This window comes from Syzygium oleosum, unplaced genomic scaffold (genome assembly GCF_021117445.2).
Source record: "Syzygium oleosum isolate NSW1041296 unplaced genomic scaffold, Sole_v2.1 Sole_v2.04, whole genome shotgun sequence".
NCBI classification, from domain to species: domain Eukaryota; kingdom Viridiplantae; phylum Streptophyta; class Magnoliopsida; order Myrtales; family Myrtaceae; genus Syzygium; species Syzygium oleosum.
In genome coordinates, this window is record NW_026607488.1 from 274812 (window position 1) to 396707 (window position 121896).

At 40.7% G+C, this 121896-nt stretch overlaps 10 protein-coding genes and 1 long non-coding RNA gene across 16 annotated transcripts in view; 6 read left to right on the forward strand and 5 right to left on the reverse strand.

Moving 5' to 3' along the window:
• LOC130137990 (mitogen-activated protein kinase kinase 6-like) overlaps nt 1-2746 on the reverse strand; it is a 4987-nt gene extending 2241 nt beyond the window's left edge. The window contains exons 1-3 of the mRNA XM_056310799.1: nt 2578-2746; nt 1927-2011; nt 991-1125 (exon numbers count right to left, since the gene is read on the reverse strand). Of these exons, the coding sequence (XP_056166774.1) occupies nt 991-1125; nt 1927-2011; nt 2578-2660 (303 nt within the window). The 5' untranslated portion in view covers nt 2661-2746. The remainder of the gene's footprint in view (nt 1-990; nt 1126-1926; nt 2012-2577) is intronic.
• A 2661-nt stretch (nt 2747-5407) lies between these two features.
• On the forward strand, nt 5408-8260 carry LOC130134591 (anaphase-promoting complex subunit 11-like). The gene is made up of 4 exons (XM_056310718.1): nt 5408-5435; nt 5636-5781; nt 6755-6914; nt 7696-8260. The coding sequence occupies exons 1-4, from the start codon at nt 5408-5410 to the stop codon at nt 7809-7811; spliced, it is 450 nt and encodes a 149-aa protein (XP_056166693.1). The 3' UTR covers nt 7812-8260.
• An 11139-nt stretch (nt 8261-19399) lies between these two features.
• Nucleotides 19400-20236, forward strand: LOC130137928 (uncharacterized). Its single transcript, XR_008816360.1, has 2 exons — nt 19400-19724; nt 19976-20236. It is a non-coding gene; the product is annotated as an uncharacterized LOC130137928 (long non-coding RNA).
• A 9281-nt stretch (nt 20237-29517) lies between these two features.
• LOC115684555 (glucan endo-1,3-beta-glucosidase 13-like) lies at nt 29518-33650 on the forward strand. 2 transcript variants are annotated; one of them, XM_056311041.1, is made up of 5 exons: nt 29518-29849; nt 31319-31452; nt 31531-32593; nt 32954-32984; nt 33082-33650. In XM_056311041.1, the coding sequence occupies exons 1-5, from the start codon at nt 29795-29797 to the stop codon at nt 33221-33223; spliced, it is 1425 nt and encodes a 474-aa protein (XP_056167016.1). In that variant the 5' UTR covers nt 29518-29794; the 3' UTR covers nt 33224-33650. The 2 variants fall into 2 exon arrangements, with proteins under 2 accessions (XP_056167016.1, XP_030465189.1); XM_030609329.2 differs by having other exon boundaries at nt 29523-29849; nt 31319-32593.
• A 661-nt stretch (nt 33651-34311) lies between these two features.
• On the reverse strand, nt 34312-36219 carry LOC115684559 (profilin-2). Its single transcript, XM_030609333.2, has 3 exons — nt 35808-36219; nt 35186-35323; nt 34312-34696 (listed from the first exon to the last, which is right to left on the reverse strand). The coding sequence occupies exons 1-3, from the start codon at nt 35934-35936 to the stop codon at nt 34562-34564; spliced, it is 402 nt and encodes a 133-aa protein (XP_030465193.1). The 5' UTR covers nt 35937-36219; the 3' UTR covers nt 34312-34561.
• Nucleotides 36220-45516: 9297 nt separating this feature from the next.
• LOC130138095 (uncharacterized) lies at nt 45517-48827 on the forward strand. Its single transcript, XM_056311097.1, has 2 exons — nt 45517-46379; nt 47803-48827. Exons 1-2 carry the CDS (start codon nt 45769-45771, stop codon nt 48440-48442), a joined length of 1251 nt encoding a protein of 416 aa, XP_056167072.1. The 5' UTR covers nt 45517-45768; the 3' UTR covers nt 48443-48827.
• Nucleotides 48828-62332: 13505 nt separating this feature from the next.
• On the reverse strand, nt 62333-64193 carry LOC130137851 (leucine-rich repeat extensin-like protein 6). Its single transcript, XM_056310330.1, has one exon. It carries the CDS (start codon nt 63947-63949, stop codon nt 62573-62575), a length of 1377 nt encoding a protein of 458 aa, XP_056166305.1. The 5' UTR covers nt 63950-64193; the 3' UTR covers nt 62333-62572.
• Nucleotides 64194-82157: 17964 nt separating this feature from the next.
• Nucleotides 82158-85656, forward strand: LOC115684518 (phosphatidylglycerophosphate phosphatase PTPMT2-like). Of its 4 annotated transcripts, none has more exons than XM_056311093.1 (7): nt 82158-82238; nt 82366-82923; nt 83498-83620; nt 83878-83971; nt 84099-84181; nt 84304-84393; nt 85056-85656. In XM_056311093.1, the coding sequence occupies exons 2-7, from the start codon at nt 82726-82728 to the stop codon at nt 85326-85328; spliced, it is 861 nt and encodes a 286-aa protein (XP_056167068.1). In that variant the 5' UTR covers nt 82158-82238; nt 82366-82725; the 3' UTR covers nt 85329-85656. The 4 variants fall into 4 exon arrangements, with proteins under 4 accessions (XP_056167068.1, XP_030465125.1, XP_056167069.1 ...); XM_030609265.2 differs by having other exon boundaries at nt 82177-82262; XM_056311094.1 differs by having other exon boundaries at nt 82184-82201.
• Nucleotides 85657-89980: 4324 nt separating this feature from the next.
• On the reverse strand, nt 89981-98577 carry LOC115684583 (mitochondrial-processing peptidase subunit alpha-like). Of its 2 annotated transcripts, none has more exons than XM_056310921.1 (13): nt 98415-98577; nt 96799-97041; nt 96383-96679; nt 96110-96277; nt 95814-95981; nt 95634-95714; nt 95390-95456; nt 94878-94975; nt 91707-91779; nt 91552-91622; nt 91373-91422; nt 90391-90498; nt 89981-90298 (listed from the first exon to the last, which is right to left on the reverse strand). In XM_056310921.1, exons 1-13 carry the CDS (start codon nt 98451-98453, stop codon nt 90214-90216), a joined length of 1548 nt encoding a protein of 515 aa, XP_056166896.1. In that variant the 5' UTR covers nt 98454-98577; the 3' UTR covers nt 89981-90213. The 2 variants fall into 2 exon arrangements, with proteins under 2 accessions (XP_056166896.1, XP_030465227.1); XM_030609367.2 differs by having other exon boundaries at nt 89981-90294; nt 90386-90498.
• Nucleotides 98578-99473: 896 nt separating this feature from the next.
• Nucleotides 99474-105361, forward strand: LOC115684584 (ATP-dependent 6-phosphofructokinase 7-like). Its single transcript, XM_056310848.1, has 13 exons — nt 99474-99829; nt 99994-100040; nt 100154-100193; nt 100555-100617; nt 100709-100846; nt 101786-101944; nt 102065-102118; nt 102312-102380; nt 102464-102593; nt 103015-103280; nt 104105-104153; nt 104238-104392; nt 104926-105361. Exons 1-13 carry the CDS (start codon nt 99611-99613, stop codon nt 105127-105129), a joined length of 1593 nt encoding a protein of 530 aa, XP_056166823.1. The 5' UTR covers nt 99474-99610; the 3' UTR covers nt 105130-105361.
• A 1209-nt stretch (nt 105362-106570) lies between these two features.
• Nucleotides 106571-121566, reverse strand: LOC130137944 (uncharacterized). Its single transcript, XM_056310630.1, has 22 exons — nt 120716-121566; nt 118965-119080; nt 118604-118812; nt 116907-117026; nt 115196-115324; nt 114985-115110; nt 114325-114380; nt 114146-114245; nt 113931-114048; nt 113556-113765; nt 113028-113358; nt 112016-112109; nt 110812-110920; nt 110426-110697; nt 110197-110324; nt 109780-110014; nt 109054-109242; nt 108671-108963; nt 108408-108591; nt 108054-108296; nt 107397-107488; nt 106571-107279 (listed from the first exon to the last, which is right to left on the reverse strand). The coding sequence occupies exons 1-22, from the start codon at nt 121549-121551 to the stop codon at nt 107132-107134; spliced, it is 4338 nt and encodes a 1445-aa protein (XP_056166605.1). The 5' UTR covers nt 121552-121566; the 3' UTR covers nt 106571-107131.
• Between the last annotated feature and the right edge of the window lie 330 nt (nt 121567-121896).

Sequence of the window (121896 nt, forward strand, 5' to 3'; positions counted from 1 at the left end):
ATTCTACTTCTACGAAGTAGCTGTCGATGAAAAATTGTCAGCAGAAATGCCATAGGTATATTCAGCATGAAAATCGACCCAACACAGTAACTTAGCAACATATTCTGTGATTTTGATTTGAAGAGAATAGACTAACATCTGAGCTCCATGTATACGGAGAGTTCATTCAGGAACGCCGCTGCTCTTCGAGCTTGTTGATAATAATCACTTTCTGTTTGAGAAACCAAACTTAATCTAACCATGAACAGTTTAACCTCTGAGGTTTTAGCGGTGCGTGACATAGTTGCGAGATCAATATACAAGCCATGAACCTCCTAGGTTTAAACATGAAGTGAACTAAATCAAAAGATCCTGTGAAGTCCTATGTTCCTTATTATAGACATGTATGTATCAAGCAAAATATATTGCAAAATAAGATATTTTGGGCGATAGAAGTTGTCTCGTTACCAGTGAGAATTGCCCTAATAACTCCAAATAGACAATATTGACATCTACTTTAAAAGCACTGCTATCAGATATTATTTCTAACAAAATTGTACCGGTAATAAATATAAAACAAGCACATACAAATAGCATGCAAATGCATTAGAAGATCATGATGCTAGACAGCAAACTTTATGCTTAAATCGTAGTAGAACTACTAAGTTTCGATTTAGATAATAGACTAATGATCAAGTTATTATTTCAGCAAGATACGATAAATCATGATTAATAGGAACATTGATTTGCATTAGATATACATTAATGCAAAATCGATAAATCTGCATACAATTCTGCATTTTTACAGATTTCTGTTCCTTTGAGAGATGGATGTCAAAAGGTGATAGATAGATTTTGATTGCTATGTTGCGTAAAACAGATAAAGGATGCTCCTATTAGTTGTTGACACTGGAATATATAGATAGACTGTAGACCAAATGCAACATAGAAAAATATTACATAGGAAAACCTGCTGAGCAATAGAGAAGCCTTTCATGTTATTATAATTACCTTAAGAGCAAATAGTTTTCCAACCCATTTATGGCGAACAAGTTGTACCACACCACCACTTCCCTTTCCTATGACTTTGATAGTCTCAAGGTCTTCCAATGAGAAGTCAAGATCAAGTTCCTTACCATTGGACGGCTGTCCATGTAAAAAACGAACAGATAATCTCATGAGCTCAAACCGGAACAAATTAAGAAAGAAGTGCTATGAAATCAAACACACAGTTGTCAACCATATTGACTGCCATTAGCAACAGCAATCAAAGGAAAAGAAAATGTGAAAATCAAATCCAACTTCATAGGAAGCTCAAGTGGACAAGGAACTGACTTTCTAACTTGCGAAGGTTCTAATAAAAAACGCGGATCATCAACAATTGGAGAATCTCACTTTAATACGTTTATGCTGATGTTTTCTACCAAGTTGACACCACTTAATAGAGCTCAAATGCTATATCTAAAAGTCAAGTAATCTGGAAAGTTACTAGATGCAGAGAACAGCGGTACAAAGGAAACTATAATTGGTGAAGTATGGAGAGAATAGGATAACAGTGGGAACAGGTAAGTCCGATGGTCAATGTAAGCGTCCTTGAATCAAGTCCTCGACATCATAGAATAAAAAATTCAGGCCAGCAAACCATTCATGGAGGAGTCACATGCTGCTTCTATTTTGATCTGGGCATTTAGGCCATCAATGACTTCTTTCCTGGGCACTTATCTAATTACTCTCCCATAGATCATAGATATCTTACAGTGTGGCACAAGTATTATGTGTAGCAGCAATTCACGACACATTTGAGCAGAACTAGACTACTACGCTGATTAGGTCAAATCGGCTTCCCCAAAAACCTTCACACAATCCGACCAAGTGACCAATACCCATCATTTGTACGAGGACAGAGATAACCACTCTTAAGGCAACGTGAACTTAAATCAGACTTACACAAGACTCCTTTTCTTCAGATTTGAGCCGCAAACCTTTAAGGTTTAATAGCAGATCACCATCATGGAACGTGCCACTCGCGGTCCTGCATTAAATTCGTGCCGTTTAGATTCGCCGCGAGTCGAACAAACTCAACAAGACTAGATCAGTTAGATACGAAGAAAACTCCAGCCTGCTAAGGTAACTGCGGATATGAAGTCGCACATCGACTAAGACAGCTCAAGCGGTCGAATCGCGATGCTGCCTCGATCTCAACTCAACACCAAATGAACAGCACCAAAGGCAACTTGCATTTCCACTAAACCAGGTACACGGCAATCGGAATTTCGATCCGCGTCTCATTTTCGCCTCCTATTTCTCCAGCCGCGCACGGCAAACTAATCTCAATCGGAAACCTCAAATCTCCGTCGTTCTTTCCCAGCCATCCCCTGCTTTAGCCGCCGTGAACCGAACGGCCGCCGGGGGGGGGGGGGGGGGGGGGAGAAACGGAAATCCGGGTCGGTTCCGAGGCAATCGGAGGCCGACGGAGCTCAAATCCGACGCCTAAAAAAGGAACGGACGGCTCGCGAGCCGAGCGGGCTGAAGGATCGCGCCGCCGCCGCCGCCGCCGCAAACGGCGGTTGGGAGCGTGTGGAGTGGTGGGGAGCTTACAAGAAGGAGGCGATCGGGGCGTCCTGAGCGGGGACGGCGAGCTGGAGGGGCTTCAGCGGCTTCGTGCTCCTCATCGTCTTCATGCTTTGCTAGGGTTCGCCAGAAGCTTCCCAATTTTGCTCGCGACGCTCTAGAGAGAGAGAGAGAGAGAGAGAGAGAGAGAGAGGGGGGAAGGACCCAAAATTTCAAACCGGAATGGCCGCGCGGAATATAATAATAAAGACGCGAGAAAATATTTTGTCTTGATTATTATTTTTTTAAAAAAACGAGAAATATCATTTATATTTGCTTTATTTTTTTTCATCTTTTCGGTGAAAATTATTTAAAGGATTTCAACTACGACTAGGCGCGAATGATAACCATTCTGTTTTTCCATTTTTTTTTATTTTTTTATTTCCGGAAACAGATTTGGAACAGAAATCCGCTTGGTATTTTTTTTATTTACGGGACAAATTTTGGGCCAGAAATAGATTTGGAACAGAAATGAGAAGTTAAAAATTTTATGTTTTTTTATTTGTGAAACAGAAATAAGAATAACAACTCTCTTTTGTTGCTCACCCTTGTCGCTCACCGCCACCCACTCGTTGCTAGCCGCCGATCGTCCGCTGCCACTCGCCACCACTTGCCAACTTATCGTCCGCCACCGCTCGCCGTCCGCCCACCGCCACCGCTCGCCGCTTGCCGTCCGGTGAGAATAGAAATTTTGTGTCATTATCAAACGGATTTTTATTCTGGGAATAAAAATTTTGTGTCATTATCAAATACTAGTTTTTGCTTAGAAACTCGTTCGTGAAAGAAAATTATATTTTTTAATTTCTAGACAGAAATAAGGCCGGGGAAGAGAAATATTGTCATTCGCACCCTAACTCACGTAGTTCGCCCTAGGTCGGGTAAAAAATAATCCGACCCAAATTGACTCATTTAACTCGTTTTAACTTATTTGCATGTAATACAAATTTAGTAAACCCTACTCATATCTAACCCATAACTGACCCTGACCCATATTGTAGGAAAATTCATACTCAAATCGAGGTGAGAGCAATGAGTGAGCGAGCGCGAGATCTAATGAAGGCAAGAGATAGTGAAGAAAGAGTCATAGAGATGGGATGAATCTAAGTAAATTATGGACCCATTTAACACGCGTACTATTTTGGGTTTTACCATTATAAATCCACTTACTATAACCTAGCTTACTAAATATGAGTTAATAAATAGATTTATGACCCATTTTAACAAGTCTACTACGACACAAGCTGAATCGATAATTCGTTGTTTGAACATTTTTCACGTCGTGTATAAATAAATTAGGTTTAATTCACATATATTGGCCAAGAAATATATTAGGTTTTATTATTTAAATAGACCATAATAAGGGAAAATCTGCTACTCTTTTATTTTTTATGCGCGTAATAGTTAAGAAATGAAATTTAACGTGTGGACACGATATATATTTAATTCTCCACACTATAATGTCTAAATCAAAACTCCCATATAGCCATTAAAAAGAATATATATATATATATAGATATATACGGGGCTCGATCAATAAATGATTTCTCGTAATTTTATTTTCACCACACTTAATTATTTTCTTCGAAAAAATCCGAGCAATATTTTAGGTTGCGGCGGAATCAATTAACCATTCTATTTCCACCCCTCCTTTTTGCTTCATCCACGCCCTTAGCACTTAAAATGACAGAACGACCCACGTGTGGGTCCCAGCGGACCCGCTTTTCTCCGTTTTCACGCTTTTTTGTTTTTTTGGCCCCGCGCAATCTCCGCCGCATCTCTCTCCTCCTTTTAGCCGCCGGTCCTCGAAGTGGTCGCGCTTTGCTTCGCCGCCCTCGCGATCTTCATCCCGCTTCCTCGGTATCGGCTTCTTCGGCAAGCACCAGAAGCGGCCGCCCCTTCCTTAGGGGCGATGGGGATGGTGACTTCGGCTTCCACTTCGACGACTTCCTCCGTCAATCAATCGGGGGGATAATAATCCGTCGGTGAAGAAATTGGCTTATGGCTTTTCCTTTCCTCTTTTGATGTTGCTCGAGGACCCACGTGTGGTGGGCTGTTTCGCCATTTTAAGTGTCAAGGGGGTGGATAAAGCAAAAGCGGGTGTGGAAATAGCGGTCTCCCTCTTCATTTTACTTTATTTTATTTTAACGTAAATATAAATAGCTTTTTTCACAAGTTCAAAGGTCTCTCTCTCTCTGCGCAACTCCAGTGCCTCCCTCCCTCCATAGCTCGGCCTCCTCGGAATCAAGTCGAAGGCTCCGACATCATCACGTCGCCGCGGGTAAGTTCTTGAATGGATGCACGGCTGTTCGTCCGCAGATGAATCTTCTCTTGTCGATCGGATCTCGCGTTTCCCTTTTGTCGCAAGATTACTGTCGATTCGAAGCTTCAGCGATTGGATTTCCTTCTCGCTTCTAGCTCCCTACAGTTTCAAATTCGACGCGTCAGTCGTGGTTTTGAGTGATTTGGGTTGTTCGCCGTACGCCCGCCCCTCGCACGCGAAACCCCAGAACGAGAGCGCAGCGCATTCTTACTGGGGTTCCGCTGATTGTACTCTTTTGGTATGGCAATGCTGTGTTGTTGAGTAGCAGTGTGGAGAGTTCATTCCCGCCGAATGGGATTTTCGTTCACGGGTTGTGCACAATGGGTCTGCTGGGAGTCGCGGGAGTGATTTGTAGGGAATGTGAATGCGACCGCGAAGTGATGAGGGCTTGACTTGAATAGAATGAAACTAACCTGCATGAGTGAGCCACAGAGAATGTTTACAACATTGTGAATCAACCGGTCCATCGTGACGTTGGCCGGTGGATTTCTTACGTAAATGGGGGATTTTCCTGAGGCAAAGTGGGGTTAAAAATAAACCACAAATCAAACTATCTTCCCTCACATGTTCTAGGAACCCAGTAAAGTATCCTTTGAGATAACCGATGTGAATTTTCATATCTTCGTCGTGCTACTATGTTTCGCGGATTTTGCATATCCTTATTACGTGTCGTGTACTGCACAAGTAAACATCATGGTCGTTTTTTGTTTTTTGTTGGTTTTGCAGAAAACGAGGATGAAAGTCAAGCTCTTGAGTATCCTTCGCACGATGCCTGGCTGCGCTTCTTGCTGTCCAATATATTCATAGACTGGCCAGTTAATTTGTTTGTTTTACATAATCAAATGAATAAACAGTCCAGTAATGAGAGCTATGTTAGCGTTTCTTTGTGCCGCCGGGCTGTCATTCCATTCTCTGTGCTGTCTGACCAAATTTTGATCTATATGTAGCTGTTTCCTGGATATTGTGTTTGTGCATTCTTTAAACCTTTTCTCATTCACTAATGGATCCTTCAACTATCGATTACTAATTCATCTTTCATTCTTTCCCTTTCAGTTGGCTAATGTCCATCATTCCTTTCAATATCTCCTTTTCCTTCTCCCATAAGTATCAGAATCAGTTGTTGTCATTTTCTTATCCGTGAAACACTAAACTTATATATGATCAGACATATGACTTAGATGAGAGATTTGACTTATAGTAGGTCCTATGCTCCTGATTTTCTCTCTACTACTACTTTGTTCTCCCGCTATTACCTGTTTGTTTTCTTTCTTGTTGCTTCTTTTGACGCCCATTTATTATTTGCTCTCATTCCTTCCATAAAAAAAGAAATTGCTGATATTCTTCATGTTATAATCCATTTCAAGGACAACATGAGGATTTGTAAAACATTTCTCTTTAATTTGCAGAAATTCACTACTCAAACATGCGCATGCACAATTCATGAGCATGTGTTGTGCAAACTCAAAGACACGCCTGCGCACGTGCTCGTGCACAAGAACAGACGCATGCACGTGTGCAGGCACACACATACATAGAGAATAGCCGGTACCAAAGGAGGCCTGAATTTTGGATATATCTGCTTGTAATTCCCACATAGAACTTGCCACAGTCAATGTTTTGATTCATTTTCACAGAAGTGTTTGGAGACTAACATCGCCTGTTTCCAAGCATCTGCTTCATTCTCCAGTTACAAATGTTCTTCTTTGTGGGACAGTTTTCCTTGACCTATTTTTTCCTGAATTCCTGCTGGTTTAATTGAACAGAGTAAGTACTCACTTTTAGCAGATAGCTGTATTAGGCATTTGTACATCTGTAATAAAAAGGGAAGGACTTGTTCATATGTAGGGGCTGCGGAACCCTAAATCTTCTGTTTATCTGAACCACAGATGGCATGCTGTCGCTTCATGGACTTGGGATGCCCAGGATGAAACGTGTGGAATTTGTAGGATGGCCTTTGATGGCTGTTGTCCCGACTGTAAACTCCCTGGGGATGATTGTCCACTGAGTAAGTTTCTACCTTTGCTCACTCTATTCTTAGTAAGGTATAATGTTGTAGCTGATATTGCCTATTGAATATAGATGGAGATGTCCTGTATTTCTCCTCTGAGATGTCTGCGTGTGAATCTGAAGTACCTCTACATAGTCAACAAGGCTTCAAGCTAGGCTAATTGCCCTGTGCTTTATAAGCAATTCAAGCAAATACTAAACAGTTGCTGTTTAACATAAAATAGTTGTTTCTCTTCAACATGTCCAGAAGATTAAAAATGAATTTGGGCCTCTAATTTCTCTTCTTCACTCAGAGAAGATCCCATGTACTTTGCCTTTTTTCTGGTTTTCGCTAGAAGAGGAGCAAGCTTGGATATAGCTTTTGTTTTGAAAATGCAATGCTGCATTTTTCTGAGGCCAAATCGTTCTTCATATTTGAAGTTCCAAGCTGAGCTTTTGTTTCATTCTTTTCTTTCAGCTAAGTAAGCTGAGCTTGGATATTCTAAGTTGAGCTTGTTGTAATTAGTTAACCCTTGAACAGGAACTGGATGTTCATAATGTTGAATAGCATGGCTTTGTTCTGAAACACGATGTTCTGTCATTTCCAGTCTATGTAATTGAACTCCCATATCTTGAACCTGTGTCATGAATGTTTTCATACCTCTAAAGATATGGTAACTTATTCTTTCTTCCCAATTTCCCCTTCCCTCCCCCTCCTTGAAGCCACAAATAATAAAGGAAAACAAAGATGCTTTCTAAGAACAGTTATATTGATTACATATTCTGTGATTGTTCTGCAGTATGGGGTGCATGCAATCATGCTTTCCATCTTCATTGCATCTTGAAGTGGGTGAACTCGCAGACTTCTCAAGCACACTGCCCCATGTGTCGGAGGGAATGGCAATTTAAAGAATGATGAGTCAAAACTCACAAATTCTCCCATCTTCATTGCATCTTGAAATGGGTGAACTCGCAGACTTCTCAAGCACATTGCCCCATGAGTTAGGAGGAATGGCAATTTAAAGGATTACAAGCCAAAGTGTATGATATCCTCCCAACTCGTCCTTCTTTGCGCTAGAGTGTTTTTTAATGCACCGACAGGTATATGCAATTGATTTGTGAGGAATGATGTCACTTTGGAGGAATGTTCTTATGAATGGCCAACATTAGTTGGTGTTTGGCCCTACCCACTATGTAATAGCCTTATTGTCACGCATGTCTGATTTATAAGTGGGGTAATGTAATCTTTACATATGCATGAATTCAAGGGATTATCATGATACACAGTAGTCCTTAAGTACTGTCTAAAGATTGCAAATTTGCATGTTATTTATGCCTTGCATTAAACTACAGCTGTTCTGGTAATCTGAGTTGTACTTTTCTACCGTCGCCTTTTGCTGTCAGCTCGTTTTGTGTCTTAGACCTTTTTTTTTTTTAAAGATGTCTCCTGACGTGCAATTTGCCGATCCCCGCGCTTTCTAACTATTGCACGGACATCTTGCTTGGGATCTTAAGTGTTCTCAAAACCGGGAAGGATGAGGTGGCTGGATTGGTTTTATTCAAAGCAGGCCTTGATGATACGCGGTTTTGATCACAGACCATTTGCTCAAAAATGGTTTAACGCATACATCGTCGTCTTCGATCGAAGACAATGCAAAGCGGGCCTTGCTGATGCACAGACAGTCTGTGCATCGTCCTCTTTGTCTATAAGCCTACAAAAGTACATCTATTGTGTAGTTGCTTTCGCCTGAGGGTCTAAACAGTTCGATAGACAACCAAATTTGGGTATCCGGGTATGTCTTGGTCGGTATCACGAATCACTTAAAGACCAGTTCAGTTTCTGTTTATTGTTATTGAAGCACAAGAGAAATCCTCCTTCTCCCACCTGTCATGCTTGAGACATGCCGAAGGGACTTTTATGTTGTTGGTCATCGGCACATTGTGAACGAGTAAAGTTGACGTCGGCTTCAAGTATTAAATAGTTGACAAACTTGGCTGTTTCGTGTGTCATCTTCACACGTCTCTGTCCGTTCTTCTGATCTGCAACCTAGTCTTCAACCGTTTCCTGAAATTGGGAAATGAATCTCAACGTGTAGGCAAGTGCAACCACCTCGATTTGAACAGAAACTAGTGGCTCTCTTTCCCCTGTCGGGGAAATAATGCTCGACGTGTACGCAACCACCTCAATTTGAGCATAGACTAACGGCTCTCTTTCCCCCCCTCGAGGCTTCATCCTTGGACTCTCTCTCTCTCTCTCTCTCTGTGGATATATTAGATGTTATTGTCAAAAGGAAAAATTCTACCTTTTATCACTGTACTTTCACGTTTTTTTTTCTAATCAAAGTTCCTTTATTTTTAGTTTCTCTATTCAAGTCGCTATATAATCAAGTCTCTGTTACACCAAATATATCAGCAGACCTAACCATCACGCTATGTTTTCCATCCGACAGGCATGTCGGCTAGATTTGGCCGGATTTCAATGTCCAAAAGTAGGGAATTCGTAAAAGTTAAAAGTAATTGATTAGACAAGTTAATAGTACAGGAACTTAATTAGAAAAGGTGTCAAAGAATAGCTAAGAGAAAGAAAGAAAGAACACGTTTAGGGCATTAGTTTATTTCATTTCTCACCTAATTTTTTCATCTCTCTTTCTCTCTTTCTCTCACACACCCACATTAAGCAATCGCCGGAGAACAGTTGCTCAATTCAAGAAGTGTTGTCGCCTACGTTCTTAGCGCCATCACTATCTGTCGTTGTCACTTGCCACTCCCCATGACCTAAACAAGATCTTTCTCTAGGAAAAATCCTTCGAGAAAAGCATTCTCGACCCGAAACACCGATTTCATCGAAGAAAAATCGTTCCTTCAAATTGGCTACCTTTTCAAACCAAAAGAGTAAACATTTGCTTAACCATTAAGCTCGAGATTTCAGCAGGGTTGGTCCATGGTGGGACTAGGGTTGGTAAGTTGAAGCCAAAAATGCCAATTATGCAGATGTCGATGGTTCAGTTTGTGCGTAGGTCCTACGCCAATGTTGGACCATAAACAACACGATACCATGACAAAAGTGCTTTTCCAAAGAAATCCTAGCATCTTCCTCTCTTGTTTTTACTATATGGCTAAGAAGAGCAAAGTACTCCCTCACCTTTAACTCTAGTTAGGGTTTAGAGCAAAACACATCATTTTGTACGAAGCTAGGAAAAGATAATTATAAAATAGAATCGAAATTAGTGTGGTTCGTTCCTATATTTCAATGGGGGTTGGCGATAGAGAACTAAGATGGGAATTCGAATGAAATTAGACTCAGTGTTGCGTACGTCCCTTACAAAAAGTAGGAAGATGGACATCAATAAGAGTGCAATTAGAAATGAAATTCCTATGCTTTCCGTTCTATCGTTTAATTTGTGGGGTGTTATAATTATGGTCGCGACGGTCTCGAATGAACTTTTTATTCAAATTTCGTTGCCTGAGATTCGAACCTAGGAGAAGATTATCATGTGTAATTTGGTCAAGTGAAATCGAAAAATAAGGAAAAGATGTCCTTCCTTCATTTTCAATGCTGACATCCGTGGCACGTGAATCACCAACTCCCGACGAAATGAATGAATGAATGAATATTGCGATTACCGCGAAAATGGTTTCATCTTTTTTTCGTGGCACCGATCGCAATTTTTACTTTTTTCATGATAGCACGAGGGCATTTTACTTATTATTCGAATAATTCCCGCATATGTATTTGGCTATTGACAATCTCGAATTTTTATAAAGGTATTGAAATTTTTGGATATTCTCAAAATTAAATTTTCCTGATTGAAAGTCGTTTATTTTAAAGCAAGGATGTTTAAGACCTCTCTAAAGCGGAAGCCTATTTCTCTTTCTCATCGCACTTTTCTTTTTAATTACATTTTTCGAAATTGGTTCCCAATCTCTAATTCCCGTTGTAACTGCCATTCAAACGCGGTGAACGTAAGCTTGCTTTTGCATAATTATCCGGTTATCTGAAAAGATGGAAAATGGAGATGAATTTAGGGTTCGTTTGTTTCAAGAAAAACTGATTTTCGGGAAATTGTTTTTCGACTTTTCAATATTTTGATGACGGAAAACAATAGATTCATGGAAATCGTTTTCCATGGACTGAAAATAACAAAACTTAAGATCAGGAAAAACAACTTTCCCTTTCGGTAAGAAGGAAATCATTTTTCCTAAATCACCAAACTAATTAAAACTAGTCATTTTCCCTGTTCTTTTATTATGAAAGTTTTCAATGAAACAAACGCACCATGACTCCATTTGTCTTGCAGAAAATGAATTATGCGAATTTTTTTTTTCCAAAAACTGATCGCTCGCATAACCCGATATAATCAGCCAATGAATAATATTTCTATTATCGGTAACAATTTATCCAAACGATTTCGTGAAAGCCGAAAATATTTTTCGTTTATTCATTTATGCAAGCCATACCACTCTCCAGATCATTTCATTTATGTCTTTGCAAAGATGACTAGTAATACTTTATTTTGGCCATCGGGATCTTTTTCAATTCTCGATTTTGATAAGAGTTGTTCTTTGGAGAGCATGGTACGACGAAAGTTGCGAGCTGTAATGTTCGAGCATATCCCACTATTTATGAGGAAATATCATTAAAAAAAATAATCCCAAGTGGGCTCGATGAACGAAATGGGATTAAAGCACAATACCAAAATCTGCCGACACTCGAGGGGGCCACGTCACGGCTTTTACAAAAGAAATGAATGCCACGATTCAAATCATCGGGCACATTGCAGACAACTAATGACGAAATACATATGAAAACGACGAAGAGAAAGGAGGACTTCCGACACGTTCGAAGATGATCGAATCGCACAGAAAATCAGCTGGCGGCTGCTGGATTAGAGGGCGCAATTAGCCACTCAAATCTCTGCACCTGTCAAAGAAGGAAAAAGGAAAAAGAAAAAAAAAACTCAGATTTTGTTTGGGAAAAAATGAAAATTTCATGAACTTTTATCCAATCATTATTGTTTTGTAGAGTGATAATCGTTTTTTCCTTCCTTTTTCTTTTTGTGAGATAAAGAGTAAATGGGGATGCTTCAATTATTTTTTGACTAATAACATTTTTTTAGCTATACATATAGTACACTAGAAATCCTAAAATTTGTTATAAAGTGCGATTGAGTTCTAAAACTTTTAAAAAGTACAATCAAATCATCAAACTTGTCACGAAAGTGCAATCGAATCCTATTCAAAAAATGTAATCAACAGAAAGACTTGATTGAGCCAATTTGACAAGTTTCAGGACTCAATTGCACTTTCGTGACAAGTTTTAAGACTTAATTGTATTTTTTGAAAGTTTTGGCACTTTTAATATACTTATCCCATATGTATCTATATGTATGTATGTATATACGTAAGGAGAGAGAGATTGCTTCGGATCTTGGTGATGGCATAGACGGCATAAATGATACCAGGAATCCAGCCATAGAGCGAGAGCACCAGACAGATCCAGAACTCCGCTTGCAAATATATATAATCAAACTCAAAACTCCCCGCAAAAAATAATTATTCTTCTTATTTCTCTCTTGGCCAATCCAAAAAATTATATTTTTTTCCTATTTTGCTTGATAACAAAAACGCCCAAAAGAAAAAGAGAAAATTGGAAAACTTTGCCTTCGACATGCACTCATGAAAAAAAAAATAAAACTTTCGCCTTACGTTAACTGACGAAAACCTACGTAAAACCGGAACTCTCTCAACTGCTTAATAAGATCAGAAGCGTGCATCATCACCTTGCAACCGTACTTGAGGAAGACGCCGAGAGGCGGCACGTTGATGGCGATGAGAATGTCGATGCAGTTCTTCATGCCCTCGTCCGCCATTTTCTGTTCCTTTTTCCTTCTGCTGTGTCTCTCTTTAACCAAGCGAAGAAGACCCGACTTGCTCTCTGCAGAAACCCCTTCTGAACGAGCTCGCGAATGGAGGTAGAAGAGATTGAAGGGGAACAGAATCGAGGGCCATACTTACAGGGGCTCGAGGTGCCACGCCGCGGCCTTGCTTGGGCTCTCTGCAGAAATCCTAGAAAAGCGTGTCTTTTGCTTGCCCAAGAATCGTATGCAGCTCAGGATCAAGAATAGGACGAAGATGTGCCAACAGTGAAAAGTATGTTCGGATAATGTTTTGGGGTTCGCGTTTGCATTAAAGGGCAGTGTTAGTCCCCATGATTTGTTCCTTTTTTCGGAGTTTGAGCCCCGCGAAGGAAACCTCGATCCAATTTTTCTTAATTGGAATGGCTTCTTAGTTTGAGTGGGTTTCTTAATTTGAGCAGTTTCTCAAAATGCATTTGTTATGGAGAAAATTTCGTGATGAAGAAAAATGTTTTTTGGGAAATTATTATCCAAAATATGTTTTCCATTTATCGGGATGGAGAATTCATTTTCGTAACTTTGGGTATGCATATTTTCTTTAACTGCAAATGATTTTCCGTTGATTGATTATTTTCAGCAAACCAAACGCATAAAAATCTAGAAAACTATTTCGCGGAATTTTTTTTCACTCAAACGAACACACCCTTAATTTGAGTGGATTACCTAGAAAAGGTTCATGATGGTAGCAATCAATTGCACGGCGTTCTCATGAATTGCATCTTGGAAAAATAGCAGGTGTTTTGAAACTAACGAATCTTGTCGTGAGATCTTGTGATTTTTTTTGCGAGACTTAAAGATTGTTTTGTGATGAGCGATAAATCCTGTGAGTTATTTTGAGTGGATTACCTACAAAGGATTCAAGATGGTAGCAATCAATTGCATGGCGTGCTAATGAATTACACCCTGGAGAAATCGCACGTGTTTTGAAACCAACAAATCTTGTCGTGAGATCTTGTGAATTTTTTTTGCGAGATTGAAAAATTGTTTTGTGATGAGCGCAAAATATTATGTGAATTATTTAATGTAATTAAAAAGTGGGAATTATTGAAAGTGTTTCACTAACTCGAACGTTGTTGTAATTTCTATGGAATCGGTTTATCTATAGTGGATCTTGTGCTACTCTCCTTGTGAAGTGAGTCACATCGATCGAATCATGCAAAATCCAGTATAAGGTTTATTTTCCCATTTTGTTTATTTTATTATCCAATCACTTTTTTTTACGGGAATGATGATGAAGAAGTTGCCAAGTGCATTTTTTAAATAACAAAATCCATACCGCCTTGAGCGGTTGTTTCGCCGAAATTGATCCCACGGTGAAATATCTTTCACTGAAATTCGTTTTTCGGTTTTCATTAGAAGAGACAGGTTCCTTGGTGATTCCGAACAAGAAATATCATAGGTAGACAAGGTAATCGATAACTTTACTTCGAATAGAACTACATGTACATAAACCTTGCCGGAATTTAATCAATGACAAAGCTTGAGAAATATAGCTATCTCAACAGAACCAAACGTATGCGAACTATGCTAGAATTTAATCAACAATAAAGCTTGAAAACGCAAAGATGCTGCACCGGAATTTAATTGATAACATAACACCTAGGATAAAAATATACGCCGAAATTTAATTAATGGCGCGGATCTAGAAACTACAGCTAAGAAACACACTAGAATTTAATCGACGATTCGAGTTTGAAAACTAAAAGTGTAGTATAGTAAAGTAAAGATAACTAAACAATAGTACATTTGTTTGTTTGTGCAAGGAGAAGGGGGGCTTTCCAATAGACGAATGATGGTATTTATAGTAAATGTGTCATAACCGCCTCTGTATAATTCTCCTACCATTGTAGTTATGTTCCCTTATCTCCGAAAACTTTGTGCTCATACTATCATGATGCCATGACCTCGTCTTCGAATGGTTATTCCTCTAAAATTGTGCATTAGTTGCTCCTTGACCTCCGTCATTTTATTCTCTTGCGACTTCAAGCCTGTAACTGCATATTGATGCCCTTTATGCATTAAACTCTCTCCTAATGCCTTAATCGATAATCAGAAGACCTTATTGATCGATACTTTTGTCAACTATCGTTAACCATCCGTCGTCGTATATCAACAACTGATTAGTAGTAACCATCAATGTGCACTAATATCGATAATAATCCTTTGGCTGTTCAACTGCTCTCGATCCTCAAGCTTTACCATGGCAGGTGGAAATTGGTCCTCCACGAACTCCAACACTCGATCTAGAGTGTACTTGAAACGTCTCAACAGTCTTCAATATTACGAACATAATGGTTGCTTGTCGTTGTTTTTTATGGACAATGACATCGACAAAGATCAAGTGATCCTTGGTCCTCATTTGAGGTCACTTCCTCCTCCGCTGGAGTTCATCGGAAGTTTTCCTCGTTATTATAAGGAGGTTTTCTCGATCAATCGTGACTTCATCTTGATGTAGCTAGCAAGGATCACCTAGAGGGGGGGTGAATAGGTGATCTTAAACAATTTTTGATAATTTATGCGGAAACAAAATAAATCACAGTAGAGTCTGAATTAAATTCAGATTCAAGACAGATTATAAAGACGGTGCTCTTGATGTGCAGAATGTAAAGTAAGAGATAATGGATAGAGAATCTGCACACAAGTTTATAGTGGTTCGGCTTATAGCAAGCCTACGTCCACTCTCCCACGCTTACAGCCTACCGGCTGGATTTCACTATGTAATCAAGAGGAATTACAATCTTCTGAGTGTCAACACTCTTGTGTGTGATAGGACTCTCTATCTCACACAATCACTCTTACAAAGTATCCCCCAAGATCTTAATGTTTTGCTCAGAATGACAAGAGAAATGATTGGAGTATGCTCAGACTTTGGACTTGTTGATTCTTGATTCTGTACTTCCTTCTGCTGCTCGTTGATCCTCTTAAATACTCCTCTACTAGCCGTTGGACAGCTTTCAGAGGATCATCTTCCAATCTTCACCTTGGACAGATTTGTATAATAAGGATTGAGTAGCCGTTGGATGATGTCCTGAATCCCGCCGATTCTCGGTCGCCCATACAATCGAATCTTGGTTTCCATAAATAGAGCTTTGTCCGTTGTAATGCATTATTGTCGTGATGTTTGATTGTCAATCACTTTGATTGAGATTGAGACAATCAGAACATTCTTTCTGTGAAATCCATGCCAGATCACTAGCTGTTGTGTCACGTTCCGATTTCTCGCGTCCGAAGAAATTCTCGTCCGCATCTCAAGAACTCTCTCGTCTCGCCTCCGAAGAATTTCTGCGTCTCGAATAATTTCTTCGTCTCGCATCTCGCATCCGAATAACTTCGCTTCGCATCCGCATCCGAATAACTTCGCGTCCGAATCTCGTAACCTAGATTATGTGGGTCTTCAAAAACATACTTGACGCTTTGTAAAGTCTCGAATAACTTCTTTTTTGAGCTTCCAGAATATACAGACCTGGAATAAAATTGTTCAGAATAAGTATCAGATTTACAATAACATAGAAGGTTTTGTCAACTTCAAAATCAATAGGAGTTTTCCTCAACACATCTGTGCTCATGCTTGGCCCACTCTTAGGTTCTATTCGTTTGGCGAAAAATATGACATTTCTGAAAAATATTTTCCGAGAAGTCATTTTCCTGGAAAATGACAATTTTCCGGTGTTCGGCCGAAATTTGAAAAAGTCTCGAAAAATATTTTCCTCTTTGCAATACTTTTAATATTTTTTTGAAATATTTTTATTTTTATTTTTTTTCTTTTTCCTTCTTCTTCTTCTCCAGCAAGTCGCTGGCCACGGCCGCGGCCGGCAACCGGCCACAGGCAAGCTCGAGCCTTGCCACAGGCCGAGCTCGCTTGAGGCCGATCGGGCGAGCTCGGGCCTCGCCAAATCCAGCGAGGCTCGACCTCGCCGGAATCTGGTGAGGCTCGAGCTCGCATGTGGCAGATCGCCGGTCGCCGCCATGGCCGGTGACCGGCCGGAGAAGAAATGGAAAAGAGAAAGAAGAAGAAAAAAGAAAAAAGAAAAAGATAAAAGATAATGAATGAAGCAAGAAGGTGGGGGAGAATGTTTTCCTCTTTTGAAAAGAGGAAGACATTTTCCTTACTTTTGTTCATGTTTTCACTCATTGAGAGGAAATGTTTTTCGCGTGTAGTTTATTTTCCACCCCCAAACACCAAAAAACTCGGAAAATATTTTCTTGGAAAACATTTTCCGCGAAACGAACGGAGCCTTATCTATCGATTCAATTCTTAGAACGATTCTTTCAGTGGTATTCAAGGATGTAGCTTGAGATGTGGTCCAAGCCAAAATTGCTTCAGCCTTGAAATTTTGCTGCATGTCTTTTAATCCTACCGAGTTTGGTGGAAGCAAAATAATGAACATTTTTATGTAATTCAAGGACTAAGTTGAACATGTACTAAAAGTTTAAGGATCATATCGAACAATTTAGAAGTTTAGGGATGACATTGCACATTAGGTTAAAGTTTATGGACTATATTGAACAAATTAAAAGTTGAGGAACGACATTACACATTGGGCCAAACTTCAGAGATTATTTGTATCATTTTTCCTATTTATCATGAAAATTTGTCCAAAATAAACACACCCTAAAATAGAATCGAAATTGGTGTGGTTTGTTCTCGTTTCTCAATGTGGGTTGATGATAGAGAAATAAGATGGGAATTCAAATAAAGTTAGGCTCGAGTGTCACATATGTCTCTAAAAAAGTGGGAAGACGAAAAGGAAGTGCAATTGGAAATAAAATTCCTATGCTTTCCATTCCATCCTTTAATTTGTCGGTTGTTGTAATTATGGTCGCGACGGTATCAAATGCACGTTTTTTTTTTTTTTCAAATTTCGTTGCCTAAGACTCAAACCTAGGAGAATATATCCTTTCATTTTCAATGCTAACATCAATGGCACGTGAATCAGCAAGTCCCAATGAAATGAATGAATGAATCATTGCAATTATCACGAAAATGATCTTGTCTTTTATATGACATTGACGTTGCTTTTTCGAGACAACACGAGGAAATTTTACTTTTTATTCGATTATGTATTTGGATATATTGAAATTTGGATTTGGATATTCACAAAATTAAATTAATCTTGGTTATGTTATGAAATGCCAATCTATTTTCCTGATTGAAAGTCGTACATTAAAGCAAGGAAATTGTGGAACCCTTTTAAGCGGGAGCCTAATTCTCCTTCTCATTGTCCTTTTCTTTTACATTTTTCGAAATTGGTTACGAAATCTCAAATTCCCCTTCTAACTGCCATTCAACACAAGAAACGTCAGCTTGCTTTTGCATAATTATCTAGTTATTTGAAAAGACAGGAGGTGGAGACGCATTTAGCTTCTCTTTGTTCCGCGAAAAAAAAAATTTAAAACTAATTTTCCGAAATATATCACCCAATTTGCCTCGTATAATTAGCTAATGAATAATGTTTTCATTATCGATAATATTTCGTGAACGGTTTCTCTTGCTCACCAACATTCGGGCGTACCCCAATTTTTTAATGAGGAAATCTCAAGTGGGTCGATTAAAGAAATGAATACAATTTTTGTTATCGACGATGACTTATGCCTACAATAATTTCGTAACCGAACGTTCGAGCATATCCTCAATGTTTTTATTAGGAAAAATCTCAAGTGGGGTCGATGAAAGAAATGATATTAAAGCATATCCGAAAAATCTGCCGACAATCTAAAGATCGCCACGTCGCTTTACAGAAGAAAATGAAATGAATACACGACAATACAAATCAACATCACGCTACGCACAACTAACGACGGAGACGAAAACGAAACGAAGAAGAGAAGGGGGACTTCCGACACGTTCGAAGCTGGTTGGAAATCCCACGATATCCGCGACCGTTGGATGGGAGGCGCGCACGCATTGGCCTCTCACCTATCGCCACCTGTCAAAAAAAATAAAAAATTCAGAAAAAAATACACACGGAAAAAAATCAGATTTTTTTTTAACGCCTAAATTCGCACGTATTACTGGACACGTGTCATTGCAGTGGCTTGGTTTCGAAAAGCACACACCGTCCATACACGTGCCCCGATCTAATGATACCTAATTTTAAAAAAAAAATAAAAGGGAAACACATAATTAGCGGAGTGCCCACCATGACTCATCACATAAGTTTATCCACCATTTTTTTTGGGTCTCGAAATTTTATCTTCTAATTATTATGTAAGTAATAATCCCTTTTTTTCTTTTTTTTTGTTTTCTTTTTGGAACTAATAATATTTTTCGTAATTATATAAATATAGAGAGAGAGAGAGAGAGAGAGAGAGAGAGAGAGAGAGAGAGAGAGCTTACTCAATCAAGTTTAGTTCTTGGTAATGGCATAGATGGCATAGATGATGCCAGGAATCCAGCCAAAGAGCGTGAGTAGCACACAGATCCAGAACTCCACCTGCATACACATACATTACATAGTCAAAATTCAGTATCAAAAACAAAACCCTCCCAATATAATTTATATATATTCAAAAAATCATAGTCCCCTTTTCCTTTCTTGCTTAAATATTAAGAAACCAGAAAAATAAATAAAAAATAAAAATTTTGCCTCCAAAAGGTAAAGCTTTCAACCCCCACATGAAACTGGCAAAAACCCTACCAGAAAACCAGAACTCTCAAATTCAAGGCAAATTATGTTTCTTTCCCTCTAAATTAAAAGCAAAGTAAAGAGAATGAAAATGGAAAAAGAGAGAGAGGGAGATGTGGAATATAAGATCAGAAGTGTGGATCATCACCTTGCGACCATACTTGAGGACAGAAAAATAAAAATAAAAAATTAACAATTTTGCCTCCAAAAAATAAAGCTTTCACCCTACATGAAACTGACAAAAACCCTACTAGAAAAACCAGAACTCTCAGCTTCAAGGCGAATTAAGTTTTTTCTCCCTCTCAATTAAAAGCAAAGTAAAGAGAATATAAATGGACAAAAAAGAGGAAAAAACAGAGGGAGATGTGGAACATAAGATCAGAAGTGTGGATCATCACCTTGCAACCATACTTGAGTACAGAAAAATAAAAATAAAAAAATAAAAAATTTTGCCTCCAATAAATGAAATTTTCGCCCTACATAAAACTGACAAAAACCCTACTATGAAAACCGGAACTCTCAACTTCAAGGCAAACCAGTTTCTTTCCCTCTGAATTAAAAGCAAAGTAAAGAGAACGGAAATGGGAAAAAAGAGAGAAGAGAAAGGGAGATGTGGAGCATAAGATCAGAAGTGGGGATCATCACCTTGCAGCCGAACTTGAGGAAGACACCCAGAGGAGGCAAGATGATGGCGAGGAGGATGTCTATGCAGTTCATCGTGCCCTCGTCCGCCATTTTCTGCTCTTCTTTCCTTCTGCAGAAACCCCTCTTGAACGAGCTTTGAAGAAGATGGGCTGGAAAACAGGGAGATCGAAAGGTAACAGAAGAGAGAGAGATTCAAGGGATATTTGCCGGTGAAAGTGAGCTTGAGATACGTGATCGAGGGTCGTTCTTATAGCCTATAGGGGGCCTCGGGCGCCACGTGGCGCGCATGCTGGGGCTTTGCTTCTTGGGCTTTGCTCCTTTTATTAATCTGTTCGTTAAATTATTCTTTCATATGGATGGATGAATTGGGCCCTTTTTTTTCTTTTCGAATGGTTCGAATTTCAAACTTTTCCTTTTGAATTTCAAACTTAGAAAAGCAGTTCTTTTTTTTTTTGGCTTGCCCAAGAATCATGTACAGCTCATGATCATTATTAATAGGATGAAGATGTGTTCATGGTGATCCCACAACCCCCATGTGCATGGTTGCCCCCTCCATTGGATTTAGGGTGTAATTGGACCACATCATCTGATTTCGTTTCGCATTCAAGATTTGCTGAGAAGTATGTTCAGGTGGTATTGAAAGGCAATGTTGATCCGACTGGGCTGTTCCATTCCGTCTTCTAGAGTTTGAGCCTGTGAAAGAAACCCAATTCATATGTTTCTTAATTTGAATGATTATTCGAGTAGATTTTCTTAGTTTGAGTGGTGACTTAACTTGAGTGGATTTCTTGAAAAGGGTTCCTAACGGTAACATTCAATTGCACAACGCGCTCGTGAATTCTATCCTAGAGAAATCGCAAGTGTTTTGAAACCAATGAATCTTGCATGAGATCTTGTGAGTTTCTTTGAGAGATTGAAAGGTAATTTTGTGAGAATTGTGAGCGCTAACCACTATGTGAGTTATTGAGTATAATTAAAAGTTGAGAAATAGAGAAAGTGTCTGACTAATCAAGTATGGTTGTAATTTCCATAGAATCGCTTTATTGCTCTCTTTGTGAAGTGAGTCGCATTGACCGAACCACTCAAAATCCAATATAAGGTTTATTTCCTCGTTTTGTTTATTTTATTATTTAGTCGCTTATTTTACCAAAGTGACGATGAAGAAGTTGTCAATTGAACGATAGAATCGTGACTGTCTTGAACCTATAGCATGGATGCCGATTCGGTCCTAAACTTTTCGATTTTTCCAACACGGTCCTAAACCTTCACGTGAAACTCCAAATAATCCTTCCGGACAATTGCCGCCGGAAATTGCTGACGTGGCATCCACTAATCGCCGGACATCCCGGAACAAGTGGCAAGAAAAACTACATTAGAATTCCACACAAATATTTAGTTATGTTGGCAAAATTATAAAGTTTTGAACTGAATTAATTAGTAATTTTCGTTTTTCTCTTCGCGTGCGCATTCATTATTATATTTTTCTTTATTATATACTTCGAATGAGCATGCCGATTACATACTAAACAATATATTTCCCGTTATTATCGAGATGATAATGGTAAATTTTTAAAAAAAATTGTTGTCATCTCCTCTCGAGCCTTGGGTAAATGTGGGGGCCCATGTTGGGAATTCCGCTGGGAGCTGCAAAAACCTTGGCCTCTTCATTTGTCAGTTCATCGTAATCTTTAGATCCTCCTCGCATCGTATGCGTCCGAATGTAACCTTTTTTTTTTTCCACAAAAAAAGAGAGAATCGACGTATAAACTACCAAAGAAAAGAAGCCGATTTGATGATGAGAATAGCATAATCCGCCAGCTACGTTGAAACTTCATAAAACGAGGGTTTTTGAAGTCTTGAGTAAGTCCAAGCATGATTAGTTTTTTTTTTGAAACAAGGGGTGGAATCATTGAAGGAATTATTGGATACTCCATGAGTGAGAATGTACTTCAATCGCTTGTGTGCGCATGTGAGGCGTGAATTATAAAAAAAAAAAAAAAGAGGAGCGTTCACATTCGAGACGTGCATGAACGTCGAAAGGAACGGTTGATGTACGCTCTGATCGGTTAATTTAATGTCCTCAATTTTCGAGTGAAATCGGACCGCTTTAGAGGAAATGAGATCTCTTTCGCCCTCTTATCTCCAATGTTCGCAAAATGAGGCATTTCGAATGTTCGACCCATGGTGTCGATGGAATATGACCGGCTGAAAATGCTGATATGGCATAAGGTCGCGTGTTATTGAGATCTTGAGTCGATCGTATATTCTCGACTTGATCGAATCTTGAAAATTCTCACAGAACACTGGTCGTGCAATGTCGACGACAGATTAGATGAAGCAAGATCTCCCCGCCCTCTTATCTTCAATGTTCCAAAAAACGAGGCCATTTCGAGTGTCCGACCCACGGTGCCAATAGAATACGATTGGGCTGAAAATGCCATGCGACATCGAGATTTCAACTTGATCGTATGTCCTCGACTTGATCAAATCTTGAAAAATTCTCACAGAGCACCGAGCTCATTTCATCCGCTTATCGGGTTTCAATCATTGTGGAACCGAACCCGTCCCAACTTCATCAACGACATGATTTTGTTCTCAAATAAATGCAGCTCAATCGAGTCACTCTGGGCTAAAATTCATTTAATTATTTATTTTTCGGTCAATCTAGGCTGAAATTAATTGACTTTTATCTAATTGTTTTTTTTTGGGTCGGAACTTTTATCTAATTTGCACGCAAGCCAACAAAAATTATCCAATTTCAATTTTAGTTTCTGTTAAAAAAAAACCAAATTATCCAGAAAAGCGAAGTCACGTGTACTTCGTGCTTGGTGCTTGGATAACGGCGGCCGCGGACGGCGACGATCTGGACGGTGCACGTGCACCGACGGCTCGAACGTGGAGGACGTGCTCCGGCACGTGACCGGACCGTCTTCTTCTATACGTTCTTCTCTTGTCGTTCCAAAAGGCACATAAATAAATAAATAAATAATTAATTAATTAAATTAAATATATTTATGGAAATTATTGTTTATAACCGGACAAGAAGGAAGTTGCCACCGGCCCGACCTCCCACGTTGTGCCAGATACGTCCTGTGGAATTTCCCTTTTTCTCGCCCTTTTTTTCCTTTTTTTTTTTAAAGTAAAGGGAAAGATGGGTGGCAGCATGGAAAAGGGTGATTAGATGGTTGTTTAACTTTAAGACACTGATTAATTTGCTTAATTAATTGCACCAAAAGTGTGTTGCAAGATCTTGGATTCGTGCATCTGGACAGCTCCACAACGCTGGCTTCTTGATTTTCGGGGTTTAGTTTATTAATTATATGGTGCGAGATACGATGGGATTACTATATCAATGTAACGACTTAGTGCCGAGGAAAATTATCTAAAAAGTCCTTAGCGTAGTGCACTTTTATCAATTCAGTCTTAAATATTTTCACGTTCTCGTCGAGATCGGCAACCAGCTAGAGGAAGAAGGAAAGAAAAAGAATAAGAATAAGAATAAGAATAAGAATAAAAAAATCAAAAAATATATATATTATGGTCCACGTCAGTGCCGGTCATGCTGCGTAGAACAGCCAACGGGCGGCGTCCATGTCAGCGATTTTCGGCTAAAATTGGCTAGATAGACTCAATTGACATAATTAAAAGGTTTATGACTGAATTGGCAAAAGTGCAATAAATTTAAGACTTTTTGGACAATTTTCCCCTCGATGTCTAATAAAGATGCACAAAAGATACTATTTCGTTTGGTCTTTTTGAGCTTTTGCAAAGCTAATTTGGAGATAATTGATTAGTTTTGGATTGTCAATGTTATTTGCTTAGGATGAGGTGGGGATGGAAAAGAGGCTGTTTCATCGCTGGAATTTCCGATTTTTTTGCAAAGCTAATTTGGAGCTAATCAATCAATTTTGGAAATGTGAAACTTATTTGATCAGGATGAGGTGGTGATGCAAAAGAGACCGTTTCATACTGGTCTTTTTCTAGCCTTGCCAAAGCTAATTTGGAGCTAATTAGTCAATTAAATTTAGAATGTCAACTTTTGTTTGTTTATGATAAGATGGTGATGCAAAAAGAGACTTTTCATTGTGGGTCTTTTTCCAGCTTTTCCATAGCTAATTTGGAGCTAATCAATCAATTAATTAGACCGTGATATGTCAATTTTATTTGTTTTAGGATGAGGTGGTGATGCAAAAGAGACTGTTTCACATGGGCCGTTTCGAGCTTTTGCAAGGCTAATTTGGAGCTAATTAAACCATTGATCAATCGCGGAATGTCGATTTTATTTGTTTAGGAGAAGATGTGGATGCAATTCGATCGGGAAAAGCAACGGAGTTAATATGGTGTAGGAAAAGCCCATTCACCTGGCTACCTGTTTTCAAAGTACAAGGGCGAAACCTATGGTCAACCTCGATTGTTTCAAAAGAAAAAGTTTTTCATTTCGATTTACATAAAAGTAGATGCGATCAATGGGCAGGTTTAGGCAAGTGAGATCATATGAAAGCCCGTTCGCAAGAATTCCTCTTATCAAAATACAACGGCGAAACCTATATTCGACCCTTTTATATCGTTTTACTTGTTTGGGATGAGGTGGGGATGCAATTTCTTTGGGAAAAAAACAATGGAGTTAAGATGATGTGGGAAAGCCCACTCACGAGAGAATACCTATTATCAAAATACGAGGGCGAAACCTATTTTTTCAGCCCTCTTTTTTTTTTTCGTAAAGAAATTTTTTCTTTTATGTCAATTTATATAGAGGTAGACGTGATTAATGGACGTGTTAGACAAGTGAAATTATAGCTCCGGTCGTCTAGCCCGGCCGAGTCGGGGCCTAGCTTCGAGTTTAATAGCCTTGGCCTAGTACAAATTTGAAGATTTGGTTTATAATTGTGTTGAGTTTTGATGGGTTTCAAACTTAGAGAATGTGTTGCATCCCCCCACCTCCAACTGCAATCTGATTTGCAGCTCGAAGTGCACCGAATGGGATCGGACACATTCATCGAGCGGACTGGGCTTGGGCAAGTCTTGAGTGAATCCCGGGCTTCATTTTGGGCCTTATCTGCATTCAATCTGTGCTATATGATGAACAGATGTCTGGACCCATATTGGCCCTTCACACATGCGGTCCGGGATCCTAAGTTTGGGTCGGGTCGGGTTGATCGACCCGAGTCGAGCCGACACCGTTCCTTACTCGAGCTCGAACTAGAACGAAGCTTGATCATCGAAGCCGTGCGCGATTTAGGTTGATCTTTACTGCTCGACTTGATCGGTTGGGATGGAGGACTTGATATGCTCGAGCGGCTCGACTCCGAACCGGAAAAAGTTTCGACTTGCCTTGTCATTTCTCTTAGTGTGCAAACTAGGAGTCACGCATGAGAGCATGAGCGGACACATTACCATCAATCTCAAGTCTATTGTACGGTTATCAATTTAATCCCGAACTTTTATGTCAAATTATGCGGTTCTTCCGGCTAATTTGCGCCTAAAAATGTTGAAGTGGTACGACAATCATCGTCAGCCATCCTACATGGTGCAATTAGGCATCTAACGAGGAAGAACTGCATTGAAGGTGGTTCTGCATACCATTTTGAATTCATTTTTCCTTTCCTTTCCTTTCTCTCCTCTTTTTTTTCCAAGCTATTGTTCATCTCCTTCCTTATCGCGGCTGCCGCTGCAAATTTTCCGGTCACTGCCACCGAAAACTCGTCACTGCCATCACCGACGACTCGACCGCTACCATCAAAATCAAACTCGGCCACCGCCATTGCGTTTCTTTATCTCTCTCTCTCTCTCTGCCCCTCTCACCGTGTGGCCGACCTCCATTAATGAAGCTCGCTTCCTGTGATTGAGGCGCCACACCTCACTTGAGGTTGCCTGCCTCACATATGCGGTCGATGGGCTTGGAGGTTCTAGCAGAGCCGGACTCGGTCTTCTCGATGGACCCTAACCATGTCTACCCCCCTCCACCACGTGCTTGCCGTCGAACCCCGGCTCGTCTTCTTCGTGCATATGAAGAACTGCCATCCGTTCGTACCCGGCACCGTGTGTTTCCTCGTGATGTTCTCATCCTTAAACTCGGACCTATGGATCGGCTCCCCGCCGTTCCCTTGCCAGCGGTGAAGTTGCTGCCTTGGCACATGATTTTCGGGATCATGCGGTGGAACATCGACCCCTTGAAATGGAGCGGCTTCCTGTTGCAGTCGACGCCCTTCTCACCGGTGTAGAGCGATAGGAAGTTCACCGCGGCGCACGGGGCAGTGTGAAGACTATAAGGAAAAAGATGAAAGTTGCGCAGAAAACGATAAAAGAGAAGAAAGGGATAAAAGAAAAATAAAATAAAAATTCAGAAAAATCTTAAAACGACGTCAATTCGTGATAATTCATCCACGTCAAATATCAATCGTGTCATGTGTCATGTAGAATGGTCGACGATGATTAGACCGCCACATCGGCATGCTTAGGTGTAATTGCTTAGAGAACCCACATTGGAAATTTACGGAAAAAGTTCAGGACTAAATCGGTTTTCGTATAATAAGTTTAGAGGTTTAATTTGGTATCTTTGTCCCGACCACTTCATATGCGGACAAAGATTTTCAAAACAACCGACGAGGCAATTGGATTATCTATCGATTCGAGACCAATCACGACCGTTGGAGATTGGTACTGTTTTTGCTTTTTGGAAAATGAAGATGGTACTTGAAGGGGCCTAACACATGAAAATTTCTTTATGAATAGTCTAATGCGTGTGGAGTGTTGAGGATGAGGTAAGGGAGGAATAAAGCGACAAAACAACGGACAAAGGTAAAAAGCATATCGGTTGTTGCCCTTTTGGACTGAAAGGTAAGTGCAGATGCAATGCAGCCCGTACTGACGCAAGAATGTATGGTGCGACCTCTCTATTATGTCGGTTTGATAAGTTTGAAAAAAATTTGAGATCTCGTGTTTTTGGGTCAACTTTTTCTTTTTGAGATTTGGCTCTCTTTCATTTTTCCCTCTAGACTCCTTATTAATTTTGTATATGAAATTAGTGCTTCTGTTTTTTCAATTATTTTATCCTATGATTGCTTCTTTATGCGGTTGATCGGGATATCCCATTTTGGGATTTTGATTTGCACGGAGTCAATTGTTCAACACGGGTTAGGATTAATTTCCAGATCCAATTCGACCAGACCCGTATGTTTGACTGGAGACACTGTTTCTCAAAGGGAAAACGACACAAATGGTTCCAGAACTCTAGTGCGATGTGTAATGTCGTCCCCGAATATTTAATTTATTCACTATGGTCCATAAACTGTACGTAGATGTTTGATGTTATCCTTTCGTTTGCTCAAGCGACAAATCAGACGTTTTTTTATGACATGGATCATTATACACCGGGATGGATTTCAAAAACAAAATCAGTTAACATGTTCATCTTTTTATCCATCTATGTTAAAAAAGGAAAAAAGAATTAGGACGTTAAGATGTCCATCGATATTTGATGACACGGATTATTTTATATATATATTGATTTGAGACAATATCTTACTTGAATAATCCACGCGTAAGTATTTGTTTTTGTTGTCCACCATTCAAGGTCAACAGGTTGAAAGCCGCATGGGCAGATTCCGTCAGATATTGAACATTTTCATACAATTTGAGAACTAAATTGGAACATATACTAATACTTTATGGATTATATTGAACAAGTTAAAAATTTAGAGATGACATTGCGCATTAAAGTCCTATTTGATAACCATCCTGTTTTTCTATTTTTCTGTTCTTTTATTCCCTAGAACGGAAAAATAACAGGAATCCGTTTAGTAATCTTAGTTGATAAGGGTCTGTTTGGTAACGTTTATGTTCCTGGGAACAATTTCTGTTCAGAAATAGTTTTTTCTAATTATGTTCCCGGAAACAGTTTCTGAGCTAAAAAACGCGTTTGGTAACTGCACAAAATTTTCATTTCCGGAATAGAAAAAGAACAGAAATGCATTCGGTACAACCTTAAAAATTTTTACTCTCAATTTTTTCATTTAATTATAAAATGTGAATAGAGACTCAACAATTTTTCATGTTTGGATAAAATCGGACTAGAAATAGAGTCATAATATATTATGATATAGAATTGGATGACCTTAATACAATCATAAAGAAAATTACTCCTTATAAACAAAGCAAATACCGGATGGTGGTTGAGGAAATTACAGTTTAGGGGTTTAGAGTTTTGGGATTTCGGGTTTGGAGTTTTGGGGTTTTAGGATTTGGGGTTTGGGGTTTATGGTTTTAGGATTTTTGTTTTAGGGTTTCGGGTTTAGTGTTTCGGGTTTTGAGTTTTGGGTTTAGGGTTTTAGGGATTCGGGTTTTGGGTTTTTGGGCATGGCTATAGGGTTTAGAGTTTAAGGGTTTAGTGTTTTGGGTTTAGGGTTTGGAGGTTTGGGGTTTAGGGTTTTGCAGTTTAAGGTTTTAGGGTTTGGGGTTTAATGTTTCAGGTTTTAGGTTTTAGGGTTTAGGTTTTGGGGTCTAGGGGTAGGGTTTTAAGGTTTTAGGTTTAGGGTTGAGGTATTGAGATTTAGGATTTAGGGTTTTAGGGTTCAGGGAATATATTTGGAACATAATCAAAAAGTAAAAAAAATCTATGTCTTTGCTCTCAGGAACAATTTTTGAAACAATGTCATTTTTTTTTCCTCCCTTCTTCTTTGTCCTCTAGTAGGATGTCGGGCCTTGGCGATGGTCGGCGAGGTCGACCTCTCCCAGCCGCCAGTGAAGCTTGCTTGAGGCCGGCCCTTGTCCTTGGCCGGTTGCCGCCCATCGCCAAGGCCTGGCAACCTGCTAGAGGAGAAAGAAGAATGGAGGAAAAAAAAATTCAAAAAAATCTCAGAAATTATTTTAAAAAATCAAAATAAATTTCAAGTGAAAAAAATTTATAGGGTCGTACCAAATCCTTTTTTGCTCTTTTTCTGATTTCGAGAATAGAAATTTTGTATAATTAATAAGCGTGTTCTTTTGCTAAAAAACGTGTTAAGAGCATAGAAATAAAAATTTATTTTTGAAAAGGAATTATTAAAAATGTTAATAAACGGATCCTAAACCTTAATACGAGGTTCCCATTTGCGCTAATTTTTTTCGTTTTTTTCAATTCCCAAATCCCACGCAACACGAGCGAGAAAGGACAGACATGCCACAAAGCCAGGGGGCGTACCCGAGGCGCACCCGATTCAAATCCAATTGAGAAAACCATCTGAAGTCCGGTCCCTCCTCTCTCAGCCTTCCCCGTACGTCCGGTCCCCCAATACACGCTCGCCACCGGTGTCTCCCTCCCCGTCTGCAAAACTCTCTGACACATCCGCATCCGCATCCGCATCCGCATATTTACAGAAACTACCACCACACCACGATCAGACGCGAGCAAGTGACCACAAGACTTACGCTACGCCGGGCTCACCACGCCCATCACCACGTCCATCATATCTCTTTGCTCAGTACAGTGTTTGAGTCAAGACCCTTGACCCCTTCTCGAGCTCTGCATCTTAAACAGCAAAAAGCTTTTGTTTTCCGCACAGAGAGAGAGAGAGAGAGAGAGAGAGACGCGGTTCTCAAGGAGGGGAACGTTGGAACGGCATTTAGCTGAAGTGGGTCTCTCGGGAATAAAGCGAAAGGCTTGTCCAGAATTCTCTCGGAGACGCAGAGAGGTAGAGAGAGAGAGAGAGAGAGAGAGAGAGAGAGAGAGGGAGCAAATGGGGAGAGGGTTCAGGCTCATCTTCGCCACTTCGCTGTTGCTCATGCTTCTGGGTTCGTCTCTCTTCTTGAATCTTGATTCCTTTTCTTCTTCCACCCTCAATCTTCAATGGGTTCGCTTTTTCTCGGCTGTCCTTGTGATTGATGCATGTACTGCTTGTAGTCTCTTCGCTTGCTTGTCTGCAGTGTTGATCTTTCGGTCTCCTGCCATTTCTAAACCATTTGAAAAGGCTTGAAAAAAGGAAGCGGGAGCCGCTACCATCTTGGACCTCATCTGGGTAGCTTTTAGCTTGTCTGCATTCAGCTCTTGAAGTCGCTCAAGTTTGCATTTTTTTTTTCCCTCGTCTTGATACATTTTGTGTTTGGGGACGTGCAATGCGTGCACTGTCTCTCTCACCATTCAAAATGATGGCTTGGTTTCGTCACACTTCATCGTGACGTGTGCTCTGGGACATTAACTTGATCTCTTCTCTTGCCCTCGATCACTTGCTCTAATCAGTGTTGACGCTATGCTCTGCATTCATGTTTATGGTAAGGAGGCAGACTCTCATTCTTGCGTACAGCTGGAAGTTCAATTATTAACTTAGCTGACCCACCTCATAGATTGCATAGAATCTCATGTGGACCAACCTACCTCCCTCTGAGAGAGAGAAAGGCGCAGGCTTATAGGCTAAGCGCATATCTTGACTGTGAAAGGCATGGGCAAATTTTGTGGAAGAAAGGGGAAAAAATTATTTAGTAGCATCTGCAGATTACTGGATCTTGTCTACTCATGTGCACACTGTGTTTTGGGAGAAACTAGGGATTTACAAACATGGAAGGCAGTGAGGAATACTTTTGGCAAGGCACTGATTGGTAATGTGATGGACAAAGTGGTCTAAATATTTGTCTGAACCGCCAACCCCTAGAATAAGAGCAATGCCAGGTATACTAGGACAAGAAAATTGGTATATTAAGTAAGTGACAGACTGGAAGTGGGCATTTGAAGGAGTTTATTATATTCAACAAGCACTAGTGATTTGCCTCATCATCTAGTATAACGATTTTTTTAAACCTATCTTTGTGTACCTAGCATTTCTCCAAAAACAAAGCCTCAAGCTTTTCTATTTGAGAGGGATGCTGAAATATGAGTCTTGCAGTATATAGTGTATGGAATGTTTTTCTGTAATAGAAGTGCCAAAGAGGGTGCAGAGAAAGTATTGTATTATACTTATCTCGCCACCCTCATGTTAGCTAATTGGTTGCCCCATTTATTTAAGCTAATGATTAGTCAGTAGCGGATTCTCTACTATGCATTAGATAGAGTTGAGTTGATTTCCATCGAAGTTCTTATGGTATAATGATTGGTCCAAGTAGATCAACCATTTCTCAAGTATACCCAAACATCATCTCCATACCTTGTCAAATTTATAGTGCTCGACACGTGTGACCATCACCAGATGTTTATAACACTTAATTCTCTTTTGGCCAATTCCCGACACTTCATTTGAGCGAGTAATTTGGGCCCTTTTTCCTCGTGGCAGACCTGTGCAGAGGAAGCACTATCGGAATTTGCTATGGTAGAAATGCGGATGACCTCCCGACACCCGACAAAGTGGCGCAATTGGTTCAGCTTCATAACATCAAGTACCTCAGGATTTACGACTCTAATATTCAGGTTCTCAAGGCCTTTGCAAACACAGGAGTTGAGCTCATCATTGGTATTCCAAACTTAGACCTATTGCCGTTCTCTCAGTTCCAATCAAATGCCGACACTTGGCTGAAGAACAGCATCCTCCCATATTATCCTGCCACGAAGATCACGTACATTACTGTCGGTGCGGAGGCAACAGAAACTTCCAGCAATGTCACTGCCCTTGTGGTACCGGCGATGCAATACATCTTTACAGCCTTGAGAAAAGTCGGTCTACACAAAAGAATCAAAGTCTCCACGACCCATTCCCTTGGAGTTCTATCGAGATCCTTTCCGCCCTCAGCAGGTGCTTTTAGTAGTAACTATGCATCTTTCTTGAAACCCCTTCTGATATTTCTTGCTGAGAATCAATCTCCTTTCATGATCGATATCTATCCGTACTATGCCTATCGAGATTCGCCAAACAATGTCTCTCTAGACTATGCCCTGTTCGAGTCGTCCTCGGAAGTGATTGATCCAAACACCGGGTTGCTCTATACTAACATGTTCGATGCCCAGGTTGACGCTCTTTACTTTGCCCTCATGGCTTTGAACTTCCGGACGATAAAAATCATGGTCACTGAAACAGGATGGCCATCTAAAGGTTCTGCTAAAGAAACTGCTGCAACTCCAGATAATGCTCAGACTTACAATACAAACTTGATCCGTCATGTGATTAATGACACGGGAACTCCTGCGAAGCCCGGTGAAGCGTTGGATGTGTATATCTTCTCGCTTTTCAATGAAAACAGGAAGCCTGGTTTGGAATCTGAGAGAAACTGGGGGCTATTTTATCCTGATGAGACAAGTGTGTACAATTTGGACTTCACTGGAAGAGGCTCCGTAAATGTGATAACCGGAGCTAATATTACCAGCTCTAACAGAACAACGTGGTGCATCGCTTCGTCTAATGCATCGGATATGGACTTGCAGAATGCCATAAACTGGGCCTGTGGACCAGGAAATGTGGACTGTTCTGCAATTCAACCCAGCCAACCGTGTTATGAGCCTGACACCTTGGTTTCTCATGCTTCTTTCGCCTTCAACAGTTACTACCAGCAAAATGGCGCTACAGATGTTGCTTGTAGCTTTGGAGGGGCAGGATTAAAAGTCGACAAGAACCCAAGTATATCTCTTCTTTGTCACCCGTTAAAGCATAATCTCTATTCCCACTTCTTTATGTTTCATCTATGCTGGAATTTAAGTGACCTCTTTGTAATTTGAGTTGGTCGAAGAGGCGTTGGTTCAGGGATAATAACACAAACGTTTAACGTAACAAGTTGTGGAACTTCCATGTTTCAAACTTGATTTAGGAGAAGTTATCATTTTTCCTCCTAACATGTATGTTAGTTTTCTCTGGATGATGATCATACCTGATTTAGGATGCTAGCGCAACTTAGCTTCTACTTTCAAATGTTTTCTCTTAATATCTAACTGAGTTTCGGGCAATGCTAATTGGAGCTTTTGGTTGTTTGTTGTGTATCAGGTTATGACAAGTGCATTTATGTGACTGCCGGGTAAATATCCATTTGCAATTTCAACTCCCTAACATTTTAAGCTTGATAATCCTTGCACTAATGCTTGATTTCCTTGTCCTTTGTAAACTCAATGCAGGAGCAACAAAACCGCTACAAGCAATGCTACGGCCATTTCTTCACATTCTTCCTCCCAGGCAGGTGAAGTCCATATCTCGGCATTAAGCCACACTATTATGACATTTTTCCTGTTATTTATTTTGATCATCGGCAACGTCTAAAGAATCATGGGGAACTCCTCAAAGAGGCTGTGACTAGAATGTGGAAGTCTTTCCACTTTATATGGATGTATCTGTGGGGGAAAAAGAATTACCATTTTTGTTCATCTGTCCAAATGACTCTGTTGAGTGCAATTTGGGCCCCTAGTTTTGCATTACCATGTCAATAGAGGAAATGCGTCTTCATGGAAAATTTATGTGTACAAATGGCCCAAGCTGGTTCTTCTTTGTAAGGATTTTGGTGGACCATCTAGTAGTCCTACGTAATTGTAAAAGTGAAAGGGGCTGCGGTAGCGAACTCATGCAAGTGATGCTAGTCGCAAAATGTGAAAACTCAAAAAGGTGTAAAGGATTTTGCCTATGTCTTGGATTTAACTGAAGCTAGTGGCAAAATGTGAAATCTCAAAAGGTTTGGAGGATTTTGTCTTTATGTCTTGGATTAACTGAGGTGGTCGATGTACTGTCTTATGTCGAGGCTCTCAAGAGGTAAACAGCAGTTTGTCGTTGGATCATTTTTGGTTATCGGATGATTTGTGTTCGGATAAGACCGTTCTACACACCCTGCCCCGGTTTGAAATTCTATGTTTTGCTGATTTCTTCGATCGTTAGCTGATCCAAACGTTGGTCTTCTTGAATGACTTGACTTAATGAAGCATCCCCAATGTGCTCTCAATGGGAAAAATGAAGTACATGATAATTAGGATATGATGAATTGAATAGCTGAAAAGGATGGCAGAATCATTATAGAAAACGAGAAAGGGCTGTAAGGACTTATACTTAAAATGGCACTGAGTTGCAGTGGGGAGGAAAATAATTTATGATTGACAATTATCAGGATGAAGCTCTTGCATCTGAATTCTGACGGGCTGATTGTTACTAGAGTAATTGATTTGAATTACATTTTGCTGAAAGTTTGTGCCGGCTTGTACAAAAGAATTCGAACGGTAGACAGAAATCGGAACGAACATGATCATGTTTTCATGTCTTTGCAATTGCTTCCGTTTGTTGGGAGTCTAGGACGAGAAGTTATTATGCATCAACATGTCAATGCATCAACATTGCTCTCATCGACAAACATGAATATCAAACGCAGTCAAAACTTGAAAATCTATTGCCAGCACCGTAAACCCCAAAGAGGAAAAGGTTGATACAATATATGAAGTGTCGTATGTGAAAATCAAGGGAAACAAGCCAAGAACACCCGGGGAACGAAATACCTTACGGCCACACGGTCATTTCGCGCAACTTGTTGATCCAGGATGCGCAAACTCAGATGCAGAAGATGAGCCAAAAAGCTAGACCGCGGACCGGGATACCGGATGGATGGAGTTGAGCAGAGGCCTACAGGCCCTGATCGATCAGGTAATCTCCGAGCCTCTCGACGATCATGTTGCACTGTCCTGGAGTCACAGGTTCCTCGTAGACCCCGAAAACTAGAGCTTGCCCGGTTTTCTTGATTGTAATGCCTCCAGATCCCTGTTGCATTAGAGCGCCCTTGAGTAACATAATAGATATGAGAAAGCCATTCCAACCCTTGGAAACAGCTAACAGGACTGGAAAAACATGGACCACCGTGAGAAGAAAATAAAAGGTCTGGGGTGTGCTGCAGGAACAAATTCACCCTTCTGATCCATATGAACAGCCCCACAGGACAGCTAGCCCAATAACGCAGTTTTGATATTCTTTATCCTTAACTTCACTAAACAACTGGAGGAAGGAATGGCCTCGTGAAGGCTTGACAGACACCTAAAGGAGGCTCGAGAAATCCTCTGGAGCACCCAAGAAAAAGCAGTGCAAGATCCTAGGAAGTCTTTGTCTTGACAAATGAAGGTTAAATCAACTGACCCATTTATTGATATTCAAATCCGAGCTCTCTCGATCAAGTTAGCCTTCTACAGTGTCACTCGCTCTTCGGAAAAGGGAAAAAGATCGAAGATGTGATACGATGAACAAATTTTACTTCACCTTCTTCCCGCGAATGACGACGCCGGGCTCCCCCTGAATAACCATGTACTTGGTGCCGCCAAGATGCAAACCTGTCGGGGCGAGATGACCCGGTTCCTCGAAATCTTTCAGAATGCCAGCAATCTCTGGAGCCTTGAACTGGAAGGGGAAACAAAATGCCAGAAATACTTAGAGCAGCTAAGAGAGACAGTTTAATTAAGTCAGAGCATGCCAAAAAATTCTATCTTTCTCATATTGCGTGATTCTACATCATCATTTCAAGCAATTAGCAGTTCACACGAGCTCCTCACGCTAGCTCTGCTGGAAAGCAAGGCAGCAATCTCATTTCGGTTTTTTCGTTATCAAAAAGTTGACGCAGACACAACATGTTCGTAACGTTTAGAACGAGTCGACGCAGATTGATCTGATCGCGGCCAATGCATATCGTTTATTCATCTGCACGAACGTCGATAGAGCGACCGGCTCGCGAGGTGATCAGATCAGTCCCCCGGGATGGAAGACAGGAGAAATTTCAAAAAAGCCACCGGAAAAAAGCTGCGAGAGATCCGATCCGATCCGATCGAAACGCTTCAGTTAAACACAAGCACACAAAAGCATGAGCCATGCATGCAGAGAGACAGACCTGGGGGAAAGTGGAGCTCTGAGCCCAGACGCTGCCGTCGAGGCCGACGATGGCGGCGGCGGAGAGGTGCTGGCCCTGGCCGTCGATGTCGCACATGAGGTGATCGTCGACGTAGGTTTGCCACGACATGGTGTGTGTGTACGTGCGTGCGCGCGCTCTCGCTCAAATCTCACTCTCTACAAGAATCAGGTCACGCTTCCACTTTCGTCTTTTGATACGGGAAGTGGGGGAAGAGCTTCGGGCTTTGAATTTGCAGAGCTAGAGCTAGAGATAGAGAGAGAGAGAAGCGGATGTGAGTGGCGTGGGATTGATGCTCTCTCCACCGCCCGTTGGGGCGGCGATTTCTCACGTCCGCCCTTGACGTTCGGAGCTTGGACGGAGGACCCTCCGTTTCTCTCTCTCTCTTTCCTCTTCAGATTGTCTTTAATTAGGTCATCACCTTTTTTTAGTTAGGCCTTTTTTTTACACTAGACTTGGATTAGTATTTTTTTCTTTTTTTACATATATTTCGCTTTTAACGGAACGAAAATTCCCTCTGAAATTATGATTTCCGGGTGAATAATAGATACTTAAAACGACGAGATCATTCGGGAATGCGCATTGAATGCCGAGATTGCGCGTTGAATTTCCGCCGGTTAAGTTTCGTATAGGCGACATTGGCAGTATGTCGTTTTGAAAATCGCCACGTGTCATTTTTTAATTATCCTCCTGGAAACTATTTTACAAAGAGTCTTAATAAGATCATCTCTTAGTAAATTATATACACTCCAATGCCACAAAATAAGATGAGAAATTAGAAGAAGGGTATTTTCATAAAATAAGATGACAAAAATTGACCAAGGAAAATGATCACTTATGCATCTAAATCAAAGTAGTTTTGATGGAGAACGGAGGTAAATACTAGTGTCTTCCCCATTGGCGAAAACGAGTCACATATGCCCATTTCTTAGGTTAAACTCCGTTTCTCCTCTAAACAATAGCAAATAGCTGGCCGGGCGAAAATTGGAGGTCATGCATTTGAATTTCACTAACTGCGTAAAAACTACTGGGATTAGGACCACGCGACAAGTCAAAGTTCAAGTTTAACTGGTTCGTAGGGCTTGCAGTGCATTTCCCGAGCTTCCAAGTAGTCAGGTCTCCACGTTCGTGCCCTTAGATTATAAAAAAAGAATCCACTCGTTTATCTTATTATTTTTTTTGAGCAATTAATTGAAAACTTTTTTATATGTTGAATTGCTCCTCTAAGCATTATAAGGAGAAGAATGGGCCTGTAATATAAACCCCCACCCACTAATCGGCCCAAAGACAAAAGCCGATTGATTAGAACTAGTGGGCATCTCGTTTTTTACCTCGAGGATCAAAAAGATGCTAACTTGTATGGATACATATAGGTCAAGAATGTCAACTTATATTTAAGGAGCACTTCTTATACATTTTTTGTAATTGTAGAAGACCAAGAGAAAACAAAACTCACTATGATACATAGACAATTTTTATGTCTATCCTTTCAAAATAAAATATAATAAAATATAAAATACTATAATAATCTAACATTTCTGTCAATTTTTTTTACTGACGCGAATGGTTAAGCGGGAAAACTTGTTTTACTAAAACCAGGTGCTACGACAACCTTTGCCAAGTCTAAATAATGTCGACCGCCAGATCCGCCTGTCTGCAATATCGACCCCTTACATTGCTAAATTCCTTCGCTATGAACTTATCTAGTCGATACTTATGCCGTTCCTTTTCTTGCTGTCTTCTCGGGGTACAAGATAGACCCTGCTTTCGCAACTTCAGCTGTAAGCGTACGCGGCGTTTTTAATGGAGGAGGGGGGGCCTTACTGTAGACAACGAATTGAAACCGCTAGAAACTAGTACATGATGCCATAATTTCACTATCCAAACACTACTATAGCTATGAAAGTACATATAATAAAACTTTAGAGTGAGGAGAAGTTCCTTCGAGGAGATTGTTCAACTGTCTATTCCGACAGAAAGAGAAAAGTGCCGTCCCTCATTTCATGGGAGAAGAGCGAGAACACCAAGCACGGTCTTCTAATTCTATCTGCCTAAATCATGTGAAAAAGCAAAAGAAATCTATTTGCCTAGGACCCCATTTGAAATGACCGATGTACGCAAAGTCTAACAACTCTGATGACCCCCAAAAGCTTCTTTAACATTGCCCCCAAAAAGAGAATAATTATATTGGTCATGTTAACGAGTATTTCCGAGATACTTATTAATCACACTAAATACATAATAATTCACTTTTCAAAGCACGATTATGCATGACCCAAAATAGTCTGTGTATTGAAAATTGAAAAGTTTCCTTATTTAGTTGCTTGGCAGATATTTCGAGAATTCTCGTTAACAAAAATCCCAATTATTCATTCGAGTGGACTGAGCCAAAAGCTTTTGCTCTAAAGAAAACATCCACATGGGGAGACAGTCAATGAGAACATCAATAATTCCTTTTACCTACATTATTATGATCACATTGACATGCTTTTGTGGAGGGTCCTTCTTCCCTAGTCCATTATTAATCGATCAGGTTTAACTACCATCAATTCTAGGGTTTCTTTATCCAGTTTCTTTAATCTGGTTTAGTACAAATTGGTTTTGCTAATTAGCATCATATCATAATTAAGGGAATTGTAGGGTCCACATTCATGAGGTTTGGGAGGCTTGTGAGCACCACAGTAGTTGATCCTAATCACGACAAAGTAGTGAAGTTGCCCCCACCATAAAAGCGATGCCTTTTATCAAACTTCATGGTCATGTCATGGTGGCGTTTGCTTGACTAAGCAGTCATTCTTGTCATCCAGGTCATTAGTAAAGGTGAGATTTAGAACAAAACTTGATTAAATTCTTTTTTGACCAATTTATAATTCTAGAAATCTCGTCATCATATCAAGAATACCTTTACACGGTCTGCCTTCTTGGATTATTGATAATCTCACGTAAGTCGAGGTGTCGTTCTGTACACGACACCGTGAGAGACAGTGCAAGCTGAGATGATATTTATGCTTGAGTTAGCGTTCGCGCATGCCCCTCCATTCATCTTTATAATCTGCGATAAGGTCCGGAACATATTAATATCCACACGTGAAATAGGTTATTTTGAGAGAGAGAAAGAGCTTCCTCTTTATATATTATCGACAATTTATATCGAAGAAAATTGAAATGGAGTGATAGGATTCAAACCCTTGACATGTGCTCCGATACGATATCAAATAAATCATTTACCTCAAAAACTTAAGCTATTAGGAATCGGCCTACCATTTATTCACAGCAATGATTTAAAGCAGGGAGAATCTTTATATCACGTATGGTTCATACAGTTACTGTCAAAACTGTTCAATGATACGTCAACTGTCACCTCTTCCTCTCATCATCTCCATGGAACACCCTCACGAGGGAAGGAAGAAAGATCACGTCACAACACATGTAGAACAGAAGAGAGAACAAGCATTAGCAGACATTTTCGCTTCACGTGAGAACTGAGAAAGATGTTCCCGATCGGGTCTTGAATTGGGTCCACATAGAGACAGGCAAATATCAAACGGATCTATATTTTTTTCGACTCACTTGCGGTCTCTTTGATTGACCTGACCTCCCTCTTGCCAACGTTATGGAGAAGACAGGAGAATATGTGATGTTATGTTGCTCACGACCCACCAAAGAACAGTGTCTCGTCGTCTTTGGATGGACCAATAATAAATGCGAGCGCCTACTATACATTCACACGACATTTGCGTCATTCAGTTCAACCTTAAAAGGAGATATGATTGGAGTGCCTGACTAGATTTATCGGATGGAAAAATTAAAAAAAGAAAAGCTTGAGCAAGAAATTTATCGGTCGATTCTTAACTAACCTTGATTGAGCTAAGGCGGGAGGTTTGTCGCCTCCCCCGTTTCTCCCTCCTCCTCTCCCGGCCGATAGTCACCGTTGCCAGCTAGTGATAAGGACAATGCTCACTTGTTGTTTCCAATGACTAGCGCTTTGTGTTATTCATTTCTTTCCGTGTTTATTCCGCGACGTTGTCGGTCTAACAGAATGTGCCGGCAGTAGGCTTATTGAAGCTAGATTTGGGGAAATTACCAAAAAAATCATAAACGTATTACAATTATACCAATTCAATCATAGACCTTTTTTTTTTGTCAATTCAGTCCTAAACCGTTTGTATTTATGCCAATTCAGTTCATTCGACCAATTTTGATCGGCCGGGGCTAACGTGGACTATTTTTAGTGTTATTTTTTTCGAATTTATTTATTTTTTTCCTTTTTTTCTTTCTCTTTTTTTTTCCCTTCTTCCTTCTTCCTCTAGCCGGGCGACAGACCTCGGCAATCGGCCAGAGGCAAGGGCTAGCAAGGTCGACCTTACTAGACATTGGCGAGGCTCGTCCCCGCTAGTGGCTCCCGCCAGCCACTGGCGAGGGCAAGCCTTGCCTGCCCTTGTCAAGGCTCGGTCTAGTCATGGTTGGGCAAGGCCGAGCTTGAGCCTTGTTGGCCCTCGCCTCTGGCTGGTCGCTGAGGTCCGGTGATTGGCTAGAGAAAGAAGGAAGAAAGAGAAAAAAAAAAGAGAGAAAAAAGGAAAAAGAAAAGAAAAGTATAGAAGAATCAAAAAAATAATTTGAAATAAATTAAAATTGTTCACGTTAGTGTTGGCTAGAAAGCCGGCTTTGGCTGGTGTCCACGTCAGCGCCGACCGGCCAAAATTGGCCGGATTGACTGAATTGGCACAAATACAAAATGTTTAGGACTCAATTGGCCAAAAAAAATAATTTAGGATTGAATTGGCACAATTGCAATATGTTTAGAACTTTGTTTTTGTAATTCTCCCATCTAGATTTTAAAAAATGACAATCTAAGTAGTACACATATATTTGATTTAGATAATAGGTAGAGACTTTCCTTCTCAATACACCCGTCACTTGAATAATTAGTGAAAGCTATAGATGCACAATGAGCATAGAGCCATCACCACGCGCATCTTTCCTCGGTGTATTTGCTGAAAATCCACTCATGTACATCCATGAAACTAGAAGCCGACAACATTAAATTCTCGTAATAGTTGGAAAAACCTTAGACAAGACGATATCGCCATTGGGGTGTCCAAGGGCCCAGGCAGAAAATTTTTCATTTTTTTGTTGCAATTAATGGTTGTATCCTCTCTAATATTCAAAAGGGTCTTCGTGTACTCTTTCATTAGATCCAAATTATAAAATCCATCCATCGAGATCTCTCGTAAATTTTCAAAAACCCTAATAAATTATCATTCCCACAGCTCATTTTCTCCCATCAAAATCATCTGTTCACGAAGTGTCCCACCGATGATACCGACCCACGTAACGTAGCAATTCAACAAAGAGACTCGAAAAGGGCATCGATGCATGCTTTTGTACTAGACGGTTGTGTGGATATCGAACACACTTAAATGTGGGATTGGACAATTTGCATGCCCCCCCACGCTCGGATCATGGAGAATTCGGACCCCACCATTTGTAGAATATTAAATGAATGAATAGATAATATGAAGCGGGGTTGGAGACTATAGTGTATTATTCATGGTAATTTGATGCCGTAAAGGTAAAGGATAAGGTCAGAAAAGCGAACAGCCAAAGGTGCATGCACGTAATTAAATAGAAGCAACTTTACGACAATCATGGCCCTTAATGTCAAATGGGGTCGTAGCTTCCAAAGTGTAGAGATTGGGTAGCATATTCTTGAACTAGGCCTAAGATGATTGAAGATTCTTTTAATTGAACTTTTTGAATATGCGTCTTCAGTATAAATATTGATATAGGCAAATTAAGAATAAACGATAAGAGAAGCCGATAAATTTGAGAAACCAATTATACATCGGCGAACAACTCAAATGAGAGTTAGTAAAACAAAAACAGTTGACAACTCGATCGGAGAAAAACCAGTAAGTCATTCAAATAAAGGTTGGTAATTTTATGAAATTGTCGGTAAACTTAAGGTATTGTTTCGATAGTCAAATTTAAGGTTGGTAAAAGATTAGAGAAGTTTTTTTTTTTTTTTTTGGTCGAGATAAGAGAAATTGGTAATAAAAAAAGGGTAATTAACTTAAATAAGAGTTGACAACAAAAAACTATAAACATTGGCAAGTAACTCGAATGAGAGTTGATAAATCAAACTAACCGATAATCCAATGGGACGATGGTAAGTCACATAAGCAAATTTCGATAAATACACATAAGTGTTTGGCAAAGTTGAAGCGTTAAAAAAAAGAAGACAAAGTTAAAGCGTTTTGTAAGACATAAAAATAAAAGTTAGAAAACGATAACAAAAATTATTAACTAAAGTGTTGGTAAGTTATGAACAAATTATCGAGAAATCATGTGACTGATAATCTTTTTTACCAACAGTTTTATTATAGCTACCAACTCTTTCAGAATTCTACAAACATAAAAAGAATAATTCCATTATTTTTTTGAAAATGGATCGGCAGAACCGTCCTTCGTTAGATATAAACATTCCATATCTTTCACACTTTTTTCATCAAGAAGCTAAAATTCCATATCTGATTTGAGATTTTGCACATAAAATTATAATTTCTATTCCGGTTTCAAATATCTAATTTGAATACTTGAATCAAAAGCTTTGAAAAACAAAGTAGTACGAGGAGCCAAAGTGCCCGGACAGAAAGTGCCATCTACCTTAACTAAAGTGAAACATTCGATTGCGCATCACCTCCTTTAATTTAATTTAACTTAACTTAATTTATATCCTTCAAGAACACGACATATTACCCCTAAAATGCATGTCAACACGCCATCTTTTTTTTTTTTTTTTTTCAAATAATTGATATAAGACTAGGGGTGATCGGTTTTAGGGTGGGTCGATTCCTACCCTGAAATCGGAAATCGGATAGGACAGGACCAGCTCCTTGTCTATGGAATTGGGAACCGACCCTTTCCACCTTGGAATCGGATTGGACCGGACTAGAAATGATTTTTTTTCAAAATGTTTTATTTTCTTTTTCTAAAGTTCCTAAATATATTGGAAGTTACATTAGTGTATGATGAAATTACTAATCATAGAAAAGTTACTAGTAAAAAAAGAAATTATTTCCAAAAATAATATATACATTTTGCTCTTGCTGAATAACAAAAATAATAATATACATTGAGCCGGTTTCACCAGTTCGGTCCGGTCGATGAGATTCCTTCTCAGGAACCGAGAACCGGACTGATACCCGCAAGAATCGGACTGATTCCCGCGGGAACCACCTAGAATAGGTAGGTTTAATCCCTGAGTTGGATTGGGATTGATACACAACCCTAAATAAGACGCTCATGTGAATCCGATATATATTCCATAAAAAGATAGATAAGCTTTCAAATTGGATGACCCCTTTCCATGATTAGCTGTTTCATGATCATCCCAGCTCCTCTCTCTCTCTATCTCTCTCTCTGTATCAAAGGAGTCTGGTTGGATGTTTTGGTCGTTTCCATAGAAGCCATTCCTCATGTTAGCTGGCTGTTGTTACCAACTTGGCAAGAGTCATTGTATTGATATGATAACACAACTGTAATATGTTTCGGATATTCCCTTTTGCCCATAAGCAATGCCACTATAATTACTAATATTTCATTAAATTTTTCCCAATACTTGAAAAAAAAATATAAACAATAAGCTCTCTTGAGAGCACCTTTTGGGAGTCGAGACAAAACATGAATGATGCTATTGGCTGTTTTCTCCCATGAAAGATCAAAAGATTACCCACTTAAACTGGGTTTTTTTTTTTAATTTCTTAAATTGAGTGAAAAAGAAAGGAGGAAGCCCACTGAAATTATCCATGCTAGTAAACTTTACAAAATAAAGTTTCCAATTCCCAACCTATTCCTCCTTACCATAACATAAGGTTACACTTTCCCAACTAAAATTCGAATAATTGAACGGAGACAAGGTTGGAGTTTCATTCGCTAATTAATGTCATTAATGTGGTTAATCCTTCCCCCTAAAAAAAAAAAAAAAGACAATTGTGGTTAATCCGCCGCCGAAAATGTTGTTGTCCAAAAGAACAATCATGCAAAATTCGTCAGCGAATGCCACGTCGTCAGCAATCGATGCTTGATTAACGATTGTGGCGATATTATCATATTTTTCGCCACATTAATGATAATAACAATTATTATTTTTTTGGAAAAAAAAAAATTAAACCCGAAAAAGAAGAGGAGGGAAAATAGTTGGGAAAATGGGTAGACCCAACAAAGACTCCCTTCTTTCTCTTCAAACCTTCCATGCAATCTTTTCTTTCCCCCCCCCCCCCCCATCATCATCATCATCACCATCACAAACGTGGGTGACAGCCGGAGCTTAGCTGGGCTTGGACCCCGCCATGCATGGAAAGTGGGTCCGGATTTTCCCGAGAAAGTATTGTTTTCTCGCCAGCTTATCCACCTTTCCTTTTCCCTCAAAAAAGAAAAAAAATTTCCCATCTTCCTTAACCTCTCTCGTGGCCGCGCCCCACCTTTGATCTTCTGGTGGTGCCATGCCAGTGCAGGATCTTTGCCTTGTAAAGATATTTGATAAGGGCATAAATGCCGGATTTTTTCTTTTCTGGGGCAAATTGTGACCGGGAATCGAGATTATTCGGGAAATGGAACGAGATAAGGTAAGTATGGAAATGGGTCGATCGATCGATCGTTTGGCGTGATCCGAAAAGATAGAATTTTGTACTTGGTATTTTTTACCTCAAGGTGCCTGGTCAGAAATGTACAGTTCTCAGTTGTCTAGGTGCCCCTTTGGATAAGGTGGGAAAAAGAAACCAAATGCAGAAAGGTAAATCTTCACTATTGTAATTTTGGGAAAATCTGAATTGTGGCCATACTGGGAGGAATTCAATGATTGGACTAATGTTTTTGGTCAGTGCTTGAGTTGGCATCACCAACGCTTAGCAAAACGGCCCGATGTGAATCCGTATTCTGGCTGTCAATGCATAGCTCTGTCGTTTCTAAAATCGAAACGCACAATTCATGCCGCCGGTTAGATCTTTTTGGAAAGCGAGATGTTTGGCATAAACATGTACATCGAGTTTTTTTTTTTAAATCAAGTCCATCCCGAGGAAAAATTGGAAGGGAGGATTTTCGAAGGCAATACTCGGGAATTCGAGAAATTGAAAAGAAACAAAAGCTACGACTCACTTTACATACCTCCGGTGATTTTTCCCAAGGATATTTAAAATGAAAAAAAAAGGGAAAACAAGGCAACCTGCGGCGCAAAAAGTCAAGAACAAGACTATAGATAAAATCATTGTTCCACAATAATTTTTTATATATAATATATATATTCACCCAAAAAGTCTCCGCGGGTCGTCACTTTTTCCTATCCATTTTCCCGCGAACATAGGAAGAGAGCAAGATTAAATTAACCAAATAAATCGTAAATTAAAGAAAAAAACCCCGAAAAGAGCTAACGACACAACTAATTTTAGAAATGATTAAAATAAACATCCGCGAAAATTAGCCGAGCCAAAGTGTAGAAAGGGGAAATTTCCCGAGAATGCCGATGACTGTTCTCGTGTTATGCATGCCGGTTCAATATCGATAATTTGACGAGCGTTTTCGGGACACCCGTTAATCTAATCGGTAAGAAAGAAAAAAAAAATAATGAAAAGAAGAGAAAATGGCCATGTAGATATATAAAAGAAGCAAACAAGGAAAACAGCTGCGCTACACTCCATACGAGCGTGAGAGAGAGAGAGACGTTAAAACAGGTTGGGGAGCTTGAGCAGACGATCCATTGCAGCCTGTGAAGTTTGGAGATGTTCACGAAGCTCTCTTTCTCTCTCTAGAATCACCGTGCGCCTCTTCTCTCTCTCTCTCTCTCTCTCTAAAAGCTTCCGCCGTCGCCGGCGAGACCTGTCGGAGGGACCGGCGCCCCAACTTCGCAGCACCGGTCAGCGTTCGCGTCGTCCGAGGATAACCGAGGATGGATCCGTGCCCCTTCGTGCGCCTGATCGTCGAGTCCCTGTCGCTGAAGCTCCCCGTCGACCCGTCCAAGCCCGCCGTCGCCGGCGGCGGGGTCCACCCCTCCGCCACCCCGTGCTTCTGCAAGCTCCGCCTCAAGAACTTCCCCCCGCAGACCGCCCTCCTCCCGCTCTCCCCCTCCGCGTCCTCCGCCGACGACCCCCCGCCGGACACCGCCACCTCCGCCCCGGGCTTCCACCTCGACCCCGCGGCGCTGCGCCGGCTCTCCGGCAAGCCCTTCGCCCTCCGGGTCTCCGTCTACTCGGGCCGGATGGGGGGCCGCACCTGCGGGAAGAAGCTGCTCGGGCGGGTCCTGGTCAGCGTCGGGCTCGACGGGGCCCAGGCCCGGCCCGTCGTCTTCCAGAGCGGGTGGCTGAAGCTCGGGCCCGCCATCGGCAAGCCCGCGCCCGCGCGGCTCCACCTGGTGGTCCGGTCGGAGCCCGACCCGAGGTTCCTGTTCCAGTTCGGCGGCGAGCCGGAGCTCAGCCCGGTCGTGTACCAAATCCAGGGGAGCAACATCCGACAGCCCGTGTTCAGCTGCAAGTTCAGCGCCGACCGGAACTGCAGATCCCGGTGAGTCTTTCGGGCGCATTTTAGCGTAGCCCCACGTCCCCGCGCCAACGTGCGCCCGGGTTGGTTCTTCACCTTATGGTCATTTAATTTTCATGAGAAATATATTCCAGGGAAGGGATCGCTAATGCTCTGTCTCTATTAATTAGAGGGGGGGCCTATAGGGCTATGAAATTATTTTTCAGGATTTTTAGGGCTTTGGTTCCTGCCAATTTACGCAAGTGGGGTTGTCAAATTTGTTCAATTTTTTCTCTTTTTTTTTTTTTTTTGCTTTTGCAAGCAGTTGAACCGAAAAAAAGAAAAAAGAAAATTTGAAGCACATGGGATTGTTGCGATTTGGTCAAGGACCCTATCTGGTCCTCATCTTCCCTTTCTTTTCATGGTGGGTAACCCCTTGACCCCCCCCCCCCCCCCCAATCTCTCTCTCTAATTTGTACTATAATGTTAATAAATTGAAATTTCACTGTAAAAGATCCAAAAAGGTGAAAAAGGTAGAGAAGTGACAATCTTGTCAGATTTCTTTGTCCTTTTTTAATCATCCCTTTTTCTTGGGATCTGCCAGCATCACGGGCATAGGTAGTAATAGGTAAGTATAGGCATGTTCACTGTACGGAGCTTGGCATATAAAGAGTAGTGTTCATGGTTTTTCCTGGTTCTAGGATTGTCTGAAATTCGAAAGGGAAAACAAAGTTCAAAACTTTCGAAAAAATTGCTGTTCAATGGGTCCAGATCATGTGAAATATGATGTGCTGGTAAGATCTCGCCAATGTAAATCATTCGTGAGACCGCAGTGAAGTAAAATGGACGATATAATCGACTACGTATGAATTACAAAAGCGGGTTGATTTGTTTCGTATTCTAAAGTATCCCCATCAATCTGAAATTTATAATAGTTCTCTGCTTGCTTTTTTACAATATTTGCAACGATTTATCGGTTCAATCATCCCTAATCACGATCTGTGCTCTGTGTTGTCGTAAATAGGAAGAGAGCCTTCTAGTGGCCTCGAATCTTTAGGACAAGCATTTGGCGATTAGTTTAAGAAAAACGGGGGCGTCTTTGGCTGACAAAGCCAGTTGGTCAAAGAGACAGCTCCAAATCTTCTCCAACTGTCATCGACAACTACCCTCGATTCTTCCCATGTGCAACTGCTTAGCTCCCACCGTATTAAATTCGCAAATTGATCATTGGGAATTGATGTTTTCAATGAATTCTCGACTGACCCTCGATTTATTTTATTGATTTGTGCTTGATTAAAGAAACATTCGATCGTGTAGTTTCTGGTTTGGTACCGTGACTAGATGACTAGGTAGGGTCTAGTCCAGTCGGCATCATTATGCATGCCATTGTAATAGTTTAGCAACAATTTGTTTCGATCATGTGGTTTTGACAAATTTTGATTCTTGATTTGTGTGCTGGCAAAACCAGATCCTTGCCATCGGATTTCACCAACACCAGAGGATGGATGAGGACTTTGTCCGGGGAGCGGGAACGGCAGAGCCGGGAGCGGAAGGGGTGGATGGTCACGATCCACGACCTGTCGGGCTCGCCCGTGGCTGCCGCCTCGATGGTGACCCCGTTCGTGCCCTCCCCGGGCTCCGACCGGGTCTCCAGGTCGAACCCCGGCGCGTGGCTCATCCTTCGCCCCAACGGGTACTCGGTCAGCAGCTGGAAGCCGTGGGGCCGGCTCGAGGCGTGGCGGGAGCGGGGCCCCACGGATGGGCTGGGTTACAAGTTCGAGCTGGTCACCGAGGGCGGGCCCACGAGGGGGATCCCCATAGCCGAGGCCACGATGAGCGTCAAGAGGGGCGGGCAGTTCAGCATCGACGTCGGGTCGAGCCTGAAGTCGCCCGTGAAGGGCTTCGTGATGGCGTCCACGGTGGACGGCGAGGGAAAGACGAGCAAGCCGGCGGTGCAGGTGGGCGTGCAGCACGTGACCTGCATGCCCGACGCCGCCCTCTTCATCGCGCTTTCCGCCGCCATCGACCTCAGCATGGACGCGTGCCAGCTTTTCTCGCATAAGCTGAGGAAAGAACTATGCCATGATGATCAAGATTGCTACACCTGAGAATGCAAACATCTGAATCTGAAACATATGCCCTGCTAACTGATTTTTCTGACTGTGACGACTGATCGGTACTTGCTCGGCCCGGAGCGAAAAGGACTGCGGATTTGAGCGGAAAAACATGGTTGCGCACTTCACAAATTTTTCTCCTTGCGATCGCGATTGCTTCTTTGATTGGATTTTGGTGATTTTGGTACTTGTAGAGTGGGGGAGTTTGATACTGGTGTTGTCTTTACCAACACTTTTGGTGGGATTTTCTCTTTGTTGAAGGCATTTTTCTCTTTTCTTCTTCTTTTTGTATAATTTACTCTTAGTAATTGTACAGACAGGGAGATCTGGGTTTGCTACAGTTGCTTGTTCATAAGAATATATTAACTGATTCTTTGATTGCTTTGCTGACTCTGCATTGACAAGCTGGGCTGTTACTCATATATATTGTCTTCTTGCTGGCTTTTGACATGGTGGACATGTGAAAATGATGCTGCGTCCCAAGGTTGTTGTCTCCCTCTGATGGTGACTGGTGAATGGCTGCACTCTTGATGCGCGACACTGTTTTTCTTTTGGTAGATGTATCTCGGTTGCCTCGAATGATTGTGTCTTCAGCCCAACATAAAGCAAACTGAACATTTTTCCTGCGTCAGAAACGATTTCTTTTGGATCAACTTGATTCACAAAGCTAAAGGATGCGTGCATATTTTCCCGTTTGAAATCGTTGATGAGGCAAAAGCGAAATCTCGAAACGAGCTATATCATCTTTGATTGTGCAAATCTGCAATGAGAGACAGTTTTATGGCCGTACTCGTTGTCGCACGAGCATGTCAAGTGGAGAAAATTCTGCTGGGCCTTTGCCTGAACCAGACGGGAATCCACGCCGTAGGCTTCGATTCGGCTTTTCCGGGGCGCATCTGACCCTGCAGACGAAACCGGATGTGGTCCAACGCCACAAAAAGGTTCTTTCTTTCCCTCACTTCATCGTGGAAGCCCCGCACTCATCGGTTCCGGCGCTCGACGAGTCACAACACGAGAACGGGAAACACGAGTCAGGATTATATTATAGACCGAGACCAAAGGGAGTCTGAAGTCCTCATGGTGGGGTGGCATCTCCAGTCCAGAATGGGCCGAGTATGTTTCCATCGCGCACTCTCATTGTTTTGAGCTCTGTCCAAAGGAGATGCGAAACAAGCTCAGCGTGTCCCACATCGGACCATCCAGAGACATATCAAATAGTTAATAAGTCGCACGCAGGTGAACATTTGCCGTTGACACCTTTGGGCCGAGCCTGAAGTGTGACGCTTTGCAGTCTCCACGTGTTCGTTGGGAAGTGGCCGAGCCCAAAAGGGCTCTTCTTGTTAGAGTAGCGAACAGGTCAGGTCCGCCAGGCGGCCCAATGAGCCGAGCCCACAGTTACCTTATTTTATCTTTTTTCATTTTAAGTTTAATTTTATGAAACTTTTTCTTGAAATCTTAGAATATCGGGTAAACTGGAGATGAAAGCTCCAAGCTGTCTCTTGCAAATCTAGTACCTAATTCACGCCTAATCTGTTTAGGTGCGGTCCCGATTATCTCCAGATTCGATATGAACGATATGAAAATTAGAGACTGGCTCGTGGCAATTTTTGGATGGAGAACTAACGGAAAGGGCAGATTTGGGATTAGAGTTTAAAGTTCCGATGTAGATTTGGGATCATATCTGAAGTTGCGGGGTTTTCCTAGGAATTAGACCCGCCGAAGGACCAAACTTGCGAGTTGTTTGTGACGGACAACGCTGTGGGCACACTAGAAGGGAAGCGAAGTTTTCATCTGTTGCAGAGAAAAGAACAAGACAAAACTTAACGCGACTGATTTTTACACGGCCACAATATTCCAAGTTCTTTTACAATCTGAATTCTCCTTGCGCCCCCTTGTCATCTCCATCATCTGCAGCATGGGCTGTCGAGGCTTCGGAAATGAACGAGAATGTCACGAGTAGACATTGTAATTCACCGACAGTATCAGCGAGATCACCAAACTGTTGAAGAATTGCTCCGCTGAGCGCTTGAGTTGTTTTTTGGCTGATCGACTGGAGCCGAAATCCTGCTGGGCCTTTGCACAAACCAGACGGGAATCCTCGCGCCGAAGGCTACGTTTCGGCTTTTCCTGGGGCGCATCCGATTGTTTGTGAATGGACCTGAAGTTGGGGTTTTTAAAGAGTAATGCTCGCCGAATGACCAGCTCGGGAATTGTTTGTGACCGACCATGTTGATTTTTTTTTAGATAAAAAAAGTTCGGGCTAGATTTGTGATTGGACGTAAAGTTGGGAGTTTTAAAGAGAACAAAGGCCAATGACCAACTTGTGAGTTAAACTGTGCTTCGGGCACGCGTGAAGGAAAAGGAAGTTTCCATCTGCTGCAGACAAAAGAACAAGAAAAAACTTACAAAACTGTTTTTACCAGCAGAATATTCCAAGTCCTTTGGCAATCTGAACTCTTGTACCCCTTTCATTTCCATCTCCCGTAACACGGGCTGTCAAAGTCCGGACTCCTTGACGAAGGAAAAGACCTACGTGGCACTGACAAGTCCGCAAATAGACAACAATGTCACGAGGAGACATTGTAATTCACAGTTATCGCTCCGCTGCATGCAATAGCAGATTTTGGCCGATCGACAGGGGTCGAAATCAGTTGGGGATGTCGCGCTTTCTATCAAAAGATAAGAGGGAAGATTTAGGAGTGAGCACGAGTCCAGGATAAAATCGGACTGATGGGTTCGGTTCGGTTCTCGATTTTAGGGAGAAAGGTTCCGGTTTCCGATTTCATTTTTTAGGAACCGCCGGTTCCGATTTGATTCCCGGTTCTTATAGGAACCAGAACCGAGAACCGGAATCAAAACCGAAATCAGGAACTGGGAATCGGAACCGAAACCGAAACCGAGAATCGGAAATGGAACCGGGAACCCTAAATCTAAAATCCCTAAATTTCTTACTACTCCTCACTTCTCACTTCTTCGCTTTCAAATTCTCATCTCCGTCCGCATGCTCATGGCTTTGCTTAACTTGTCATGTATAACATTTTCTAAAGTTTGTTTAGACCTTTGATTTATTGTGGTTTTGGAGTACTTATCATTCGCATGCTCATTGCTTTGCTTAACTTGTTATATTTTGGTATTTATTGTCATTTATCTATTCAAAGTTTTTGCTCTTTTGTGAAGTCGATTGTTTTTGTCATTTACTCTTTTAATAAACATATTAAGCTTGATGGCTGCATAGTTAGAACCATAGCGATAATGGATGGTGGAAAGAGAAGAAAAAGTTGTGGTTGCAGTTGCAAATAATCGATATGCGACACTTCAATTTTAAATTTAAATTATTATTAAGTTAACAACAATGATTGTTGTTTCTTTTGATTTTAGATGGTAAGAATTTGGAACAAATTTTCATGGACGTTTGAGGATCAAAAGCTCATCTTTCTTTCCTTTTTCCCGCTTCCCATTTTGTTTGTGGTCCTGGATATGGATATTGTCTTGATCGATATGCTAATACCTTGTGAATTCTGTAGCGTATCGATTCACCAAATGAATTTTCATTTTAATTATATTTATTTAAATCGTAATGTTAGGAAAACTAGTCTTTTATATTCTCATTTACTCTTTCAAGAAACATATTAAGCTTGATGGTTGCATAATTAGAATCATAGCGATAATGGATGGCGGAAGAGAAAAGAAAAAGTTGTAGCTGTAGTTGCAAATAATCGATACGCGACACTTTAATTTTGAATTTAAAACTATTATTAAGTTATCAATTATGATTGTTGTTTCTTTTGATTTTAGATGGTAAGAATTTGGAACAAATTTTCATGGATGTTTAAGGATCAAAAGCTCATCTTTCTTTCTTTTTTCCCGCTTCCCATTTTGTTTGTGGTCCTGGATATGGATATTGTCTTGATCGATATGCTAATACCTTGTGAATTCTATAGCGTATCAATTCACCAAATGACTTCTCATTTTAATTATATTTATTTGAATTGTAATGTTAGGAAAACTAGTCTTTTGTATTCTCTTTTATGAATGATAAGCTTGTTTGGTATTGTTGCGTTCATTTTCGTTTTGTTTTATTAAAAATGAAACAAAAAAAAAGAACCTGTTGGACTTTGAAACCGATCCTGGAACCTATGACAGGGTAGGTTTTAGGTTCCAAGTTTTAAAAAATGAGGAACATGTACCTGAGTATAACATGGAATCTGTAAAGAAACTGGAACCGCTCACCCCTAGAAAGATTGCAGAAATCATCCCAAGATAGTTTGCGACAGCTCGAAAGATTTAAGTGGGCCAAATTGTAACTGCCCCATATTTTATCTAATAAATTGGTGGAAAGTAGAGGGAGCTTTTTGTGATAGTAACTCTGGGTTTGTGGTAACTATCTTCATACTTCACCTAGAAGAAGAGAGAAAAACACTGCTCTTCACTTCATATCCTTGTCTTCTCCATGGAAGGCATATGTACTGGTTTGAGGCCTCTGCATTTGCCGGTTCAGTATGCAATTAACCGCGAAATTGAACTCGACGTTTCGGAACGGGAGTGTCGTGCATTCTTGGCTGAACCCAGAGAAGAAATTGTAGGCCGCAGTGAGGTTCACTAGGCTCTTGAGCGAGCAGACAACGTCGGGCAAGACCCCGGACAGCTTGTTGTGTCCCAGGTTCAGGACCTTGATCTGGGTAAGGCACGAGATGGTGTCCGGCAAGTGGTCCATCAGGGAATTGTAGCTAACATTGAACATCTGCATGCCCGAGAACAGCTCAATCCCCTCGGGGATGCACCCAGTGAGCTGATTGTTCAAGAGCAAGATCTCTCTAATCTTGTTGTCGCTCATGAGGCCGAGACTGGCCGGGATGCTTCCACCGAGCCTATTGTTGGCCAAATTGACCACAGAGGCCTGATGCTCACACCGGCTCTGACGCCGAAAGTCTCCTCCTTGGGCATGATTAGGAGGAGCAAGAGAGCCAGAAGCTGGGTTCCCTCCAGTCCTTGACGTGGAGGTGACGACCAAAGATATGTCTTCTTCGAAGAGAGTTTGGAGTCACACGTGATGGGGTGGTATCTCCTGGTCCAGAATGGGACACGTGATGGGGCATCTCGGGGGAAGAACAACAGAAGTGCCAAAAGTTGTGTACGGAGCTCACTTTGGTGCCAAAAGTTCCATTTGGATCACTTAAGTGCCAAATCGGACGAAAAATGGTCACTTTGGTGTCAACGGCGAGAGATTCCGGCCAAATTAATACATGGCATTTATATTAAAGAAAAATAAGTTGACGTGGCAAATATTTTAAATCGCAGTCCACGTGGAATGGCATAAACGACGTCGTTTTCCATCCTCCACAAGAAACGACGTCGCTTCATTTTCCTACGTGGACTGCGTTTAAAAAACGACGTCGCTGAAGAAGGGGGACTAAAATTAGGGCTCGGATCTTGAGTTCTCACGTCACTCCCTCGCTCGCCGTAGCTCCCTTGATCGCCTTCCGTCGCTCGCCCACCGTCGCTCACCCGCCGTCGGTCGGCCGTCGTCGTAGCCACGCCATTGTTTGCTGGCCCACCGTTGCTCAGCCGCTTCACTCAGGTTTGTCATGTTCTCGCCGTGGGTCAATTGGGTGGAGAATTTAGGGTTCCGACAGGCAAATTGGGGCACGGAGGGCAAAATGAGGGCTCGGCTTGGACTGCTTTTATGGGGAGGGCAAACTTGTGGGGACCGAATGTGACTGAATTGAAAAATAAGGCGTGGAGGGGAAAATGAGGGCTCAACGCAGAGGGAAATTGGTTGGAGTACTGGGGACAGTGGTGGGGACCCGACTTTATTTAGTTAGTTAGTGTTTCTGTGGGGACTGAATGGGGTCGAATTGAAAAATGAGTGTTGGGGACCTCAGTTGTTTAATCAATTGAATAAATCAGCTTCCTTTGTTTCTTTCGATAATTGTTTAATCAATTAAATGTAAAGTTGTTGATGATTCTGCTATGTGGTCCCAATGAATGACTTTTTTTTTTTATTCTTTGGGTGCAGCATCGAAATGGAGGGGAATCATGTAGTCGTCATTGTTTGCTATGGTGGAGAGTTTGCTATTGGCACTGACGACTGGGAATATTGTGGTGGGAACGAAGGTACTATTTACGTCAATGTTGGGAAGCCATCATATATTGATTTTGTGAGGGATTTGGTGTATTTTTGTCGATGCAAAGTGCAAAAATTGTACTATTGTGTTCCTGGGAAGGAATGGAAGGATGGTTTGAGATTTTTTAGTGATGATAATGGTATTAAGGATATCATTTACCATTATCTTCACGGCGATGAAGCTAAGGTCTATGTTGAATATTATAGTGACGATGAGGCTGATGAGGATGATGGAAATGATGATCATATTCAAGCGAGTAATCAGGTTGGGGATGAGTCTACGTTAGATGGAGGGCAACATGAGAGCCAAGTGAGGGAGGAGAGGGAGACAGATTTTGATAGAAATGTGGGTGAAGTCTCAGTTGGAGATGTGGTTGATGAAGACTTAGTTGGATTAGAATGGGAAGTTGCTCAATATAGTGTGTCAGAAGATGAAGCTTTGCCAATTGTCAATTTCCTAAGTGATGAAGACGATGATGAACTCCAACAGTCAAGACAAAACCAAAGGGAATTTTTCAGAAAAAAACTCCCAGCTTTAGGAGAAAGGCTTGAGTTGGATGGAGTTCCAGCTGGAGGTAATGGAAGTGAAGATACAGAAAGTTGCGGCAATGAAACTGCTGGTTCGGAGAATGATAATGAAGAACCTGTTCGTCGAAGGAAAAGTAAGTACCCTTGCTATGATCCAAATGTCGATAAACCTGTTTTGTGTGTCGGCATGAAATTTGATGATGCAAAACAATTAAAAGAAGCTATTGTGGAGAGTTCTATTGTTGAACAGAGGAGCGTAGAATTCATTAGAAATACGAAGGAATTTGTGAGAGCTAAGTGCTCACAACCCAATTGTCCTTGGAAGCTGTACGGCGCTGTGAGTAGGAAGGGGTCATTCCAGATTAGGTCCTTCCAGGAGGAACATACTTGTTCAATTCATTTTGATAACAAAAGGGTAACAAATGTGTGGTTGTCGAAACATTTTTTCAATACAATCAAAGCAATGCCCGGGATCAAATGCCCTCAGTTTAAGCAGTTAGTGAAGGAGCAGGTAGGAGTTAATGTGTCGAGGAATCAGTGCAAGAGAGCTAAGCAGATGGTGATGCAAATTTTGATGGGTCGATACAAGGAAGAATATGCGCAGGTATGGGATTATGCCCACGAATGCGTGGTTCAAAACCCATCTAGTAGAGTATATGCTGAGGTTGTAGAGAGGCCACTGCCTAATTGTGGCCTAGGTTTGATAGATTTTATGTTTGTTTTGATGCATGCAAACGGGACTTTTTGGCTGGTTGTAGAAGAGTTGTAAGATTTGATGGATGTTTCCTTAACGGTTTATGCAAGGGGGAGTTGTTGGCTGTTGTGGGGAGAGATGCCAACAATCAAATGTTTCCGATAGCTTGGGCAGTTGTCAAGATTGAGAATAAGGATACTTGGTCCTGGTTCCTCAAGAATTTAATGGTTGACCTTGACATAAACGATGGGGGAGGATGGGCATTCATGAGCGACCAACAGAAGGTAATACCATTGTCAATTAATTCCCTTTTAATATTAATTACTCGAGTATTTTATGACTTGTTTTTGTTGATTTGAATTTTTGTAGGGACTTGTTCCTGCATTGGCTGAGTTGATGCCATATGCTGAGCATAGAATGTGCTCGAGGCACATATATGCAAATTGGGCAAAGAACTACAAAGGAGATATGCTGCAGAAGCAGTTTTAGCAGATAGCGAAGAGTACCAACATGGTTGACTTCAGATTAGCCAAACATGGGTTGTTGCAGCTGACAAAGGAAGGCTTTGATGCACTATTCCAGACAGAAGCTAAGCACTGGTGTCGGACCTTCTTCAGTGAAGAATTTAAATGTGATATAATTGACAACAACCTCAGTGAAGCTTTCAATGGCAGAATTTTAGAGGTCAGGTGCAAGCCAATCATCAGCATGCTTGATGATATTCGCGTTATGGTAATGACCAGATTGCACATGCAAAGAGATGAGGCTACCAAGTGGAGCAGAGAATGCGGTCCTAGAATTGTAAAGAAATTGGATGCGAACATTGCTGCTAGTAGGTTCTGCCATCCGGTTTGAAATAGAGAAAATGGATATGAGATCATTCACAATAATGATAAGTATGTGGTCAACCTAGATAGAAGAAAGTGTTCATGCCGAGCCTGGGAACTAAGTGGAATTCCTTGTCCCCATGCTATTTGTGCCATTTTGATGAAGCAAGAAAAGCTAGAAGATTACCTACATGATTGGTACAAAAAAAGCTCATACCTTAATTCGTACCAATTCATGATGCCGCCTATCCGAAGTAGCAAATTTTGGGAGCCAACAAATCGTGAAGGCCCTCTACCTTTGCCACTAAAGAAGCAAATAGGAAGGCCAAAGAAAAAACGAACAATACATGAGGGAGAGGCATCAAGTCAGAGGATGAGTAGGACCGGGGTGAAGATGAAATACTCCTATTGCCACAAGGAAGGGCACAATAAGAAAGGTTGTCAGTTGAAAAGGCAACGTGAACAAGAAGTTGTTGCAAGAGCTGATCGTGGGCCAGGAACAACACCTACTGAAGAGGTTGCTGTTGGGCCTACTGAAGGGCCAACAAAAGGCCCTGTTCTAGGCCCAAGTGCAGGGACAAGTACAGGCAGGACAGCAACAACAACAACTGAGTCCACTGTTGAACAAACGAGGAAAAAATATCCAGTAAGCTATACATTGTTGTGTTTGTCTTTTATGGGCTGAGTTTAATTTTGTTATGTATTTCTCAGGTGAAAAGACGACCAACTGCACAAGTTGCACAAGGACAGGGAGCCCCACAGGTTGCTCCCCCACAAGTTGCACAAATTGCTTCCCCGCAAGTTGCTTAAAGTGATGCATCACAGTGAACAAGAGGGGTTCTTGGAAAAAGAATAAGGCAATATGGTTATGGGATTTACACAGATGAACGTACTGGAATGACTATTTTCAATGTAAGATTTGTAGGACTCATGTATTTAATTTATGGTATTTCAATTCATTTGGTTAACAATATAATTATGTTCTTGTAGCCTGGAAGAAGTTCGGAGGTGCTTATCTCTCAAGGTGGGCCAACTCAAGAGTCAAGGGCGCAGCCGAAGAAGAGCATAAAGAAGAAGAAGAAGACAGCGAGTACAGCTTCAAAACAGCCACCAACAAATAAAGTTGCACTAGTTCCATCTCAACCAACAGAACCGGTACTAGTTCCATTTCAACCGACTGATCATGGGACCAATGTTCCTACGGAGAGGTCCCCACACATGACACGTGCTACAAAAAAAAAATTGATGCTAAGAAGAATGTGACATAAATGCCAGTTAACGAACCTACGTGTCCAATTCAAAAGAGTGCCCGAATTATGAATCAATTCAAAAGTGCAAAAGGAAAAGGAGCCGGGGGTGTTGTGCATATTGACTAATGGGAGGGTGCTGGACATGGTATCTTCACTGATGGGGATTGTTGCCATTGTTTATATGTGTTCGCTTTGACATATTAGGTGGGAGGGGATCGTTGACTGATTGGGGGACTAATGTTTTTTATGGACATGTTTATTTTTGTAAAGAACCAATCAATGTTAATGGCAACAATGTTTTTGTTATTTTCTTGTCTTGCACCTTGTTAAGAGGCTGATGTTGTTTTTGGAAGTGGTTGGTTGATTATTGTTGCTGGTTGAAGTTGTGGGTGTTGGATGTACGTGCTGGTTGAAGTTGTGGGTGTTGCATCTTCCTGCACTAGCAAATACAAGTACTGGTGTAAGAACAAGATGCACTAGAACAGCACTAGTGCAATTTTGGCTGTTGGTGCATCCTGTTGCACCAACATAGCTCTCGGTGCAACTCTGGGTGCTGGTGCGTCTTCTTGCACCAACACTTGTATGAGCTGGTGCAAGAACAAGACGCACCAGCAACTCAACTGGTGCAACAACATGCACCACGACTGGTGCAAGCCAATGGAAACATAGTTGAAATTGACTTGTTCTTATTTTTAAACTCGTGCAACAAGAGTGATCACTTTTTCATCGCGATTGACACTAAAATGATCACTTTCAGAAAAACTTGGCACTGAAACGATAATTATTTACAACTTATGGCACTGAAATAGTCATTCGTGAATTGTTACCACCCCTTAATTTCTTCATGGTTTGCAGTAATGGTTGCAGCAAACCATTACATCTGATGCAAAAACCAAGCAAACCAATATATACAATACAGAACCAAGCAAAAAAAATTTGAAGTGCTCACAATCAATGAATTCCAACTCCAACCTTCCATTTCCACCATAAATTGGAACAAAACCTTTTGTTCCATACAATTTGCAGCAAACCAGTAACACACTTTACTTACAAATGACCCAATACAAGTAAATATTCCACATCTTCGATTATGGTAGACATACAAACTTCTTCTCATTGCTCACTTCAAATTTGAATAAACTACACAAGAGAACAACAACACAATCAATGCTCGATAAAAGTTTCTTTCAATTTTCAGCCTTGAAACTTCCCTCTTCAAATGGTCGAATAAAGATGTTAAACCTTTCATTTGAGCTTGTATTGAGTCGACATCATCTAACTCGTCCATTAATGTAGGTAGAGGTTGATGTCGTCCTTCAAGTAGCTGCAAGATCACTTCTGTGGCTCGACCGGAGAATTTGGCATCAACCCATTTGAAATATTTGCACTTTGAGCCTTCTCTATACCTGCCGCATCCATGGAATCTTCTCCCGGGATTTAACTGAGTCCAAGATGTTCTTCTCGGACTCGGTAACCCACAAAAACAGTAACACTCACCATCTAATTCGCTTTTTTTAATCGAATGTGAGCCGTTGCTGAAGCTTCCGCCCTCCATTTGCAAACGCGAGCTGATAATTGGGGATTTAAGGTTCTGATTTTCGCGGGTTAGGTATCCCGAATGTGAGCCGCTGCTGAGCTTCCGCCCTCCATCTTTCAATTTGGGGATTATGGTTCTTATTTTGGGGAGAAGAAGCTAAATAAAATGGCGCCGTGTAGGTATCGTGAATAAAACGGTGTCGTTTTATTGTTTGCACGCTGACTGTACTCTCCGGCGAGCCACGTCGGCTTCAAATACTAATAAAAAATGGGTTAATTCCAAAAAAAAGCACAAACTTTAAGTCGAGGGACAATTTTGGCCCAAACTTTTTTTTGTTCCATAAAAAAGCATTAACTTTAGGTCGAGGGACAATTATGGCCCGAACTTTTTTTTGTCCCATAAAAAAGCACCAACTTTAGGTCGAGGGACAATTTTGGCCCGAACTTTTTTTGTCTCGTAAAAAAGCACCAACTTTCACTTAAATCCCAAATCTGGCCCTTATTGACTTAAAACCATTGATTTTCCAACTTGACTATTCCACCTTAGCAATAAATCCACATGACTTACTGACTGGATTTAAAGCATTATTCATTGTTTTATTCTCTGAATCACAGCTTGAAGAATAACGGTGAAACTGTTCGTCTCCTTCACTTCACTGGTAAGTCAAAAATATCTTCAGATTGAATCTTTTTTGCCAAACTTCGTCTTTTTGTCGTAATTTGAAGCTGTAGACCACCGCCCGTCGACAGACGCCATGGAAGAGATTCGCCAAGCTCACCACCATAACTTTTTTTCTCAAACAAGGGTAACTTCAGACAGAAAATCAATGGGAGGCCAAATTTGGGATTTAAATGAAAGTTGGTGCTTTTTTACGAGACAAAAAAAAGTTCGGGCCAGAATTATCCCTCGACCTAAAGTTGGTGCTTTTTTATGGGACAAAAAAAAGTTCGGGCTAGAATTGTCCCTCGACCTAAAGTTGGTGCTTTTTTATGGAACAAAAAAAAGTTCGGGCCAGAATTATCCCTCGACTTAAAGTTGGTGCTTTTTTTTGGAATTACCCCAATAAAAAATTGCCACGTCAGATTTCCGACCAATCAGATCGGAGTTGGCACTTAAAAGATCGTTTTTCAAATTTTTTGGCACTTACGTGATCCAAATGGAACTTTTGGCATCAAAGTGAGCTCCGTACACAACTTTTGGCACTTCTGCTGTTCTTCCCTCGGGCATCTCCGAGTCCCCACCAAACCATGACCTTTTCTGATTGGGCCACGAGTCCCCACCGAACCATTACTTTTTCTTTTTTTCATTTTAAGTTTAATTTTATGAAGTTTTCATTGCCTGAAACAGCCTCAGCAAAGTTCGAGAATCGCTTTGCTGAGTGCTTTAAGTAGGTTTTTTAGGCGATCAACCAGGGTCGAAATTCTACTGGGCCTTTTTGCACGAACCAGATGGGATTCCTCGCGCCGTAGGCTACGATTCGGGCCTTTTTTTTTTTATAGTGAAGCCGCACTCATCGGCTGCGGTGCTCAACGAGTTAGAACACACGAGAACAGGAACTGAGTCGCGAGATATAAGACCGAGACCAAAGACAGTTCCGAGTCCACATTGTCAAAGGAGACAAAGCTAAAGAAGCTCAGCTTGTCCCGCCTCGGAGCATCACAGACATAGTTAACACTTAATAAGTCACATGCCTGTGAGCGACGACTACTGAGCTCAGCAACGCGGGCTTATAACCCAAGTGGGGGCACCAAGAGGATGGAATATGGTTTGGGATCAATTGGGGCCGGGCCGGGCTTGGCTGTGGCTCTTTGCTGGCCTGACCGTTCCAAGCCAGGAGTTGGTTCATGTGGTTCGCCCGAAGGCTCGGGCCTTGTGTCCACTAGAGTGGAGGGGACCGCGTGAGGCTGGCTTCACAGAGCAGCGAAAACCTCCCGCTCTCGGCAGTGGAAGGAAAACGGGTCGGTGCTGCTCAGGCCCGCTATCGCTCTAATGGGCTGAAGTCTTACCGGACTATCACCTTTTTGTTATTTTAAGTTGATTTTTTTTAAACTTTCAACCGTTCTTTGATATGAAAATTCGGGATCTTTTTTTATTTTAAGTTGATTTTTATTTTAAACTTCCAACAGTTCTTTGATATGAACGTTTGGGACGATGAACGGGATTTTTGGACAGGGACTAACGGGAATAGAATTGGGACTAGAGTAAAAACAATAAAAAAAATGTTCAAGGTAGATTTATGAATGTACTTAAAGTTTAGGACTCTGTAGACAAAAAAAAAGGTTCATGACAGATATGGGATTGCAACTAAAGTTAGAGGTTTTTAAGGGAATTAGGCTCGCCGAATGACCGAACATGTGTGTTGCATGTGACTGACTGTGCTGTGGGCACACGTGAAGGAAAAGGAGGTTTCCATCCGTTGCAGAGAAAAGAACAAGAAAACACTCACGAAACTATTTTTACCAGCAGAATATTCAAAGTCCTTTTGCAATCTGTACTCTTACACCCTTTCATCTCCGTCTTCTGCAGAATGGGCTGTCAAGGTCCGGACTCCTTGATGAAGGAACAGACCTCCGTGGCACTGACATGTCCGCAAATAGATAAGAATGTCACGAGGAGACATTGTAATTCAACAGTTAATTTTATCTGTTCAATTGCCAAGCAAGTTCAAGAATCGCTTTGCTGCGTGCTCAAATAGTTTTTGGCCGATCGACCGTAGGCGAAATCAATCAGAAGATTAGAGCGGAATTCGCAAAAATCATCTCGAGATAGTTCGCGACAGCTCGAAAGATTTAAGTGGGCCAAATTGTAATTGCCCCAGATTTATGCAATAAATTGGTGCAGAGTAGAGGGAACTTTTTGTGATGGTTACTCTGGGTTTGTGGTAACTATCTTCATACTGCACCAAGAAGAAGAGAGAAAAACACTGTTCCAAACTCACACCCTGGTCTTCTCCATGGAAGGTCATATGATCACCTACTGTATGTACTAGTTCCATGAACAGATAAATCGATGCAGCAGAGGATGAGTAAAAGAACGAAATAGTCTACTATTTTCAACAGTGCTATTCAATGCAGAGACACCGGCATCACCAACCTCTTCTCTTGGCCAAACCAAAAATGGGGACTTTCTCTTTCTTGTCCCTATCTCTCCCCGTATCTCTTCTGTCATGGAGTAGCTGCCGGGATGAGATCACCGACAGTCCCAGCGAGATCCCCAACTGTTCTTGACAACACCCCAATTGCCCCACAAATCAGAGGCTGAGAAGCGCCAGGGATCCTCAGGCAATTCAAGCCCCCTCCTGGGATCGCCGAGCAATCCAGCTGAGGCCTCTGCATCTGCCGGTTCGGTATGCAATTGGCCGCGAAATCGAACCCGACATTCCGGAAGGGGAGTGTCGTGCATTCTTGGCTGAATCCAGAGAAGAAATTGTAGGCCACGGTGAGGTTCACTAGGCTCTTGAGCGAGCAGACCACGTCGGGCAAGACCCCGGACAGCTTGTTGTGCCCCAGGTTCAGGACCTCGATCTGGGTAAGGCAGGAGACGGTGTCCGGCAAGTGACCCATCAGGGAATTGTAGCTCACATCGAACACCTGCATGTCCGAGAACAGCCCAATCCCCTCGGGGATGCACCCAGTGAGCTGATTGTTCAAGAGCAGGATCTCTCTGATCTTGTTGCCGCTCATGAAGCCGAGACTGGCCGGGATGCTTCCACTGAGCCTGTTGTTGGCCAAATTGATCACAGAGGCCTGGGAGCTTCCCAATGTCTCAGGCAGATCACCATCGAAGCGGTTGTTGTTGAGCAAGATTGCATCAAGCTTGCCATTGGTGAAGAGCTCAGGTGGGATTGGCCCAGAGAAGCTGTTGTACCTGAGATCAAGATAGAGCAAGCTGGGCATGGAAAGGAGCGAGCTTGGGAATGTGCCTGACAAGCGATTGTTGCTGAGGTCGAGCTCCTGGAGAGAGGTGAGGCCAGTGAAGGAGCTAGGGACCGAGCCAGAGAGCCTGTTGCTGTTGAGGTGCAGGAGGGTCAGGTCTGTGAGGGAAGCCAGCTCTGCGGCGAGAGTGCCCTGCAGATTCGCGCGGTTCAGGTCTATGCCTGCGAGAACAGGACCATTGTTTTCCAGGAAATTCTCCTGGGAATCTGCACAGAAAATCCCCCTGTAAGAGCACACGTTGGGACCGACCCAGGACTTCAAGACCCCCTGGGGGTCTTCTGTGATTGAGGACTTCCATGCTTGGAGGGCATTGTAGGCCACTTCAAGGTTGGGCAATGAAGACGACCCGGGTGGGTTTTCGTTTGGCGGGCTGCTAATTCCTCCACCAATCCAGACGCCGCCGCCGCCGCCGCCTCCCCCGCCCCCGATGCCGATGCCTACGCCGGCTCCCACGCCCAAAGCCTCCTGCATGGGCACGATTTGGAGGAGCAAGAGAGCCAGAAGCCAGGCTCTCTCCATTCCTTGACGTGGAGGCGTCGACCAAAGATACGTCTTCTTGCCTGAGGGTGTTTCTTGTAATGTGGGCCAGAAATGCGGTTGATGCATTGAAAGAGAAGAGTGAGAGAGAGAATGGCTGTGGGGTTTATTGGCATTGAATGTGCCTCTAATAAGCTTCCCTCATCTCAGCTATCTTGGGGTTTCCATGAAACACATCATCTCCCTCCCCGATTTCAGAACATCCACAGTCTCTAGCTATTATAGCTCCTAGGCTTTTGGTCTCATATGCACAATTTCACTTGTTTGGCTAGTCACTGCCAATTCATTGCTGGTGAAGAAGTAAAGGTGGGTGAGTTTTGGAGTAATTGCTCACCAAAAGGGTAAGGCCTGGATTGAATTAGGGCCCTGCAAAGCATGCAGAGCTCGTACGGATCTTGGGTTTGTCGCATAGATTTTTTATCACAGTAGCTGCGGTAATATAATAATCATCTTCAGATTTAATTTTAAGCAATGATTGGTTCTGGGGGGCTAGAAGACAAGACAGCAATGGGGTGTGTTTGGATGCCAGAACATCTTTTTTGCCAAGTTTTTCAGTGCTTTTTTCACAGCAAAAGAGCGAGGGGGTGTTTGGATGCAGGCGGATTCCCTCATGTGACCCACCTTCTGGGCCATTGCAGAACAAGAAGCTGTTGGAGAAGAGGAGATGATAGTGCTTTCCTATAGCTGCAAAAAAACAAAAAATTTACTGAAATAGTTGCTTCATTTATTTTCAGTCCAAAACTCAAAAAATAGAAAAAGAAAATGTTTCAAACTAAGAAGATTTTTGTAAGAAATAATGATATACGATTTTAGATATCCACGAACCTGTTGCTTGATCAAAACATGCTTTTTGGTCTGGTCCAACAAAGTGGGGTTCGCATTTTTTGTCGTAACGGTTCGTGATGGTATGTAATCGTACAATCATTGATGTGCTAGGCTAACTATAGGAGGTCGATTCGAGTGACGATTGAGTTGATTTAGCTCGATTATTTACACTCGATCTCACCTCAATAGATGTTTGTTGTGCGAAGACAGACGGGACTTCATTCGTTTCTATAACGAGAAATAGACTTTATTAAAAAAAAAGTTCGAGTTAGGCTTGACTGTGAACTCGAACTCTCATCTGACGACAGATTCAGACACATTACTACGTACGTCTTTCACGGTTGTAATCAAATCAACGAGAGTATCGTAATCGCTCGAGTAGGTACATGGTCGGATTGAGTTTGCATGGATCATGTCGAGCCCAAGATCGGGGTCGAAAAAAGGCGAGTCGGATTTAAGTAACTCGTGGATTAATTTAAGATTAATTTGATTCCTTCATACCCTTGATCACATTATCCAAAGAAAGTAGCAACCCTAATTCACAATGCATGTTATTTTATATATTTTTCTTGATCCTTGGAAAGATGAGTGCTCATAATGGTTGCCAGTTAATGGACTATCGCAGTCGACAATAATGTCCTTACTATGGTCACCTTCACTTCATTTTCACCAACAAAACTTAGGCCCACAAACTTTCAATTTCTTTTCCTATTTTGTATCGTTCGAAAAAAGGGGACTTTTTTTTTTTCCTTTTTTTAACTTTTGTGTGTTTGGTCACGTGAAAAGTTGATGATCGAATGATTAATATCAGTACATGTTGATCGAATGATTAATCACGTGAATTAGCCTTACGATGAGGTTCGAATCACGTGAATTAACCTTATGATGAGGTTCCGAGTTGATCTCTCGACCTTTTACGATCTTATCGAAATTGGAATATTTTTGGATTTCTTCGAACATCCGATTAATTTTCACGCTAATTATTAGCCAGTGAATAATTTGCACGACTAAGTTAGATAGAGATTATTCATAGGAAAGTAATTTCGAACAACAAAAGTTCTTTGTTTATTTATTTTGGGATCAAAGTCCAATGGCCTCGTTGACCCGTCTAGCTCTCATATTATGACTAGGATGACTAATGAATTTGCATTTAATGTACAATTTATGGCATAGAATGGTCCATGGATTATTTGTACTGCGAAAGCTTCATCCTGTAAAATTTAATGGGATCGAGCTTCATCTTATGATCCAATGGATTCAAATTGGAACCCACAAGGGTATATGTTTCAAGCAAAAATTAAGTTTTAAAAATTTTGTCAAGGACATATAAACCCTAGATGGAGAAAAATCCAGGATAAGGACCCGATCGTAATTAACGGGCTATCTGAAAGGGAACCGGCACAGCAGGACACGCAAGATTAGATTCTCATTATGACGTCGTAATTTAATTTTTTTTCCATTTTATTTTAGATTGGAATGGTATATTAGTATATCTTAAGCTACGGTGTTTAATTTATTCGCTAAATACTATTTTCTTTATGTTAGACGGACCGTGACTTCTATGTGCTAATTTGCTATTAATTATCTGTCACTCCCGAGAGTTCGTTGGCCAGTGATTTAACTTAGAGGGTCCAATTGAATCAAACATCAATTTTTTGACGATAATGGCACCGGATAGTCCTTTTACCTTTCTAATTTGATCAATGTTGTCTCGATACTTATTTTTTTCTGGCAATTTTAGTTTTGTTCTAAATTTTTCAAAAAAAATTAAAAGCGATCAATTCGAACAAAACATACATGTAAATCAGGGATCACATTAGCAAAAAAGTAGTCAAAAAAGTAATCAATAAAAAAGACGGGAAAATTCGTGTTTATTTCTTTTTAATTCCCTAGATCATCTCGATTAAGAACAAGTATATTGGCTTAATTTTACTTTCTTATTTGAAGCACAACACATTCGAAAAATTAATATGCGATGATGCATCATAATTATAATCAATATAGGAAGTTGAATAAATTTATCCAATTGTTACATCAACGAAGCAAATATGCGCCCATGCAAAATTGTCCAAAAAATGCTAAATCTATTATCTGGCGGCCAATTTAATCTTAAAAGTTTTAACCGTGCCAATTTTTTTTTTTTGTGGGTAGGAGGAAGATTTTATATGCTTAAAATTGAAAACTAAAAGGGCTCGTAAGAGGGGCCTCATTACAAAGCGAAGCCCATAAGGCTTGCAGTGGGTTTGAAAGCTATCTTCATGGGAGATTTCATTTCCCAATTTAGTGCTAAACATTTTGACGATTTTTCAATATAGTTCTTTTGACTAATTTTGGCCAGAAATCGCTGACGCGGCTATCAGCCGTCTTGCATGGTATGATCGATGCTGACATGAACAATTTCCACATGTTTTATAAAAATTATAATTTTTTTTCCACTGCTCATCTTCCCGAAAGGGCTAGCGGGAGTCACTGAGGCCTCGGCTCATCGGCCGCTAGGCGAGAGCCTATTGCCGGCCGTGGATGAAGGCCTCCCTCGGATCCAACCGCCGTACAGTAGGTTAGGACTTTTCAAACAAATATTCCCGAGACAAACCTACACTGTTTTTTTTACCCTTATTTTGCTCTTGAAATGCCGTTGTAGGGAAAAGAAAAAAAAAGGTTGCAGTCACTTCTCATCCGTGAAAGAATCAAGGCAATTTTTTGTTCCCCCAGTACTACTCTTTCACCTAGATCAAACTCTTATTTTTTTTTTCCCCGACTATCATCTTGAAATCGACGTGGAATGCGAACATTTATAGATAAGAAGGGAATAAAAAGAACGCATCTCGATTTCCATCGGAAGTTACAACCTACACAATCATGTCAAGATGGAAACCCACTTTGTACAAAAGCACAATCGGTGAAAATTTAACTCAGAAAATTACTCCTTTTCTTTGAATTTGGTGGGGGAATTAGGTTCATTTGAGCAAACCATAAGGCCTTCTTTGAATGGAGCTTTTGGGGTTGTTAAAAAGATGAGGCTTCATTTGAACAGTGGAAAGCATCTTCATTATGTGAGGATAATTGTCCAAAGATTGCAAGTTTAATCCTAAACCTTTCAATTGTGCCAAAAAAATATTAAAAAAATTTCCACGTCAATGCCGACTATGCCACGTAAGATGGCCGGTGTTGACTAGATTGCCACGTTAGTGATTTCCGGCCAAAATTGATTGAAAGGACTAAATTGGCAAATCGTAAAAATGTTTAGGATTACATTGGTAAATCGTTAAAAAGTTTAGGACTAAATTGGCATAACGGAAAAATTTGTGACTAAATTGATAATTCGTAAACATGTTTAGGATTGAATTGACTGACGTACAATAATATTATGATTTTTTGGACAATTTTCCTAAATATGTGAGATGGCATTTGGGTAAATTTGCTTTTCTCTTACCGGCAAGATCACTTAATCAATTAAATTAGAGAGTGACAAGCAAAGATAAATGCATTATAATAATATGATTGATATTACGAAAAATCTCAAACTGATACACCTGTAATAAATTTGCCCTCCATTAATTTTTGTTAAATTTTATTATCAAATTGATGAATTGGATGACACGAGCAATTAACAGGTGTACAAGTTTGGGATTCACCCCTCCGTTTGTCACATGTTAATTAATTTGTGATTTTTCGTGGTATTAATCCAATTTAATGGAGGGTAAATTTGTCACAAGTGTATCAGTTTGGGGTTTTTAGTAGTCAAAAAATTAGTTGAGTAAAATTGTCATATGTGTACTAATTTGAGATTTTTTGTGGTCAAAAAATTAGCTCGGGGTAACGTTTTTCGTGGTATTAACCCTAAACAATAACAACAAACCATGAGCAACAATGTCGGATTCAATGAGTTCAATGATAGACCACAACACTAAAATTTTGGAGATAAGATCGAGGGCAAAGTTCGACTAATAAAAAATCTGATTTGGGACCACCTAATTGTTTTTTTTGTCAGTGGGACCACCTAATTTGAAATGTGATTTCTAGCCATAGCAAGTTTATGGGCTTAATTGATTTGATTCTCAATCAATAGAATTTGCAATCAATCGACTTCTCTTTTTTTTATGGGGCATATCGATTGGGTTGTGTCAAGGCCGGCACAAGGGCAGGTGACAGCCCCTAGAGTTGACGTAGTTGGTTGGGGCATTGAAGGATTTTCGATTCAGGAACTGGAAGTCACCCATCTAAATTGTTGGGGCTAGTAATGCAATTTAGAGGGGCCGCATAGGTTCATCACAAAACTCAACTATATTTCATTGAATAACTAAATTTAAGTTTGATAGATGCAGAACAATTTGATGATATCATATGCAATATGCTTCTATCATATAAATAGAAAAAACAAGTACACTGATCGAGGACGATGGACGTCGGTTTAGATTAAATCTACGTCCATTTTCCTAGAATAACCGCTATCAATAGGATGGAATCCACGAGTGAATCTAATGAATAGTTACAACGAAGCACAGTGCTATTTCCACCCGAAACTAATAGATCTCACTATCAATAAATAAGCACCGCTCACACACTTGCATACTCCACAAAATGAGGGTTACGATGAATAATAACAATTCTCAGCAGAGTGGAACACAAGTCAATAAAATCCCGCTCACAAAATAATAAGAATGTAACTTTATTAACGTTTGTAGCTTTCTCATCTCCTTCAGCGTGTGTTGATCTTCTTATATAGCCCTCGGTCTTTAAACTTCTCGTTGAATAAATCTTCAAGAAGATCAATTTACTGCTAGAAAATGATGACACAATCACTAGATATCCGATTGCTCGTACAATCAAATTTTCCTGATAATTATGAGGTTTCCTTGAATAGAATTAGCTATTCTTGACAATATTCCATTCCCCCGAATATGTAACAATCGATTAGATTTTGCTTCAAATATAGCTTGTTAATTCATTTTGACTTGCCAGATTAGTCAAAGGATCGTTTGGATTTTCTTATTCAGATTTCGTAATATAGTGAGCTATTTATGAGCAATCCCACGAGTCTATCCAAGCTTCTTGCTGGTAATCGATTTGCGTAATGCAATCCATTTGGTCTTCCTGAGTACATTAGTGCTCAAGACTTCACTAAATTGTTCGCCTTATCACGGTACCATAAGTCACGAACTTCCCATTCTTCTTGACTTGTTCACTCTCCATCAAAGTTTTCTCACTTTGTACTTTGGATTCCATCAATGGCGATAGAGCGTTATTTATATCAACATTACTTGAAATAAGATAATATCTCCATTTACCAAATAATAATGAGAAATAGACGGTTTTATCAATTTCAACATACTATAGGAGGTTTTTACAACGTAAATTCCACCAATTGCATGAAGACAATTTTAGGTTGTACAGGGCAAAGATCTAGAGTTTACCTATTCATGAGACTTGTAGGATATTTCATGGGTTTTAAATTAGCAGGGATAGCTTTCGTGCACCTGAATTAGACCTCCTCCTCGAGCAATTCTAAGGGCGCAATTCGGATTTTACACGTGAAATGCTCTTAACAAGACTTAGAACCCAAGAGTAAACTCTCTTAACATTTAGGCTCCGTTCGTTTGGCGGAAAATATTCTCCCGGAAAATATTTTCCGGGTTTTCTGGTGTTCAGGGGACGGAAAACATTTTCCGTGGGAAAATATTTTCCTTCCCCCCTCACAAAATAGCCTAAGTCTATGAAAAATGACTTCCGCTTCTTCAAAAGCGAAAATCATTTTCCGGAGCTTCTTCTTCTTCTTCTTCACTAAGGTCGCCGGCCGCCGCCGCCGGTCGCCCGCCGCCGCCGCCGCCGGTCGCCGGCGAAAAATATTTTCCGAAACTTTTTCATATTGATCACCGAACACTGGAAAATTATGTTCCGGGAAAACATTTTCCAAGAAAATGACTTCTGGGAAAATATTTTTCAAAAGGAGAATATTTTCCGCCAAACGAACGGAGCCTTAAGTTAACACCTATTGGTCCTTTTTTTTCCTTTGATTATAGGGATAAGCACACTGGAAATTCTAACACTTGTTACGAAAGTGCAATTAAATTCTAAAATTTACAAAAATACAATCAAGTCTTAAAACTTGTCAAATTGATGCAATATAGTCATTTTGTTAACTCCGCCCAACTTGGCGAACAAAAAGTGCTGACATGGACTTTTTAAATATTTTCTATATCCTACATAGTGATAATGTGGCTAAAAGGACGTCGTTTTGGTCAAAATATAATTTTTAATACAAGTTTAATTTAAATTAAAATAAAAATAAGCTAAATTAAAAAAAAAAGGGTGAGAAACCAGGCAGCGACGGCTGTCCTCACCGACGCTGCTCCACCATCCCTTGCCGCCTGATTTCTTATCTTTTTTTTTTTTATATTTTAATTTAGCTTATTTTAATTTAATTCAAATAAAAATATATTAAAAATTATATTTGGATCGAAACGACGTCGTTTTAGCTACGTTATCGCTACGTAGGATATAGAAAATAATGTAAAAAAATCACGTAAGCATTTTCCGTTAGCCGAATTGGACAGAATTAGCGGAATAACTTGATTAAACCAATTTGATAAGTTTTAGATTTTGTAAATTTTAAGACTCAATTACATTTTCATGATAAAGTTTAGAACTTTCAGTGCACTTATCATTTCATTACAATCTTGGGTGGTTTTTTTTTTTTCAAGAAAGCTCCTGAAATGTGCCGTTGCCTTTGAATAACATTAGCTTCTTGACTTCATCTATGGACATGCGTACCCAATACCGATTAAAATACCTGTGACATTTCTTATTATTTAATTTTGCTCTCCAGTTTCAATATGGGGAATAGATTGCGATCCCTTTCAAGATAAAAAAAAAATACACAGGCAATACCAAAATAAATAAAAAATACATAGACAAAAAAAATTGCACTGAGAAATATAAAAGTCTAGTGTCACCTAGTTAAGTAGTCAATATCATGTAATTAAAAAAATAAAACGAACAGAAATTGGCCTTATCTGGAAGCTAATCAGCCTGTCACTTCACAGGCTCATGCCTTTATCTCCTTAAACATCTCCCAATGGCGAAGATAATAAAAATTAATTGTTTTTTTATTTTGTTTATTTCGCTTTTCTGGACACTATTTCTTTTTTAATTTTTTTGGGCTCGAATATTCTCAATCATGAGCTCGTTCACTATCCATAACCTACCATTCTTCCTGGTTAATTGGTAATGTAATTCTTTGTAATTAAAGAAGATGCACATTTACTCCTTTGGCCTTGTGCAGTTCTTGAAAATTTTCTGTGTTGGTATGAAAGCAAAAAAACTTTATGTATACAAAGAATAATTGTTTGATAAACCTAATACGTGTATCGATTGTATCATGTACCGTCAGATCTTGCGGATCCTGCACGAGATCCGCTGTTCATAGTAGTCCAAAAATTCATTTGCTATAGATACTACGTCCTTTGAATAATTATTCCAAACCCAAGCTAAGAATGGAATGCATGACACGAGCTTAATTCTATCGGCGATGTGTTGGAATCATGAGCTAAAAAGGGGCAGGGGGAAATCAATTTCGGCATGTGATTCTCGTGGTCTACGCACGAAGAAGAACATGGATTGCGGAGTTTTAACCGTTGAACCACATTGACGAGCGATCATTTTCATTATTTTCACATGATATAATACTCATATATATTAGTGTTAACTCAAATTACCAAAAATAATTAAGTGAATATTTGACTCGATCAATCTCATAATTGTAAAGAGGAAAAAATACAGCATGAGCTTTACTAGTCGAAGCAATACGTGGATATAAAGGTGCAATTCATTTTTCACATGATTCTTGGGATTAAGTAAGCCTAATCCACGTATCAAACGAATATGAATCATAAGATCTTATGAAACCCGCAAAAGATCATTGATAAGTGAACGATTTGGAAATTATTTTCTAAAAATGATTGGTCACAAAAACAAGTGAACAGAAGATGCTTTCATTGCCGACGGCAATTTATGCATAAAAGTTTTCGTGGATGAAGAATTTTTTTTTTTCATTTCTATTAGCGAGACAAACGATTGTTTTTAAAAAAATGTTTCTTAAATCGTGACTTCTTTGCCAAATAAACGCACCCTTAGAATATCGAATATCAACAAATGTTACTAAGGCGACCGCTTCATATAAAATGACAAATGACAATGAAATAATCCAAAAAAGAGTAGATACGACAACATTGAAGTTGTACAGTTCACTTGGTAAGATATTGATGTTGATCAAATTTGATTTTTTAATTTTCGAAGAGATTAACGAGGAACAATTGTTAGTACCTCGTAATTACCAATTACATGCGAACAATATAATTGTTAATGCCGAGTGATGCCCTCACACATTTTGTGTACACCAAAAAAAGACATTTTATGCACTAATTTGCACAATTCCCACTTCCGAATAAACACCTTATCCTAATTTGTTTTGTTCCTCATTTAAATAATTTGAGGAAAAAAATTCTTAGCTATGGGCCTATGGCACAATATTGTAAAAATGATAATGTTATGAAAATATACTATGTGATTTCTCATGTGAATAGTCTTAATAATTTGATACATTTAGTCCAATTAGAACCTGAAAATAAGAAAATGATTATTGTATTACTTGACGCTATAATGCGTTACAATTAAGAGGTATTTATACTTGAACGATGTGTAAAGGATAAGGAGTAATTTGATTTAACGAGGAAACTAGCTACCCTAATCTATCAACGAAACTAATGATCCTAGAATATAAGGAAGTATAGAATATCGCTAATATTTAATGATACCTCTCACGATATTCTCTAATAGATATATAGAAAGAGATTCTATGCCACCATCAAAAGTGTAATGAGAGTCAAAAAGCACGAGTCACCTAAACACATATTTAATAGGATATTTGTGGTGAGTAGAATTAGGTAATTTTTAGGCCATCAAATTGTCAAATTTGGCCCCCCAAAAGAATTCTAAATTGTAAGGGACCCCACTTCGGGGGTTATTGTTGCAACATCCCAGGCTCGTCGCCGTCCCGTTTCTTTTATCTCGTTAATCATGCACATGTTGAAACGTGTACACACAAACTCCCAGACAACACAACAAACAAGCAGCCAGGAAAATACCATACAAAACACACTACTTCCATATTGCCTCAGTACATTTACAAGCCCATTTTTTTCTACAGGTACTTCTTGTTCACATTATTTTCCTACCCAAAAACGTAGGGAGGGGGATTCCTATCTCAACTAGCAAGGCTGCAACTCTGAAATCGGTACACCATGACGAAGAGGAGGTGAGATGTCCATACCTACAAGTCTGAAAGACAACGGAGTGAGTCAAAGACTCAGTAAGTAAAATCAATAATCCTGAGTTAGGAGGACGTCTCGTTGTCGAACCCAACTTGGGAACATCACTCACACCAAAGCATTGATGGCAGATTAATAGCAATACTATTGTTTTACCTCGAACATATGCGTATGATCAATTTCGGCTTATCGTCAAGACACGATTTACCTTCGGCTTATCAATAAACTTAACAACAACACACATCAACATGCATCAAAGGTTCATTAACTGTCTCACATGGTTCTTCCCATACTTTCAGGGGTTTTTAGCCTCAGGCTGTGTATCCGAAATCCACCGGGCATCCTATACTTTCAGGGGTCTTCCAGCTTCAAACTGGGCATTCGAAATTCACCGGCAACGTCACCAAAATCCATTAGCAACGGCGATTTCCTTTATGTGACCACAACAAGCATTCACGCAAGCCAGATTTTTATCTTTGTTTGTTAGCCAATGCATACACAATGCATGTGGGCGTGCTCAAACAAGTGTGTGTGTCATGACTCTCACTACATGATATGCCGGGAACAATCCTTGATTCATCGCTTGAACCAAACGCCTAGCGCCGATCCCCGCACCGAGCAAGACTTGGAACCGGCACGCCTCAATGCCGACCAAGGCCTTGCGGCTTGGTTTATCTCGCCTTAACATTAATTCCAAGCCAAGTGAACCTCGACCTTGTCTCGGGGCGTGAACACACTTAAATATGCCACATGAGCAAACCATACAAAAGCATTCATTTTTATATTCACGACAAAATATGGGTAAGCACACGTCCATATTCAATAACGTAGTATATCGCCCTAGCTAAGGGTTAGTAATTTCACTTACCTAGAGGTGAACTAGAGAGAGCTTGCCAAGAAATGGCTTAAAAGAAAAAGGTGGTGTGCAAGGAAGGGTGTTGGGTTATTATTTATTATTCTACAGTTTAGCATGTTTGGGTTATTTATGTAATTATACAAGGCTTAACCCTAAGTCTATAAGTACTTCTTTTAATCTCGATAGAAAAACATTCTCTCTTTTACCAACAACATGGTATCAGAGCTTAACATTCCTACATGAGAGAAGACAAGGCGTTTTTGCCGGTTCTCCTGCGTAGCCGCGTCAAGGTGTCGTTTTTGCCAGTTCCCCTGGTTAGCCGCGCCAAGGCGTCTCTTTTTTTTTTTTTCCTTCTTGTTGTCCAAGGCGTCGTCTTTCTTCTAAAACGAAGAAAAACGAAGTTGGTGTCCTATTGATGTCAATGCTCGTAAAATGCTGTTGTCCCGTGCTGTTCTATTGACGTCAACGCCCTTGCTTTAGCCAAACGGTGTGTTTTGATTGGAGTTGAGTTGTTTGTGGTGAAGTGATAATTAGATCACAAAGTTGTGGCGGTTTGGGTGAGATTTGTGTATGTTCGTGGTGTTATCGTTGTGGTTGCCGATTAATCAACTAAGTTTCAGATAGTCGACTAATAGTAAGTCTGAAAAGCAAAAGTTTTTTTTAATCTCACCCTCTAGTGCTCAGTGGTGTTGTAGTAGCGTGTGGTATTTTATTATTGGTCTGTGGATATGTCTACTGATCCAACAAGCTCTCCATCTATTGTTTCGGAGGTGATTCCTCCTAATGTTACCCCTAGTTCAGGATCTTAAGGTACCTATCATAATGGTACTCATGGTATGACAGGCTTACATACTACCTTGGTTAAGTTTGATGGTACTAATTATCATACTTGGTCAATGGCTCTTTCTACTTTTATTTATGCTAATCGCCAGTCCAGATGGCTTGAAGAAAAACCACCTGCAGATCCAGCTAATCAAGAAGAATGGAAGATCACTAGTGCTACATTGCATACTCTTTTATGAGGAAGTATGGCTGAATCTGTCCGCCATCTTTTCATGGATTGTGCGACAGCCCGTGAAGTGTGGACAAAATGTGCGTTACTCTATTTCGAATAGAATAATATGAATCGAGTTTGCGATATCTAGGAGGCTTTATTTGAAGCTAAAATTGGTGATGCCGGGTTAGCTGAGTATTATGCTCGTTTTCCGTCTTTGTATCAACGTCTCAAATCCTACTTTCCACCGGCTACCACGGTTACTCAGATGCAACAACGAAAAGCGGACATGGTGGTAGTTCTCTTTCTACGAGGTCTTGGTCCATATCATAGTGCTCTTCGACAACAGATTACTTATCTTGGTTCTCTACCTTCCAGAAGAAGTGTACTCTCGGGCTACTCGTTACACTCTTAGTCCCAAAACTTCAGCCATATCAAAAAGTAGTGCTATGGTGGCTCGTGGTGGTCAAGGAACTCGTGGTCGTGGAAATTGGAACTCAGATGGTTTTAACCGTGGTCGTAGCCGTAATGTTTAGGGCCGAAGTGCTTCTCGTGGTGGTGGTAATAGTGGTTCTAGAGGAGCTCGTGGGGGTCGCTTTTGTACTCATTTCCAGCTTATAGGACATATTGTTAATTATTGCTATGATCTCCATCTTGAGCTACGGGGTCTACATGTTTATATTGATATTGAGCCTTGGTCTCCTTCTGGATAGGGTATGATGAATTTAACTCGTGCAGAATATGATGGGCTGATTAGGGCATGACACCTTGGTGTTCCTTCAGGTCTCGTTGCTACTTTGGCACAGCACAATGATCCTACTTGTCTTTTGTCCACTACAGCTACTTCTTGTCCTTGGGTTATTGATTTGGGTGCCACTCATCATATGACTGGTGATCCATGTCTTCTTACCTCCACCTCGTCCATTCCTTCGACTTCAGTCGCTTTGGCAGATGGTTCTCAATCCAAAGTGACAAGTTCAGGTTGTGTATCATTGAGTTCTTCCGTGTCCTTACCGACTATTTACCATATTCCATGCTTCCCTTATAATTTATTGTCTGCCAGTTCTATTACCCGTGATCTTGACTATGATATTATCTTTTCTTCCTCTTCATATGTTTTTCAGGATCGGAAGACTGGACGTCGAATAGGTGGTGGGCGTGAGGCTGGTGGATTATACCTTCTAGACCCTGAGATTATTGCTACTACCACTACCGTTCAGAAGAAAGCTGTGGATGACTCTTATCGATTATATTGTCGCCTCGGTCACCCCTCAGCAGACGTACTCCAACATTTTCCCTTTGTGTCTAGTTTTAGTATTCAGTTTGATTGTAAAACATGTCAGTTAGGTAAGCACCATCGAGTGTCTTTTCCCTCTCGTGTTTTGAGTCGTGCGTCTCAGCCATTTGAGTTAGTCCACTCTGATGTTTGGGGTCCCAGTCGAGAGTCTTCATTTGGTTTCCGCTATTTTGTCACCTTTATTGATGATTGTAGTCGTACAACTTGGTTATATTTAATAAAAGATCGTACTAAAGTGTTTCAATCTTTCTGCCATTTTTATAATTAAGTTCGTACTCAATATAGCTATCTTGTTAAATGCTTGCGTACAGACAATGTTCGTGAATACTTTTCTTCTTCTACCTTTATTCTATTTCTTGCCTTGCATGGAATTTTACATCAGAGTTCTTATGCTCACACCCCGCAACAAAATGGGATTGCTGAACAAAAGAATAGTTAATTATTAGATGTTGCGCGTTGTCTATTTCTCCACACCCATATGCCTAAGTCATTATGAAGCTATGCTCTTCTTACAGCATGTCATCTTATTAATCATCTTCCGACCTCCATGTTGAAGGGAGCTGTCCCTTATGCTCTTCTTCATCCTGGTCGTCCTTTGTGGTTTGTTCGTCTTCGTATTTTTAGGTGTATTTGTTCGTCCATTCTTTATCTCCTGAATTGGACAAATTATCACCTCGTGCAAAAAAATGTGTATTCATCGATTACTCTCGTACTCAAAAAGGCTATGTTAGTTACAGTCCTACTTGTCGTCAGGAGTATATTTTTGCTGATGTGACGTTCTTTAGGAATCAAGCATATTTTGGCAATGTTTCTTCTCAAGCGCCATCGACGATGGATCTTTTGTCACCTTTTGCACCTTATCAGTCATTGCTGCTGACTCCGACCGTATCTCCCACTACTTCTCAATCGGAGTCACTGCCAGTTCCTTCTACTGATGCTTCGCTCGATTCAGGATTACCTACACTAATTTCTATTCAAGTCTATACATGTGGTCCTTGATCTGTTTGGGGTCATAACTCTCCATCAACGAACGTCCCACCACCTCATTCGGCCCCGGCTTTTGATCCTCTTCCACTAGCTCCTGTTGATTCTCCTATTGCCCATCGTACTTGGTCTAGGTATCGTCTTTCTCATTTTGTGTCTTATCATAATTTAATCCCTGAGATATCTCTCTTTGTGTCGTCCCTTGCATCTGTATTTGTGCCCAGTAGTGTAGAGGAGGCTTTGGCCCATCCAAGTTGGGCTCGTGCTATGGAGGAGGAGATGGCTGCATTACATCATAATAAGACTTGGGAGTTGGTTCATTTGCCTCCTGATAAATAATTGGTGGGTTGTTGGTGGGTCTTTGTCGTCAAACACCAACCTGATGGTTCAGTTGAGCGCTTAAAGGCGTGTCTTATTGTGAAGGGTTATACTCAGACTTATGGTATCGATTATGATGAAACTTTTTCTCCAGTGGCCAAAATTCTTTCTGTTCGTATCGTTATTTCTTTGGCTACCGGTTTAAGTGGACTCTTCATCAGTTTGATGTAAAAAATGCATTCCTTCATGGTGATCTTTACGAGGAGGTCTATATGGAGCAACCACCTGGGTTTGTTGCTCATGGGGAGAAGGTGTACCGGTTGCAAAAAGCTCTCTATGGACTTAAACAATCTCCTCGTGCTTGGTTTGGCTGCTTTAGTGATGCAGTTATTACTTTTGGCATATATCGGTGCAGTGTGGATCACTCCGTGTTTAGTATGTCTTCTTCTTCTTCAAAGGGGTGTGTTATCCTTGTTGTTTATGTTGATGATATTATTGTTACCGGAAGTGATGTTGAAGGTATACAACGGCTCAAGCAGTTTTTACAGAAGGAGTTTAACACTAAAGACCCGGGTCATCTTCGATATTTTATTGGCATAGAGGTTGCCTATGCCAATGGCACTATCGCTCTCTCTCAACGAAAGTATACTCTTAACGTTCTTAAGGAGGTGTGCTTGCATGACGCTAGGCCTAGTGACATATCTATGGACCCTAGGTGAAACTTGATAATGAACATGGAGAGCTTCTTCATGATCTAGAGAAGTATCGCCGGTTAGTAGGCAAGTTAAATTATCTCACCATTACTCGTTCAAATATTTCCTTTGCTGTTAGTGTGGTGAGTCAATTCATGAGCTCTCCCCGTACTACTCACTGGCAAGCCGTCCTACAAATTGTTCGCTATTTGAAGGGAGCTCCGGATCAAGGACTTGTGTTCCATAATCAGGGTCATCTTCATATAGTTGGTTGTTCAAACCCTAAGTCTGTGGAGGTAACAGCATATTCCAATGCAAATTGGGCCGGTTGTCCTATGGATGCCAGTCTACTTCTGGATACTTTGTCTTTCTTAGTGGTAATCTTGTGTCATGGAAAAGTAAGAAACAATCCGTTGTTTCTCGATCTAGTATATAGGCTGAGTATCGTGGCTAATGTTACAAGTGAACTTCAATGGGTTCGAATGTTGTTAGCTGAGATTGGACTGCTTATGACCAGATCATCTACTCTTCATTGTGATAATCAATATGTTGTTCACATTGCTAGCAATCCGATGTTTCATGAGTGAACGAAGCATATAGAAGTGAATTGCCATTTTGTTCGAGAAAAAGTCAATTGTGGTGATATACAGTTGGTGCACACAAGTTCTGAGGAGTAGCTAGCAAACATTTTCACAAAGCCTCTTCGACGTGGACGAGTTTCATACATTTGCCACAAGTTAGGCCTTTTTGATATGTACGCCCCAACTTGAGGGGGAATGTTGGGTTATTATTTATTATTCTACAGTTTAGCAAGTTGGGGTTATTTATGTAATTATACAAGGCTTAACCCTAAGCCTATAAGTACTTCTTTTAATCTCAATAGAAAAACATTCTCTCTTTTATCAACAACAAAGGAAAAATGAGAAAGTGAGCCAAAGAATGAAAATGAAAGAGGGGGCTCATCTATTTATAGACCTCAATTTCATCATTGCTTGTCTAAGTGGTCCAATTGATTTCCTTAAAGTGGCAAGCCTATTAGAATGAGTTGGCTAGCCTATTTAATGAGTGGCAAGCCTAACAAGAAGAGGTGGCATGCCTAATGGGATGGTGTGGCATGCCTAAACTCTTAGGGAAATCATGAAGCTAATGTGTGCATTTCTAATTAGCACACTTGGTCATGAGTCGCTAACTTCTTCCTCAAGACAAATCTTGAGTCATCATGACCAAATCTTCCTTAGGCCACATAAGATGATGATTCACCCCCTTGGATTAATGGTCAATGTTCTAGAGCCTTCTCTTTTGTCCATATTTTCAAGAATATGGCAAGCATGAGAATTAGGCCAATGGAAGCGCCAACCTAGTCGGGTATGAGTTTCTCATGTTCATCCATGATTGATTGTGCCTACCAAACCGAGGTTCGTAGCCAAGTCACCATCGGATGTGGCGAGTCATGGCCAAACTTGTTTTGGTTGGCTAAGTCGGTGGCCCATGGCGTGGGCATCGTGGCCGGCGCTGGCCGGGTGCAGGGCCGGGCTGAACGGGAGCAGGACTAAGCTAACAGGGCGCATGGCCTGTGCTTAACCTGGCTCGCAGCCTGTCCGCAGTGTCCTCAGCCTGACCAAGCACATGGCTAGTACAGGACCGGGCTGAATGGGCGCTTGGCCCATGCTTGTGCTGGCTCATGGCTTACAGTAAGGTCCACGAGCTGGCCGAGCACATGGCCGATGCCTGTGCTGGCTCGTGGCCTTACGGCAGGGTCCAAGTCCAGGCACATGGTCGACTTGTGGTCTGGCACTAGGCCTAGCTCACTGCTTGACACATGGCCTATTCGGCAAGGTCGCCGGACCAATCGGCGATCGATCCATGACCAGTACGTGACCCGTCCAAGTGGCCCCATGGCCAGTTCATGATCGGTCCATGGCCAAGCATACTTGGTCCGTGGCCGACTCTCGGTCATCATGTAGTTGCGTGAGATCGATCGTTCCGTGACCAACACACGATCACACGGATCAATCTATGGTTGTCTGCGATTGGTACATGACCGTGCGGAATCATTCGCGATCGGAATAGGACCGCGCGGAATCAGTCCATGATCGTCCATCGATCCGTGGTGGTACGTGACTGTCCCATGACCAACCCTTATGGTCGGGCAGCCGATTCATAGTCAAATAGCTCGGGTCGCTCACGTGGTTATTGGATTGATGCACTGCCAATCTCTTGATCATTGCAGGGCCAATCCGATCAGATCATGGCCGATCCCTTGGTTACCCTTCCGATCCTGATCTGGTTGATCGGTCCATAACCGTTTCTTGGATTGGTTCATGGCTAATTTCCCCCACTATCGGCACACCAGTTCTATAACCATTCCTCATAGCCAGAATTTTGGATGTTACATAATTTGTCTAAGAAGAAATAAAGCTTTGGCCCAAAAGAAGAGCAAAAAAAACAGGAAAGGGGAAAAAGCTTGAAAGAAAATCCTAACTCTCTAAAAAAATCCCAATTATAGGTCAAATTATAATTCTGTTCTGAGTATCTTAAAATATTTCTAATTTTCACTCTAGTTTCAAATCTACCTACACATCCAAAATTTGCCACAAATTTCCTCTGGTTATTAACATTATGGCCAACTAGAGGCTGACCATGGGAATCCGCACCGCGTCTTCATTAGCATTCTCAACTTCGTATGGAGTAACAGCCGCCTTCCCAATATTGTGACAGATTTGGGAATAGAACGGAAAGTTTGAGGAATTTTTTTTAGGTAGAATTGAGATTAGATTTAAAGTCGAGAGACTTTTACGAGATTAGCCCCTCGAGAGAGGGCCCAAAAAATAAGTAAAAAAGGGTATGGCAATTCCGTAATTAAACCACAACACGGAGCCCGGATTCAGACCGCCACCTCAGTCCTCCATGCATTTTCGACTCTTCAATTGCATTGCGTAACTTTCCAAAAGCAGAAAGAAGAGAGAGAAAGCAGAGAGAGGAGAGAGAAACAAGAGAGAGAAAGCAGAGAGAGAAAGAAGAGAGAGAGAGTGGAGAGAGAAACAAGAGAGAGAAAGAAGAGAGAGAGTGGAGAGAGAAAGCAGAGAGAGAGTGGAGAGAGAGAAAGAAGAGAGAGAGTGGAGAGAGAAACAAGAGAGAGAAACAAGAGAGAGCAAGAAGAGAGAGAGTGGAGAGCGAAACAAGAGAGAGAAAGAAGAGAGAGAATTTCTCCGTTCGAATTGATAGAGGAGTTCTTGAATCCGCATCTACAGAAGGAGGCGAATCCCATCGTGGTGCGTTGTCCGATTCCCTTCCCTCGTTCCGCGCATCGGCGAATCTGAACTCGCGAACCTCTCCCTCCAGCTCAAAAGCTCTCCCCGATCTCGATTCATTTCACACCCACACCTTCCCTTTCCTTCCCCTTCCCCTTTTCCCCCGATTCATCAAATGCCCTTCTTCCCTCGGCTTCCCCCGAAGCCCACGTGGTGAGCCCCGGCGGGCGATTTGGCTCGGTACCCACTTCGGGTTTTGCCCGGGAGAATCTTGGGTCGGGGGGCGTTGGGGGCCGGAGAGGATGAAGATCGAGGAGTTGGAGGACGCGGGGCGGGAGAGGGGCGACGGGGTCGATGGGGAGATGGTGGTGAGCAGCTACGACACGAAGAGGGTCTTGGTGGGTGCGGGCGCCAGGATCTTGTTTTACCCCACCCTCTTGTATAATGTGTTTCGGAACAAGATCCAAGCGCAGTTCAGATGGTGGGATGAAGTCGATCAGGTTGACTTTTCTTTCTTTTTCACCTTTTTTTTTTTATTGTTTTCTGTTATTTGGTGGAAATTCGAGAAATTGATGCGGTCTCCCTTCTGGGTATCCCGTTGACTGTGTATTGATACATGTTATGAGGTTTGGTTGGTTGGTTGGTGCGGCTGATTGGTCTTTGAGGGAGTGCTGGGAGGTGGTGAATCGGGATTGAAGTTGGGATTTCGAATAGTCGAGAACCGGGTCTTTTGTGTTGGTGTGTTCTTTGTGTTTTTGTGTGTTATTTGTTAGTTTGGATGGCTGAGAAGTGCACGTGCAGTAAATGAATGGGGCCCACCAAGAAGCTGGAGCGTTGACACAATCTTGGGTGCGGAACGAGTTTCTCTTGATGTTAACAATTTTGAAAATCGAGGGTCAAATCTAGAGGGAAGGTTAAGCTCATCTATGGTTGGTGTTTGCCGAGATTTAATTCACAGTTGTTGTGCCTTTCATCGATTATGAACTAAATTGTTTGTCCTGACCTTCCAAAGAAGATTGTTAAGATTGATTTTATGGTCTTCTCACAGAGTTGTTTTCTTTTGATGATCTGCAGTTTCTTTTGCTGGGTGCAGTGCCATTCCCCAAGGATGTTCCAAGACTAAAGCAGCTTGGTGTTGGTGGTGTCATCACCTTAAATGAACCTTATGAAACTTTGGTGCCGTCATCTTTGTACCATGTGCGTACATCCTTGAGATCATATCATGTGCTTATTTTTGCTATGTGCTGAGTTTTCTCTACCACTTAATTTCCTCGAAACTCTTGTTCTTGACAGGGTAGACTATAAAAGGGTACATTTCGTGTTATAGTTTGTGATACATTTTCATCCATGAAAACCTATCAGCGATTCTAGAGATATCTTTCTTTTGTGAGCTGATCTATGTAGGAGTTGCTTATGATATCCTACTCATTACTTAACTTGCTTGTTTGGTTCAGGCCCATGGGATTGACCACCTTGTACTACCTACCAGGGATTATCTCTTTGCTCCATCTTTCATTGACATTGGCCGTGCAGTGGACTTCATTTACAGTATGACATCTTTGAAGCTCAGCTATTTGTTTTTTTTGTGTGTTCCTTTTGATTCTGGCTGTATGTTGTCATCTCTGCTATAGGGATTTCTTCAATCATTTGATATTGTTTTGTTGCCTTCATTCAGGAAACTCATCATGTGGCCAAACAACATATGTTCATTGTAAAGCTGGTCGTGGGAGGAGCACGACAATAGTGCTCTGCTATTTGGTGAGTTTCATCTCCTACAGAGGAATAGACTCATTACTTTTTACTTCTGTCATGTAGCTGAAGCTATGGAAGTTTGTTCCTCTTTTTTATCAGATAGAAGATTGAGCTCCTTTCGTTTGCAGGTAAAGTATAAACACATGACTCCTGCTGCTGCTCTAGAATATGTTAGGTCTAGAAGGCCTCGTGTACTCCTAGCCCCTGCGCAGTGGAAGGTGAGGACACGCTTGCTGGTTTTCGTTTTTGGATTGTCTAATTATACTTATTTCTTTCCTTGGTTGGAAAGGGATAATATGGGTGAGATCAAGTCAATTTGAGTTAACACTATAGAATATCGATGTTGCATTTTTTAAAAACTCGACGCTTGAGCTTGACTAAGCAATAAGTTTCATAATCGAACTTGACTCAAGCTGCACAATTGAAATTTTAGGGTGTTTTTTAATCTTTAAATTTCTGTTTGCTTGTGTCAATGTGCATGAGAGAGAGAGAGAGAGAGGATTTTGACCTTTGGGGCCACAAAGGTAACTAAAGAGTTATTGGTTAAGGAATTTGTTCTTAGAAGGCTAGCCCATGATCTCTGTTCCTGTATTATCATACTAGTCGAACTGAGACACCTGAATCTAATCTAGCGACATGGAAAACTAGATACCAGAGTCTAGTACTATGTTAATAACTTGACGAATGGTAGATTATTGAAGCTATCAGAGAATTTTGGTTGTTCTAGCTCTAGATGTACAGGTCAATGTTGTTGCAACTTCTTTAGCTCTAGTTTTAACTGTATCCTTTCTTTTCCAGTTGGTTTTAGGCAATTGTATCCTTCTCTTAACAGTTCTAAGTTATAGTTTGCCACTTCTTCCTCAATTTACAATCTAAACAGGCAGTTCAAGAATACAGCAAGGGCCTAAGAACGATGGCGGTATGTTCTCCGTCAGGCTCGGGGGACACTGTCTTTATAACAAAGGCCGATCTGGAAGGGTACCAGTGCACCTTGGAAGATAATTATGGTAAGGATCTGGCCATCATCCCCAAGGTGACGAGGTCAAGACCCATGATTGCAAAGTTGTCTTGCCTTTTCGCTTCGTTAAAAGTATCTGGTGGTATTGGGAGTCTGCCGAGGCGGTTGCCAGTACCGGAGGCACGCGCGTGCTAAGACGTTTTGCATGTCACGGCGGCTCTTTTTGATGTCTGTACAGGAATTCCTCTGGGAATGAGTTGTATCGAGTTAGGAATTGCCCCCCGGTATCTTGTGTCTAAGAGAGAGAGAGAGAGAGAGAGAGAGAGAGAGAGAGAGAGTGCGAGAGAAGGTCAAGTGAGTATAAAGATACAAACAAAAGAGCTATTGTTGCGTGGTGTATTCTGCTTCATCTTGTTGCACAGTCTTCGCAATGAATTCTGACACTTTTACTTGTTGGCAATTGGAATTCCCCCACTCCTCGGTGATATCTGTGGTTACGGGTATCTCTGGATTACCAAAATAAGCGTAGCGTGCGGTTTCTTGATTGCTTTGATCTTCAGGTTCTTATTAATTTCCTAGCTGGCTTTGGGCTTCGATACCCAATGGTATGTTATCACAGAGGATTATCACAAGGCTTTGATGGGCGGCGAGTCATGACACTTCCTAAGTCACCTCGACACTTGCTGGCGGTTGTGGCTGCTGCCGGTGGTGTCGCTGGAGGCGGCAAATCTGCGGCAGCCACTCCCTCCTCCTCCCCCTTCTCTCTCTCTCTATATATATCTTGACAGCCAGGAAAAGTGTCAAAAAAGTCCTAAACCTTTGACATTTGTGCCAATTTAATCCTACACATTTTTTTATGCTAATTCAGTTCTAAATCTTTTGCATTTATGTCAATTTAGTCATAAACCTTTTTTTTATGCCAATTCAGTCGTAAACTTTTTATATTGGTGCCAATTAAATCCTAAACTTTTTATATTTGTGCCAATTCAGTCCTAAATCTTGTCTTCGTGCCAATTCAGTCCTTCTAGCCAATTTTGACCGGATTTTGCTGACGGGGACGTCAATCGGCTGGCAGCTGATCATCGGCTTTGATGTGGATAACTTTTAATAATATTTTAATAATTTTTTGAATTTTTTTTCCCTCCCCTCCCTCCTTCCTCCAACCGGTCGCCAGTCCGGTGATCGACTAGAGGCCGACGAGGTCGACCTTGCCGGCCATTGGTGAGGCTCGCCCTTGCCAGCGACGGGAAAGGCGAGCCTCGCCATGGCTGGGCGAGGCTCGAGCCCTCGCTAGAAGTCTTCGACCTTGCGGCCTCCGGTCAGGGCTTGAGCCTCGCTTGCGGCTGGGCGAGGTGACCTCGCCGGCCTCTGGCACAATGACAAAATGTTTAGGATCAAATTGGCACAAATGCAAAAGGTTTAGGACTGAATTGGTACAAAAAAAAGTTTAGGACTAAATTGGCACCAATTCAAAAGGTTTAGGATTAAATTGACATCAATGCAAAAGGTTTAAGACTTTTTTTATACTTTTCCCCTCAACAGCCACATGACTATGACTAAATGGGTTGATGACCAAAGGACACGATTAATCAAATCAAAAGAATTTGAAGAGTTGAATGCGCAAATTAAAAGTTCGAAAGACTGATGGAACGAAGTGCATAAATTAGTCAATTTTGTACTAATTTCACACATAAGCAATCATTGTGTTTAGTCACATATGATGGCTATGTAAATATAATATAGGCGAATAATGTGTCAACTTATTTAATTAAACATATCTAGACAATTGCAAGTTGATATAAATGAACAACTCTTACAATGACATGTTTCCTGTATTTATAAGTGGATTGGCCCATCAAGAGCATGGACAAGATAAAATTTAGCAAGAACATGCTTAGCTATGTGCCATAAATTGCGTCCAAAATAATCAGCCTAAGCCGTCCCTCTAATGTAGTTTAAATAATTTAAATTACGATGACTTTGTATTCAATTGATAAGAGAATTTACATTAATGATAACAACTTCACGTGTAATTTCGCATTACAAGCTTCCCCATTAATATGCACTTCAACTCGTCAAGGACGATTCTTGATGTTTTGCCAAATCTGTAATAGCAGCTTCCGCCTTCCATGTCGAAACCTCAGCCCTCATCGAAGCTCTCTCTTTCTTCACGACCGGAAGAAGCGAAGTACTTGAAGTGGTGTCAGACTGTTCAGAGTTGGTAGAAGCCATTTCCAACTCTCTCGAAGCTCCGTGGGACGTACAATCTCTAGTATATGAGGCCCGGTGGTCCATGGGCTAATTTGCACACTTGAAGCTAGCCCATTGCAGGACTGGGTAGCCAAGGCCCTCGACATCGGTTAATCCTCACATGTTTCGATAAGAACCTGAGTATCTCAAGATCGAAACATGTAATTGGTTAGCTTGTCCCCCCTACCCCTCTGGAAGTTACTTCGTCTGGATGCTCCCTCAGTGAGCACTTATTCTTGAGCACTTTTCATTCAATTAATTCGTATTTCGACGGGAAAAAAAAAATGGCAAGGTGTACCGCTTACAGAGACTGTCCATTTCTGGTGTGCTGGAATGGTTGGCGAGCTCGCGCGTTGAGAAAGGCAAATCTTTCGAGAGGATCGAACATTTACCGGGACATTCAGGGTTCGATGATGCGGGAGCTGTCGAGGGGCACGGCAATTCGGAGTCTCGGGTCAGTCGGCGATTCATGGGGGAGTAATATCCCTTGAATCATCAAGCGTTTTAGGAAGATGAGACATTTCACAGTTTCAGATTGCCCAAAGGCAGTTGAGATTCAGGTTGTGGGTGCTTGGGAATCATTATAAGATTTCCAGTGTTCATGATCATGATTGCGCTTCTCTGGGAAGATCAGCTGCTGGGCTATCAAACTAGAAGAACCTGGAGTCTCGTCTGTCAACAATCTATAACCTATTTTCTTGTCCTACCACAGCTTGTAGCTTCGTAGGGATTTACACAAAATTACGGGACTGGGGGACAATCAGACGGAGCAAGACTAATAATAATTATTGTTTGCTTATGAGTTTATATATTTAATATTCGAATAGACAGTAATTCCTAAAAATTATAGAATGGAGGGAAAAAAAAACGTAAAGAATGGAGAATTAGGTCCTTCTCGAGAAAATATCCTCTTGATGGCAATCCATATAAAATAATCAAAGCTGTGAAGTGTAAAATGCACATATCCACCTCAATACTCAACAGTTTCTTCGCAGTTTGTGAGTACCCTTTAACTGCTCTTTAGTGACTTTGGGTTTCCGATTAAGAATTGCATCGAAAATTTCGGGGGGAAAATTACTAAAAAAGTCCTAAACCTATTGCAATTATATCAATTCAGAAATTTACACAAATGCAAAAGGTTTGTGCCAATTGAGTCATAAACCTTTTGCATTTGTGTAAATTCAGTCCATATGACCAATTTTGGCCGGTTGACGCTGATGTGGCACGATTGACGCTGACGTGACACAACCGGCGCTAATGTAAACAATTTTTAATAATATTTTAATATTTTTTTGAAAAATTTTAATTTTTTTTTTCCTTTTTTTTAATTCTTTCTTCCTCTGACCAGTGAGGTCGAGCCCTCGCCAGGGGTGGGCGAGATCGACCTAGCTGGCTAGAGGAAGAAGGAAGGAAAAAAAAGAGAAAGAGAAAGAAAATAAAAAGAGAAATAAATAATTAAAAATTTTAAATAAAAAATATTTTCACGTTAGCGTCGGTGAATTGGCACAAATGCAAAAGTTTTAAGACTGATTTGGCTCAAAAAAATGTTTAGGATTGAATTGGCACAATTACAATAGGTTTAGGACTTTTTTGATAATTTCTCCAAATTTCATGTGTCTTAGCCCGACCACCTCTGCTATCTATAGAGGAGTCTCGCTATAATAAATTAAGACCCCAACTATGAATCATCTCTTAGCACGGCCAGCAAGGAAGCTGTATCTCCTTTAGCCTCCTATTCGTAAAGTCTCCTCTCCATTTTCAAACTTTGACACAGACCTGAGCTTCCTTACAAGACTATTATATATCTTGCTAGAAGATGGCTATGAAAGTCAAAACTCCTGATTTCGAAATTATATTTTGGCACCCTTTATAAAATTGATTAATTCCGCTGCCATAGGAAATTCCTAAAATTGTTGAATAATCAAAGTCATTGATCAATGAGTTGCCGTTTGATGATCCGCAAAATTTGGAGCTGCATGAGTTGTAGTGATCTTCTTTAAAAGCCACATCATAGAAGCAGAAGGCTGGAATGTGAAATAATTTGCGTGGTACACTCAGAATGGAGGCAGAATTTTCCACTTGAGGATGTCAACCAAGACTTGGATTATATTGTCTGCAGGACCTATGCATAGTCTTGTTTAGATAACTTAACAAAATGTGCCGATCCGATGAAACAAGCCTGTCATTTTTCTTCCTAAGTCACAGCGTAAATCTCATCCCACTGTACATGGTACTCGACTTCACAAGTCCATTTTGGCTATTGCTGTCGTGTCTTCGTACTTCAGCCCGCGTATCACAGGGATGACTAGAACAATTTGGCTGGCCCTTGAAAGTGCATTCTATTTTCCATGCATGAGTCAATAATCAAGAGTCTCAAGCACTTGCTTTAAACATTAGTAAATGTTAAAAACGGCGACAAGCCAACGCCGACGGCCAAGTGATACATAACTCATCCGAGTCAAGAGTTCTGCCGAGATTTTGTTTAAGAAAAATATCATTAGATCTAAAACATTGCACAAAATATCACGAAATAACTCGTTGATGAAGCTTCATGAGCTTGAGGTAGCTGTAGGATAAGCTCAAAAAGAAGATGCATCTACCAAATTACATCAGATGAGCATTAAGAAAAATAATAAGTAAACCAGAAGACTTGACAGCATAAGGCAATCTAGGCCTCCAACAAAAATCTCCCGCATGAACTGCTGCTTCCCTGTTTCACTGATTATTGTTCAACAAAGAATCAGAGTCCTCCCTTATTTTTCACCAGAAATGTGGCAAAGAGAGCTCGAAGATATGCACTGTTAAAGAAGGATAAACTATAACGACAAGATCACGTCACGAGCCCGCACAGTCGATCCTCATTTCGCATGGAACTTGCTGCTGATCGAATCGTAAGTTGGAAGATAAATAACTGCAAAAGCAAAGGGGGATTCCGATGTTAGGATAGACTAAGGCGCATAAGCTGAGAATCCAGAAAAGAAAATTGCAACCATGGAAATTACCGTCCCCATATGATGCCATTGTTAAGGGGGATTTTAAGAGTTTTTGGGCAGTGGAAGCAATATCCTTTGGTGTTACTTCATCAACAGCCTTTAGGAAATGCTCTACAGGTTTCCTGGAATGAACAAAGGAAACCTCCTTCAGATGACCGAGAAATTCTCAGAAACAAGATGACCATATAGTCAATACACAGGATATGCAATATGCAAGTAAAAGCAACATGAGGTACACACCGAGAATCAAAGAATGATTACTGCAGTGAAGACTGCATTTTGGAACAATCTAACCAGCAAATCATCATAAACTAATAACATGTCAGAAGAGCTTGCCAGTTGCCATGGACTGAAAAGTCAGAAGAATCATAGAATAGAAAGTTAACAAAGATCCCAGCAAATTCCCAAGTGCAGACACCAAAGAAAATCTTAGTCCAGCAGCATGTGGGATCATTATGCCAGTCTTAAAATCTCCAGAACAAGTTCCTAGATCCAACCCAAAAGATCCAGAAATCTACAGGGACAGGCAAGTTTCTGCAACATGCACATAGCTTTCTCCAAACCTTGAAAGGGCAGTTAGCTCCAAGGTGTAATTCTTTTCTCAGTCTAGATAAGAGAAGCATATTTCCAGGATGCTTATGAGTCAAAAAAGTAAAACCCATAACCATCATCTAGGAAATTCCATCTGATTCCTTGAAGGCAACTGAATCCCATGGTCCCAAAAATCACAAACAATTCACCTAGAACTGGCACGTAGACTACAAATTCACCTAGCCTCCAACACTTATCCTACAACTAGAAACTTTTTTCTAAGGATATTTGTCCTGCTACCCCATCAGCAAAAGACCTGAAACTCTGTTCCACGAGAAACACTAGAAAACATATAACTGAATAAATTAGATTTGTAATGCAACAAACAAATTTCAGAGTTTCTTATGCAAAGATGTAAAGATAACTCATCAGGAAATAGAAGCATAGTCTGTACATAGGTCTTACCTCTCACCATACGTCAAAATTTGTCTGGCTATATCTTCTGACGCAACCATCTAAAGGAAAATAAGATAGTTAATAAACAATGCAAAAACTGATCCTTGAGATGGATATACATCATCAACTTCAGTCAACAACTAAGTTCATAATGCTGAGGAAATAAGTAAGAGGCAATGTTCACATACTCTGGACTCTAAGTTCATCAAAATGGCTGCCCTCGTTGACTGTTTGGCACGATCCAGCTGCACCTGATCAACTGTAAGCAAAATAAAGTACTCAGTAGTTTTCAGAACAAACACTATAGAAAAAGCACTATCAACATAAAGGCCCAGCACTCAACCTTCTCCTGGTGTTGCCACTGCTATAAGCTCCCTCGCCGCAATATCAATGGCTTGGGCTGCAAAATCAGAACCCTGAAAGCCAGAAAGTTAAGTTCCTTAAGTACATAATTAGTAAATAAGGAAAAAGGACCACAACACATAAAAAATGCAAGTCAAAAAGGAGCTGCAAATTCTTAAGATAAATGGCACAATCAAGCCAAGGAGCGAGAGCTGAGCATGGTGCGGTTTGGTGTGATTTGAAGGCTAAACCAAACGAAACCATAAATATATGGTTCGATAAAAACTCAAGCCAAACCGTTTTACTCATTGGAAGCCAACCGAACCAAACCGTGACCAAAAGACATTTGCATTTCACTAAAATTTTTCCAATATCACCATCAGAGAAATATGTATCAATCCAAGCATCTTGATCCAAATTGACCAACAAAAGTCCAATTGAACACAAAATACGATATTCTTCAGGATGTTACCTTAAACATTAATAAAAAAATGACAACAAGCATTGACAACTATGATCTATATCATATATGCAAAATACAGTTTTTCAATGGTTTGGTTTTCAACTTTTGGAAACCATTACAAACCGCTAAAATGGTTCAGTTTGGTATATTTCAACAGGTTGACCTATATTATGCTCACCACTACCAGGAACCACTTGCATGAGATTGCCAAGGCATGTTTTTCATAAAAAGAAGCAAAAACAGGGAAAAGATCACTTTCCCTGTATATTGTAACATCCTATTACTAGCATATTCTAGCCAATAAGGGCGCGAATAATAACCATTCTGTTCCAGAAACAATTCCTGGAACAGAAATATATTTTTCTATTTCTGTTCACGGGACGAGTTTCTGAGAAAAGAAACCCGTTTGATAACGACCAAAAATTTCTATTTCTGGAACAGAAACCCGTTTGATAACAGCATAAAATTTCTATTTCCTGGAACAAAAACCCGTTTGATAACAACACAAATTTCTATTTTCCGGAACAAAAATCCATTTTTTTAGAAACTAAGGAGTCTTCAAAAATACCATTTGGACACCTCAAAAAATTTAAATTTCACTTAAAGTGGGTGGCCACAGGTATTCTACGCCATCCTGTGAAGTTTTGAAATTTTTGATTTTTGATTTTTTTTTTTTTAAATTCACCAAATTTCCTATTTTCCCGAAAGCTGACTTTTTTTATTTTCTACAATTTTTATGAATTTTTCTGGAAATTTTCAATTTTTATGGATTTTCTGAAAAAAAATTTGTGATTTTTAGAAATTTTCCGGATTTTCTAAATTTTTTTATGAATTTTCTGGATTTTATATTTTATTTTTTTCTGAATTTTCTAATTTTTATGATTTTTTTAGAATTTTTTTTTATTTTCCCGCCGAGAATGAACCGGACCGAGCCAGTTCGAATCGGTCCGACTAGGTTAGACCGGGGCCAAATTTAGGAAGAGATGTGTTTTGAAGAGAGAAGACAGGTTCTTTTAGAAATGGTTTTCATTTCTCGTCCAGAAACAGAAAACCTACTTTTTTTTTGTTCTGATTTTTGGTCCGGAACTAGTTCTGGAACGGAAAGTTGTTCCAGAAATAGAAAAATGGAATTGCGTTACCAAACGGGTTTTTGTTCCAAACCTGTTTCTGGGACCAGAAAACTAGTTCTAGACAGAAACAGAATGATTATCATTCGCACCCTAAAAAGGACCTAAAAAGAACTAAAAGATAAGGAAAATTTATGGATAGCATCAACTTATTCTATTCACAAAATAGTCTTGAAGTAGGTCGATGAATATCAAAGGAAGAAGCAGGTGACCATGCAGTGTGGGAGAATGTGATGACAAGGAGAAAGTGATGGCAAAGTACAACCTAAAATTTTATTCAAAGCAATGATGAAAATATTCCTTATTGAACAGTTCATTTTCAGGATTAGGTTCTAGAATGATATTATGATCATATTTTTGAAAAATTATAATTGCATGAGGGAAAGCAACTCTAGCTATTGTTTTAGTACTTCCAAAATAGGCTAGTCAGAACACTTCCTAAATATGACATCCATGGTTGCACGAGACTTCCTGCTAAGTCATCCATCTTGTGAAGGACCTTTCTTGTTCAATATGCTATTTTCTCTGGAATTTCTCAAGATTTCATGTAGAGTTTGACGACACCTAAGCTAAATCATCAATGCTGGAAGTGCCTATCTACTCAAAAAACAAAGAAAAAGAAATGTTGAAATATTATCCCACATCGATTCACAACGGGTCCTAAATGCTCTTTATATTTATATGGTCTCTCTCCACCTAATAGCTTAAGCTTTTGGGTTTGACTTTCTCACATGGTATCAGAGCCAATGCTATCCCTTTTGCGAATGTGCGTAGTCAAAATTTCACGTGCTGCTTGTAATCCGGCTTGCACGTGAGTGTGGGTGTTGAAGTATTATCCCACATCGATTGATAACAGGTCCCGAATGCTCTTTATATTCATGTGGTCTCCCTCCACCTAATAGCTTAAGCTTTTGGGTTGGACTTTCTAACAAGAAGCAATTTCAAAGAAGAATTAAATATCACATATTAACACCGAAGATGTAGTATACAACCAGGATAGTCCAACGAAAACAGACCTTAAGCGACAACTTGACATGTCACCCTCTTCCAAGTCCATCTCAAGAGGAATATGGCACGGTCACTTTATGACATGTCTCCTATCCCTAGTAATGGTATACCTTCTAACCATTGTTGTAGCTCACTTTATGTAATCCACACCATCATATCCATAGCCAACTAGTATCGTACATATTGTACCTTTTTTTGGCCATCCACAGCCACCATTATATACATGACAGTCATATCAATAGCTGCTAATACTCCTAAAATGCGAGTTCAATATATGTTCACCTTCATCAAGTACACAAAACCTTCAGTCCTATAAAAGGAATGTACCTCCACCTCTCAAGACCATTTTGCAAAACACAGAGTCTCTAACTTATGCAGCTATCCAGTCCTTTTTTCTCTGCTCACTCTTTCTCAAGTTCTTACAGAACATATAATGAGTTTCTCCACGTGAGGGGCCTCTTTGCTTCATTACATAAGAGAGCACCCCTTGCAGGAGAAGATAGTCGCATGCACAGTGAGGGAAAAGAATATCCACACTATCACAGAATGAAAAAAATTCCAAGAAGGGGCTTACGGTAGTTGCTTGAATGCCAAAAATGCCACTGTTATTGTAGATGTTGCTGAAAGCTGAAAAGGACTGAACTTGGGGATACTCGTTTAAAACACGAAGATCTGCTCAATATACATCATGTAAATATGATTAACAACCCAAAAATCGAATGCACAATAAAACAGATGGAAGAAAAATGTAGTAACTAATAAATTCAATGAGACGAACATAGAAGGATATGCACCAGATTCCAAACCAAGTTAAATGGACCAAGTGCTGTTGTAACATATACAGAATAATACAGGATAATGGCAGCCCGATGCACAAAAGATCCCGTGATGAGCAGGGTCCAGGGAAGGGTTGGACCACTTTGGGTCTGATATACACAGCTTTACCTTGCAATTTTTGCAAGAGGCTGCTTCCGCAACTCGAACTTGTGACCTCTAGGTCACACATAGCGACAACTTTACCGTTGCGCTAAGGCTCCATTTCTTATAACATATAAAGAAAAAGACAAGAAAGTAATGATGACTCACATAACCGCGAATACATTCCCTTCCCAGGACCACCCGCAGAGAAGGATCCACCACCCCCCAAAAGCATCTACAAAAACACAAAATGGACAAAAATTGTCAAAAACCCATATAAAAGGATTTTCTGTTATTTCTTCATTTCTGTTCCTATACTAATAGTAAAAGCCCACCACACTTTCTCTGGAGACATTAGAAAGATAAACCAAACCAAATCCCATACAGCAATTACAAAAACCAGTATTAAGACCTGAAGAACAGTCAAAGTCATTGCTTCCTTCTCCTTATGCCATCCGCCAGGTAGTTCAAATGCAACAGCAAAGTGGGTTCTCTAACATAAAAAGAAAAATAAATCATAGTTTCAAAAATATAAAGCGAAAAGTACAGCAGAGCTACAAGAAAATCGTGGGAGAAAGATAATCATACGCACCCCTGATTCACCTTGACAACGATAATCACCTCCTGTATACACAGATTTCGGCTCCTCGAGACGGGGTACACCTGGCAAATCAGATAATAGTGGTTCGGCAATTGACAATAGTTCCTCATGTTCTACCCCTGAAGCCGCAAGCACCATTCTAGGAGCAGTATAATGTTCCTGGAAGTTTTGTATGCATATCACTTTTAACAGCAAAATCCGCATGAAGAAGCAGTTAACCAAAAACGAAAAACTTCAGTTCTTGAGCCACATAGTATGAATTACAGACTGAATTCCCAAGGACTTACGGCAACAAATTCCTCTAAAATTGCACTGTTCAATCTGTTTATGGCAGACTCTGGGGCTAAAAGAGGATTGGCCAATGCACCGGAATAACCAGCGGAATGAAGTGCTTCTATAACCAAGCCATGTGGATTATTTGAGATTTCAGCTATCTCTGCCTTGATCTTTTGAAGCTGGAAATGATCGATATAAGAAGAAAAGCATTATATCATTTAACAACCTACCGAATTTAAAGGAAAATATAGCAGCAGTTAAACCAAAGATGTAATAAAACACACCTGTTCATTGACCTCCCAATCAAGGAATGCAGGGTTCCTCACAGAATCAATAAGCAATTCAACCATTTCAGGAACATAAGTCTTCAGGGCATCATAGGTATATCCCATCTGCTCTCTAGAAGCTGAAGCTTGCACATTGCCACCAATTGCCTCCACTTCCCGGATGACGCGTAAATGGCTACGGTTCTTTGTGGTCTTAAAGGCCATTCGTTCTAAGAGATGTGTGACTCCAGAAGAGATTGGGGTCTCGTAAATTGAGCCACAATCAACATATAAACCTATTGAAGCAGCAGGATTCTGGTAACCGAAACAAGCAAACACAACTTTGTCAAATAAGTTTGAACAAGGTCGTGCCCTTCGAATGGAGAAATTGCAAACACAAAGCTGCACAACGAGAATGAAGAAAGCCTACTTACTGTGGATGTTTCAGAGGCTATTTTGACGCCATTTGGGAGAGTTGAAATCTTGGTTTTACCCGGTTCAACATGATCTGGCAATGGTGGTGGAAGGTCAACACCTGAAAGTGGATATTCAAGGGGAGCCGAAGTACTGGAGCTCCCACCAGTCAGCCAGCTCAAGATGCCCCCTGAAGATGAGGATTTTGTCGCAACAGTGCTGGCACTGGCAGATCTCACCAACTGCTTGTTGCAAGCATGGCCCTACAAAAAAGATACAGCAAATTACAAAATATTTTTTCATGGCCAGACTCTAGACAGGCCTATAGCTTATCAGAACGTATATAATGAAGCAAGGTCTACCAGCTAAGCAAATTCAAAGGGAACACTACAAGAAAATGCAAATTAGAAGGTGTTTAGTCTTCTTTGACCACATTCCATCTACCAAGAAAGATGGTATCTGCGTGACAGTGAACGAGAACATGACAAGGGCTGCTACTCTCTATTGGGACTCTGAGTTGGACTCTTCTCAGTCCCCGCATGGTTGATCATCCCCTCGGACCAGCTATCGATCATTGACTCAGCAAGCTATGCATATCGTCCAAAATTAAAAGGGAGAATGTAAAATAGTTGTCAGTAACTCCATAACTTAAGCTTTTGAGTGGAATCAGCTATGGGGGGACTTATCAACTAAATTTCGTCTCCACATCTTCACCATACCAAAGAAACATCGGGCTTCCACTGAAATTACTAAACGCCATTTCCAAAGCCAATTGTTGCGCGGCAAGAAACCAGATTTCATTGGAAATGCCGCAATGAAGAACTGCAAGGCACAGAAACTCGGGTTCAATGGGTCTTTAATCTTTATGTATACATGGTCATGGTACGGTAGAAGCAATATGCTTGGAGTTGCAAGGCAGGTAGAGGACAGCCATTCAGGAGTGTAATCTCAGACCAGATGGAAGCAAAGCATGGATGAAGCGGGCAGTTTGCACTGACATTGCGGTCCACAAACATTCGAGATTGTGGCTGAGGCTTCTGATCAAGGAACACGAGCTTGGAGGCGCAAGATGCGAAATCATATCCCTTCGGAGTTTGGAAGCTAGACCGATAGAATGGTCTATGCATTGCCAACCAATCGCGAATTTCAAGAAGGATTTCAACCATAAACCCCATGATTGTCACATTTTCTTATCCGATCTCTTCGAATTTCACGCGAGGCCGAATCGAAACTCCGATTCGAGTCACCGGGCACTCCCTAAAATCAGGAGCACCCCAACATTCCAATCTCTCTCGGACACGGCGTTCGTCGTTCCCGTCAATCGCACAAGGGGTTTTGCTAAGCCCTCGAAATCGGTGAGCAAATCAATCCAACCTCACAACCCCAAATCGTAGCTTCCGCTCTCGCTTAATCGCTAGAACTTCCCCCAAGCATCCCCCACGAACAACAACGAAGCGGTTCTACAATCAAAGCGAAGACAGGAGGATTCGAAGCACCCGCATTGAGGTACCAACGAGTGCATCACGAACAGCTCGTCCAGTCAAAAAAGCCGAATCGGGGATTCAAGAACGGCGCAAAATCAGCGTCGATCGATCAGAGGCTCGTCATTTCTCGAAGGGACGAAAGGGAAACTGACCTTCAGAGCCCTAAGCCTCGAAGCTGCTGCTCGATACATGTTCGGTCTTCTGCGTCCGCCCCCTACCTCCTCCTCCTCCTCGTCTTCTTCGTCTTCGTCTTCTTCTTCTTCTTCTTCTTCTTCTTCTGTAATGTGTGTAGTCTTGTGCTTCCAGCTGCGGGGGAGAAGCACTTCTACTGGTTAACTGGATACCGCCTGGACCGGTTCGCTGGCCGGGGGCCTCGGGTCGAGGCGGCGGATCGATTCCACGGGCCGGTCCGGGCCGGGCCTAATCGGAAGATTCTAAGGCCCATTGGGCCGGGCATGGCCCAGATTCCCAAGCCCGCTCAACTTGACGAATCGCTTCGATGGCCGCCCAATGGCCCAACGTGTACCTATTTTTCTAATGTTGTAGCGGTTGGTCAAAGACAAGAAAATGTAGCCGTCGGTCGATGGCTAACTTTTTTTTAGTAAAAAAAGACAATTCAAGAATAAATTGAGAAAACTTAATCAAACATAAATGAAATACAAGTAGATCTTTCAGAATTGAGAAGCCAATTACACGTATAAGTGCCCTACCCAAGAGCAAGTCCAGTTAATTCAATGTCCTCGTGAGCTTCTTTCCTCTTTGGAAAAATGATACAGATGATTTTTGAATTTTGATCAAGTATGTAATATGGCCTCCGAATTTTTTAATTTATTCAATGTGGTCTATAAACTTTAGTCCAATGTGCAATGTAGTCCCTAAACTTTAAAACCGTTCAATGTAATCCCTCAACTTTTGGTACATATTCATAAAAATGTTCAAAGTTGTCTATGACCTTGAATTGATTGAAGGATAATATTGAATATTTTTATAAAGTTTAGGGACTAAATTGCACTTGTACCAAAATTTTAGGGACGATATTGAACAAATTAAAAAGTTCAGAAATCGCATTACATATTGAGGCAAAGTTGATGGACCATTGCATGATTATCCCTTTCTCTTTTGCATGGCGTCTCCTCGTAAATGTTTTTTTCTAATATTTAATTGATTTTTTTAAATTTCAACGTGCTATGTTGGGTTCAAACAGTTGTCTCCTACTTTCATGGCGGTCGCTGCTTCTCTCTCCTCCGGCCTCGCTTCTCTCTCTCCATTCGAATGGATTACATTCACTCCGTCTCTCGCGCATCGCGCATCGACCCATTAAAGCCCTCCTCCGACCACTTCGACCACGATGATCGCCGCGAGTGATACGACGAGCTGTAGAAACGAACGACCGAGCTTTTGCTCTCGGATATCGAGGTTGTTCGCCGTCTGGACTAAAAAAAAACCGGCCAAAATTGGTGCCTACGTGAGCAGGATGGGCAGCAGTTCGAAGAAGATCGTCACCGGCGACGCCGGTTACGTGCTCGAAGACGTCCCTCATTTCTCAGATTACATTCCCGATCTACCTGTACGTCGCGCGCTTCTCCTCTAGCTTTATGCATGATTTGTTCATGTTCATGCACGTGTGTATAGACACCCGGTAGAATTTTTTTTTTTTTTTTTTTGTGTGTGTTTCATTTTCTTTTTAACATTACCCTTCATGTTGATTCTCGTTATCACGTATTCTGGCAGACTCATTGCAATCCCTTGCAAGACCATCCTGCATATTGCGTCGTGAAGTGAGTTCCCTTCTTTTATTCATTGTGAATTCACGTGAAACTTGCTGCTATTAGTCGTGAATGCAGCAAACCATTCCTCATCATGAATAACACGCTGTTACGTCTCGAACCAGGCAGTATTTCGTTCACGATGATGACACTGTTACCCAAAAGGTCGGTTTATGCTTGCAAATTCTTTATTCACTCTGCTTGTTTGCGTATACTCATTCGATGGTGGTGAAAGAATTTCAGTGTAATTAGCCATGCCCTTGATTTTTCAGAAACAGAGTTTGGTTTCATTGTTTTGGTAATAACTGAAGTATTACAACTCAATAACTCTAATTGCTGAATTTTTATCGGTGTCTTCACCAGAAAGACTAGGCATGCTGTATACTTGTCAGCTTAATTCAAAGATTGAATCATATAATGCCCCTTTAGCGACTGTTACAGTTTAGAGGTTATAGATGCATTAGCTCAGGATGCAAAAGCTCCTCTTAGTTATTATTACTTAGTCAGGTTGGACTCCATTTTGTAGGTTATTGCCCACAAAACCGGTCCGAGAGGTTTACATTTTCGACGGGCTGGACCTCGGCAAAAGGTATGCCAGTGTTTCTTGAGCATGAAAATAGGTATGTAGGTTGGGATATCTATTGCTGAGGAGCTGACAGCTATTCTTGAACGAACTTTAGGTCTATTTTGAGCCAGATGAGGTTCATGCATGTATTGTCACATGCGGAGGTCTCTGTCCAGGGCTCAACACCGTCATCAGGGAAATTGTGTGTGGATTGTACCACATGTATGGTGTGAAGAAAGTTCTTGGAATAGATGTAAGTAATCGTGTCAATTCTTCTTTGTTGCCTTTCTAGCAGTGTTAAAATGTTATCCATAGTAGAAGCAGAGTGAGGTTCAATGTGAAAATCGAGAGAGAGAGAGAGAGAGAGAGAGAGAGAGAGAGAGAGAGAGAGAGAGATTTTCTTTCCTTCTTTTTCCCTTTAAAAGCAGGGAGAAGTTGCAGGCTTAGTGTACCAGGGAGTGCATTGTATCAATACCCATTCTTTCAGTCAAGTTAGCATGGAAATACTATCATGATGACTCACTCCATTGTTTGGTTTGAGGCCCCAAACTTTGTCGTTAAAATCTCACATGTTTAAAATTTTAGAAGGAGAATGGGACGAGAGGTTCTTTCAAGGCCTTTCCATCTTCATCCTAATAAATGAATTACGTAGACTCTCAGCACATCCTACCTCTAAGGGTAGATTAGAAAAGGTGCTAGAGGGTTGAGGAGGCATTTTGAGTGCAAGTGTGTTGCTTGATAGACGAAGAGCTTGGCCTTTTAATCTTTCTGTGGGGTTGTCACTTGCGATGGATTGGCCTCCCATAGGAGCGTTTTGTTACCAGAGGCTTGAGAATCACATTTGTGATGCCATTCCTACCAGATATCCTGGAATGACTCTGCAGCAACAGCATGAACTGCCCCACTCCATTTTCTTCTTTTGCTAATCAAACCAGTTATATGTTTCTTTTCTTCAATGGTACAAAATCAATTAGCACTATGTTTTCTGACTTGAAGCACGTGCTTTCGAGGCGATTCTTGAACCTGACCTAACCATGTTATTTTCATAAGAAAACTAGCCTAGCTTGTCGACACATGCTGCACTGACAAAGCATTGTTCATTACATTCCTCAGTTTAACTTTTCTAAGTCATTGCCCAGAGTTTTATCCAAAGAAAAATTTGCATTAATACTAAGGTCAACATATTTTGCAGGGTGGATACAAGGGCTTTTATTCTCGAAATACAGTCCCTCTTACTCCAAAAGTAGTCAATGATATCCATAAACGTGGCGGAACCATCCTCGGAACTTCACGAGGTGGCCATGATACCTCAAAGATTGTAGACAGCATTCAAGACCGTGGAATAAATCAGGTCTCTTTAAGATATTGATCAGTCTGAAAGCTCGGTTAACAGTTGCATTAGGATTCAGTTACACCCTTTTTCTGCTTCTTCAGTGCATCAGAAATAATTACTTTAGCTCTCTTGTTCCAGGTTTACATAATTGGTGGAGATGGAACTCAAAAGGGAGCATCTGTCATTTTTGAGGTAGAGTTGAAACCATAGAGTACTAATTGGTGTGATTTCCACATCTGGATAAATGTTGCTAAGTCATACATGTCTTTATGTGCTTCTTTCTTAAGTTCATTTAGTACAAAATTGTTATTGGTTGGATTTCTTAGCAATAATCAAATCATGCTATTCTATTTTCTCATGTAATTTTTCCACTATACTGCTTCAGGAAATTAAGAGGCGTGGTCTTAAGGTAGCAGTGGCAGGAATCCCAAAAACCATTGATAATGACATCCCGGTAATTCATGCACAGCCCAATCTCTGAAATTGCTGTTGATGGTTCTCAAAGCCTTTTTGTGAACTACCTCCTTGTTTAAATAGGTCATAGACAGGTCCTTTGGCTTTGATACTGCTGTTGAAGAAGCTCAACGCGCTATTAATGCTGCACATGTTGAAGCTGAAAGTGGCGAGAATGGCATCGGTCTTGTGAAAGTGATGGGTCGTTATAGCGGTAATTTGCCACATGCCCTCACTTTAGTTTCCATGATCATCCCATACAAAGATGCAGCTTGATCATGAAAATTTCTACTCAATTAACATCTTTCACTGGCATTAGAGGTTTTATCAAGAAAAGAAAAGGAAAAAAAGAGCAACACGAACTTGAAAGATAAGATTTAAATCTACTTGTAATATTGTGCCTTTTAAAGCATATAGACCTGCAAGTATAAACATCCAGAAATTCAGCTTAAACTCTTGGCCATCATATTTTTAATTGCAAATGTCCAATGGGTGACAAATAGAAGCTGCTATTGACATTTGAAATAGCACAAGGTTAATGCAATTTCCATGAGTTTATATGCTTGCTTCTTAAACAAACCAGTTATACTCAATGTTTTATGTTGTTCTTCTGCTAAAATACAAATAATCTGCAGGGTTCATTGCAATGTATGCTACTCTTGCAAGCAGGGACGTTGATTGTTGCCTCATTCCCGAATCGCCCTTTTACCTTGAAGGGCCCGGTGGACTTTTTGAGTATATAGAGAGACGACTCAAAGAAAATGGGCACATGGTTATTGTCATTGCTGAAGGTGCAGGGCAGGAGCTTCTTTGTGAGAGCATGCATTCCGCAGATAAGAAGGATGCTTCCGGAAACAAGCTTCTCCGAGATGTTGGCCTTTGGCTATCGGAGAAGATCAAGGTGACTGACTATTCTACTTAAATTACAGTCATGAGTTTGAAGCTCATATTGTTTTCCGAGAGTTTTCACCCTTTTCGAAATTGCATGCGATTGTTTTTCTGATTTAGCAATCAGAACATTGAAGGGTCTTTCAAATTTAGTTTCATTCCGTATTTGCTTTGTTATTGGCTGGTAGATTGTAGTTCTAATCACGCCTGCTGGACTTATTTATATATTTATTAAGTGTGACCCGATAAACTTTCTTAAACTTTCTCTGTGCTCGAACATCCTAGTGACCATTGTTCAATAGGATGATGCATGTGACTTAGGTGGAGCATCTTGCTTCAATGATGCAGCATGTTCCCGAGATAGTCGAAAGTGTATATGTCTAGTATATTGGCGTTGTCTCTTGCATTATCATGTCAATCTACTCCTATGTCTGTTTTCTCTACCAGCAGGATTACCATGTGTTCATTACGGAACTTATAGTCGTTCATATAACTCATTATCTTGTAACTTGTGTTTGGCTCTCATGATTTATTGCCTCTTTACAACACAATTATAAATTTCTCTTCAATGACATGGAGCTTCAGAGGCCGTATACCAATAGTCCTATTTGCTAGAATCCTAGTCAAAGCTCTGCTTTGTTGGATGAGGAACATACATAATGTTTGACCTTCACTCATAACAATCTTAATTTTCTCTAGAAAGTATTGAAGAAATGCTATAAATAGTCTTGGAGACAGTTTAATCAGATGACACTTCCTCATTCCGCATCATCTGTTTCTGATGCTGGACTTCACACTATATCTTGAAAACTCCTTAAGACTTTCCCGTTTTGGCAGGAGCATTTCGCCAAGAAGAATAAAATGATCATAAATCTCAAATTTATAGGTTAGTAATATTATTACTCTCTTATTTTAGAAAGGCTGGGAAATGACTACTTCATTCAACATTCCTCTCTGTTTTGTCCGGCAGACCCTACTTACATGATCCGGGCTGTCCCCAGCAATGCCTCTGACAATGTATACTGCACGCTTCTTGCTCAAAGTGCAGTCCATGGAGCAATGGCAGGTTATACAGGCTTCACAAGTGGGCTGGTCAATGGAAGACATTCGTACATACCTTTCTATGTAAGTTCATTCTATCCCATTTTCATAAAAGAAGGATGCCTACCTTTGTCGTTCATTTCAGTGAATGGTGACAGCAAACAGATTTTGAAAGCAATAAAGAAACATGATTAGCTGATAGTATGCAATTAGTTTCAACCCGTCTGATCTTGAATCCAGACCGAGACAAGAAAAAATTTCTTCTACTGAATGGGCCCGTGCTTCCTTCTATAGCTATGTTAAATGTTGTTTTAACATTCTGGAAACTTATTGCTTCGGCGACTCAATTTTGTGATGATTACCAGTGAGTTACTTACCACCATCTAGTATGCTTTATGCAGAGAATAGCAAACCATGGTCCTGTTTGCTTTCAAGAAATTTCCACCTTCTACACGCTCTCTCGTGTTTAAGCTGATAAGCTTTGATCCTGCATATGCATTTACTGATCAAAAGAAGTAAAGAAAACTAACGGATCATATGACTACCCAATCACTCTAGTTACTTAGAAGACTGGATATTCTTATAGTCAACTGATGGTTCTCTTCATTGTTCTGCAGCGAATTACCGAGAAGCAAAACAAAGTTGTGATAACTGATAGAATGTGGGCACGGCTTCTGTCGTCGACTAACCAACCTAGCTTTCTGACCGCCAAAGATGTTATCGAGGACAAGAGAGAAGATGAGGCACCAACCCAGTCCTTAGATAACCCGTCCAACCAGGATATGAGTAATTTGGTCAAGAAAGAGATCTGCTGCAATTGACCTGGATCTTATGCTCAAACGCAGTGTATTTCAAGTTATACCTTTAGCCTGACGTAGGTAATATGGGCGCGACGTCATTGCCCAAATCAATGAGTCTGCTGTTACCGCTACGATCTTTTATGTTTCTTTGCTCAGCTGGTGACGTGCATGGGGTCGAAAATCCTTCCCTTGTTGAACCTGTCTTTCTGAATTCGTGATTTTGCTGGTGTATCAATCTGTTATTGCCAACAAATATTCTCTGAGCTCCTTAGAAGAAGAAATTCCTGATCATCCTTTAAAAAATTAGTTTTACCCCTCAGCCAGTTTGTGTTTAGGAAGTCGAAACCAAAATGGAGGTTGTTGAGTTTTGACTTGTTCATCATCACTTACTCATGCAACTGGATTAGTTTACACTAGTCGAACTGGAAAGCCTGGTGAAACCATTCACAGATCAGCACTCCGTCCTATCATTTTTCCAACTCGCCGTCCTCGTGCTGTCGTTCAAGTAGGGGAGAAATCAAACTGACCCGTTGTCATTAACCTCTTCATCACTCTTGTGCAAAGTATGGAAGAGGAACAAGAAACTACGCACGAGTAAATGGGTCATAGATCAAATAAAAGGAGTTCTACGAGATACTGATCTATAGCACTTGTTGGTACATATGGAAGAGGACGAGGAACAGAAATCAGACAGAAGTGGCTCTCTTTGGCAAGCTGATACATGTAGTGTAATTTTGAAAACAGATGTCACGCAAGCCGGTGTTATTCACTAGTGAATGGTTTCTCGTGTGACGAAAAAAATAATGAGTATACAAACTCCAAAACTTCATATGTTCTGCCGATTCATCTAAGTTAACCATGCAGGAAGTCACTTCGTTATTTTGTGTTGAGGTTATATCAAAGAAAGCCAGAGGTAGGCAATAATGGAAAACCGAACTCGTTGCCTACAGACATGTCCATAAGAGCAACAGAGAAACATCGGCACGAACATGATCAATGTCTATTGCCCAATGCTTGGCTAATGGAGAAACAACAGATCAGAGCCGGTTTGTCCAACCTTGGGACTATGACTGGGACTCGTCGGCCTAAATGCCTCCCCTACAATATGCACCACAAGTGCCGGAGATACCCTGGGAGAGCAAACTGTCCTAAGACAAAACATACCGCAGGAAGTGTCATTCCATGGTAATGCTGGAAAAAAGTGATTAGATCACTACATTGTCACAATTCAATTCTCAGCACTGAAAAAGGACCTCACTCAAGACTGTAATTGGATGTACGTGTTCTCCTGTTTAGCAACACAGCTTGCTAGCTATGCATTTCAATTGATGGATAAAACTCGTGCATCCTTATACTGCAAGCAGATAAGATAAAAGAAGAATCTATGAAGCAATTTGAAAAAAGAAATAGAAGAAAGCCAACAAGACACCAGAGTATCAATAAATGAAGAACAAATCTATGCTTCCATAAACAATGAGATCCTTTATATACATAACAAATAGCGCAGTGACAACGTAGCGATCAGTACAAAACCAAAACTAAGCTGACATGCTTTCCCAGAGCCAAGAATTGACAGTCCCTTTACACGATTACACTCACTTTACAACTCATGCGAATCTTATGACACGATTACAGTTACTTTACAACTCATGTAAATCTCATGACTAATCCTTGCTTGCAATGACTAGAATTAGAGGAGCTCAAAGCTCCTACATCATCACATCTTGTACCCTGTGCTGAACCCAGAAGAGAGAAGGCCTCTAGAAAGAGCAGCTTTGAGAGCTCTGACCTTTTCATTTATGAACGGTACACATCAGATTGAATCTTTGTAATTGAAGAGCTGCTGCATGACTTGGAACTCCTTTCTCCCATGAACCCCACCATTTATAAGTTAAAAGAGAAGGTAATAAAAAAGACCCTGCTCTTTACAAACATCTGAAGATCCCCAAGGAAACAAAAAGATAAATTGTATACAATTATAGTCCCGCTTGCCCAGCTAATCCGTACCTGATTAGTATGCACATTAGAAATGCCAAAACACCTCGGGATCGTTGCTGTACAGGGAGTGATCTTGGATTTCCTGGTTAGCCACATGCCAATCAATGAGACGAGCTTGTATGATTTTGCACAGCACCAGCCCAGAAGGAAGCATCCACCATTCACTTTCATCCCTATATGCCATCGAAACGAGAACATTAATATTTTTACGCTGACTGATGCAGTGTCCAGCAAAAGAGAAGAGGGCTTCAACAATTGCCATGCCATGGCAGCCGAAGACAGAAACTTACGCGCTAAAATTCCAGGACTGAAAGTTTGAGTTCGAATGCTTTTTTCCACTGTGGTTCTTGTAATGAAAAAATCCACAAATGAAAGCAACTACCTGTTCAGGTGTAAAGTCATAGAGATGGTTAGAATCTGCTTTATTGCCAAAACAAAAATCTATGGCATTTGACATGTCTCATGCGCTACTTAAACTGCCGTAAACAGTTGGCAGCATAGGTGCATAGGAAGGACAATAGATGCACACTCTTATTCTTGCCTTGCTTCTCTATCAGATAGTGATAATTAAGAAAGCTAAGCCTTTTACTATCAGATCAAGAATATGTAGGAAACATATCTCCAACATTAGCTGCTGTGTGACAGATGTGCGTCTCAGCAAAGTGTACACTCGAGAAGCAGTGTGAATATAACAAGGCAAGGAACATAATGAAGGTACTTGAACCCACAACAAACCTAGGAAAAAAGCTAGTCTTCCAGTTCATTGGCATATCCTAAAAATTCAGTTCCCAGAACAATGCTGTCTTATTAACTGACAGCAGCAAAACGGTAATCTTGAATCTTCATCTCATTAGTGGACACCATCAGAAATACTAGTACATGCAAGGCACAAACGATTAATTCTGCACTCCAGTATAAAATGTAAGCTTAAGATGAAGAGAACTTACGACATTGATCAAGGACGTGATGTTCCATAAAGCATATACACGCGCCAGGCCGGCTGATCGCCTTGGTCCATGACTAAATAATGCACTAATTCCAGCCGGGAAAGGATAAAGAAGTGCAAGAGGGAGTATAGACAATGCTAAAAGGAAGTCCATCAGAGAAATGGAGTAGAGCTGCAGCAAAGTAAGCAATACTAAGCTAAAGTCTCCTAACAGCAGCATAGAGACCACCAAACCGACGAGATCCTGCATTAACGAGAGAATCGGTCAATACAGTATTCTATTAATTCATCTGGATACCAGAGAGAGAAAGGTTTATTGGCAAACTTGATGGACCTCATTTGAGGCATTTATTACCTGATGACCAACTGGTTTAGTATTATAGATGACAAAAGATAGGGGATAATACACAGCCTTCTTCTCTTTGAAAGTTCGCAGGCTTTTGGAATGTAGAACACCACCACACATCCTTCTATATGTCATTAGAGGTTGTTTCACTACCGAGTGGTCCACTGGATCATCTCTGTAAGTTCGAGGCAAACTGCAAATATACCAGAAACTTAAGCTTAACGGCACTACCAAAACTCTGGCCTCAAAGTAGCTTGCACGAATATAGTTACCATGGTCGCTGCTGCTCAGGTTGCAACAAACCATCTTGACCTTCAATGGATGATGGTAAATTTTGATATTCAACGGCACATGCTATAAGACCAAACTGGCAATATCCTGAAGCAGTAGGCTGAAAGGAAGCTAGGTTGAGATGCACGTCATATGTAACTAAAGTAGGGTTTGCATGTGTTTCAAGCCAGCTAACAAAACGACCAAGTGTTACTCTTAGTTGTCCACGGCGCACTAATCGCAACTGAGCATTCAGACCCGCCACTAATCGATACCATATTGTAGGCGGTATTGCCTGAGATCAATAATAAAGAATAAGATGCTTTTAAGAAATAATATTGCAATGACGTGCATAAAAAATGATTGTAATTACTAACAATCTTACTTGGCTCATGAGGCTAGTGAGGATATTATCATTGTGAAGGCAGAAAGGAGCCATGTAGCTCCCATCTCCTCCGAATATCAAGGACATTGGAAATCTTTGATTCAGAGAAGGAGGAAGATCAGCTCGCTTTTCATCTCCACCGAGGAAAAAATCCAAATAGCCAAGCATTAGGTCAGATGTTGCAGCCACCTGCATTATGACATGAAGATCAATCCTAAAAGAAGTTTTTTTTTATATCAAAATCCTAAAAGAAACTGATAGCCTGAATTTTAGCATAGCTACGGTCCTTGTGCAAAATGACACCATCATAGCATAAATTTCTACGATATATTTATATTGCAATATATGATGTTTAGATACGGATATACATAAAATGAGCCATTCTCTTCTCAAGTTCATTGGGATGTAGCTATCAATGAATACTCTTCTCATTAAAGTTAAATACGATTCAAACCCACAATACAATCATAAGGTACAAAAACCCACCTCTCCAATTCTTTTACTAGTCAGTGTGAAGTACCAAAATTCTAGAAACCATGAAAGGTACTACTTCTAGGGCACTATGCTTACACTGTTCAGTAAATATAAAAAATAGTAAAAAAGACTAGGATGTGTGAACTGATACCATCAACCTTCACAACAGACCGTAAATTGAAGTGAGAAGATATATTTAAAAGACCAGCTGACGTCAAGCTAATAGATCTACATGCTTTGCCAATATCAAACCTTAATCCCCTCGTAAAGAGCACGTGAACGGCAAGAACGTAGGCAAGCATGATCATATTCTGACCGAACAAATTCACGAAGTTGCTGTAGTTTGTTTTTGCGACAACGCTGGAGCCATGACCATGACAGCGGATAGGCAAGAAGAGAGAGAATCCTGTAGACTGATCCCTCCCACCATTGGTAAGCAGCTAAACTATTAATCTCATCTACAAATCTGTTAAATGCATCCTCGAATCTGCATATATTTAGGTGAGAAGAATCATCATAAGAGTATGGACTATAGAGCTATGGGAAAACTAACAAAGCAATAATTTTTACGTATCAATCTCAGGCAGGCATAGAGAGGTGGATATGAGACATTGAATCCCACAGTATCTTTATATAAGCAGTGAGGGTCCTAGGGAGAGGTGCACTTACACGATCTCTATAATTTCTTCAGGAGGAGAGTGAGGTAGATGCCAAGGTTCACTAAAGGTATTTGCCCCCATGAAGTACATTCTGTGAACGTGGCTTTGAGATTCCTCGATCCTATTTGTTTCCATAACCTAAAAGATTACATCATTAGCATAATACATACGAGAAGTTGGTTACCTGAATTTTAGGTATCAGAAGCAATAAGATGGAAAAAAGCAATTAAGGGAAGTACCTCATTTAGAGACTCCAGAAAAGGGAAAGAGTGATCTATTCGAGAACTACGTCTAGGAGGAACAATGGCCGGTGATTCTTCACCACCAACATACTTCATCCGTGCAACACTAAGGACTAGAGCTAACAGGATGAGGACAGTCAGAAGAATTAGACTAAATAACCATGGCCCACCAAAAGTGTATATTAGCTCTTCAAGTGCAGTATAACAATTTGGCATATGAAATCTTTCCGAAACACATTTGTAAGGGCAAGGAGTTTCTGTCACACCGCCTGTCAAGGAAGATGGAGGCCACACAAATTCAATAACTAGATGGAAAAGATCAATAAAAAAAATTAAAAAGCTCCTAATAGTACATTTCAAAATCACAATGAAATATCAGACACCTCTCACTGCCATGTATATTGCACGATGGGGAAGCTCGTGAAGTGGGCAATCCTGACAAAGGGCTCTATTTGATCCACTTACATTCTTGTAAGTACCCACGGGGCATTCCTGCCACACATTTTGAGAGGTTAAGTTGGAACATATAAAGGAAAATAGTAACTGCATCAGCCTACGCCGATCATACAAAATAGTAAATTCATGCAGAATCATATGAGCTGGATGGTAGTAAATGCAGCATACAGGCATTGAAGAGCATACTTTAAGTCATCACAGCTTTTGCAACTTCAGTAATCGTCAACAAGCGCATTCTAGTGCACGTAGATTCTAATCCACGACGTGTATGACTTACTGAGACCATGTGAATTGCACTTATCTAACAGACTATTGGATCAATTATCACTTGGTTTACCATGTCCACTAAACTTTCAATTATCTCAATCTGTCACTAACTAAGTCCATTGATCAGCCCCGTGCCATTGGCCTCCATTATCTTTATGTGGTTTTCTTTTCCAGATGGTCGTTACCTGCTATTGTCGTAGCGAATTTGGTGACATTCCAATGTATCATAGCATTGTTAGGTCTCACTTGTTATTAGGAGGATTTCTTTACCGCAATGAGGTGTCCAAGGCTCTTCAAGCATAAGACTTGTCACCACTGACTGCAATAGTCCTCATCCCACATGCAAAGGCAATTAATAGAGCATCAAGTCGATTGGGTCCAGGCTTTTTCTCTCTCCTCTCTTGTTGCCAGCACCCAAAATGGAGCCAGATTAGGCCCTTTTGCCAGGTTCACCGTTTTCTTGTTTGAGATTTCTTCCTTGTTTCAACTCAATCCCCTGGTCTTTGGTGACCAGATAAAAGCCTCTTCTAGCCACTGGCAATGGGTTAATGATTAAAATTGCTATTCGCGTTTCTTTTACTTCTTTCACTTATACCAGCACATAGATGCCACATCCCACAACGGGCAAAGAGGGATCTAGACAGAAAGTAATGGCAGCAACCTAATGGATACACTTTACGAAGTCGAGTGACCAAATTTAAATGTTTATAGTTTAATGAGTTAACAGGAGTACAGCTAAGTCAATAAGCGATTTCAAAGTGTTGAAAACCAAGATCATACATTATTTTCTCTAATGACAAACCAACTCTAAACAATCTATTATGCTTGATTTTTGTAAAATCAACAGATTTGATGATAGATTACCTTGCAAAAAACACCATAAAGCCCCTTTGGGCAGGCCTTTCCTGTAATAGTTCCATTTTCACCAGCATAACCACGGCCTCTGCCAAATCCTCCCCTGCCATTAGGAAAAGAATTTAGACCAAAAACTTCAGACCATTAGCACAACCATACTTTACTGATGTAGGACACCTAAGTATGAAACCAATCCACATGAAAAAATCACAATGTTCATTTGGTAGCATCAGTAAAGTTTCATGTAGTGTTTTTTTATTCATTCTAGATGGTAGAATGATGACAACCTAGAAAGCAGCTAAAAAACTATGAGGCTATTTTAAAAATTGTTTTACCCTAGAGGATAGGGAAATGGTTCAGGCTTCAAAATTTGCATTTCAACTTTTTAAGCGGGATAAAAATGGCATATCCAAAGCTTTTTAATGCAAAGACCATGCATCTCAATTCAAGGACCAGCCCTTGCACGCCAAAGCCAACAAAGGTCAGCCTTCTTGAGTGTTGACAGCCTAATATGATTAGAGTATCCTCTGTCTTCGTGTACAAATAAACCATGCAAGTCTACGCTCACATGATTATTGTAGGCAATAAGCTTTGGTTGTTGAAGGCTTGCAGCCAAGAAATTCAATTATGTTACAATACCTAAAACTTTCTGAAGAAAACTTGAAGAAATGTAGCGAGTGTTCTGTCATGATGACAAACGAACAAACTCCTACAAGGCACGTTTCTCCTTCTTTAAGCCATTTATCAACATTTATAAAGACTATATAGCAGCCCAGACAAAAATAAGCTTTGGAGCGAAATTTGGCAAGCATTAATCAATGCATGGCAAGAATGAATGGTGGCTGGTCAGCCAAGTGAAAGAACCGTCAAAAATCATCAAGGTATAATAATAAAAATCTCAACCGCATCAAAACCTACAACTAGCGTAATTTATCTAAATCAAAGCAATGAACATGTGCATGAAAATAAGCAAACTAATTGATGCACTCAAACTCGAATGAAGAAATTAGTAGATACAAACCCCATTTGGATGTTTCCTTTGACACTGGCTATAGGATAATATTCGTCCCCAACAGGAATACCTGACCAGTGAAAGTGTACTCTCCCACCACCCCCACCACCACCACCATTGGGACTCCCATGTCCTCCGACGGTAGAGATGATAGAAGAGTCACCAAGGACCAGCGCATGAATAAACAGAAGAATAGTTCCACCAGATCCACCTCCAGGTCCTACATCTGAGATGGTCCTACCATTTGTTTCTCTTATACGCTCTCCAAAACTCTCCCCATCTGCTCTAATGGAACCATCAATCGACAGACTTGACAGTGAGTGCTCCAGCGAACCCATTACTACTCAAAGCAATAAAACAAGATTAGCATTTGTGTGAAAGAACAAAAGTGAGATCACTAACTTAACGTAAAGATCCTAAGCAAGCTGATCCTCAAAAGATATCCTACTAGCAATGACTAAAACTGCATTATCACAAAGGTCTGAAAGAAAATGAACGTGAAATCAACAGGGCAGCCGTTTTTTTCCGAAACTTTACCTATGATACCACCCCCAGCAGTCGCACCGGCAAGACTATCATTCCCACTACCACTACCAAGCTCACAAGGCAATTCTGCATTCCCATATGTGACCCCACCTGAGATAAAACTCCCATTATGATATCCATCCCCGCCTTTCCCACCATGCCCACCGCCACCACCAACCCCATTATCCATAATTTTACCTCTACCAACTCCACCCGTGCATCCTGCAGGGCATAATGAAGATCTGTAAAACTCATGCAAACATAATAAACAGTGGATGATGAATTTAGCCGTGTTGAAAATAAGTTGCTCCTTGTACTTAAAAACAACGATTTGCAAAGCCTAATCACAATGAGATATGTACAAATGAGATAGTGTATCCTCCCTACCAAGCCCAGATACACTAACTGTTCCGGTGGAGTGTACAAGTACTGTTCTGACCCAGTGAAAATGAAGCACAGAACCTGTAATGCTTCCTTCAACAATTATATCTTCAACTCGACAGATCTGCAGAGCCAGTGTCAAAACACTAAGGCCAAATCATTTTACAGTGAAAGAAACAAATGTGACTTATACAGGGTGAAACAGCTAGCCAGTAAGACACCTGAAGAGTGAATGACAATGAAGAATTGACATTACAGTCTTCGGGTGGATGTAGTAACTCTCTTGGACAATCCTGGAGCTCACAATAAAGTCGTGGAGTCCTGTAATACACAAATATGAACATAAAGATGCGATTACATCAACATGCACTATCTGCAATTGGCAAGCACCCCAACTTACAAGTCATCATCACTGGCAGTTTCCAAAGGACCTCGCAACGTAGACCCTGGTCCAACCTTCACAAATTAGAAGATAATCAGCCCAATGTGTACAGAATATGCAATAGAGAGAAAAATAAGTTCAAGACAAAGCCCAAGAAGCATATGAGATTTATTCTAAGCAAAAATCCAGTAACATGGGGACTAATGTAGGTAATTTCATGCTATATAATATGACCACCAACATTGCGTGTCGTATTTCTTTTTTGATGGACCAATAGAATCAATTAGAGACAGCAAATTAAAATCAAACAACAACAGCTACACCAAACTGATCCATTTAGCAAAACTTGGAAACGAGAAAAGCTATACATAATCCACTAAAGCGAAACCAAGAAATGAAGTCAGCCTAAAATGTTCTTATGGAGCCAAGCTTATGATTGCAAGAAAATCACTACTCTTTGTAATGACGGCTATCTGAGCAAGTCATCAAGAAAGTTTAGTCGTTCAGCCAGTCCAAAGAAATTACATGATAACCCGAGAAAATATCAGGAGTTTCAGCATAATACTTCAGTCCACATATGTCACGGTTGAAAATAAATCCAAAAGAGATATGACTCGTACTTGACAAAAAATAGTACTCATTATAAGGGGATTGGGAGAAAAGAGGTCTTCATCTTACACTGATGCAGTAGAATAATGATATAACCAAGCGTTGAGCCTCAATGAGATCGCCTGGTCCTGATAAATTCAGGGAACCTTGTCCATGAACTCCTAGATTTGCATTTGAATGTATTACAGATGATTCCTGGTACAAGGAGTAAGGGTGTTATTTTATATCATACCACAACCAAAGTCTGGAACAAATAAGAAAGGACGAAGAGATAAACTACCCTCAGAACCACAAGATTGCTAGCCTCAAGCAAGGATGTTGCCAAAATTGCATCGTGGCCACCATCAATAAGCATCTTGGAGTTCCACATCAAGTGCATTTTGACCGACATACGAAGAGCTCCATAAATCTAAAGTAATAAAGTGCGATTGAGACATTAACTTATTAATCAGACATTGACAAACCCCAAAAGCCGAAAGGAAAAGCAAGGGTTCCGCATTTCAGGTTTGATTGTCGTTATGGTTTTCTCTCCAGAAGCTAGCATGCTCTTATATCTTGGATTACACATTTGAAAGACGAGCCTTTATTGTCTTAGATCAAGATTTAGAGTTATATTATATGGTGCCAACATGACTTCCATTCAGGATATTCAATACTTCAATTTTGTCATGGATAAGATCTTGGGCTTGAAAGAATAGCACTTCTAGTTGCAAGTACCCGTACAGCAAAATTAGGCCATATTCCTTCCACGTATATAGACAATGATGGAAACTGGAAGTTCTATTCTAACCGATGAAAGAGTAAGACTTTGATGCATTTTTCTTACTTCCTGTTTTATAATTCATTCAGCGTAACAAGGCTAGATGTTGTGCCACTTACATGATTATTTTTCAAGTTATGTTTCAAAGCATCTTTTAAACAACATTCTTTCAATAAATGAAGTTGTGCTAGCCAAGACGCTGTCCATTCTTGTTTACTGTAAAGGAGAACCTTCGCCATATTATAATAGTCATTGAATAAGAGCCTTACAAATCCCCAGTAAGTGTCCAAAGCAATGAATCTCGGGTTATCATGTAATTTCTGTGTATGGTGCAGAATCCATGAATTCCATTATAAGAGTCGCTAATGTAGTCCGATAAGCTTAGATAAATATATAATCATACCAGGAACTCTATATCAACACAACTAATAAGTGATGCAAAAAGACATCAAGATGGTATATCCATCTCTACCTAGCATTGGCCTTTTGGGCTCCTCTCAGTACGAGATCAGCAGCAAAAGAAAGTTTATTAGTCACGATTTCTCAATTTCCTTCTATTGGTACTTTTAGTCTAGATTATGATTTGTGTGAGAGTAAATAAATATTAAACCACGCCTTCATCTAACAGTTTAAGCTTTTAGAATAGTTGACAGTGGTCCCACAAAATCTCAAATGGTATCAGAGCCGGAGGTCATGAGTTCAAATCTTTCCGACCCCAATTGCCTCCCCAATTAAATATGTTCATGCTTAGTGCTAGGCAAAGAGACCAGACTAAGCGTGAGGGGAAGTGTTAGAGTAATAAAATATCAAACCACACCTTCATCTAACAGCTTAAACTTTTAGAACAGTTGACAATAATCTCACAAAATCTCACAATTTGAAATTTTTTAAAATACTACTCACAACAAACTCCCACACAACTTCTAGGAATGGAACGAGTAACACTTAAATAAAGTTCTAACAAGCAGAACAAGCTTTCATAGTCTAACAGAAAAGATAATTAACCACACATCTTTTTGTGTCTCAACAAGTGCATAGTTAAGATGCTACTGTACATTAGGACAAGAATAATAAATACTGAAAAGTTCAAATGCAGTACTTTATCCCGAACATGACTATAAATCATGCACAGAAGAGAGAGCATATTTGCATCCGTATAAAGCTGTAGTCATATATATAACACTTGTAGAGATAAATTCAAAGGAAGAAGGCAGTAAGGCCAGTGACTTGCCTTCATTACAGAGTCGCTCATTAAAAGCTCTTCTGCCATTAACTCAAATTCCGATGTGCCCAGATGTGCCAGTCCAAAGCTCAGCATAGCACCAGATGACAACTGAAGTTGGCCTTGAACCTATACATCCATACTCTTTTAACAAAGAAAAAATGACAACGCAATATAGCAAGAATCACCTTGCAACCTAAAAGTTAAAACCAAGAGCGCTGTTTCAGCTAACTCCAAGGGAAAGTCTGACTGAACAATTTCTTCAAGCAATTAAATTAGCTTTAATTGCTAGTTAAAGCATGCAGTCTCATATCAAACGTGCCAATGTACATGAAGTACAATTTTCTGTGATTATGCTCTTTTTCTGTTGATAATGAATACCCGCTCTTTCTCCATAAATTTTTCTTATAGCAGAAGCCTCTGCTTCATCTGGTCAAGCCAGCCTAGTCAAAGGACAAAAAACACCTCAAGGAACTTCCAAGTGAACATGTTGGCAATATTTGAATATCTTGTAAGCATTCTTTTCAGGGTAGTAAGCATATTGCAAACTAATCCCAAAAGCCAGATCATGTCTCGTAGCAAAATCGTGTACTAAAGCACTAACGAGTAAAAGATAATATTGGCGAGCAAGTAAAGGTCCTGCATTATACAGAACAGAAGGGAGGTGGAACCATAAAATAGTATTAAATTTTCTGACAGATTGCAAACAAGTAACACTTCTTCCTTGAAAATATTGTTTCGTAAGTAAACCAAAGCACAGAAAAAAAATAAAACTTAAGAGCTTAAGAACTAAATAGAGGGCAAAGTTCAGGATATTATTCATCCCAATTGGCAAATTTTACACCGAAAATATTGAATTTAACTCCAGTATTTGGTATAATCAACCATGAAAAGGGAGAAAAATGAACACTAAAGCATACCTGGTTGCACAAGTAAATCTCAAGAAAAGATGGACAGTAGAGACTTATGTTTTCGAAATCTTACATTCTTTCCCATAATTAGCAATTTGCTATGTTAGGCTCATGTGAGATCACGAAAGACAGATAAACCCAATATTTTCTGATCCACAAAGTTCTTGCTCTAATTAAACATGTCATGTAGAAACTATTCAAGTACAAGAAAAATAAAGTTAGGAACCACATAAAGAAGGGGCCAAAACTTGGAAGTACCATTTGGTATGCTGAATTTAATTTTGCCTTACTCTTGCCACTATTTTTCTATTTCTATTAAGCTTACGAGAGAGAGTGAGGTTGAGAAGCTTCGTTCTTTGACTAACTCAAGATAAATTCAATAACTGTTAGATTACCTATCCACTGGTAAGTATTTCCAGAGAAAGTGCGCAGCGGCCAAGTGATTAGGAAAACAAACAAGCCCACTGATGCTTAAAGGTCGAAACAACAGATGATTTCTACCACCTACGATCGACTCAAAAGCATAGCTGCAAAACACAGCATTGAGACCTGAACCACTTTGATGGTTTAAGTACTTAATGGCCTCCTAGAAACTTACCAAATAAACAAGGAATTTGTATTTCTTGAGAAGTTGCAAAGAGGTTCAACAAACCACTATAATCTTGGAGAGAATGTAACACAGCAGAAATAGAGCAAGAAAGTTTTTCACCAACCCGGACACAACCCGAATAAACCACTATAATTTTGGAGAGAATATAACACAGCAGAAATAGAGCAAGAAAGTTTTTCACCAACCTGGACGCGACCCCAATACAGAGGAAGGCAAGCCTTAGCATGATTCTGAATATAAACATTTGTCCAAAGTGGCTGTTTAGGGAACTCTAGCAGAAGAGTGTCAGTATGAGTGGACAAGTTGTGATTGTTGACAGTAAGACTCCGAGGTACAGCATCATAGTAGGTCCCAGAAGCGCCTGAATTTTCAGAACAACCAAAACTTCTTCCCCCTGAAAAAAAAAAAAAGGTCGAGATTTTGTAACAATGCTGTCAGGGAAATTCCTTATTGTAAGTCTACAAGGGAAGCTCACAGAGAATCTTGGTACTCCAATTGGATAACTTTAGATGTATATTAGAATATAAAACTAGGGTCTGGTCTCACCGTGGACAAAGTATCCTGTGTCATCATGTCTACTGAAAACATTTATCGAGATTCTTCCGCCCCCACCTCCAGCAAAACCGCTGCCACCTGCGGCACTAATAGTGCCACTTCCAATCCTGCTTTTTAGAAGGATCTCTTTTAGTTCACAATTTGATACAATTCTCATTGACGTGGACACAATAACAGAAGACACTTCATCAAACAGAAATGACTAAGTTGATGAATGGAGCATCTGATTGATGTGGCTGGATGCAAGCATAGCAGCAAATACAATGCTACACAAAAAACCCTCGAGCAGTATGCCTGCATGCATATTTCTAATCAAAACAATTCACAGTCAGCAGTACATAGCCAGTCTCTTGTGAAGCCCTTAAAGTGTTCTTGCAAGTTGCCATTAAAACATAAACAGCAGTTGCTGCTCTTACCCTTCAAGAAGTGAAGTAATATGAATGAAAACAACTGGCCCTTCAACATCATTTTAGTTGAAATGAGCAGTCATGCAACGACTTATAAAAAGTTTGATTGTAAATTATGAACAATCGAGCATATGCAGCACACCATTGAAGCAATAACTTTTTATGCTTGGCTGTTCTAGTTTCAACATCAGAATTTGCAAAAGTTGCATCAAAGCAAGACGTGTACCAGTTATGTTAAATGAACTATGAAACTTATTCTCAAAGTTAATAAGAAATCCTATTCCTATGTATAATTCCTGATATTCTAAAATAGCATATACTCGCACGTTTACCCTTCAGCAGTGATGCAGGAAATGATTCAGTTTTTAGTATTTTGCGTCTTTTCCTTTTTCTTAAGTCTTTTATGATGTTATTAGGTTGCTAAACAGTCACGTGCCAGTCATGCAACTTTCAATAAGCCCCAACTGCTGAGACTAGAAGTTAATATTTTAGATCACGGTTTGAGAGTTCGAAATCCCAGTATAAATAGGTCGTTAAGTCTCTTTGTCATTAGCTTTCTTCATTCAATAAAAAGCATTGGTTTTTCCATTAACCCTAGGATACCTTTCCTCTGTTCCAGCATCAATTCAACTTTATTTTAGCCCAGTTTTTGTTCTTTTTGCTATCTTCTACGTCTCCGACTATGTCAAATTGGTATCAGAGCCCCTTGTTATGGTTTTTCCCTACATCAAGCACCTTCAATAAAGAAAGACTTTAATGATAGAAAATTCTACGTAGCCAACCATCAAAAGAAGATACTCTCTAGCTTCACGATGCATGCCCCCTCTATAATTGGACGAACGCGTACACGATGCACTTCACAGACAAAGAAGTGGTTTCACAACTAAAGTCAGAGTCAACTTATTGTCATTCTGAATCAATAAGGTCCATTTCAACTGATCACCAGAGAACCCACTAGTTCGAGACATTAAGTAGTAAATAGACTAACTCCATGAATCAATGGCAGGAGCACCAATCTCATTTGCTTCTTACCTAACCATCCACAAGCTCATTATATTTTCTTAAAACAGCTGTAGTATCTATTGTAGACGGAAAGAACCCTCAATGCATGCAACTAAGAATCTTACACTCAAGACCAGACAAGATAGACATAGTCATCAGCTAACGAAAACAGCGAAAAAACACGTGGGACATCAAATCTAATGCCACTCACTTTTAACAATGCCATGATACACAGAACACTATCTACAATCAATTTCAGAAATCACAATATACCAGGAGGCTAAGAAGAACATCTAAATGTGGCTTAAATTACTCAAAAGGAAGAGACATTACATTCTATGAGCCTGAATATAAATGCTGCCACCACTGCCTCCTCCACCCTTGACACCACCATCACCTCCATCTGCCAAAAGACTCCCCGAGACCTCGATTTCATTCTCCACCTCGAACTTAATCCTCCCACCTCCCTCCCCGCCATAATCCTCTTCCTTACTGGTGGTCCCTCCCTTACTCCCGTAGCTATACGGCTTGTCCAAAGACCGCCAAGAATATGCATCTCCGCCCCACACATCATCGGGGAGCTTCTCATTATCGGTCAAACAATTCGCGCCTCTCCCACCATGTCCGCCGCCCGCCCCCTGCACACCCTGGGGTGTGCCGCTCGTCTCCGCCGGCGGCTCCCCGGCCAATCCCGAAACGTTTATCAGAGACCCATCGATCAAACCAACACTATGAGCTACCACATGCACTGTACCAGCAACAATAACCCCATTTTGGCCTAGACTAAAATTGCCACTTATATTAACCATTATGAAGCAGCCCCTAATTGGGCAGCTAAGACGAACACCCGGAAGTACATATAAATTCCCTAAACCTTTGATATACACATCATCGCCGAATTCTAAGGTCTTATTCAGCTCACAGGTCGAATCGATAGAGCCAACCCCGTCGAGATCCTCGCACGACAACGGGGGCGGGAGCGGCAGGTCGGGCGGCGGGGGCGGCGAGGGCGGCGTGTAGTCGCCGTGGAAGCCGAGCACGTCGCTGTCGGCGGCGACGACACCCGAGAACCCGTCCCCCGAATCAGCGGAGAGACCCGGCCTCACGGCGAAAACGGCAAGAATGTGGAGAATCACGAGGCACGGGGCTTCGATTGCCGTTCGAGCCATTCCAGCAACGAAAGGGGGCCTCAAAGGGTGTCTGAATTGGCGAAGGAGCTCTGGTGGGTCATCTGGGCAACAATGGCGGTCGAGCAAATTTTCTTGAATTTCTGGGGGGGGTGTGATGGTGAGGTGAGATCAGATGATCTTTTGCAGGAAGTTGCTTGGAGAGGGAAGGAAATGGTGGGGGGGGTGGATTGGACTGAATTTTGGGAGGTTGAATTCCCCTTTGTATAATATTACAAAACGAAACGTAAAATTTGGATCGGTTCGATGAAGGTTATACGGTCGAATCGTCGTCGAGGAAAAGAGGGACGTTGAAAGGCGGGTCCAGGAGCGAAGGAGGAAGAAAGA

What these genes read in the sequence shown, in the direction of transcription:
- LOC130134591 (XM_056310718.1), top strand. Translation starts at nt 5,408, where the DNA reads ATGGGGGATTTTCCTGAGGCAAAGTGGG. An exon ending in AGTCCAGTAATGAGAGCTAT is followed by an intron (nt 5,782 to 6,754) that starts GTTAGCGTTTCT and finishes GTTCATATGTAG; the next exon opens with GGGCTGCGGAACCCTAAATC. An exon ending in TGGGGATGATTGTCCACTGA is followed by an intron (nt 6,915 to 7,695) that starts GTAAGTTTCTAC and finishes ATTGTTCTGCAG; the next exon opens with TATGGGGTGCATGCAATCAT.
- LOC115684555 (XM_030609329.2), top strand. Translation starts at nt 29,795, where the DNA reads ATGGGGAGAGGGTTCAGGCTCATCTTCGCCACTTCGCTGTTGCTCATG. An exon ending in GCTGTTGCTCATGCTTCTGG is followed by an intron (nt 29,850 to 31,318) that starts GTTCGTCTCTCT and finishes TCCTCGTGGCAG; the next exon opens with ACCTGTGCAGAGGAAGCACT. An exon ending in TGCATTTATGTGACTGCCGG is followed by an intron (nt 32,985 to 33,081) that starts GTAAATATCCAT and finishes AACTCAATGCAG; the next exon opens with GAGCAACAAAACCGCTACAA.
- LOC115684559 (XM_030609333.2), bottom strand. Translation starts at nt 35,936, where the DNA reads ATGTCGTGGCAAACCTACGTCGACGATCACCTCATGTGCGACATCGAC. An exon ending in AGAGCTCCACTTTCCCCCAG is followed by an intron (nt 35,324 to 35,807) that starts GTCTGTCTCTCT and finishes TTCCCCTTCCAG; the next exon opens with TTCAAGGCTCCAGAGATTGC. An exon ending in TCGTCATTCGCGGGAAGAAG is followed by an intron (nt 34,697 to 35,185) that starts GTGAAGTAAAAT and finishes CTAATGCAACAG; the next exon opens with GGATCTGGAGGCATTACAAT.
- LOC130138095 (XM_056311097.1), top strand. Translation starts at nt 45,769, where the DNA reads ATGGATCCGTGCCCCTTCGTGCGCCTGATCGTCGAGTCCCTGTCGCTG. An exon ending in GACCGGAACTGCAGATCCCG is followed by an intron (nt 46,380 to 47,802) that starts GTGAGTCTTTCG and finishes TGGCAAAACCAG; the next exon opens with ATCCTTGCCATCGGATTTCA.
- LOC130137851 (XM_056310330.1), bottom strand. Translation starts at nt 63,949, where the DNA reads ATGCATCAACCGCATTTCTGGCCCACATTACAAGAAACACCCTCAGGC.
- LOC115684518 (XM_056311093.1), top strand. Translation starts at nt 82,726, where the DNA reads ATGAAGATCGAGGAGTTGGAGGACGCGGGGCGGGAGAGGGGCGACGGG. An exon ending in TGCCGTCATCTTTGTACCAT is followed by an intron (nt 83,621 to 83,877) that starts GTGCGTACATCC and finishes TGTTTGGTTCAG; the next exon opens with GCCCATGGGATTGACCACCT. An exon ending in CAATAGTGCTCTGCTATTTG is followed by an intron (nt 84,182 to 84,303) that starts GTGAGTTTCATC and finishes TTTCGTTTGCAG; the next exon opens with GTAAAGTATAAACACATGAC.
- LOC115684583 (XM_056310921.1), bottom strand. Translation starts at nt 98,453, where the DNA reads ATGTATCGAGCAGCAGCTTCGAGGCTTAGGGCTCTGAAG. An exon ending in TTGGCATTCAAGCAACTACC is followed by an intron (nt 91,780 to 94,877) that starts GTAAGCCCCTTC and finishes TCTGGCTTTCAG; the next exon opens with GGTTCTGATTTTGCAGCCCA. An exon ending in TTAACAATGGCATCATATGG is followed by an intron (nt 90,299 to 90,390) that starts GGACGGTAATTT and finishes CCCTTTGCTTTT; the next exon opens with GCAGTTATTTATCTTCCAAC.
- LOC115684584 (XM_056310848.1), top strand. Translation starts at nt 99,611, where the DNA reads ATGATCGCCGCGAGTGATACGACGAGCTGTAGAAACGAACGACCGAGC. An exon ending in CCTGCATATTGCGTCGTGAA is followed by an intron (nt 100,041 to 100,153) that starts GTGAGTTCCCTT and finishes GTCTCGAACCAG; the next exon opens with GCAGTATTTCGTTCACGATG. An exon ending in AGTGATGGGTCGTTATAGCG is followed by an intron (nt 102,594 to 103,014) that starts GTAATTTGCCAC and finishes AATAATCTGCAG; the next exon opens with GGTTCATTGCAATGTATGCT.
- LOC130137944 (XM_056310630.1), bottom strand. Translation starts at nt 121,551, where the DNA reads ATGGCTCGAACGGCAATCGAAGCCCCGTGCCTCGTGATTCTCCACATT. An exon ending in CATTATTCTACTGCATCAGT is followed by an intron (nt 114,381 to 114,984) that starts GTAAGATGAAGA and finishes TAATTTGTGAAG; the next exon opens with GTTGGACCAGGGTCTACGTT. An exon ending in TTTATGGTGTTTTTTGCAAG is followed by an intron (nt 110,921 to 112,015) that starts GTAATCTATCAT and finishes AATGTGTGGCAG; the next exon opens with GAATGCCCCGTGGGTACTTA.